Raw genomic sequence first — 137824 nt, forward strand, 5'->3', positions numbered from 1 at the left:
CAAAGAAATGTATCCTAAGGCACAAAGAAATGTATACCAAGGCACAAAGAAATGTATCCTAAGGCACAAAGAAATGTATCCTAAGGCACAAAGAAATGTATCCTAAGGCACAAAGAAATGTATACTAAGGCACAAAGAAATGTATCCTAAGGCACAAAGAAATGTATCCTAAGGCACAAAGAAATGTATCCTAAGGCACAAAGAAATGTATCCTAAGGCACAAAGAAATGTATCCTAAGGCACAAAGAAATGTATCCTAAGGCACTGGACTGCAGTGGAGATTCCTACTAGGAATGAGTTGCTGAATAATATCAAACAGCTGTTGTATAGTGAAGAATTGGAAGCTGAAAGATAAAAGCAAAGGAGCAGTTCTTCAATAAGCGGAGGAGATTTATTGTAGGAAGTGCTCCCAAGATGAGAGAAGACAATGATGATAAGATCGTGGCTCCGTTCTTCCATGCGGATTGGTATTTGATGAATGACCTTCTGAGGACTTTGGGGAAATTAAACATTTAAACCTCTTGAATTCTGCAATCTCATGTAGGTAAAGGTGGTCTATTCAGTTTAGGGACAAGGTAAAGAGTAGGGTGGGGTTTGTGGGATGTTCTCAGAGTTGCTCATTTGTATGGGAATGGGAATGTGTGGATTTTTGTAACTGCTGTGATTTATGAAAATAAATAAAAAGGATTTGTTAAATATATATATTTATAATTATTATAGAAAAGCTTGATTAACATCATATTCTGATGAAATGCATTTTAGTGGTTACAGCTGCCCGATGCTGACAATGGCCCGATGCTGACAATGGCCCGATGCTGACAATGGCCTGATGCTGACAATGGCCCGATGCTGACAATGGCCCGATGCTGACAATGGCCCGGCGCAGACAATGGCCCGATGCGGACAATGGCCCGATGCTGACAATGGCCCGATGCTGACAATGGCCCGATGCTGACAATGGCCCGATGCTGACAATGGCCCGATGCTGACAATGGCCCGGCGCAGACAATGGCCCGATGCTGACAATGGCCCGGCGCAGACAATGGCCCGATGCTGACAATGGCCCGATGCTGACAATGGCCCGATGCTGACAATGGCCCGGCACAGACAATGGCCCGATGCTGACAATGGCCCGGCGCAGACAATGGCCCGATGCTGACAATGGCCCGGCGCAGACAATGGCCCGATGCTGACAATGGCCCGGCACAGACAATGGCCCGGCGCAGACAATGGCCCGGCGCAGACAATGGCCCGATGCTGACAATGGCCCGGCGCAGACAATGGCCCGATGCTGACAATGGCCCGATGCTGACAATGGCCCGATGCTGACAATGGCCCGATGCTGACAATGGCCCGATGCTGACAATGGCCCGATGCCGACAATGGCCCGATGCTGACAATGGTCCGATGCTGACAATGGCCCGGCACAGACAATGGCCCGGCGCAGACAATGGCCCGATGCCGACAATGGCCCGATGCTGACAATGGCCCGATGCTGACAATGGCCCGATGCTGACAATGGCCCGATGCTGACAATGGCCCGGCTCACAGGAACATTCACGAATGCTGCAGAGGACAGTAACCATAGTTCACACATGGCTCTAATATGGGAATCACAAGAAGGACTGGAATCCGATGCAACATGAAGCCGAGCTGAGACCCCATCACAGAGCGGGAGGACGGCGTCACTTCTCCTTACCTGGTGATGTTACACGCCGGAGCCCCTCCATCACGTTCTGGTACTGACCCCGGTGTCCTTCTACATAATCCCACTCCTCCAAGGAGAAATAGAGAGCGACGTCCTGACACCGGAGAGGAACCTGACAACAAACGAGACCGACATCACCCAGAATCCTCCAGTGTACACTGTATAATCTCCCAGCAGTCTCCTCTCCTATCATCACCCAGAATCCTCCAGTGTATCCTGTATAATCTCCCAGCAGTCTCCTCTCATCACCCAGAATCCTCCAGTGTATACTGTATAATCTCCCAGCAGTCTCCTCTCATCTCCCAGGATCCTCCAGTGTATGATCTCCCAGCAGTCTCCTCTCATCACCCAGAATCCTCCAGTGTATCCTGTATAATCTCCCAGCAGTCTCCTCTCATCACCCAGAATCCTCCAGTGTATACTGTATAATCTCCCAGCAGTCTCCTCTCATCTCCCAGGATCCTCCAGTGTATGATCTCCCAGCAGTCTCCTCTCATCACCCAGAATCCTCCAGTGTATACTGTATAATCTCCCAGCAGTCTCCTCTCATCACCCAGAATCCTCCAGTGTACACTGTATAATCTCCCAACCGTCTCCTCTCATCACCCAGAATCCTCCAGTGTATAATGTATAATCTCCCAGCAGTCTCCTCTCATCACCCAGAATCCTCCAGTGTACACTGTATAATCTCCCAGCAGTCTCCTCTCATCACCCAGAATCCTCCAGTGTATACTGTATAATCTCCCAGCAGTCTCCTCTCATCACCCAGAATCCTCCAGTGTACATTGTATAATCTCCCAGCAGTCTCCTCTCATCACCCAGAATCCTCCAGTGTACACTGTATAATCTCCCAGCAGTCTCCTCTCATCTCCCAGGATCCTCCAGTGTATCCTGTATAATCTCCCAGCAGTCTCCTCTCCTTACCCAGAATCCTCCAGTGTACACTGTATAATCTCCCAGCAGTCACCTCTCATCACCCAGAATCCTCCAGTGTATAATGTATAATCTCCCAGCAGTCTCCTCTCATCACCCAGAATCCTCCAGTGTATAATGTATAATCTCCCAGCAGTCTCCTCTCATCACCCAGAATCCTCCAGTGTATACTGTATAATCTCCCAGCAGTCTCCTCTCATCTCCCAGGATCCTCCAGTGTATGATCTCCCAGCAGTCTCCTCTCATCACCCAGAATCCTCCAGTGTATACTGTATAATCTCCCAGCAGTCTCCTCTCATCACCCAGAATCCTCCAGTGTACAATGTATAATCTCCCAGCAGTCTCCTCTCATCACCCAGAATCCTCCAGTGTATGATCTCCCAGCAGTCTCCTCTCCTTACCCAGAATCCTCCAGTGTACACTGTATAATCTCCCAGCAGTCACCTCTCATCACCCAGAATCCTCCAGTGTATAATGTATAATCTCCCAGCAGTCTCCTCTCATCACCCAGAATCCTCCAGTGTATACTGTATAATCTCCCAGCAGTCTCCTCTCATCACCCAGAATCCTCCAGTGTATCCTGTATAATCTCCCAGCAGTCTCCTCTCCTTACCCAGAATCCTCCAGTGTACACTGTATAATCTCCCAGCAGTCACCTCTCATCACCCAGAATCCTCCAGTGTATACTGTGTAATCTCCCAGCAGTCTCCTCTCATCTCCCAGAATCCTCCAGTGTACACTGTGTAATCTCCCCGCAGTCTCCTCCCATCACCCAGAATCCTCCAGTGTACACTGTATAATCTCCCAGCAGTCACCTCTCATCACCCAGAATCCTCCAGTGTATACTGTATAATCTCCCAGCAGTCTCCTCTCATCACCCAGAATCCTCCAGTGTACACTGTATAATCTCCCAGCAGTCACCTCATCACCCAGAATCCTCCAGTGTATACTGTATAATCTCCCAGCAGTCTCCTCTCATCTCCCAGAATCCTCCAGTGTACACTGTGTAATCTCCCAGCAGTCTCCTCTCATCACCCAGAATGCTCCAGTGTATCCTGTATAATCTCCCAGCAGTCTCCTCTCCTTACCCAGAATCCTCCAGTGTACACTGTATAATCTCCCAGCAGTCTCCTCTCATCACCCAGAATCCTCCAGTGTACACTGTATAATCTCCCAGCAGTCTCCTCTCATCTCCCAGGATCCTCCAGTGTACACTGTATAATCTCCCAGCAGTCTCCTCTCATCTCCCAGGATCCTCCAGTGTACACTGTATAATCTCCCAGCAGTCTCCTCTCATCACCCAGAATCCTCCAGTGTATAATGTATAATCTCCCAGCAGTCTCCTCTCATCACCCAGAATCCTCCAGTGTATACTGTATAATCTCCCAGCAGTCTCCTCTCATCTCCCAGGATCCTCCAGTGTATGATCTCCCAGCAGTCTCCTCTCATCACCCAGAATCCTCCAGTGTACACTGTATAATCTCCCAGCAGTCTCCTCTCATCTCCCAGGATCCTCCAGTGTATACTATATAATCTCCCAGCAGTCTCCTCTCATCACCCAGAATCCTCCAGTGTATGATCTCCCAGCAGTCTCCTCTCCTTACCCAGAATCCTCCAGTGTACACTGTATAATCTCCCAGCAGTCACCTCTCATCACCCAGAATCCTCCAGTGTATAATGTATAATCTCCCAGCAGTCTCCTCTCATCACCCAGAATCCTCCAGTGTATCCTGTATAATCTCCCAGCAGTCTCCTCTCCTTACCCAGAATCCTCCAGTGTATACTGTATAATCTCCCAGCAGTCTCCTCATCACCCAGAATCCTCCAGTGTATACTGTATAATCTCCCAGCAGTCTCCTCTCATCACCCAGAATCCTCCAGTGTACACTGTATAATCTCCCAGCAGTCACCTCTCATCACCCAGAATCCTCCAGTGTATACTGTATAATCTCCCAGCAGTCTCCTCTCATCTCCCAGAATCCTCCAGTGTACACTGTGTAATCTCCCCGCAGTCTCCTCCCATCACCCAGAATCCTCCAGTGTACACTGTATAATCTCCCAGCAGTCACCTCTCATCACCCAGAATCCTCCAGTGTATACTGTATAATCTCCCAGCAGTCTCCTCTCATCACCCAGAATCCTCCAGTGTACACTGTATAATCTCCCAGCAGTCTCCTCTCATCACCCAGAATCCTCCAGTGTACACTGTATAATCTCCCAGCAGTCTCCTCTCATCACCCAGAATCCTCCAGTGTACACTGTATAATCTCCCCGCAGTCTCCTCCCATCTCCCAGAATCCTCCAGTGTACACTGTGTAATCTCCCCGCAGTCTCCTCCCATCACCCAGAATCCTCCAGTGTACACTGTATAATCTCCCAGCAGTCACCTCATCACCCAGAATCCTCCAGTGTATACTGTATAATCTCCCAGCAGTCTCCTCTCATCTCCCAGAATCCTCCAGTGTACACTGTGTAATCTCCCAGCAGTCTCCTCTCATCACCCAGAATGCTCCAGTGTATCCTGTATAATCTCCCAGCAGTCTCCTCTCCTTACCCAGAATCCTCCAGTGTACACTGTATAATCTCCCAGCAGTCTCCTCTCATCTCCCAGGATCCTCCAGTGTACACTGTATAATCTCCCAGCAGTCTCCTCTCATCACCCAGAATCCTCCAGTGTACACTGTATAATCTCCCAGCAGTCTCCTCTCCTTACCCAGAATCCTCCAGTGTATACTGTATAATCTCCCAGCAGTCTCCTCTCATCACCCAGAATCCTCCAGTGTATACTGTATAATCTCCCAGCAGTCTCCTCTCATCACCCAGAATCCTCCAGTGTATACTGTACAATCTCCCAGCAGTCTCCTCTCATCACCCAGAATCCTCCAGTGTATACTGTACAATCTCCCAGCAGTCTCCTCTCATCACCCAGAATCCTCCAGTGTATACTGTATAATCTCCCAGCAGTCTCCTCTCATCTCCCAGGATCCTCCAGTGTACACTGTATAATCTCCCAGCAGTCTCCTCTCATCACCCAGAATCCTCCAGTGTACACTGTATAATCTCCCAGCAGTCTCCTCTCATCACCCAGAATCCTCCAGTGTACACTGTATAATCTCCCAGCAGTCTCCTCTCATCACCCAGAATCCTCCAGTGTACACTGTATAATCTCCCAGCAGTCTCCTCTCATCACCCAGAATCCTCCAGTGTATACTGTATAATCTCCCAGCAGTCTCCTCTCATCACCCAGAATCCTCCAGTGTATACTGTATAATCTCCCAGCAGTCTCCTCTCATCACCCAGAATCCTCCAGTGTATACTGTATAATCTCCCAGCAGTCTCCTCTCATCACCCAGAATCCTCCAGTGTATACTGTATAATCTCCCAGCAGTCTCCTCTCATCACCCAGAATCCTCCAGTGTATACTGTATAATCTCCCAGCAGTCTCCTCCCATCACCCAGAATCCTCCAGTGTATACTGTAGAATCTCCCAGCAGTCACCTCTCATCACCCAGAATCCTCCAGTGTATACTGTATAATCTCCCAGCAGTCTCCTCTCATCTCCCAGGATCCTCCAGTGTATACTGTATAATCTCCCAGCAGTCACCTCTCATCACCCAGAATCCTCCAGTGTATACTGTATAATCTCCCAGCAGTCTCCTCTCATCACCCAGAATCCTCCAGTGTATACTATATAATCTCCCAGCAGTCTCCTCTCATCACCCAGAATCCTCCAGTGTATACTGTATAATCTCCCAGCAGTCTCCTCATCACCCAGAATCCTCCAGTGTATACTGTATAATCTCCCAGCAGTCTCCTCTCCTCTCATCACCCAGAATCCTCCAGTGTGTACTGTATAATCTCCCAGCAGTCTCCTCTCATCTCCCAGGATCCTCCAGTGTATGATCTCCCAGCAGTCTCCTCATCACCCAGAATCCTCCAGTGTACACTGTATAATCTCCCAGCAGTCTCCTCTCATCACCCAAAATCCTCCAGTGTATACTGTATAATCTCCCAGCAGTCTCCTCTCATCACCCAGAATCCTCCAGTGTACACTGTATAATCTCCCAGCAGTCTCCTCTCATCACCCAGAATCCTCCAGTGTACACTGTATAATCTCCCAGCAGTCTCCTCTCATCACCCAGAATCCTCCAGTGTACACTGTATAATCTCCCAGCAGTCTCCTCTCATCACCCAGAATCCTCCAGTGTACACTGTATAATCTCCCAGCAGTCTCCTCTCATCACCCAGAATCCTCCAGTGTATACTGTATAATCTCCCAGCAGTCTCCTCTCATCACCCAGAATCCTCCAGTGTATACTGTATAATCTCCCAGCAGTCTCCTCTCATCACCCAGAATCCTCCAGTGTATACTGTATAATCTCCCAGCAGTCTCCTCTCATCACCCAGAATCCTCCAGTGTATACTGTATAATCTCCCAGCAGTCTCCTCTCATCACCCAGAATCCTCCAGTGTATACTGTATAATCTCCCAGCAGTCTCCTCTCATCACCCAGAATCCTCCAGTGTATACTGTATAATCTCCCAGCAGTCTCCTCTCATCACCCAGAATCCTCCACTGTATACTGTATAATCTCCCAGCAGTCTCCTCTCATCACCCAGAATCCTCCAGTGTATACTGTATAATCTCCCAGCAGTCTCCTCTCATCACCCAGAATCCTCCAGTGTATACTGTATAATCTCCCAGCAGTCTCCTCTCATCACCCAGAATCCTCCAGTGTATACTGTATAATCTCCCAGCAGTCTCCTCTCATCACCCAGAATCCTCCAGTGTATACTGTATAATCTCCCAGCAGTCTCTCCTCATCACCCAGAATCCTCCAGTGTATACTGTATAATCTCCCAGCAGTCTCCTCTCATCACCCAGAATCCTCCAGTGTATACTGTATAATCTCCCAGCAGTCTCCTCTCATCACCCAGAATCCTCCAGTGTATACTGTATTATCTCCCAGGATCCTCCAGTGTATGATCTCCCAGCAGTCTCCTCTCATCACCCAGAATCCTCCAGTGTATACTGTATAATCTCCCAGCAGTCTCCTCTCCTATCATCACCCAGAATCCTCCAGTGTATACTGTATTATCTCCCAGGATCCTCCAGTGTATGATCTCCCAGCAGTCACCTCTCCAGTCAGCAGCTCAGTGATCGTGTTGGTGATTTCCAGGATTTCTTGGGGTCGGTTTCTCGTTTGCAGCAGTGAATGTAGAGCTGTAGTTATTGGACCTTGGTGCCTGTCGAGTTCGTCCGCCTCGTTCCCGATCTTCCTCACCACCATGTAATCCTGTGTATGGAGACATTGGCGGCACTATAACTGCCTGTCTGGGCTCTATTCACACACAGCAGACAATATCGGTGGCCTCACCTCTCCGGTCAGTAGGGAGATTATCTGTAGGGTCAGGCTCAAGATTCTCTCCGCCATCTGACCGCTGTCCATTCTGAGTGAGGAACATGTGAGCGGACTAAAGGAGGAAGGAAGAATGCGACATAAGATGGGAGGTTTTCTGTCAGTAATCTTACAAACCACAGACATCGTTAGTATAACACACACACGTGCAGTTCTAAGGCAGTGAGTATTTTAGCCAGATCATAATTTTATGCAGAATGTCCAACTCCAAACTGTACGGAATGATGCAGATCAGGTGAGGAATCTGTGTAATGAGGTGAGGGTCTACAGATATAACAGAAAATAGTCCAGCTCACCGTAGTAGACACCTTAGGTGTTCGAAGCAGGGAAAACCCTGCGTCAAAGAATGGAGCAATCAAAACACAAGAAATCCAGCTCAACGATCTTGTGAACAAATCTCTTTATTCACCATAAAGTGCCCAGCAGAGGATAAAACCTCAGCGTTGACCGTTACATGATGCGACATGGACCGGTTTCAGGTGGCTACGCGACTTAATCATGATGGCCGACATTTTGGTGAGTAACTCTTTATGCTAGGTTCCGGTGAAGACACTGGATTGTTAATTAATTAGCATAGTTACTGACGAGAAACAAAGTGTAAACATGTGAGATACATACAAATTAAAAACATGGGCTTTGGCTAAGTAAAAACACATTAGAATGAAGGTAACAATCAGTCATTGATTTTTAGAAACAAAGAAGAACTCTAAAATATTATACCTCTCAAAAGATATCCCAAACAATTCTAACACGGCTGTCTTTTTGACCATCTGGGAAATATTTATATATTAATTACTTTTTCACAGATTAATTATTTTACTGTGATATACTGTTATTCAATGAGGTCAATATCCCTGAGATGGTCGTATATGTCAAAATATATTATTGGTATTATACCCAAGAAGAAAGCAGCTAAACTTATTTTTGCATCCGTGTTGTATTATATATTTCTTTATATGATTTCAACACTACAATTAATTAATACGAATGATAGAGATATTGATTGGTTTTGTTATATAATATACAGTATATATGTATTTTCAATGGAGTCCACAGAAAGCTAATTGAAAACTTGTCCAGCCACATGTTAATTGTCCAGATAGTCAGTACCTACTAATTTACATTTAGTGTACACTTTACATTTATCTTCAAAGAGGAGAACCAAGGGAATGTCATGTAAATGCTAATTAGACAGATACTTGTTAAGCCCCCAGGGATGTCAGGTGATGTTCTTATCTATTTGGCCTGAAGGCTTCAGTACACATACCGATACCATGATTTAGAACAAAGCCTCAGATAAGATTAAATGGACAGTGTTTTAACATATAAATGGGAGGTATGCCCAGGACACAGAGGGAAGAGAGAAGACACTGACAAAGAACAGGCTGATTTGACTCCTACCATTTCCAATGTAATGTATGACATGACTTTATTGATTATTTGCTATTTTGAGTGACTGATTATATTTATTATCTTTTATTAAGTAAATTCATTTTAGTTTATTCAAGGCCAGGGAAATTACAGATGTAATCCATCTCGCGATGGTGGTTTTAGAGGTTTTCTTATCTCTATTCTTCCCCCTAAATAAAACTAGTAAGTTATGGTCCTGCCTCCAGTTACTAGTAGCTTCAATATAATTAATGACAAACTGTCTAACATCTAAAAACATAAGGATGAATGACCTCAGGGAGATCAAAACATCCAACACCGCCGAGACACCATCACGTATTTCTCAACGCGGTGATTCAGAACACTGCTCCCATCCCTTATGGGAAATATGCAAATGCATGTAGAAAAGCCGCGGAGCCACCATCACGTGTTTCTCAACGCAAGCAATAAATAGCCAGGTCTTTCACCGGGAAGGAACAACCACGGGAAGGGCAGCATCCAAAAAGGAAAACCACCTATGCCAAAACATGGTATCCATCCACAGACAGCTGTTTCGGGGTATTTGCCCCTAATCAGTGTGGAGTAGGAAACTGGCTATTAGGAGCAGTGCCTAGTAAAAGGACTATAAACGTAAGGATGAATGACCTCGGGGAGATCAAAACATCAACACCGCGGATGTCTAACATCTAAAGCATGAAGGGACCGCTCTTTCTCGTTTTCAAGGGGTTTTCACAGAATGAGGGCAAAACAATTTCCTGGTTTAAATTTTGACAGGAGGCCACTTTTGGAACGAATGCGGGATCTAATTTCAGGATTATCCAGTCATCGCAAACACGAAGATAAGGATCCCTAAGGCCTGGATTTCGCCAATACGTTTCATCGTGGTAATGGCTATTAAGAATGCAGTCTTCATGGTTTGGAGAGAGATGGACATGTTTTCGCTCGTGATGAAGGGGTCAGAGCATAGGGACCTAACTTGATCCTTAAGGTCCCAGGGGGGAACTAACCGTCTGATTGTGGGGCGCAGATGCTGTATTGCCCTGACAAATCTTATTATCCAAGGGTGAGAGGCTAAGGAGTAGTCAAGAAAGGTGCTTAATATTTAGACGTTTAGGGTACTGGGCCTATGACCCTTATTAAAGCCCGCTTGAAGAAAGTCTAAGACACTTGGGATATCTGGTTTCCCTGCCCTCAAGTCGGACCTGCCACCCTCCAGACAGAACCTCTTCCAGATCTTGTAATATATAGCAGAAGTAACAGGCTTCCTGCTGGCCTAGATTGTGGTTATGACCTAGTCAGACAGCCCCCGAGCCCTCAAGATGTCCAGTTCAGGATCCAAGCCGAAAGCTGGAGTCTTCCTGGATCCTGATGGAAAAAAATCGGGACCCTGGTGGATGAGATCCCTTCTTTGAGGCAGCCGTACTGGATCTTCTACCGCCATCCTCCCCAAATGCAGAAACCAGCTCCTTTTCGGCCAATATGGGACAATCAGGAGTACTCTCGCTTGATCTTCCTGTATTTTTCTGAGGACAGTTGGAATGAGTGCTAAAGGGGGAAAAGCATAGGAAAGAGAATGTCCCCATCTCTGACTTAGCTCATCCACGCCCACTGGGTTGCCTGATGGGTTGAGCGAGTAGAACCTGTCAGTCTTCGCGTTCTTCCTGGTCGCAAACAGATTTATCCGAGGCCTGCCCCAGCATTGGCACAGAAGCTGGAATACCTCGTCATTTAGTTACCAATCTGTTGAATAGATCCTCTGTCAGCTCAAGTAGTCTATGACATTCCAGAACCCCTCGAGATGTACCACCGTTATTTATAGGATTGTTCTCTCTGCCCATGAAAATATCACTTCTGCCAGGTCCTGAAGCATTCAAGGTCTCGGTCCTCCCTGGTGGTGCAGGAAACTGTTGTCATGTTGTCTGACAGAATTTTCACGTGCCGACCTTCCACACTACAGGACGCAGGAGCGCCGCTCATTCATCCCTCAAGGTTTCCATACCTATATATTCACTAGCAAGATGCTTATGTGCCGCTGAAACTACAGGCTACTTATTAAGGTTTCCACTCTGAGACGGATCATCTATTAGGCCTTACATTTAAAGACCTGTATCTGCCCCTGGATATTACAGGGTCAACATCCTCCAAACTATAAGAGTTACTCACAGTACCTGGACTAAGCGCGACCTTAGACTAAGACCCCGGAGGGTCAAAACGTCACCATTCTGTGTTGCATGTATGTTTTGTCTAAACTGCCTTATGTTTGTATGATTGACTATCTGTATTTAAATAAATTAGCATTTCAAAAATCTACATTTCTGCATAAGATATTCCACTTAGGGAGTGCGGTGGATCTGGTATACTATTGCTATTAGACCTCACGGTCTGTCGCACCAGCACCCCGACTTATCAGAGTGTACAGGCCAATATATTTGTATTTACAAAAGAGGGACCAGTCAGGGCCATGAATAGCAGGAAGAATGAGCACAGCACACTTACCCCTTCCAGCTCAGCTTTGCCCGAATCCTCAATTACCCTCTGTATTTTGCAGCCTGCGAGATCCAGAGAAGCCACCGCCGCCTGTCTCGCTGTTCTTTGCGTTCCACGCTGGAACGCACGCTGGCCTCTTACCTCTGTCACATTCTGACATTGCCGGCAGTGCGTCGGCTTCTTCCCTGAGCGACTTCCGGATGGCTCTCACATGTCGGCCGGTGTCGGAGCCGAGAGCCTCCACTTGCGGGAGGAAGAGGCTCTACCCAGGAGCACTGTCCGCTCACTGGTCTCTGTGGCTGAGGAACCCTCGCGCAGGAGGGTGTCGGCCCCGGGCTTCTTGACGGGGAGGTTTGGACCAGCCGCCCAATCCACCCGGCACTAGACGGTAAGCAGCGCTTCCTCTTGGGCGTTCCTCCTTGCTGGGACAGGAAAAACACTGAGGGAATTGGGGTGGGGAGGGGCCTTTTAACCTCTTGTGTTTCCTATCCCTGTAAGGAGGAGGACGTCCTCCATGGTGCTGTCAGGAGGGACGTCCTGGAAAATAACCACGTATTTGCAGCACTTTATTTTCCGCAGCATGTCAATTCTTTTTGCGGATCTTCAGTGTTTCTGCACCCATTGACTACCACCAAGTCAGGCAAACCCACAGCAAAACCACAGGTTTAAAAAGATGTGTGGTTTTGCTGTGGAGTTGCGTGCGAGAAACGCTGCAAATAGGGAGAAGGAAGAGTGTGTGTGTGTGTGTGTGTGTGTGTGTGTGTGTGTATGTATATATATATATGTGTGTGTGTGTGTGTGTGTGTGTGTGTGTGTGTGTGTGTGTGTGTGTGTGTATCATCCAATGAGATACTAGTCCCATCAGGCTATACCTGCTACAGTGACAGCTAGCCAATGGTGGGACAGTAGTAGTTCCATCGTCCGGCTACTGTGTTCAAGTGTAAAAAAAAATAAAAAAATTATGATGTCATTTCCTTGTCCAACCTCTTCTTTTACATACTCCATTGAATAAATAGAGTATGTAAAAGAAAAGGTTGGACAAGGAAATGACATCACAATTTATTTTTTGTTAAATAATCTTTATTTAGCCTACAAAAACACATACAAATCCGCATCAAAAGGGATTCAAGCTTGGAGGATAATTTGCATATTCCAGGTGCCTTCTGGGAAAAGCGAAGAGTCTCCCTAAGCAAGAAGATCGTTGGGTACAGCCGGGACCAGCTGCTTGGAAAGCATCACCAAACCAGGGATTCAAGCTTGAGGAGAATAATTTGCATATTCCAGGTGCCTTCTGGGAAAAGCGAAGAGTCTCCCTAAGCAAGAAGATCGTTGGGTACAGCCGGGACCAGCTGCTTGGAAAGCATCACCAAACCAGGGATTCAAGCTTGAGGAGGATAATTTGCATATTCCAGGTGCCTTCTGGGAAAAGCGAAGAGACTCCCTAAGCAAGAAGATCGTTGGGAACAGCCGGGACCAGCTGCTTGGAAAGCATCACCAAACCAGGGATTCAAGCTTGAGGAGGATAATTTGCATATTCCAGGTGCCTTCTGGGAAAAGCGAAGAGTCTCCCTAAGCAAGAAGATCGTTGGGTACAGCCGGGACCAGCTGCTTGGAAAGCATCACCAAACCGCGCGCCGTAAGGCCTGTAGGACATTATTGCAAGAAAGCTTGGCTGAGTAGATTACACAAGAAGGAAAACACACAGCAAGTCAGCAGGATCTACGAGCAACATGGCAGATGTGACAACCTACATGGTGAGCTGCAGCATGTGCTACATGTTCACAGATCGACCAGAAGAAGAATCCAATTTCACCTGTCAGAAGTGTAGACTAGTGGCTCTTTTAGAAGAAAAGGTGCGGGGTCTGGAAGAAAGAATAGCAACTTTGAAACTCATCAAAGAGAATGAAGAATTCCTAGACAGAACAGAAGCATCTCTACTGGTCACAGAAGGTGAAAAAAGTGTCAGAGAACCTCCAAAAGCAGATGAGTGGAAGCATGTAACCAAAAGAAGCAAGAAGACCATGGAGAAATCACCAACCACACAACTGAAGAACCGATATCAAATCTTAGTAGAGGATGAAGATGGCACACCTAAGGATGAAGCAATACCAGCAAGCAAAAAAGAAAAGGGCACACAGCAACAAGTGACAGCAAAAAGTACAGCCAAGAAGCAACGAAGAGTGGTGGTGGTGGGAGACTCACTACTGAGAGGCACAGAAGCAGCCATCTGCAGACCGGACATAACTGCAAGAGAAGTATGCTGCCTTCCAGGTGCGATGATCAAGGATGTGACCGATAGGACACCAAAGCTCTTCAGCTTCAAGGACGTCCACCCATTTCTTCTGATACATGTTGGCACCAATGACACGGCAAGGAAGGACCTACCGACAATCTGCAAAGACTTTGAAGAGTTGGGGAAGAAAGTAAAGGAACTGGATGCACAGGTAGATTTTTCTTCTATCCTTCCAGTAGACGGGCATGGCACCAGGAGATGGAACAGGATCCTTGATGCGAACAACTGGCTAAGACGATGGTGCAGACAACAAGGATTCGGATTCCTGGACCACGGTGTGAATTACTTGTACGATGGACTCCTCGCCAGAGACGGACTACACCTCAACAAACCTGGGAAACACACATTCGCCAGAAGACTCGCTACACTCATCAGGAGGGCGTTAAACTAGAAGAAGAGGGGACGGGAAGGAAAACATTAGACTTGAACAAAGAAGACCCAGGAAAACATACTCAGAAGGGAGGTAAGAACATTTCTAAAACAATCCACAGCGAGGAGATTGGAACAAAACAAAATCCTCTAAACTGCATGCTCGCAAACGCCAGATGCCTGACAAACAAGATGGAAGAACTAGAAGCAGAAATATCTACAGGTAACTTTGACATAGTGGGAATAACCGAGACATGGTTAGATGAAAGCTATGACTGGGCAGTTAACTTACAGGGTTACAGTCTGTTTAGAAAGGATCGTAAAAATCGGAGAGGAGGAGGGGTTTGTCTCTATGTAAAGTCTTGTCTAAAGTCCACTTTAAGGGAGGATATTAGCGAAGGGAATGAGGATGTCGAGTCCATATGGGTCGAAATTCATGGAGGGAAAAATGGTAACAAAATTCTCATTGGGGTCTGCTACAAACCCCCAAATATAACAGAAACCATGGAAAGTCTACTTCTAAAGCAGATAGATGAAGCTGCAACCCATAATGAGGTCCTGGTTATGGGGGACTTTAACTACCCGGATATTAACTGGGAAACAGAAACCTGTGAAACCCATAAAGGCAACAGGTTTCTGCTAATAACCAAGAAAAATTATCTTTCACAATTGGTGCAGAATCCAACCAGAGGAGCAGCACTTTTAGACCTAATACTATCTAATAGACCTGACAGAACAACAAATCTGCAGGTGGTCGGGCATCTAGGAAATAGCGACCACAATATTGTACAGTTTCACCTGTCTTTCACTAGGGGGACTTGTCAGGGAGTCACAAAAACACTGAACTTTAGGAAGGCAAAGTTTGACCAGCTTAGAGATGCCCTTAATCTGGTAGACTGGGACAATATCTTCAGAAATAAGAATACAGATAATAAATGGGAAATGTTTAACAACATCCTAAATAGGCAGTGTAAGCGGTTTATACCTTGTGGGAATAAAAGGACTAGAAATAGGAAAAACCCAATGTGGCTAAACAAAGAAGTAAGACAGGCAATTAACAGTAAAAAGAAAGCATTTGCACTACTAAAGCAGGATGGCACCATTGAAGCTCTAAAAAACTATAGGGAGAAAAATACTTTATCTAAAAAACTAATTAAATTTGCCAAAAAGGAAACAGAGAAGCACATTGCTAAGGAGAGTAAAACTAATCCCAAACTGTTCTTCAACTATATCAATAGTAAAAGAATAAAAACTGAAAATGTAGGCCCCTTAAAAAATAGTGAGGAAAGAATGGTTGTAGATGACGAGGAAAAAGCTAACATATTAAACACCTTCTTCTCCACGGTATTCACGGTGGAAAATGAAATGCTAGGTGAAATCCCAAGAAACAATGAAAACCCTATATTAAGGGTCACCAATCTAACCCAAGAAGAGGTGCGAAACCGGCTAAATAAGATTAAAATAGATAAATCTCCGGGTCCGGATGGCATACACCCACGAGTACTAAGAGAACTAAGTAATGTAATAGATAAACCATTATTTCTTATTTTTAGGGACTCTATAGCGACAGGGTCTGTTCCGCAGGACTGGCGCATAGCAAATGTGGTGCCAATATTCAAAAAGGGCTCTAAAAGTGAACCTGGAAATTATAGGCCAGTAAGTCTAACCTCTATTGTTGGTAAAATATTTGAAGGGTTTCTGAGGGATGTTATTCTGGATTATCTCAATGAGAATAACTGTTTAACTCCATATCAGCATGGGTTTATGAGAAATCGCTCCTGTCAAACCAATCTAATCAGTTTTTATGAAGAGGTAAGCTATAGGCTGGACCACGGTGAGTCATTGGACGTGGTATATCTCGATTTTTCCAAAGCGTTTGATACCGTGCCGCACAAGAGGTTGGTACACAAAATGAGAATGCTTGGTCTGGGGGAAATTGTGTGTAAATGGGTTAGTAACTGGCTACGTGATAGAAAGCAGAGGGTGGTTATAAATGGTATAGTCTCTAACTGGGTCGCTGTGACCAGTGGGGACCGCAGGGGTCGGTACTGGGACCTGTTCTCTTCAACATATTCATTAATGATCTGGTAGAAGGTTTACACAGTAAAATATCGATATTTGCAGATGATACAAAACTATGTAAAGCAGTTAATACAAGAGAAGATAGTATTCTGCTACAGATGGATCTGGATAAGTTGGAAACTTGGGCTGAAAGGTGGCAGATGAGGTTTAACAATGATAAATGTAAGGTTATACACATGGGAAGAAGGAATCAATGTCACCATTACACACTGAATGGGAAACCACTGGGTAAATCTGACAGGGAGAAGGACTTGGGGATCCTAGTTAATGATAAACTTACCTGGAGCAGCCAGTGCCAGGCAGCAGCTGCCAAGGCAAACAGGATCATGGGGTGCATTAAAAGAGGTCTGGATACACATGATGAGAGCATTATACTGCCTCTGTACAAATCCCTAGTTAGACCGCACATGGAGTACTGTGTCCAGTTTTGAGCACCGGTGCTCAGGAAGGATATAATGGAACTAGAGAGAGTACAAAGGAGGGCAACAAAATTAATAAAGGGGATGGGAGAACTACAATACCCAGATAGATTAGCGAAATTAGGATTATTTAGTCTAGAAAAAAGACGACTGAGGGGCGATCTAATAACCATGTATAAGTATATAAGGGGACAATACAAATATCTCGCTGAGGATCTGTTTATACCAAGGAAGGTGACGGGCACAAGGGGGCATTCTTTGCGTCTGGAGGAGACAAGGTTTTTCCACCAACATAGAAGAGGATTCTTTACTGTTAGGGCAGTGAGAATCTGGAATTGCTTGCCTGAGGAGGTGGTGATGGCGAACTCAGTCGAGGGGTTCAAGAGAGGCCTGGATGTCTTCCTGGAGCAGAACAATATTGTATCATACAATTATTAGGTTCTGTAGAAGGACGTAGATCTGGGGATTTATTATGATGGAATATAGGCTGAACTGGATGGACAAATGTCTTTTTTCGGCCTTACTAACTATGTTACTATGTAGAGTGATACACTCTGGGCATAACCTTTTTGCGTAAGAATCCGGAAGAGGTTGTGTACATAGGGTGCCTTCTTTATGCTTGGACTTGTGTGTCCGTTTCTTAGTCTAAAAGGAGAGGGACACAGGAGGAACATATATCAGCATATAGGAAGAGGATCTTTTAAAACTCACCCAGTGAAGCTGAAAGGTAGCGGTTCTGGAGGCGGAGCTTTAGGTAAATGGTCTTTGACATTCTGTCTGGCGGTGGATCGGTTCTCTGGAGGGCGACCACCACTCTTAGTGCTTAGTTGCTCTGTTACAGGTAGGTGCGCATCGTTGGTCGGTGAAGCCATACTCACACACACACAAGTCCGATGGCGGCGCCGCTTTTTAAATTTGGCGCCGAATCTCCAGCCTCCCCGGACCAACCCGGAAGTGCTCCGGCTACTTCCGGGTTAGACACGCCACTCTCCTTACCATGTGGCAGCCGGAGGATTGAAAGCCGGCTGCTGCAGCGCGTGCGCCCTCATGGAGCCGGGCGGACCACCCCTGGATCCGGACTATGGATCGCCGACCAGACGAGGGGGGAGGCTGCAAGCTGTTCCCCCAGAACTACACAGGCGGATGCATGGCCCAGGAATCCTATTCATCTGTAGGTAAGCTCGGATTCCTATAGGAACAGGAAACCTAGACTGAGGAGGAGAGGGGACCACCTCCTTTTATTCTGTAGGTTTCCTCATGTGGGGTGCTGTCTTGGCAAAGAGTAAAAAAAAGAAAATGCTATAACATCTGTCACGATTCCCCCTGACCGCTGTCACCAATGGGTCAGGATTCACACCGTGACCGTCACCCCTACGTCACGGATTGAGGTGACTTTAGGCCAACAGACGGCTATCACATGTGCAGGGGGCTTATCTTAGTTATCCCTCCACTCCACGATGTGATGAAAAAAACCACACACAAGGCTATTGACCTCTTAGTTTACAGCAGGGGCTTATTCTAGGTATCCCACTGCTTTTCTATATACCACGAACTGCAGGGATTTATGTATATCCCGCTTACAGTTCCACTTAACACTTGCAGCTCTCTGGCGCCCCCTTACTCTCAGGTCAGATTAGGTACTGCACCGTGGGTAATTAGTCACCAGAAAGGCTGCCTGCTATGTACTGGCTATTGGGCACGTTGCAGCGACGCGATAACTACTCCCACTCAGGCAGGAACAATAATTAACGTCGCAGCCGCTACAACATAACCCAAAAGTCTGCACACTATCGGTATCACTACCACCAGCTTCGATTAAACGGGTCCGAAGCTAACCCAACACAACAGTATCAGTAGCGTATTTCACTTCAGAAGACAGGGTAAGTTTAGAGCATGGATGAACGAACTAATATATAATAGTATATTCCATTGAAATTAATTAGGCAGTGCTTTATGAAAAATATTTTATAAAGAAGTTACAAAGGAGACAATTGCCAATATGTACAAGGGTAATTATAACATAAAGGGAATAAATGAGAAAAAGCAACACTTACATGTTCAAAGCATGACAGGCAACCAGGCTAGGGCAGTTTCCATATATCCCAGTCCATGGGATGCTGCTGGCTTCAGGAGAGGACAAGAAGTCAGGAAGAAATCTAGCAGAGACACAGCTGGGGATGTGTGCAGCCAGTTATACTTTCAAGGCTGTGACCTCACAGAAAGGCTGGCTTATCCAGACCCTCCTCTCTCTACATTCTGCCTAAACTTTAAACTATTCTCTCTGATTTCTATAACTTCACTACAAAACATGTCAGCGTCCTAAAAAACCCATCAATCATCTCGGATTAACGTGAGCATTCTAATGAGATCAAATATGTCCTAACTGGGTTACATATTTACAGAGAAATCCCTACTTCTTTACCAGATGGAGTTAGAAGCCCGAGCGTCATGAGATGTGTAGCTACACCAAGTGAAACTACAAATATATATTTTCATATTTCTAGCTTAAATCGTTTGCCTAATATCTAACAAAAACTAAACAAAGAATCTTTCATGAATTTTTGGAGCCACTTTTCCTTATAGCTGAACAAGAGCTTACACAGGAAATGCTAGTCGTAAATTCTGTTCGGCAATAAAACCTCTCTTCCCCCATACTCTCTGAGAAGGACAGCCAGGAATTTGCAGCTACAAACTGTTACTCCAAGAAGGGGGGGCTTAGCCCACTCAGGCTAGCAAGAGAACTACTTATGATATTTCATACCATATCGTGACACCTCCCCCTTTTGGTGTGCGCTAGGGAGGCAGTACCCCACGGTATGCCTCCATGGGCACCTCAGTAGGTTCACCCTGGCGGGAGAGTCCATCTGCATTCCCATGCTCTTTGCCCGTTTTATGTTCAATGGTGAAGTCAAACTGCTGAAGGGCAAGGCTCCAGCGTAGCAACCTGCCGTTGGTTCCACACATGGCGTTTAGCCAGCGAAGAGGGTTGTGGTCGGTCACCACAGTGAAATTGTGACCATACAAGTAGGGCTTCAAGCGCTGCAGGGCCCAGACTATGGCCAGGCACTCCTTCTCAATTGTGGAGTAGGCCACTTCCCTCGGCAAAAGTTTCCAGCTCAGGTATAACACGGGGTGCTCTTGGTCCTCCGAGTCAACCTGGCTGAGCACAGCACCAAGGCCAAACTCGCTGGCGTCGGTCTGCACCAAGAACGGTCGACTGCTGTCGACTGCTTTCAACACAGGGGCGTTGCACAGTGCGGTTTTCAACGCATGGAAGGCCCCCTCACGGCCATCTGTCCAGTTGACAATGTGAGGTAGCTTCTTCCTGGTGAGGTCCGTCAAAGGTTTTGCCAGGCTACTATAGTGCTTTACGAAGCGCCTATAGTACCCTGCAGTGCCCAAGAAGGACATCACCTGTTTCTTGGTCACGGGAGTGGGCCAGTTCACGATCACTCCCACTTTGTCAGGCTCTGGCTTCAGGGTGTTCCCGCCTACCCGGTGCCCCAGGTAGTGAACCTCCCTCATGCCCATCTGACACTTTCCCGGCTTGATAGTCAGTCCTGCTTGGTGAATTCGCCTGAGCACCTCCTCGAGATGCTGCAGGTGTTCCTTCCAGGAGGGACTGAAGATGGCAATGTCATCCAAGTACGCCACGGCGTACGTCTCCAGTCCCTGAAGCAGGAGGTTGACCATCCGCTGGAAAGTGGCAGGGGCATTCTTCATGCCGAAGGGCATGACCGTGGACTCGTACAGTCCAAAGGGTGTGATAAAGGCGGACTTTTCCTGCGCCTCGGGGCTCAGGGGAATCTGCCAGTATCCTCGACTCAGATCCATTATTGTTAGGTAATCTGCGCCAGCTAACTTCTCAAGCAGCTCCTCCATGCGCGGCATTGGGTGCGCATCCGAGGCTGTGATGGCGTTGAGCCCCCTGTAGTCCACGCAGAACCGGGTGGTCCGGTCCTTCTTTGGCACGAGAACTACAGGTGATGTCCACGCGCTCTTTGACCGCCGAATCACCCCCAGCTGTAACATCTCATCGATCTCTTGGCGCATAGTCTGCTGCACCTGGTCAGAGATTCGATAGGGTGTTCGCCGTAGTGGGGCGTGATTCCCGGTGTCCACCTCGTGGACTGCTAACTCAGTCCTCCCAGGTCGGTTGGAGAACACGACCCGGAAAGGTTCCAGGGTGGTTTGCAACTGCACCCGCTGGGGTTCAGTTAACGAGGCGCTTACCTCCACATCCTCGATGGACCCATTGGCCTTGGCTTGGGCCAGCAAGTCCAGGAGGGTGTCTTCCTCACCGTCTTCGGGCAAGCTGCAGACCGGTAGGACGAAAGGTTCACGTTCGTGATGAGCCTTCATCATGTTGACGTGAAAGGCCTTTCGCCTACCCCGAGCGTGGTCAAGCGTGACCACGTACGTGACCGGGTTGAGCTGTTGGTGGACGACGTACGGGCCCTCCCAGGCTGCCTGAAGCTTATCCGTTGGTACGGGGACCAGCACCCACACCTTTTGACCCACGTGGTAGGTCCGCTCCCGGGCGTTCTGGTCGTACCAGTGCTTCTGATCAGCCTGAGCCTGCGTCATGTTGTCATGCACCAACTGCGTCAAGGTCTGCATCTTGTCACGGAAGCGCATGACATACTCCACTATGGACACTTCAGAAGGGTTCGGCTCCTCTTCCCAGGATTCTCTTACCAACCCAAGGGGTCCCCGGACTCGCCTGCCGTACAGGAGCTCGAAGGGGGAGAACCCCGTCGAGGCCTGCGGAACCTCTCGGTAAGCGAACAGCAGGTGTGGGAGGTACCGCTCCCAGTCGCGCCCTTGAGTCTCAACCAGCATGCGTAGCATCTGTTTGAGGGTACCATTGAAGCGTTCACACAAGCCATTGGTCTGTGGGTGATACGCACTCGATACCAGGTGCTTCACCTGCATTCTCTTACAGAGAGCCTCCATTAGGCGAGACATAAATTGGGTCCCTTGATCAGTAAGCATTTCCCTGGGAAATCCTACACGTGAAAAGATGGCCAACAGGGCATCCGCCACCTTATCTGCCCTAGTTGACGACAGAGCTACTGCCTCTGGGTACCGGGTAGCGTAGTCTACCACAGTAAGGATGTATTGCTTTCCAGAGCTGCTGGGGACGGCCAGCGGGCCCACAATGTCCACCGCGATCCTCTGGAAAGGCTCCTCTATCACTGGCAAAGGGATCAGGGGAGCCTTAATAGCAGGCCCCGCTTTCCCCACCCTTTGACAGGTGACACAGGAGCGGCAGTAGTTTGACACATCTGTCCCCATCTTAGGCCAATAGAAGTGTTGAGACAGCCGGGCCTTAGTTTTGCTGATCCCCAAGTGTCCAGCTAGCGGGATCTCATGGGCAATCCGCAACAACTCACCCCGGAATTGCTGTGGGACGACCAGCTGTCTTTCCCTCAACCACTCCTTTTGTGATTCTCCGGGTACTGTCTCCCGGTACAACCTTCCTTGTTCCCAGAACACCTTCTCCTTATCAGTCTCGGAGAAGGGCATCCCGGCAAGTTGTCTCAAACTCTCTAGGCTCGCATCTGTGTGCAGAGCGGCCTGAAACTCCTGGCTAGGGGAAGCCAGAAGCGACGTCAGGGTCCCTTCCCCACGGGAACCCTCTTGGACCTGCTCTGGGTCCACCTCTGGTTCAGTCACCGTGATGACTGAGGAGGGTCCGGAAGGCTGAGTTATCTGCGTTCCGGGCACTCTGACTGCGGGTGACAGCAGCTACGTAGGCTGTCTCCCCGGGGGTTTCTACAGGCCCATCAGCCGGCGCTGCTATGGGCTCTACCTCCCCATCCACCCCCAACACTTCAGGGGCAGTGCTACTTATGGGCCAGTTACCTTCCTCGGTGGCACTGGTCACTTTCATGGCATCACCTTCCTCACGGTTCCCATGCATCTCCCCATTTCCTGTAGCACCGACACTTGCCCCTGTTAGGGGTTCCTCAGCCGTCTCACTCCGCAGAGCGACGTGGCTGGGCACGCCTGTACCTATGGACACATTAACCTTCACAGAAAAATCATTATCAGGTTCCGCTGGCACAGGTACAACATTTTCACCATCAATCCTAGGGAAAAAATGGTTATTAGATGCATCATTACAAGATAAAGCATGGTCAGGTAACACATGCGATTTCCCATCATCATCATCATCATCAGGGTTAACGTTACCCTTATTAGTAGATTGGGGAGGGGGGGAGGGGTGTCAGGGACGTAGTATGCAAACATCCTCCCCAAATCAGTTCCCAACAAAACATCAGTGGGCAAATTATCCGACAGCCCCACTTCCTTCACCCCGCTCCCAGCACCCCAATCAATAAAAACCCGGGCCATCGGTAAGGGACAGCTGATGCCCCCAATCCCAGTGACAGTTAGGGTTTTCCCCGGAATGATTTCTTCAGGGGCCGCCAGTTCGGGTCGGATGAGGGTTCGTTCAGCCCCGGTGTCCTTGAGGCCTGTAGCAACATGGCCCCCCACAGTGACGGGCTGTACGTTGTCACACACCCTCCCAACCACACCACCCACCAAAAGAACTGCTGCATTAGGCCCTGGGGCCTTGGCTGGGGGGTTCTTCGGCCTGTCTGGACAGAAGGTACTGATATGCCCAGTCCGCTTGCAGGTGTAACACGCGCGAGGTTCGGTGGTAGGTCTGGTGCTGTTGGCCACAGGGCCAGGACCTCGGGTGTGTTGGCTGGCAGGGGTACTGGCGTTGGTTGCAGGCTTACCCCCTCTCCAGCTGGTGGTGACTGGCTTCCGCACTTCCGATCTACGGTTGGCCTCATAGGCATCGGCAATCTGCGCTGCTTTCGTCACGTCTTTGGGTTCTCTGTCCATCACGAACTGTCGCACCTCAGCTGGGCAAAGATGAAAGAACTGGTCTTTGATCATCAGGTCTCGCAGCTGCGCAAAGGTGGTCACTGACAGTCCTTGGGTCCACTGGTCAAAGTGGGTCCCCAGTCCATGCACCACATCACTGTAACTGTCGTGTGGGCCACGTTGGAGGGTCCGGAACTTTCTACGGTACACCTCGGGTGTAAGCTGGTACTTGGCTATCAGAGCCTTTTTGATGGCCTCATAGTCACCATCTTGTTCTTGAGGGAGGGCAGCAAACGCCTCCAGAGCTTTACCTCTCAGCCCTGGTGTCAGGTATCGGGCCCATTCATCTGTAGGCAGCCGGTACTGTCTGCAGGCTTTCTCAAAGGCCCGCAGAAAAGTGTCCAAGTCTCCGTCCTTCTCCATAACAGGGAAGTGATCGGGCCGGGGTTTAGGCATCTGAGCGCTGCTGGGCTCACGGCTGGACTGGGACGACCCCTGCATTTGCAGTCGGGCCATCTGCAGCTGGTACTCCCGCTCCGCTTGCTGGGCCTGGGCCTCTCGCTCAGCTCGGGCCTCTCGCTCAGCTCGGGCCTCTTGCCGGTATTGCTGAATCAGCTGCCGACGTCCCTCATGGTCGTCAGTGGGGAATTCTTTCAAGGCCGCCTGCAGGTGGGGGTCCAATTCGCCCGGATTGCTAACAGGGCCAGCATTCAGTGGGTGGACCTCTGCTGCAGCACCATGTTCGCTGGTGCTGGCTTCTGCGGCCTCTGAGCTCTGAGATTGGTCTCGAGCGGCTTCCCATTGCACCAGATCTGCGACCAGTTGGGCTTTGTTTTTGCTTGCAAAGTCAATGTGCTGTGACTTGCATAAGGCGACAAGGGTGTCTCTGGTCTGCTGCTCATAGAAGGTTTCTCCCAGCACAACCATGGTTGCCAAATAAAAGATAGGATAGAAAAACGAAGAGAAAGGGAGGGGATAATTACCAGTACGCAATTGTCTCACAACTAAAAAGCACTGAGTTCGTTCTCCAAACTTATTTGCGCAGAGTCCTCGCAAGAACTTTCTGCAAGTTTTTAGTGAGAGGAATGATTACTCAAACCAAATCACTAATGCTCTAAGATATCCCACCGCCTTGCCACCAATTGTCACGATTCCCCCTGACCGCTGTCACCAATGGGTCAGGATTCACACCGTGACCGTCACCCCTACGTCACGGATTGAGGTGACTTTAGGCCACCAGACGGCTATCACATGTGCAGGGGGCTTATCTTAGTTATCCCTCCACTCCACGATGTGATGAAAAAAACCACACACAGGGCTATTGACCTCTTAGTTTACAGCAGGGGCTTATTCTAGGTATCCCACTGCTTTTCTATATACCACGAACTGCAGGGATTTATGTATATCCCGCTTACAGTTCCACTTAACACTTGCAGCTCTCTGGCGCCCCCCTTACTCTCAGGTCAGATTAGGTACTCCACCCTGGGTAATTAGTCGCCAGAAAGGCTGCCTGCTATGTACTGGCTATTGGGCACGCTGCAGCGACGCGATAACTACTCCCACTCAGGCAGGAACAATAATTATTAACGTCGCAGCCGCTACAACATAACCCAAAAGTCTGCACACTATCGGTATCACTGCCACCAGCTTCGATTAAACGGGTCCGAAGCTAACCCAACACAACAGTATCAGTAGCGTATTTCACTTCAGAAGACAGGGTAAGTTTAGAGCATGGATGAACGAACTAATATATAATAGTATATTCCATTGAAATTAATTAGGCAGTGCTTTATGAAAAATATTTTATAAAGAAGTTACAAAGGAGACAATTGCCAATATGTACAAGGGTAATTATAACATAAAGGGAATAAATGAGAAAAAGCAACACTTACATGTTCAAAGCATGACAGGCAACCAGGCTAGGGCAGTGTTGTGAATTCTGTGGCTGAATTCACTTCTGTGGTCACAAGTGGTATTGCAGTCTCTGGGCTTCCTCCCTCAGGTGTTTTGGTGAGCTCGTTGGCTGCCTTGCTATTTAGCTCCACCTGAGTCTGTCTTCCTTGCTCCTTGTCAATGTTCCAGTGTTGGATCTGAGCTACTGCATCTTTCCTTGGGCCTGCTGCTCTGCTAGATAAGTGCTTCTAGTTTGTTTTCTGTTTTTTCTGTCCAGCTTGCTATTTACTTTTGCTGGAAGCTCTGAGAAGCAAAGGGGTGCACCGCCGTGCTGTTAGTTCGGCACGGTGGGTCTTTTTGCCCCTTTGCGTGGTTTTCGTTTTAGGGTTTTTTGTAGACTGCATAGTTCTCTTTGCTATCCTCGCTCTGTCTAGTATATCGGGCCTCACTTTGCTGAATCTATTTCATTCCTACGTTTGTCTTTTCATCTTGCTAACAGTCATTATATGTGGGGGGCTGCCTATTCCTTTGGGGTATTTCTCTGAGGTAAGTCAGGCTTGTATTTCTATCTTCAGGCTAGTCAGCTCCTCAGGCAGTGCCGAGTTGCATAGGTAGTGATAGGCGCAATCCACTGCTGCTTATAGTTGTGTGAGGATAGATCAGGTACTGCAGTCTACAGAGATTCCACGTCTCAGAGCTCGTCCTATTGTTTTTGGTTATTGCCAGATCTCTGTATGTGCGCTGATTACTGCACGCTGTGTTGCCTGATTGCCAGCCATAACAGTACAAGGAGCCACACCAATGATTCCCAATAGAGGGAAAAAAGAAATCCTGACATCATTTTTTTTTCTTAGCTCTGTCTTCAGTCTTTTTTTCCCCTAGACATTAGAGTGCTTCAGGACACAGCTGTGGACATGGATATTCAGGCTCTGTGCTCCTCAATGGATAATCTCGTTGTAAATGTACAAAAGATTCAAGATACTATTGATCAGAAATCGATGCTAGAACCAAGAATTCCGATTCCTGATTTGTTTTTTGGTGACAGAACTAAATTCCTGAGCTTCAGAAATAATTGTAAGCTATTTTTGGCCTTGAAACCTCATTCTTCTGGTAATCCTATTCAACAGGTTTTGATTATTATTTCTTTTTTGCGCGGCGACCCACAGGACTGGGCGTTTTCTCTTGCACCAGGAGATTCTGCATTGAGTAATGTTGATGCATTTTTCCAGGCGCTGGGATTGCTTTACGATGAGCCTAATTCAGTGGATCAGGCTGAGAAAAATCTGCTGGCTTTATGCCAGGGTCAGGATGATGTAGAAGTATATTGTCAGAAATTTAGGAAGTGGTCAGTACTCACTCTGTGGAATGAATCTGCACTAGCGGCTTTGTTCAGAAAGGGTCTCTCTGAAGCTCTTAAGGATGTAATGGTGGGATTTCCTATACCTGCTGGTTTGAATGAGTCTATGTCCTTGGCCATTCAGATCGGTCGTCGCTTGCGCGAGCGTAAATCTGTGCACCATCTGGCGGTATTGTCTGAGAGTAAACCTGAGCCTATGCAGTGCGACAGGACTATGACTAAAGTAGAACGGCAAGAACACAGACGTCTGAACAGACTGTGTTTCTATTGTGGTGATTCTACTCATGCTATTTCTAATTGTCCTAAACGCACTAGGCGGTTCGATAGCTCTGCCGTTATTGGTACTGTACAGTCCAAATTCCTTTTGTCCATTACCTTAATGTGCTCTTTGTCATCGTATTCTGTCATGGCGTTTGTGGATTCAGGCGCTGCCCTGAATCTGATGGATTTGGATTATGCTAAACGTTGTGGATTTTTCTTGGAGCCTTTGCGGTGTCCTATTCCGTTGAGAGGAATTGATGCTACACCTTTGGCCAAGAATAAGCCTCAGTACTGGGCCCAGCTGACCATGTGCATTGCTCCTGCACATCAGGAAGTTATTCGCTTTCTGGTACTGCATAATTTGCATGATGTGGTCGTGTTGGGGTTGCCATGGCTACAAACCCATAATCCAGTATTGGATTGGAACTCTATGTCGGTAACCAGCTGGGGTTGTCAGGGAGTACATGGTGATGTTCCATTTTTGTCTATTTCGTCATCCATTCCTTCTAACATCCCAGAGTTCTTGTCGGACTTTCAGGATGTATTTGAAGAGTCCAAGTCTGATGCCCTACCTCCGCATAGGAATTGTGATTGTGCTATCGATTTGATTCCTGGTAGTAAATTCCCTAAGGGTCGTTTATTTAATTTGTCCGTACCTGAACACACCGCTATGCGCAGTTATGTGAAGGAGTCCCTGGAGAAGGGACATATTCGCCCATCGTCGTCACCATTGGGAGCAGGGTTCTTTTTTGTAGCCAAGAAGGATGGTTCGCTAAGACCGTGTATTGATTACCGCCTTCTTAATAAGATCACTGTTAAGTTTCAGTATCCCTTGCCATTGATTTCTGACTTGTTTGCTCGGATTAAGGGGGCTAGTTGGTTTACTAAGATTGATCTTCGTGGTGCGTATAATCTGGTGAGAATCAGGCAGGGAGATGAATGGAAAACGGCATTTAATACGCCCGAGGGTCATTTTGAGTATCTGGTGATGCCGTTCGGACTTGCCAATGCTCCATCTGTTTTTCAGTCTTTTATGCATGACATTTTCCGTGAGTATCTGGATAAATTCTTGATTGTTTACTTGGATGACATTTTGATCTTCTCAGATGATTGGGAGTCTCATGTGAAGCAAGTCAGAATGGTTTTCCAGGTACTGCGTGCTAATTCCTTGTTCGTGAAGGGATCAAAGTGTCTCTTCGGTGTGCAGAAAGTTTCATTTTTGGGGTTCATCTTTTCCCCTTCTACTATCGAGATGGATCCGGTTAAGGTTCAGGCCATCCAGGATTGGACTCAGCCGACATCTCTAAAAAGTCTGCAGAAATTCCTGGGCTTTGCTAATTTTTATCGTCGCTTCATCTGTAATTTTTCTAGCATTGCCAGACCATTGACCGATTTGACCAAGAAGGGTGCTGATTTGGTTAATTGGTCTTCTGCTGCCGTGGAAGCTTTTCAGGAGTTGAAGCGTCGTTTTTGCTGTGCCCCTGTGTTGTGTCAACCTGATGTTTCTCTTCCGTTCCAGGTCGAGGTTGATGCTTCTGAGATTGGTGCAGGGGCGGTTTTGTCACAGAGAGGTTCTGGTTCCTCAGTGTTCAAACCATGTGCTTTCTTTTCCAGGAAATTTTCTGCTGCTGAGCGTAATTATGATGTGGGCAACCGAGAGTTGCTGGCCATGAAGTGGGCATTCGAGGAGTGGCGTCATTGGCTTGAGGGTGCTAAGCATCGCGTGGTGGTTTTGACTGATCATAAGAACCTTACTTATCTTGAGTCTGCCAAGCGCTTGAATCCTAGACAGGCCCGTTGGTCGTTATTTTTTGCTCGTTTTGATTTTGTGATTTCATACCTTCCGGGCTCTAAAAATGTGAAGGCGGATGCTCTGTCTAGGAGTATTGTGCCCGACTCTCCGGGGTTATCTGAGCCGGCGAGTATCCTCAAGGAAGGAGTCATTGTGTCTGCCATCTCCCCTGATTTGCGGAGAGTGTTGCAGAAATTTCAGGCTAATAAACCTGATCGTTGTCCGGCCGAGAAACTGTTCGTCCCTGATAGGTGGACTAGTAAAGTTATCTCTGAACTTCATTGTTCGGTGCTGGCCGGTCATCCAGGAATCTTTGGTACCAGGGAGTTGGTTGCTAGATCCTTCTGGTGGCCATCTCTGTCGCGGGATGTGCGTGCTTTTGTGCAGTCCTGTGGAATTTGTGCTAGGGCTAAGCCCTGCTGTTCACGTGCCAGTGGGTTGCTTTTGCCCTTGCCGGTCCCGAAGAGGCCTTGGACACATATTTCGATGGATTTCATTTCTGACCTTCCCGTTTCTCAAAAAATGTCGGTCATTTGGGTGGTCTGTCATCGCTTTTCTAAAATGGTCCATCTGGTGCCTTTGGTTAAATTGCCTTCCTCCTCTGATTTGGTGCCTTTGTTCTTCCAGCATGTGGTTCGTTTACATGGCATTCCTGAGAATATTGTTTCTGACAGAGGTTCCCAGTTTGTCTCGAGGTTCTGGCGAGCCTTTTGTGGTAGGATGGGCATTGACCTATCTTTCTCCTCGGCCTTCCATCCTCAGACTAATGGCCAGACCGAACGAACCAATCAGACCTTGGAAACATATCTGAGATGTTTTGTTTCCGCTGACCAGGATGATTGGGTGTCATTTTTGCCGTTGGCTGAGTTCGCCCTTAATAATCGGGCCAGCTCGGCTACCTTGGTCTCTCCATTTTTCTGCAATTCTGGGTTCCATCCTCGTTTCTCTTCAGGACAGGTTGAGTCTTCGGACTGTCCTGGTGTGGATTCTGTGGTGGACAGGTTGCAGCAGATCTGGACTCAGGTAGTGGACAATTTGACCTTGTCCCAGGAGAAGGCTCAGCTTTTCGCTAATCGCAGACGCCGTGTGGGACCCCGACTTCGTGTTGGGGATCTGGTTTGGTTATCTTCTCGTCATATTCCTATGAAGGTTTCCTCTCCTAAATTTAAACCTCGTTTTATTGGTCCGTATAGGATTTTTGAGATTCTCAATCCGGTGTCTTTTCGTCTGATCCTCCCAGACTCCTTTTCTATACATAATGTATTCCATAGGTCGTTGTTGAGGAGATACGTGGCACCTATGGTTCCATCTGTGGAGCCTCCTGCCCCTGTTTTGGTGGAGGGGGAATTGGAGTATATTGTGGAGAAGATTTTGGATTCTCGTGTCTCTAGACGGAAACTCCAGTATCTGGTCAAATGGAAGGGTTATGCTCAGGAAGATAATTCCTGGGTTTTTGCCTCTGATGTCCATGCCCCAGATCTTGTTCGTGCCTTTCATGTGGCTCATCCTGGTCGGCCTGGGGGTTCTGGTGAGGGTTCGGTGACCCCTCCTCAAGGGGGGGGTACTGTTGTGAATTCTGTGGCTGAATTCACTTCTGTGGTCACAAGTGGTATTGCAGTCTCTGGGCTTCCTCCCTCAGGTGTTTTGGTGAGCTCGTTGGCTGCCTTGCTATTTAGCTCCACCTGAGTCTGTCTTCCTTGCTCCTTGTCAATGTTCCAGTGTTGGATCTGAGCTACTGCATCTTTCCTTGGGCCTGCTGCTCTGCTAGATAAGTGCTTCTAGTTTGTTTTCTGTTTTTTCTGTCCAGCTTGCTATTTACTTTTGCTGGAAGCTCTGAGAAGCAAAGGGGTGCACCGCCGTGCTGTTAGTTCGGCACGGTGGGTCTTTTTGCCCCTTTGCGTGGTTTTCGTTTTAGGGTTTTTTGTAGACTGCATAGTTCTCTTTGCTATCCTCGCTCTGTCTAGTATATCGGGCCTCACTTTGCTGAATCTATTTCATTCCTACGTTTGTCTTTTCATCTTGCTAACAGTCATTATATGTGGGGGGCTGCCTATTCCTTTGGGGTATTTCTCTGAGGTAAGTCAGGCTTGTATTTCTATCTTCAGGCTAGTCAGCTCCTCAGGCAGTGCCGAGTTGCATAGGTAGTGATAGGCGCAATCCACTGCTGCTTATAGTTGTGTGAGGATAGATCAGGTACTGCAGTCTACAGAGATTCCACGTCTCAGAGCTCGTCCTATTGTTTTTGGTTATTGCCAGATCTCTGTATGTGCGCTGATTACTGCACGCTGTGTTGCCTGATTGCCAGCCATAACAGGGCAGTTTCCATATATCCCAGTCCATGGGATGCTGCTGGCTTCAGGAGAGGACAAGAAGTCAGGAAGAAATCTAGCAGAGACACAGCTGGGGATGTGTGCAGCCAGTTATACTTTCAAGGCTGTGACATCACAGAAAGGCTGGCTTATCCAGACCCTCCTCTCTCTACATTCTGCCTAAACTTTAAACTATTCTCTCTGATTTCTATAACTTCACTACAAAACATGTCAGCGTCCTAAAAAACCCATCAATCATCTCGGATTAACGTGAGCATTCTAATGAGATCAAATATGTCCTAACTGGGATACATATTTACAGAGAAATCCCTACTTCTTTACCAGATGGAGTTAGAAGCCCGAGCGTCATGAGATGTGTAGCTACACCAAGTGAGACTACAAATATATATTTTCGTATTTCTAGCTTAAATCGTTTGCCTAATATCTAACAAAAACTAAACAAAGAATCTTTCATGAATTTTTGGAGCCACTTTTCCTTATAGCTGAACAAGAGCTTACACAGGAAATGCTAGTCGTAAATTCCATTCGGCAATAAAACCTCTCTTCCCCCATACTCTCAGAGAAGGACAGCCAGGAATTTGCAGCTACAAACTGTTACTCCAAGAAGGGGGGGCTTAGCCCACTCAGGCTAGCAAGAGAACTACTTATGATATTTCATACCATATCGTGACAACATCTTTGAGGGAGAGGCTCCCTGCAGTGCGCAGGTGATTAAAGCAGGATGTCCATTGTGAGAAACTGCCACCTAGACGGGATCGGTAGATTCAAAGAGGAACGGAAGAGAAATTCTTACACCTCCAGAGGCAACTCTTCCCTACATAAAAAGATACTCATGAAAGGGGGTCCAGGCCTGGTGTCTCCATTATCCAGACATGAATGTTGGGGCTTTGTACCAGAGGCAGGTGTATGGGTGTAACTGGAGCTATAAAAAAAAAGCCAATGCCAATTTTAACCCTTTTTCAAGGCCAGGAAGATACATTGCTGTGTAGGTTTGACCCACGTCTTCACCAGACATTTTCTCAATTACGGTAAATTGCTTCCTTTTGCTAAACTTTGAGACACTTTTCTGACCACAGTTTAGTAAGTTGCATTTGTTATTGCTTTTTATTTTGTGTAAATTGTATATCTCGTTTTGTTTCTATTTGGTATCATCTTTTATACTTTATAGACACTATCTTCCTGGATTAAACATAAAATTGAATAGCTGTTACTTTTTCTCTGTAAACCGCACCCCGAAGCCATACGCTACCGGTAATGAACTGTATAAATGACTGGTGGTGGCAGCGAATAGTTTCTTTTGTTATTGCGGAGCTGGAAGTGACGGACTTGGAGGAGTTTATACACGATACGCCAACTTGGATTTCTCCAGTAACTGGCCTAAGGCGATGTGCACACGTAGGAAATGTGGTGCAGAATTTTCTGCACTAAATCTGCATCTCCTGGCAGAATCCACAGGTGCAGATTTTCTGCAGTTTTTCTGCAGTTTTTGTTGCGGATTTTGTGCAGATTTTACCACTGCAGATTTTTATCATGGAGGGGTGCAAAAACGCTGCAGAACTGCACAAAAGAAGTGACATGCACATCTTTGAAATCTGCAGCGCTTCGGAGTGGATTTTTCTGCACCATGTGCACAGCTTTTTTTTTTTTATTTCACATTGTACTGTAAATCACAGATCTGCAGCGTTTCTGCGCAGAAAAAAACACTGCAGATCTGCAGTAAATCTGCATCGTGTGCACACAGCCTTATAGTGGAAGCAGACGCATTCTCGTCCATCACTTGTGTCACGATTCCCCCCCGACCGCTGTCACCAACGGGTCAGGAGTCACACCGTGACCGTCACCCCTACGTCACGGATTGAGGTGACTTTAGGCCAACAGACGGCTATCACATGTGCAGGGGGGCTTATCTTAGTTATCCCTCCAGTCCACGATGTGATGAAAAACCACACACCAGGCTATTGACCTCTTAGTTTACAGCAGGGGCTTATTCTAGGTATCCCACTGCTTTTCTATATACCACGAACTGCAGGGATTTATGTATATCCCGCTTACAGTTCCACTTAACACTTGCAGCTCTCTGGCGCCCCCTTAGTCTCAGGTCAGATTAGGTACTGCACCCTGGGTAATTAGTCGCCAGAAAGGCTGCCTGCTATGTACTGGCTATTGGGCACGCTGCAGCGACGCGATAACTACTCCCACTCAGGCAGGAACAATAATTATTAAAGCCGCAGCCGCTACCACATAACCCAAACGTCTGCACACTATCGGTATCACTGCCACCAGCTTCGATTAAACGGGTCCGAAGCTAACCCAACACAACAGTAACAGTAGCGTATTTCCCTTCAGAGACTTAGGGTACGGTTTAGAACAGGAGAACGAACTAATATATAATAGTATATCCCATTAAAAATAATTAGGCAATGCTTTATCAAAAATAGTTTATAAAGAGGTTATAAATGAGACAATTGCAAATATGTACATGGGTAATTATAACATAAAGGGAATAAATGAGAAAAGCAACACTTACATGTTTAAAGCATGACAAGCAACCAGGCTAGTGGAGTTTTTCCATACGTCCCAGCTCATTGGGACGTGAGCAGGGCTCTTCCAGGACAGGACAAGAAATCCAGCAGCAAGTGACTCCTCAGAGCCTGCCAGACACTTAAAACATTAAGGCTGTGACATCACAGAAAGGCTGGCTTATCCAGACCCTCCTCTCTCTACATTCTGCCTAAACTTTAAACTATTCTCTCTGATTTCTATAACTTCACTACAAAACATGTCAGCGTCCTAAAAAGCTCATCATTCATCTCAGATTAACGTGAGCATTCTAATGAGATCAAATATGTCCTATCTGGGATACATATTTACAGAGAAAACCCTACTTCTTTACCAGATGGAGTTAGAAACCCGAGTGTCATGAGATGTGTAGCTACACCGAGTGAGACTACGAATATATATTTTCGTATTTCTAGCTTAAATCGTTTGCCTAATATCTAACAAAAACTAAACAAAGAATCTTTCATGAATTTTTGGAGCCATTTTTCCTGTTCTAGCTGGACAAGAGCTTACACAGGAAATGCTAGTCGTAAATTCCATTCGGCAATAAAACCTCTCTTCCCCCCATACTCTCAGAGAAGGAAAGCCAGGAATTTGCAGCTACAAACTGTTCTCCAAGAAGGGGGCTTAGCCCACTCAGGCTAGCAAGAGACCTACTTATGATATTTCATACCATATCGTGACAACTTGACAGCCATTTGCTTAATTGCAATGATTGGAGGCAGCAGAGTTGCGCTCCCCTGACAAAAAGGTTAGGCTGCCGTCACACGCTCAGTATTTGGTCAGTATTTTACATCAGTATTTGTAGCCAGGAGTGGGTGATAAATGCAGAAGTGGTGCAGGTGTTTCTATTGTACTTTTCCTCTATTTGTTCCACTCCTGGTTTTGGCTACAAATACTGATGTCAAATACTGATCACATACTGATCGTGTCACGGCAGCCTGACAGTGGGTTGATCTGCGTGATTGCCCCGTCAGTTCTCATTTGGGAACAATGCGGAAATTGCCCAGTGATGCAAGTCAATGTGGCATGGTAGTCACAATGCTGGAAATATATCGGACATTCAGTGGGTACAGAAAGTATGCAGACCCCTTTACATTTTTCACTTTGTTTCATTGCAGCCATTTGGTACATTTTTTTCTCATTAACCCCTTTCTGCCATTGGACGTACTATTCCGTCCATGTGGGGTGGGCCTTAATTCCCAAGGACGGAATAGTACGTCCAGAGCGATCGGCCGCGCTCACGGGGGGAGTGCGGCCGAGTGTCAGCTGCCTATCGCAGCTGACATCCGGCACTATTTGCCAGGAGCGGTCACGGACCGCCCCCGGCACATTAACCCCCGGCACACCGCGATCAAACATGATCGCGATGTGCCGGCGGTGCAGGGAAGCATCACGCAGGGAGGGGGCTCCCTGCGGGCTTCCCTGAGACCCCCGCAGCAACGCGATGTGATCGCGTTGCTCCAGGGGTCTCCTACCTTCCTCCCTGCAGCAGGCCCAGATCCAAGATGGCCGCGGATCCGGGTCCTGCAGGGAGGGAGATGGCTTCACAGAGCCTGCTCAGAGCAGGCACTGTGAAGCCTGCAGCGCTGCTAGTCAGATCAGTGATCTGTCAGAGTGCTGTGCAAACTGGCAGATCACCGATCTGTATTGTCCCCCCCTGGGACAAAGTAAAAAAGTTTTAAAAAAAAATTTCCAAATGTGTAAAAAAAAAAAAAAAAAAAAAAAATAATGAAAAAAAAAAAATTATTATTCCCATAAATACATTTCTTTATCTAAATAAAAAAACAAACAATAAAAGTACACATATTTAGTATCGCCGCGTCCGTAACGACCCGACCTATAAAACTGTCCCACTAGTTAACCCCTTCAGTGAACACCGTAAGAAAAAAAAAAAAAAAAACAACGAGGCAAAAAACAACGCTTTATTATCATACCGCCGAACAAAAAGTGGAATAACACGCGATCAAAAAGACAGATATAAATAACCGTGATACCGTTGAAAACGTCATCTTGTCCCGCAAAAAGAGAGCCGACATACAGCAACATCAGGAAAAAAATAAAAAAAGTTATAGTCCTCAGAATAAAGCGATGCAAAAATAATTATTTTTTCTATAAAATAGTTTTTATTGTATAAAAGCGCCAAAAGATAAAAAAAATAATATAAATGAGGCATCGCTGTAATCGTACTGACCCGAAGAATAAAACGGCTTTATCCATTTTACCAAACGCCTCCCCCAAAAGAAATTCATGAATAGCTGGTTTTTGGTCATTCTGCCTCACAAAAATCGGAATAAAAAGCGATCAAAAAAGGTCACGTGCCCGAAAATGTTACCAATAAAAACGTCAAACTCGTCCCGCAAAAAACAAGACCTCACATGACTCTGTGGACCAAAATATGGAAAAATTATAGCTCTCAAAATGTGGTAACACAAAAAATATTTTTTGCAATAAAAAGCGTCTTTCAGTGTGTGACGGCTGCCAATCATAAAAATCCGCTAAAAAACCCGCTATAAAAGTAAATCAAACCCCCCCTTCATCACCCCCTTAGTTAGGGAAAAATTAAAAAAAGGTATTTATTTCCATTTTCCCATTAGGGCTAGGGTTAGGGCTAGGGCTAGGTTTAGGGCTAGGGTTAGGGTTAGGGCTAGGGTTAGGGCTAGGGTTATGGCTAGGGTTAGGGTTAGGGCTAAAGTTAGGGTTAGGGTTTGGATTACATTTGCGGTTGGGAATAGGGTTGGGATTAGGGTTAGGGGTGTGTCTGGGTTAGAGGTGTGGTTAGGGTTACCGTTGGAATTAGGGTTAGGGGTGTGTTTGGATTAGGGTTTCAGTTATAATTGGGGGGTTTCCACTGTTTCGGCACATCAGGGGCTCTCCAAACGCGACATGGCGTCCGATCTCAATTCCAGCCAATTCTGCGTTGAAAAAGTAAAACAGTGCTCCTTCCCTTCCGAGCTCTCCCGTGTGCCCAAAAAGGAGTTTACCCCAACATATGGGGTATCAGCGTACTCAGGACAAATTGGACAACAACTTTTGGGGTCCAATTTCTCCTGTTACCCTTGGGAAAATACAAAACTGGGGGTTAAAAGATAATTTTTGTGGGAAAAAAAAAAGATTTTTTATTTTCACGGCTCTGCGTTATAAACTGTAGTGAAACACTTGGGGGCTCAAAGTTCTCACAACACATCTAGATAAGTTCGTGGGGGGGTCTAGTTTCCAATATGGGGTCACTTGTGGTGGTTTCTACTGTTTAGGTACATTAGGGGCTCTGCAAACGCAATGTGACGCCTGCAGACCATTCCATCTAAGTCTGCATTCCAAATGGCGCTCCTTCCCTTCCGAGCTCTCCCATGCGCCCAAACAGTGGTTCCCCCCCACATATGCGGTATCAGCGTACTCAGGACAAATTGTACAACAACTTTTGGGGTCCAATTTCTCCTGTTACCCTCAGGAAAATACAAAACTGCGGGCTAAAAAATAATTTTTGTGGGAAAAAATGTTTGTTTTATTTTTACGGCTCTGCATTATAAACTTCTGTGAAGCACTTGGTGGGTCAAAGTGCTCACCACACCTCTAGATAAGTTCCTTAGGGGGTCTACTTTTCAAAATGGTGTCACTTGTGGGGGGTTTCAATGTTTAGGCACAGCAGTGGCTCTCCAAACGCAACATGGCGTCCCATCTCAATTCCTGTAAATTTTGCATTGAAAAGTCAAACGGCGCTCCTTCCCTTCCGAGCTCTCCCATGCGCCCAAACAGTGGTTTACCCCCATATATAGGGTATCGGCGTACTCAGGACAAATTGTACAACAACGTTTGGGGTCCATTTTCTCCTGTAACCCTTGGTAAAATAAAACAAATTGGAGCTGAAGTAATTTTTTTGTGAAAAAAAGTTAAATGTTCATTTTTATTTAAACATTCCAAAAATTCCTGTAAAGCACCTGAAGGGTTAATAAACTTCTTGAATGTGGTTTTGAGAACCTTGAGGGGTGCAGTTTTTAGAATGGTGTCACACTTGGGTATTTTCTATCATATAGACCCCTCAAAATGACTTCAAATGTGGTCCCTAAAAAAAAATGCTGTTGTAAAAATGAGAAATCGCTGGTCAACTTTTAACCCTTATAACTCCCTAACAAAAAAAAAATATTGGTTCCAAAATTGTGCTGATGTAAAGGAGACATGTGGGAAATGTTACTTATTAAGTATTTTGTGTGACATATCTCTGTGATTTAATTGCATAAAAATTCAAAGTTGGAAAATTGCGAAATTTTCAAAATTTTCGACAAATTTCCGTTTTTTTCACAAATAAACGCAGGTAATATCAAAGAAATGTTACCAATATCATGAAGTACAATATGTCACGAGAAAACAATGTCAGAATCACCGGGATCCGTTGAAGCGTTCCAGAGTTATAACCTCATAAAGGGACAGTGGTCAGAATTGTAAAAATTGGCCCGGTCATTAACGTGCAAACCACCCTTGGGGGTAAAGGGGTTAATGTGCACTCTACACCTCACCTTGACTGAAAAAACAGAAATGTAGAATTTTTTCCAAATTTAATAAACAAGAAAAAACGGAAATATCACACGGTCATAAGTCTTCAGACCCTTTGCTCAGACACTACTTGGAGAGGCGGACACTTAGGGTCTGTTTCCACGTTCAGGAAACGCAGCGTCCAGATGTTCCAGCATTTCATGAAATCCCGTCTCCACTATGCATTAAAAGACGCATGCGGCGGACCTGTGGAAACGCACAAGCGGCGCGTCTTTTAAGAACACAGCATGTCCTTACATTGCTGAAACAACGCAAGGACAGCGCAGGAGGTGACCTGCCAGTGACCTCAGCTGCAGATCTGGTCAGGATTTTACCTGCATAAAATCCTGACCAAATCCTGATGCCATCATGGACGTGGACACATACCCTCAATGTATATATTACTTCTTCATCTCGTACATACCGTAATTTTATGGTGCACACTGAATATATATTGGGGGCATATGCATATATGTTATATCACTCACACTTGGGTGTTCTTTTCTTTTTTGACTATATTGTCATCATATTTGGATCCAGTTATCACTTTTTATATTATATATATATATTTTTAATGTACATGGAGTTGTTCCCTTTTAGCATATATGGAGTCATTCTTTGCACACGCATACATGTATATTTTAACATATATTCTCGGATAGATTATCATGCACACCATAATTCAATTTTTTGTATGTTACAGACTATTTTATTTTCCCCCACCCTTTTTTTGTTCGTCCCATTATTGCTATATATACTGTTATTTTCTCATTGTACAATAATAATATGTATTTTTAAATTATTGTATTTGCTCTCCGAGTACAGGCACGCTATATTAGTGCCATCCTCTGCCAAATAACATATAATAAAGGCAACTCTTTATTGTACTATCCCAGGATGTTTCGGCTCTTTGTTCTACATTCTTACTATTTTTAAGTATATTTCTTTGGCTGCTTCTGTTACTCATATGTAAGTCCCATGCTGTCCCATTTCCTTGTGATCCTCCCTGAGATGGTTCTCCTCCTGCATTGGAGCCCGGCTGTGTGTAATTACACTGATAGGACGTGATTTGGAGCGGCGCACACCTGTCTATATAAGGCCGGCGTCACACTAGCGAGTTTTACGGACGTAAGAGCACAGAAACTACGTCCGTAAAACTCGCAAAACATACGTCCCAATTATTCTCTATGCCCCTGCTCCTATCTGCCGTATTAAACTGATCAGTATTATACGGCTTTCTACGGCCGTACAAAATCGAAGCATGCTGCGTTTGTCACCGTATTGCGCAAATAAAACGTCAATGAAAGTCTATGGAAGCCCCAAAAATACGGATTACACACGGACCAACAGTGTGACTTGTGAGAAATACGCAGCGGTGTTAGAGAGAAAAGCCGGAAATTCAGTGCGGTGTACAGTAAAATCACACTGACAGCTTACAGTAGAATAGGTAGAATAAATGTCTACACATAGAATAGGTATACACATATATATATATATACACAGTTAGGGCCAGAAATATTTGGACAGTGACACAATTTTTGCGAGTTGGGCTCTGCATGCCACCACATTGGATTTGAAATGAAACCTCTACAACAGAATTCAAGTGCAGATTGTAACGTTTAATTTGAAGGGTTGAACAAAAATATCTGATAGAAAATGTAGGAATTGTACACATTTTTTTACAAACACTCCACATTTTAGGAGGTCAAAAGTAATTGGACAAATAAACATAACCCAAACAAAATCTTTTTATTTTCAATATTTTGTTGCAAATCCTTTGGAGGCAATCACTGCCTTAAGTCTGGAACCCATGGACATCACCAAACGCTGGGTTTCCTCCTTCTTAATGCTTTGCCAGGCCTTTACAGCCGCAGCCTTCAGGTCTTGCTTGTTTGTGGGTCTTTCCGTCTTAAGTCTGGATTTGAGCAAGTGAAATGCATGCTCAATTGGGTTTAGATCTGGAGATTGACTTGGCCATTGCAGAATGTTCCACTTTTTGGCACTCATGAACTCCTGGGTAGCTTTGGCTGTATGCTTGGGGTCATTGTCCATCTGTACTAAGAAGCGCCGTCCAATCAACTTTGCAGCATTTGGCTGAATCTGGGCTGAAAGTATATCCCGGTACACTTCAGAATTCATCCGGCTACTCTTGTCTGCTCTTATGTCATCAATAAACACAAGTGACCCAGTGCCATTGAAAGCCATGCATGCCCATGCCATCACGTTGCCTCCACCATGTTTTACAGAGGATGTGGTGTGCCTTGGATCATGTGCCGTTCCCTTTCTTCTCCCCATCATTCTGGTCCAGGTTGATCTTTGTCTCATCTGTCCATAGAATACTTTTCCAGAACTGAGCTGGCTTCTTGAGGTGTTTTTCTGTCTATTTTTGGTATTGATGAATGGTTTGCATCTAGATGTGAACCCTTTGTATTTACTGTCATGGAGTCTTCTCTTTACTGTTGACTTAGAGACAGATACACCTACTTCACTGAGAGTGTTCTGGACTTCAGTTGATGTTGTGAACGGGTTCTTCTTCACCAAATTAAGTATGCGGCGATCATCCACCACTGTTGTCATCCGTGGACGCCCAGGCCTTTTTGAGTTCCCAAGCTCACCAGTCAATTCCTTTTTTCTCAGAATGTACCCAACTGTTGATTTTGCTACTCCAAGCATGTCTGCTATCTCTCTGATGGATTTTTTCTTTTTTTTCAGCCTCAGGATGTTCTGCTTCACCTCAATTGAGAGTTCCTTTGACCGCATGTTGTCTGCTCACAGCAACAGCTTCCAAATGCAAAACCACACACCTGGAATCCACCCCTGACCTTTTAACTACTTCATTGATTACAGGTTAACGAGGGAGACGCCTTCAGAGTTAATTGCAGCCCTTAGAGTCCATTGTCCAATTACTTTTGGTCCCTTGAAAAAGAGGACGCTATGCATTACAGAGCTATGATTCCTAAACCCTTTCTCCGATTTGGATGTGGAAACTATCATATTGCAGCTGGGAGTGTGCACTTTCAGCCCATATTATATATATAATTGTATTTCTGAACATGTTTTTGTAAACAGCTAAAATAACAAAACTTGTGTCACTGTCCAAATATTTCTGGCCCTAACTGTATATACACACACACACTGTACACTCTCCCCACACTGTATATACACACACACACACACACTGTACACTCTCCCCACACTGTATATACACACACACTGTACACTCTCCCCACACTGTATATACACACACTGTACACTCTCCCCACACTGTATATACACACACTGTACTCTCCCCACACTGTATATACACACACACTGTACTCTCCCCACACTGTATATACACACACACTGTACTCTCCCCACACTGTATATACACACACACACTGTACACTCTCCCCACACTGTATATACACACACTGTACACTCTCCCCACACTGTATATACACACACTGTACTCTCCCCACACTGTATATACACACACACTGTACTCTCCCCACACTGTATATACACACACACACTGTACACTCTCCCCACACTGTATATACACACACACACTGTACACTCTCCCCACACTGTATATACACACACACACTGTACTCTCCCCACACTGTATATACACACGCACTGTACACTCTCCCCACACTGTATATACACACACACACTGTACTCTCCCCACACTGTATATACACACACACACTGTACTCTCCCCACACTGTATATACACACACACACACACTGTACACTCTCCCCACACTGTATATACACACACACACTGTACTCTCCCCACACTGTATATACACACACACTGTACTCTCCCCACACTGTATATACACACACACACACTGTACACTCTCCCCACACTGTATATACACACGCACTGTACTCTCCCCACACTGTATATACACACACACACTGTACACTCTCCCCACACTGTATATACACACACACACTGTACACTCTCCCCACACTGTATATACACACAGTACACTCACCCCACACTGTACACTCACCCCACACTGTACACTCACCCCACACTGTACACTCACCCCACACTGTATATACACACGCACTGTACACTCTCCCCACACTGTATATACACACACGCACTGTACACTCTCCCCACACTGTATATACACACACACTGTACACTCTCCCCACACTGTATATACACACACTGTACACTCTCCCCACACTGTATATACACACACTGTACACTCTCCCCACACTGTACATACACACTGTACACTCTCCCCACACTGTATATACACACACACACTGTACACTCTCCCCACACTGTATATACACACACTGTACTCTCCCCACACTGTATATACACACACACACTGTACACTCTCCCCACACTGTATATACACACACTGTACTCTCCCCACACTGTATATACACACGCACTGTACACTCTCCCCACACTGTATATACACACACACACTGTACACTCTCCCCACACTGTATATACACACACACACTGTACTCTCCCCACACTGTATATACACACACACACACTGTACACTCTCCCCACACTGTATATACACACACGCACTGTACTCTCCCCACACTGTATATACACACACACACTGTACACTCTCCCCACACTGTATATACACACACACACTGTACACTCTCCCCACACTGTATATACACACAGTACACTCACCCCACACTGTACACTCACCCCACACTGTACACTCACCCCACACTGTACACTCACCCCACACTGTACACTCACCCCACACTGTACACTCACCCCACACTGTATATACACACACGCACTGTACACTCTCCCCACACTGTATATACACACACGCACTGTACACTCTCCCCACACTGTATATACACACACTGTACACTCTCCCCACACTGTATATACACACACTGTACACTCTCCCCACACTGTACATACACACTGTACACTCTCCCCACACTGTACATACACACTGTACACTCTCCCCACTGTACATACACACACTGTACACTCTCCCCACACTGTACATACACACTGTACACTCTCCCCACACTGTATATACACACACACTGTACACTCCACACACTGTACACTCTCCCCACACTGTATATACACACACACTGTACACTCCCCACACTGTATATACACACACACACTGTACACTCCCCACACTGTATACACACACACTGTACTCACCCCACACTGTATATACACACACTGTACTCACCCCACACTGTATACACACACACTGTACTCACCCCACACTGTATATACACACACACTGTACTCACCCCACACTGTATATACACACAGTACACTCACCCCACACTGTACACTCTCCCCACACTGTATACACACACACTGTACACTCTCCCCACACTGTATATACACACACACACACACACACACACACTGTACACTCTCCCCACACTGTATATACACACTGTACACTCTCCCCACACTGTATATACACACACACACACTGTACATTCACCCCACACTGTATATACACACACTGTGCACTCTCCCCACACTGTATATATACACACACACACTGTACTCTCTCCCCACACTGTATATACACACACACTGTACACGCACCCCACACTGTATATACACTGTCACGATATGGTATGAAATATTATAAGTAGTTCTCTTGCTAGCCTGCGTGGGCTAAGCCCCCCTTCTTGGAGTGATGCTGCAACAGTTTGTAGCTTCAAATTCCTGACTTTCAACTCCCAAATCCCCCATCACCCCTCGCCATAGGTATTTACGACCAGCATTTCCTGCCATGCAAGCTCTTGTCCAGCTATAAGTGAACTAGAAACTTCTAGGATCCATGAAAGATTCTTTGTTTGGTTTTTGTACGATATTATGCACAATGTTTACGCTAAGAACACGAAAATATATATTCGTATTCTCACTCGGTGTATCTACCCATCCCGCGAAACACGGGCTTCTAACTCCATCTGGTAAAGAAGTAGGGATTTCTCTGTAAATATATATCCCAGATAGGACATATTTGATCTCATTAGAATGCCCACGTTAATCCGAGATGAATGATGGGTTGTTATGACTGACATGTTTTGTAGCGAAGTTATAGAAATTAGAGAAAATAGTTTAAAGTTTACTCAGAATGTAGAGAGAGGAGGATCTGGATAAACCAGCCTTTCTGTGATGTCACAGCCTTAAGGTTTTAAGTGTCTGGCAGGCTCTGAGGAGTCACTTCTTCTTGACTTCTTGTCTTCTCCTGAAGCCAGTAGCACGTCCAATGAGCTGGGACGTATGGTTGCCTGCCATGCTTTGAACATGTGAGTGATACTTTTTTCTCATTTAATCCCTGTTTATTTCATAATTACCCTTGTACATATTTGCAATTGTCTCATTTGTAACATCTTTATAAAATATTTTTGATAAAGCACTGCCTAATTTTTTATGGGATATAATATTATATGTTAGTTCATTCTCCATGCTCTAAAAACCGTACCCTAAGTCTTCTGAAGGGAAATACGCTACTGTTGTGTTGGGTTAGCTTCAGACCCGTTTAATCGAAGCTGGTGGCAGCGATAGTGTGCAGACTTTTGGGTTATGCTGAAGCGACTGCGGCGTTGCTAATTATTGTTCCTGCCTGAGTAGGAGTAGTTTATCGCGTCGCTGCAGTGTGCCCAATAGCCAGTACATAGCAGGCAGCCTGTCGGGCGACCAATTACCCAGGGTGCAGTACCTAATCTGACCTGAGAGTAAGGGGGGCGCCAAAGAGCTGCAAGTGTTAAGTGGAACTGTAAGCGGGATATACATAAATCCCTGCAGTTCGTGGTATATAGAAAAGCAGTGGGATACCTAGAATAAGCCCCTGCTGTAAGCTAAGAGGTCAATAGCCTTGTGTGTGGTTTTTTCATCATATCGTGGAGTGGAGGGATAACTAAGATAAGCCCCCCTGCACATGTGATAGCCGTCTGTTGGCCTAAAGTCACCCCGACCCGTGACATAGGGGTGACGGTCACGGTGTGAATCGTGACAAATTGGTGGCAGCGGTCAGGGGATTCCTGACACACACACACACACTGTACACTCACTCCACACTGTATATACACACAGTACACTCACCCCACACTGTATATACACACTGTACACTCTCCACACTGTATATACACACACTGCACACTCCCCACACTGTATATACACACTATACACTCACCCCAACTGTATAGAAACTGTACACTCACCACAATGTATATACACTGTACACTCACCCCAGACTCCTTATACTCCACTCACACTGTATATATACTATACACTCACCTCACACCCCGAATACCCTGCTCACACTATATACACTGTACACTCACCCCACACCCTACGCTCACACTGTATATACACACTGTACACTCTTCCCACACTGTATACACACTGTACACTCTCACCACGCCGTATATACACACACTGTGCACTCTCCCGACGCCGTATGTACACACACTGTACACTCTCCCCACGCTGTATACACACACTGTACACTCTCCCCACGCTGTATACACACACACACTGTACACTCTCCCCACACTGTATACACACGCACTGTACACTCTCCCCACGCTGTATACACACACACACTCCAGATGCTGTATATACACACACTGTACACTCAACCCACACTGTATACACACACTGTACACTTACCCCACACTGTAAATACACACTGTATACTCACCCCACACTGTGTATACACTGTACACTCACCCCACACCCATATACTCCGCTCACACTGTATATATGCTGTACACTCACCCCACACCCTCCGCTCACATTGTATATACACTGTACACTCACCCCACACCCCTTATACTCCACTCAAACTGTATATAAAATGTACACTCACCCTAACACCGCTCACACTGTATACTCACCCACACCCCATATACTTCGCTCACACTGTATATATACTGTTCACTCATCCCACACCCTGTATACTCAGCTCACACTGTATATACAATGTATACTCACCCCACATATACACTGCTTACATAGTACACTCACCCCACACCCCGTATACTCTGCTCACACTGTATATAAACGGTGTACTCCGCTACATCCTCCACTCACAATGTACACTCACGCCACACCCCGTATATTCCGCTCACTGTGTATACACTCTTTACTCCAGCACACCCCATATACTCCACTCACACTGTACTCACCCCACACCCCGTATACTCTGCTCACACTGTATATAAACTGTGTACTCCGCTACATCCTCCACTCACAATGTACACTCACGCCACACCCCGTATATTCCGCTCACTGTGTATACACTCTTTACTCCAGCACACCCCATATACTCCACTCACACTGTACTCACCCCACACCCCGTATACTCCACTCACACTGTACTCACCCCACACCCCGTATACTCCACTCACACTGTACTCACCCCACACCCCGTATACTCCACTCACACTGTATATACACTGTGTACTCCCCCCATATACTCCACTCACACTGTACTCACCCCACACCCCGTATACTCCACTCACACTGTATATACACTGTGTACTCCCCCCATATACTCCACTCACACTGTACTCACCCCACACCCCGTATACTCCACTCACACTGTACTCACCCCACACCCCGTATACTCCACTCACACTGTACTCACCCCACACCCCGTATACTCCACTCACACTGTACTCACCCCACACCCCGTATACTCCACTCACACTGTATATACACTGTGTACTCCCCCCATATACTCCACTCACACTGTACTCACCCCACACCCCGTATACTCCACTCACACTGTATATACACTGTGTACTCCCCCCATATACTCCACTCACACTGTACTCACCCCACACCCCGTATACTCCACTCACACTGTACTCACCCCACACCCCGTATACTCCACTCACACTGTATATACACTGTGTACTCCCCCCATATACTCCACTCACACTGTACTCACCCCACACCCCAAATACTCCATTCACATTGTACACTCACCCCACACCCCAAATACTCCATTCACATTGTACACTCACCCCACACCCCATATACTCCACTCACACTGTATATAAAATGTACACTCACCCCACACCCTTGAAAACATGTGTTCTGGTTTCACATAATTGTTTTCTTGTGTCCACAAGACTGGGGAGGCCTCCACCCCTCTTTTTTTGAGCTGTGCGCACAGAAGCCGTTCTGTCCAGCTTGTCCACATGGACATTCCTTTTCTGAACCCTGTTCACACAGGTAATATACAGATGATCAGGTTTTAAAATACATCAGATAGGGATTACATACATTAGTTAAGGTACCTTCACACTGAACGATATCGCTAGCGATCCGTGACGTTGCAGCGTCCTCGCTAGCGATATCGTCCAGTGTGACAGGCAGCAGCGATCAGGATCCTGCTGTGATGTCGTTGGTCGGGGAAGAAAGTCCAGAACTTTATTTCGTCGCTGGATCTCCCGCTGACATCGCTGAATCGGCGTGTGTGACGCCGATTCAGCGATGTCTTCACTGGTAACCAGGGTAAACATCGGGTTACTAAGTGCAGGGCCGCGCTTAGTAACCCGATGTTTACCCTGGATACCAGGGATTCAAACCAGGGATTCAAGCTTCAGGAGGCTAATTTGCATATTCCAGGTGCCTTCTGGGAGAAGCGAAGTCTCCCTAAGCTAGAAGATCGTTGGGTACAGCCAGGACCAGCTGCTTCGAAAGCATCACCAAACCAGGGATTCAAGCTTCAGGAGGCTAATTTGCATATTCCAGGTGCCTTCTGGGAGAAGCGAAGTCTCCCTAAGCTAGAAGATCGTTGGGTACAGCCGGGACCAGCTGCTTCGAAAGCATCACCAAACCAGGGATTCAAGCTTCAGGAGGCTAATTTGCATATTCCAGGTGCCTTCTGGGAGAAGCGAAGTCTCCCTAAGCTAGAAGATCGTTGGGTACAGCCGGGACCAGCTGCTTCGAAAGCATCACCAAACCAGGGATTCAAGCTTCAGGAGGCTAATTTGCATATTCCAGGTGCCTTCTGGGAGAAGCGAAGTCTCCCTAAGCTAGAAGATCGTTGGGTACAGCCGGGACCAGCTGCTTCGAAAGCATCACCAAACCAGGGATTCAAGCTTCAGGAGGCTAATTTGCATATTCCAGGTGCCTTCTGGGAGAAGCGAAGTCTCCCTAAGCTAGAAGATCGTTGGGTACAGCCGGGACCAGCTGCTTCGAAAGCATCACCAAACCAGGGATTCAAGCTTCAGGAGGCTAATTTGCATATTCCAGGTGCCTTCTGGGAGAAGCGAAGTCTCCCTAAGCTAGAAGATCGTTGGGTACAGCCGGGACCAGCTGCTTCGAAAGCATCACCAAACCAGGGATTCAAGCTTCAGGAGGCTAATTTGCATATTCCAGGTGCCTTCTGGGAGAAGCGAAGTCTCCCTAAGCTAGAAGATCGTTGGGTACAGCCGGGACCAGCTGCTTCGAAAGCATCACCAAACCAGGGATTCAAGCTTCAGGAGGCTAATTTGCATATTCCAGGTGCCTTCTGGGAAAAGCGAAGAGTCTCCCTAAGCAAGAAGATCGTTGGGTACAGCCGGGACCAGCTGCTTGGAAAGCATCACCAAACCGCGCGCCGTAAGGCCTGTAGGACATTATTGCAAGAAAGCTTGGCTGAGTAGATTACACAAGAAGGAAAACACACAGCAAGTCAGCAGGATCTAGGAGCAACATGGCAGATGTGACAACCTACATGGTGAGCTGCAGCATGTGCTACATGTTCACAGATCGACCAGAAGAAGAATCCAATTTCACCTGTCAGAAGTGTAGACTAGTGGCCCTTTTAGAAGAAAAGGTGCGGGGTCTGGAAGAAAGAATAGCAACTTTGAAACTCATCAAAGAGAATGAAGACTTTCTAGACAGAACAGAAGCATCTCTACTGGTCACAGAAGGTGCAAAAAGTGTCAGAGAACCTCCAAAAGCAGATGAGTGGAAGCATGTGACCAAAAGAAGCAAGAAGACCATGGAGAAATCACCAACCACACAACTGAAGAACCGATATCAAATCTTTGTAGAGGATGAAGATGGCACACCTAAGAATGAAGCAATACCAGCAAGCAAAAAAGAAAAGGGCACACAGCAACAAGTGACAGCAAAAAGTACAGCCAAGAAGCAACGAAGAGTGGTGGTGGTGGGAGACTCACTACTGAGAGGCACCGAAGCAGCCATCTGCAGACCGGACATAACTGCAAGAGAAGTATGCTGCCTTCCAGGTGCGATGATCAAGGATGTGACCGATAGGATACCAAAGCTCTTCAGCTCCAAGGACGTCCACCCATTTCTTCTGATACATGTTGGCACCAATGACACGGCAAGGAAGGACCTACCGACAATCTGCAAGGACTTTGAAGAGTTGGGGAAGAAAGTAAAGGAACTGGATGCACAGGTAGTTTTTTCTTCTATCCTTCCAGTAGACGGGCATGGCACCAGGAGATGGAACAGGATCCTTGATGCAAACAACTGGCTAAGACGATGGTGCAGACAACAAGGATTTGGATTCCTGGACCACGGTGTGAATTACTGGTATGATGGACTCCTCGCCAGAGACGGACTACACCTCAACAAACCTGGGAAACACACATTCGCCAGAAGACTCGCTACACTCATCAGGAGGGCGTTAAACTAGAAGAAGAGGGGACGGGAAGAAAAACATTAGACTCGAACAAAGACGACCCAGGAAAACATACTCAGAAGGGAGGTAAGAACATTTCTAAAACAATTCACAGTGAGGAGATTGGAACAAAACAAAATCCTCTAAACTGCATGCTCACAAACGCCAGAAGCCTGACAAACAAGATGGAAGAACTAGAAGCAGAAATATCTACAGGTAACTTTGACATAGTGGGAATAACCGAGACATGGTTAGATGAAAGCTATGACTGGGCAGTTAACTTACAGGGTTACAGTCTGTTTAGAAAGGATCGTAAAAATCGGAGAGGAGGAGGGGTTTGTCTCTATGTAAAGTCTTGTCTAAAGTCCACTTTAAGGGAGGATATTAGCGAAGGGAATGAGGATGTCGAGTCCATATGGGTTGAAATTCATGGAGGGAAAAATGGTAACAAAATTCTCATTGGGGTCTGTTACAAACCCCCAAATATAACAGAAAGCATGGAAAGTCTACTTCTAAAGCAGATAGATGAAGCTGCAACCCATAATGAGGTCCTGGTTATGGGGGACTTTAACTACCCGGATATTAACTGGGAAACAGAAACCTGTGAAACCCATAAAGACAACAGGTTTCTGCTAATAACCAAGAAAAATTATCTTTCACAATTGGTGCAGAATCCAACCAGAGGAGCAGCACTTTTAGACCTAATACTATCTAATAGACCTGACAGAATAACAAATCTGCAGGTGGTCGGGCATTTAGGAAATAGCGACCACAATATTGTGCAGTTTCACCTGTCTTTCACTAGGGGGACTTGTCAGGGAGTCACAAAAACATTGAACTTTAGGAAGGCAAAGTTTGAACAGCTTAGAGATGCCCTTAATCTGGTAGACTGGGACAATATCCTCAGAAATGAGAATACAGATAATAAATGGGAAATGTTTAAGAACATCCTAAATAGGCAGTGTAAGCAGTTTATACCTTGTGGGAATAAAAGGACTAGAAATAGGAAAAACCCAATGTGGCTAAACAAAGAAGTAAGACAGGCAATTAACAGTAAAAAGAAAGCATTTGCACTATTAAAGCAGGATGGCACCATTGAAGCTCTAAAAAACTATAGGGAGAAAAATACTTTATCTAAAAAACTAATTAAAGCTGCCAAAAAGGAAACAGAGAAGCACATTGCTAAGGAGAGTAAAACTAATCCCAAACTGTTCTTCAACTATATCAATAGTAAAAGAATAAAAACTGAAAATGTAGGCCCCTTAAAAAATAGTGAGGAAAGAATGGTTGTAGATGACGAGGAAAAAGCTAACATATTAAACACCTTCTTCTCCACGGTATTCACGGTGGAAAATGAAATGCTAGGTGAAATCCCAAGAAACAATGAAAACCCTATATTAAGGGTCACCAATCTAACCCAAGAAGAGGTGCGAAACCGGCTAAATAAGATTAAAATAGATAAATCTCCAGGTCCGGATGGCATACACCCACGAGTACTAAGAGAACTAAGTAATGTAATAGATAAACCATTATTTCTTATTTTTAGTGACTCTATAGCGACAGGGTCTGTTCCGCAGGACTGGCGCATAGCAAATGTGGTGCCAATATTCAAAAAGGGCTCTAAAAGTGAACCTGGAAATTATAGGCCAGTAAGTCTAACCTCTATTGTTGGTAAAATATTTGAAGGGTTTCTGAGGGATGTTATTCTGGATTATCTCAATGAGAATAACTGTGTAACTCCATATCAGCATTGGTTTATGAGAAATCGCTCCCGTCAAACCAATCTAATCAGTTTTTATGAAGAGGTAAGCTATAGACTGGACCACGGTGAGTCATTGGACGTGGTATATCTCGATTTTTCCAAAGCGTTTGATACCGTGCCGCACAAGAGGTTGGTACACAAAATGAGAATGCTTGGTCTGGGGGAAAATGTGTGTAAATGGGTTAGTAACTGGCTTAGTGATAGAAAGCAGAGGGTGGTTATAAATGGTATAGTCTCTAACTGGGTCGCTGTGACCAGTGGGGTACCGCAGGGGTCAGTATTGGGACCTGTTCTCTTCAACATATTCATTAATGATCTGGTAGAAGGTTTACACAGTAAAATATCGATATTTGCAGATGATACAAAACTATGTAAAGCAGTTAATACAAGAGAAGATAGTATTCTGCTACAGATGGATCTGGATAAGTTGGAAACTTGGGCTGAAAGGTGGCAGATGAGGTTTAACAATGATAAATGTAAGGTTATACACATGGGAAGAGGGAATCAATATCACCATTACACACTGAACGGGAAACCACTGGGTAAATCTGACAGGGAGAAGGACTTGGGGATCCTAGTTAATGATAAACTTACCTGGAGCAGCCAGTGCCAGGCAGCAGCTGCCAAGGCAAACAGGATCATGGGGTGCATTAAAAGAGGTCTGGATACACATGATGAGAGCATTATACTGCCTCTGTACAAATCCCTAGTTAGACCGCACATGGAGTACTGTGTCCAGTTTTGGGCACCGGTGTTCAGGAAGGATATAATGGAACTAGAGAGAGTACAAAGGAGGGCAACAAAATTAATAAAGGGGATGGGAGAACTACAATACCCAGATAGATTAGCGAAATTAGGATTATTTAGTCTAGAAAAAAGACGACTGAGGGGCGATCTAATAACCATGTATAAGTATATAAGGGGACAATACAAATATCTCGCTGAGGATCTGTTTATACCAAGGAAGGTGACGGGCACAAGGGGGCATTCTTTGCGTCTGGAGGAGAGAAGGTTTTTCCACCAACATAGAAGAGGATTCTTTACTGTTAGGGCAGTGAGAATCTGGAATTGCTTGCCTGAGGAGGTGGTGATGGCGAACTCAGTCGAGGGGTTCAAGAGAGGCCTGGATGTCTTCCTGGAGCAGAACAATATTGTATCATACAATTATTAGGTTCTGTAGAAGGACGTAGATCTGGGTATTTATTATGATGGAATATAGGCTGAACTGGATGGACAAATGTCTTTTTTCGGCCTTACTAACTATGTTACTATGTTACCATGTTACTATGATACCATCCTAAAAGTAAAAAAAACAAACACTACATACTTACCTTCCGCTGTCTGTCCCCGGCGCTGTGCTTCTCTGCACTCACTGTGAGCGCCGGGCAGCCGGAAAGCAGAGCGGTGACGTCACTGTGCTCACAGTCAGTACAGAGAAGCACAGCGCCGAGGACAGACGGCTGTAGGTAAGTATGTAGTGTTTGTTTTTTTTACTTTTACGCTGGTAACCAGGGTAAACATCGCGTTACTAAGCGCAGCCCTGCGCTTAGTAACCCGATGTTTACCCTGGTTACCGGCATCGTTGGTTGCTGGAGAGCGGTCTGTGTGACAGCTCTCCAGCGACCACACAGCGACACTGCAGTGATCCGGATCGTTGTCGGTATCGCTGCAGCGTCGCTTAATCTGAAGGGGCCTTTAGGACTGCTCTGATAAGGGTATACCTTGACGTTTGGTAGAGCGGCTTAATATACATTTTTTGCAAAAAACTTATCAACCAAATACCCTGTTTTTTTCCATCTTTTTACTAGCACTTGCTGTCCACTGTGATTTTTTTGCAACAGTGTGTTTTTGGTTTTACTGTGCTCTTTTGTGTTTTCAAGTCTCTTGGTGGTGTGAACATGTCTCTACGGGCTTGTTCACTGTGCGCGCAGCTCATGTGTTCTGGTTTCACCCCACACCCTGTATACTGCGTTCACACTGTATATACACTGTACACTCACCCCATATATTCCGCACACACTGTATATACACTGCACACTCACCCCATATATTCTGCTCACACTGTATATACACTGTACACTTACCCCATATATTCCGCACACACTGTATATACACTGCACACTCACCCCATATATTCTGCTCACACTGTATATACACTGTACACTTACCCCATATATTCCGCACACACTGTATATACACTGTACACTCACCCCATATATTCCGCACACACTGTATATACACTGTACACTCACCCCATATATTCCGCACACACTGTATATACACTGTACACTCACCCCATATATTCCGCACACACTGTATATACACTGTACACTCACCCCATATATTCCGCACACACTGTATATACACTGTACACTCACCCCATATATTCCGCACACACTGTATATACACTGTACACTCACCCCATATATTCCGCACACACTGTATATACACTGTACACTCACCCCATATATTCCGCACACACTGTATATACACTGTACACTCACCCCATATATTCCGCACACACTGTATATACACTGCACACTCACCCCATATATTCTGCTCACACTGTATATACACTGCACACTCACCCCATATATTCCGCACACACTGTATATACACTGTACACTCACCCCATATATTCCGCACACACTGTATATACACTGCACACTCACCCCATATATTCCGCTCACACTGTATATACACTGTACACTTACCCCATATATTCCGCACACACTGTATATACACTGCACACTCACCCCATATATTCCGCTCACACTGTATATACACTGCACACTCACCCCATATATTCTGCTCACACTGTATATACACTGTACACTTACCCCATATATTCCGCACACACTGTATATACGCTGCACACTCACCCCATATATTCTGCTTACACTGTATATACGCTGCACACTTACCCCATATATTCCGCACACTGTATATACGCTGCACACTCACCCCTGTTGTGAATTCTGTGGCCGAGTTCACTTCTGTGGTCACAAGTGGTATTGCAGTCTCTGGGCTTCCTCCCTCAGGTGTTTTGGTGAGCTCGTTGGCTGCCTTGCTATTTAGCTCCACCTGAGTCTGTCTTCCTTGATCCTTGTCAATGTTCCAGTGTTGGATCTGAGCTACTGCATCTTTCCTTGGGCCTGCTGCTCTGCTAGATAAGTGCTTCTAGTTTGTTTTCTGTTTTTTCTGTCCAGCTTGCTATTAACTTTTGCTGGAAGCTCTGAGAAGCAGAGGGGTGCACCGCCGTGCTGTTAGTTCGGCACGGTGGGTCTTTTTGCCCCTTTGCGTGGTTTTCGTTTTAGGGTTTTTTGTAGACTGCATAGTTCTCTTTGCTATCCTCGCTCTGTCTAGAATATCGGGCCTCACTTTGCTGAATCTATTTCATTCCTACGTTTGTCTTTTCATCTTGCTAACAGTCATTATATGTGGGGGCTGCCTATTCCTTTGGGGTATTTCTCTGAGGTAAGTCAGGCTTGTATTTCTATCTTCAGGCTAGTCAGCTCCTCAGGCAGTGCCGAGTTGCATAGGTAGTGTTAGGCGCAATCCACTGCTGCTTATAGTTGTGTGAGGATAGATCAGGTACTGCAGTCTACAGAGATTCCACATCTCAGAGCTCGTCCTATTGTTTTTGGTTATTGCCAGATCTCTGTATGTGCGCTGATTACTGCACGCTGTGTTGCCTGATTGCCAGCCATAACAGTACAAGGAGCCACACCAATGATTCCCAATAGAGGGAAAAAAGAAATCCTGACATCATTTTTTTTTCTTAGCTCTGTCTTCAGTCTTTTTTTTTCCCCTAGACATTAGAGTGCTTCAGGACACAGCTGTGGACATGGATATTCAGGCTCTGTGCTCCTCAATGGATAATCTCGTTGTAAATGTACAAAAGATTCAAGATACTATTGATCAGAAATCGATGCTAGAACCAAGAATTCCGATTCCTGATTTGTTTTTTGGTGACAGAACTAAGTTCTTGAGCTTCAGAAATAATTGTAAGCTATTTTTGGCCTTGAAACCTCATTCTTCTGGTAATCCTATTCAACAGGTTTTGATTATTATTTCTTTTTTGCGCGGCGACCCACAGGACTGGGCGTTTTCTCTTGCACCAGGAGATTCTGCATTGAGTAATGTTGATGCATTTTTCCAGGCGCTGGGATTGCTTTACGATGAGCCTAATTCAGTGGATCAAGCTGAGAAAAATCTGCTGGCTTTATGCCAGGGTCAGGATGATGTAGAAGTATATTGTCAGAAATTTAGGAAATGGTCAGTACTCACTCTGTGGAATGAATCTGCACTAGCGGCTTTGTTCAGAAAGGGTCTCTCTGAAGCTCTTAAGGATGTAATGGTGGGATTTCCTATGCCTGCTGGTTTGAATGAGTCTATGTCCTTGGCCATTCAGATCGGTCGTCGCTTGCGCGAGCGTAAATCTGTGCACCATCTGGCGGTATTGTCTGAGAGTAAGCCTGAGCCTATGCAGTGCGACAGGACTATGACTAAAGTAGAACGGCACGAACACAGACGTCTGAACAGACTGTGTTTCTATTGTGGTGATTCTACTCATGCTATTTCTAATTGTCCTAAACGCACTAGGCGGTTCGATAGCTCTGCCGTTATTGGTACTGTACAGTCCAAATTCCTTTTGTCCATTACCTTAATGTGCTCTTTGTCATCATATTCTGTCATGGCGTTTGTGGATTCAGGCGCTGCCCTGAATCTGATGGATTTGGATTATGCTAAACGTTGTGGATTTTTCTTGGAGCCTTTGCGGTGTCCTATTCCGTTGAGAGGAATTGATGCTACACCTTTGGCCAAGAATAAGCCTCAGTACTGGGCCCAGCTGACCATGTGCATGGCTCCTGCACATCAGGAAGTTATTCGCTTTTTGGTACTGCATAATTTGCATGATGTGGTCGTGTTGGGGTTGCCATGGCTACAAACCCATAATCCAGTATTGGATTGGAACTCTATGTCGGTAACCAGCTGGGGTTGTCAGGGAGTACATGGTGATGTTCCATTTTTGTCTATTTCGTCATCCATTCCTTCTGACATCCCAGAGTTCTTGTCGGACTTTCAGGATGTATTTGAAGAGTCCAAGTCTGATGCCCTACCTCCGCATAGGAATTGTGATTGTGCTATCGATTTGATTCCTGGTAGTAAATTCCCTAAGGGTCGTTTATTTAATTTGTCCGTACCTGAACACACCGCTATGCGCAGTTATGTGAAGGAGTCCCTGGAGAAGGGACATATTCGCCCATCGTCGTCACCATTGGGAGCAGGGTTCTTTTTTGTAGCCAAGAAGGATGGTTCGCTAAGACCGTGTATTGATTACCGCCTTCTTAATAAGATCACTGTTAAGTTTCAGTATCCCTTGCCATTGATTTCTGACTTGTTTGCTCGGATTAAGGGGGCTAGTTGGTTTACTAAGATTGATCTTCGTGGTGCGTATAATCTGGTGAGAATCAGGCAGGGAGATGAATGGAAAACGGCATTTAATACGCCCGAGGGTCATTTTGAGTATCTGGTGATGCCGTTCGGACTTGCCAATGCTCCATCTGTTTTTCAGTCTTTTATGCATGACATTTTCCGTGAGTATCTGGATAAATTCTTGATTGTTTACTTGGATGACATTTTGATCTTCTCAGATGATTGGGAGTCTCATGTGAAGCAGGTCAGAATGGTTTTTCAGGTCCTGCGTGCTAATTCCTTGTTCGTGAAGGGATCAAAGTGTCTCTTCGGTGTGCAGAAAGTTTCATTTTTGGGGTTCATCTTTTCCCCTTCTACTATCGAGATGGATCCGGTTAAGGTTCAGGCCATCCAGGATTGGACTCAGCCGACATCTCTAAAAAGTCTGCAGAAATTCCTGGGCTTTGCTAATTTTTATCGTCGCTTCATCTGTAATTTTTCTAGCATTGCCAGACCATTGACCGATTTGACCAAGAAGGGTGCTGATTTGGTTAATTGGTCTTCTGCTGCCGTGGAAGCTTTTCAGGAGTTGAAGCGTCGTTTTTGCTGTGCCCCTGTGTTGTGTCAACCTGATGTTTCTCTTCCGTTCCAGGTCGAGGTTGATGCTTCTGAGATTGGTGCAGGGGCGGTTTTGTCACAGAGAGGTTCTGGTTGCTCAGTGTTCAAACCATGTGCTTTCTTTTCCAGGAAATTTTCTGCTGCTGAGCGTAATTATGATGTGGGCAACCGAGAGTTGCTGGCCATGAAGTGGGCATTCGAGGAGTGGCGTCATTGGCTTGAGGGTGCTAAGCATCGCGTGGTGGTTTTGACTGATCATAAGAACCTTACTTATCTTGAGTCTGCCAAGCGCTTGAATCCTAGACAGGCCCGTTGGTCGTTATTTTTTGCTCGTTTTGATTTTGTGATTTCATACCTTCCGGGCTCTAAAAATGTGAAGGCGGATGCTCTGTCTAGGAGTTTTGTGCCCGACTCTCCGGGGTTATCTGAGCCGGCGAGTATCCTCAAGGAAGGAGTCATTGTGTCTGCCATCTCCCCTGATTTGCGGAGAGTGTTGCAGAAATTTCAGGCTAATAAACCTGATCGTTGTCCGGCCAAGAAACTGTTCGTCCCTGATAGGTGGACTAGTAAAGTTATCTCTGAACTTCATTGTTCGGTGCTGGCCGGTCATCCAGGAATCTTTGGTACCAGGGAGTTGGTTGCTAGATCCTTCTGGTGGCCATCTCTGTCACGGGATGTGCGTGCTTTTGTGCAGTCCTGTGGAATTTGTGCTAGGGCTAAGCCCTGCTGTTCACGTGCCAGTGGGTTGCTTTTGCCCTTGCCGGTCCCGAAGAGGCCTTGGACACATATTTCGATGGATTTCATTTCTGACCTTCCCGTTTCTCAAAAAATGTCGGTCATTTGGGTGGTCTGTGATCGCTTTTCTAAAATGGTCCATCTGGTGCCCTTGGTTAAATTGCCTTCCTCCTCTGATTTGGTGCCTTTGTTCTTCCAGCATGTGGTTCGTTTACATGGCATTCCTGAGAATATTGTTTCTGACAGAGGTTCCCAGTTTGTCTCGAGGTTCTGGCGAGCCTTTTGTGGTAGGATGGGCATTGACCTATCTTTTTCCTCGGCCTTCCATCCTCAGACTAATGGCCAGACCGAACGAACCAATCAGACCTTGGAAACATATCTGAGATGTTTTGTTTCCGCTGACCAGGATGATTGGGTGTCATTTTTGCCGTTGGCTGAGTTCGCCCTTAATAATCGGGCCAGCTCGGCTACCTTGGTCTCTCCATTTTTCTGCAATTCTGCGTTCCATCCTCGTTTCTCTTCAGGACAGGTTGAGTCTTCGGACTGTCCTGGTGTGGATTATGTGGTGGACAGGTTGCAGCAGATCTGGACTCAGGTAGTGGACAATTTGACCTTGTCCCAGGAGAAGGCTCAGCTTTTCGCTAATCGCAGACGCCGTGTGGGACCCCGACTTCGTGTTGGGGATCTGGTTTGGTTATCTTCTCGTCATATTCCTATGAAGGTTTCCTCTCCTAAATTTAAACCTCGTTTTATTGGTCCGTATAGGATTTCTGAGATTCTCAATCCGGTGTCTTTTCGTCTGACCCTCCCAGACTCCTTTTCCATACATAATGTATTCCATAGGTCGTTGTTGAGGAGATACGTGGCACCTATGGTTCCATCTGTGGAGCCTCCTGCCCCTGTTTTGGTGGAGGGGGAATTGGAGTATATTGTGGAGAAGATTTTGGATTCTCGTGTCTCTAGACGGAAACTCCAGTATCTGGTCAAATGGAAGGGTTATGCTCAGGAAGATAATTCCTGGGTTTTTGCCTCTGATGTCCATGCCCCAGATCTTGTTCGTGCCTTTCATGTGGCTCATCCTGGTCGGCCTGGGGGTTCTGGTGAGGGTTCGGTGACCCCTCCTCAAGGGGGGGGTACTGTTGTGAATTCTGTGGCCGAGTTCACTTCTGTGGTCACAAGTGGTATTGCAGTCTCTGGGCTTCCTCCCTCAGGTGTTTTGGTGAGCTCGTTGGCTGCCTTGCTATTTAGCTCCACCTGAGTCTGTCTTCCTTGCTCCTTGTCAATGTTCCAGTGTTGGATCTGAGCTACTGCATCTTTCCTTGGGCCTGCTGCTCTGCTAGATAAGTGCTTCTAGTTTGTTTTCTGTTTTTTCTGTCCAGCTTGCTATTAACTTTTGCTGGAAGCTCTGAGAAGCAAAGGGGTGCACCGCCGTGCTGTTAGTTCGGCACGGTGGGTCTTTTTGCCCCTTTGCGTGGTTTTCGTTTTAGGGTTTTTTGTAGACTGCATAGTTCTCTTTGCTATCCTCGCTCTGTCTAGAATATCGGGCCTCACTTTGCTGAATCTATTTCATTCCTACGTTTGTCTTTTCATCTTGCTAACAGTCATTATATGTGGGGGGCTGCCTATTCCTTTGGGGTATTTCTCTGAGGTAAGTCAGGCTTGTATTTCTATCTTCAGGCTAGTCAGCTCCTCAGGCAGTGCCGAGTTGCATAGGTAGTTGATAGGCGCAATCCACTGCTGCTTATAGTTGTGTGAGGATAGATCAGGTACTGCAGTCTACAGAGATTCCACGTCTCAGAGCTCGTCCTATTGTTTTTGGTTATTGCCAGATCTCTGTATGTGCGCTGATTACTGCACGCTGTGTTGCCTGATTGCCAGCCATAACACACCCCATATATTCCGCACACTGTATATACGCTGCACACTCACCCCATATATTCCGCACACACTGTACATACGCTGCACACTCACCCCATATGTCACGATATGGTATGAAATATCATAGTTAGTTTTTTTTTTTCTAGCCTGCGTGGGCTAAGCCCCCTTCTTGGAGTAACAGTTTGTAGCTGCAAATTCCTGGCTTTCCTTCTCAGAGAGTGTGGGGGTTAGAAGTTTTATGGCCGAACGGAATTTACGACCGGCATTTCCTGTGTAAGCTCTTGTCCAGCTAGAACAGGAAAAATGGCTCCAAAAATTCATGAAAGATTCTTTGTTTAGTTTTTGTTAGATATTAGGCAAACGATTTAAGCTAGAAATACGAAAATATATATTCGTAGTCTCACTCGGTGTATTTACACATCCCATGAATCTCAGGATTCTAACTCCATCTGGTAAAGAAGTAGGGTTTTCTCTGTAAATATGTATCCCAGATAGGACATATTTGATCTCATTAGAATGCTCACGTTAATCTGAGATGAATGATGAGCTTTTTAGGACTCTGACATGTTTTGTAGTGAAGTTATCGAAATCAGAGAAAATAGTTTAAAGTTTAGGCAGAATGTAGAGAGAGGAGGGTCTGGATAAGCCAGCCTTTCTGTGATGTCACAGCCTTAATGTTTTAAGTGTCTGGCAGGCTCTGAGGAGTCACTTTCTGCTGATTTCTCGTTCTGGACTGTTTGTCTTCTGAAGCCAGCAGCACGTCCAAATGAGCTGGGACATATGGAAAAACTCCACTAGCCTGGTTGCCTGCAATGCTTTGAACATGTGAGTGATACTTTTTTCTCATTTAATCCCTGTTTATTTCATAATTACCCTTGTACATATTTGCAATTGTCTCATTTGTAACTTCTTTATAAACTATTTTTGATAAAGCACTGCCTAATAATTTTTTAATGGGATATACTATTATATATTAGTCCGTTCTCCTGTTCTAAACCGTACCCTAAGTCTCTGAAGGGAAATACGCTACTGTTACTGTTGTGTTGGGTTAGCTTCGGACCCGTTTAATCGAAGCTGGTGGCAGCGAAAGTGTGCAGACTGTTGAGCGACGCTGAAGTGACTGCGGGGTTGATAATTATTGTTCCTGCCTGAGTGGGAGTAGTTATCGCGTCGCTGCAGCGTGCCCAATAGCCAGTACATAGCAGGCAGCCTTTCTGGCGACTAATTACCCAGGGTGCAGTACCTAGTCTGACCTGAGAGTAAGGGGGCGCCAGAGAGCTGCAAGTGTTAAGTGGAACTGTAAGCAGGATATACATAAATCCCTGCAGTTTGTGATATATTGAAAGCAGTGGGATACCTAGAATAAGCCCCTGCTGTAAACTAAGAGGTCTATAGCCCTGTGTGTGTTGTTTCATCACATTGTAGCAGTGGAGGGATAACTAAGATAAGCCCCCCTGCACATGTGACAGCCGTCTGTTGGTCTAAAGTCACCTCAATCCGTGACGTAGGGGTGACGGTCACGGTGTGAATCCTGACCAATTGGTGACAGTGGTCAGGGGAATCGTGACACCATATATTCCGCACACACTGTATATACGCTGCACACTCACCCCACATACTCCACTCACACTGTACACTCACCCCACACCACGTATACTCTGCTCACTGTATACACACTGTGTACACCCCCCACATACTCCACTCACACTTACATTCACCCCACATACTTCGCTCACACTGTGTATATATACTGTACACTCACCTCACACCCCGTGTATTCCGCTCACACTGTATATACACTGCACACTAACCCTACATCCCATATACTCCACTCACACTGTACACTCACCCCACACCCCGTATACTCTGCTCACTGTACACTCACCCCACACCCCGTATACTTCGTTCACACTGTATATACGCTGTACATTGACCCCACTCCCCGTAGACTCCGCTCACACTGTACACTCACCCCACACCCCGTATATTCCGCTCACAATGTACACTGATCCCACACCCCGTATACTCCGCTCACACTGTATACACACTGTGTACTCCCCCCCACATCCCATATACTCCGCTCACACTGTACACTCACCCGACACCCCGTATATTCCGCTCACACTGAACAATCACCCCACACCCTGTATATACACTGTACACTCACCCCACACCCTGTATATTCCGCTCACACTGTATACACACTGTGTACTCCCCCCACATCCCATATACTCCGCTCACACTGTAAACTCACGCCATACACCCCGTATACTGCACTCACACTGTATATACACTGTATACTCACCCCACACCCCATATATTCCGCACATAGTGTATATACACGGTACACTCACCGCACACCCCGTATATTCCGCTCACACTGTATATACACTGTACACTGACCCCACACCCTGTATACTCCGCTCACACTGTATATACACTGTACATTCACCCCACACCCCGTATATTCCGCTCACACTGTATATACACTGTACACTCACAGCACATCCCGTATATTCCGCTCACACTGTATATACACTGTACTCTGACCCCACACCCTGTATACTCAGCTCACGCTGTATACATACTGTGTACTCCCCCCACATCCCATAAAGTCCGCTCACACTGTACACTGACCCCACGCCCCGTATAGTCCTCTCAAACTGTAAATACTGTACAATCACCCCACACCCGGTATATTCCGCTAACACTGTATATACACTGTACACTGACCCCACTGTACACTCACCCCACACCCTGTATATTCCGCTCACACTGTATACACTGTGTACTCCCCCCCACATCCCATATACTCCGCTCACATTGTATACACACTGTGTACTCCCCCCCACATCCCATATACTCCGCTCACACTGTACACTCACCCGACACCTCGTATATTCCGCTCACACTGAACAATCACCCCACACCCTGTATATACACTGTACACTCACCCCACACCCTGTATATTCCGCTCACACTGTATACACACTGTGTACTCCCCCCACATCCCATATACTCCACTCACACTGTAAACTCACCCCATACACCCCGTATACTGCACTCACACTGTATATACACTGTATACTCACCCCGTATATTCCGCTCACACTGTACACTCACCCCACACCCCATATATTCCGCTCATAGTGTATATACACTGTACACTCACCGCACACCCCGTATACTCCGCTCACACTGTATATACACTGTACACTCACCCCACACCCTGTATACTCCGCTCACACTGTATATACACCGTACACTCACCCCACACCCTGTATACTCCGCTCACACTGTACACTCACTCCATACACCCCGTATACTCCGCTCACACTATATATATACACCGTACACTCACCGCACACCCCGTATATTCCGCTCACACTGTATATACACTGTACACTGACCCCACACCCTGTATACTCCGCTCACACTGTATATACACTGTACATTCACCCCACACCCCGTATATTCAGCTCACACTGTATATACACTGTACACTCACCCCACACCCCGTATACGCCGCTCACACTGTATACACACTGTACACTCACCCCACACCCCGTATATTCCGCTCACACTGTACACTCACCCCACACCCCATATATTCCGCTCATAGTGTATATACACTGTACACTCACCGCACACCCCGTATACTCCGCTCACACTGTATATACACTGTACACTCACCCCACACCCTGTATACTCCGCTCACACTGTACATACACCGTACACTCACCCCACACCCTGTATACTCCGCTCACACTGTACACTCACTCCATACACCCCGTATACTCCGCTCACACTATATATATACACCGTACACTCACCGCACACCCCGTATATTCCGCTCACACTGTATATACACTGTACACTGACCCCACACCCTGTATACTCCGCTCACACTGTATATACACTGTACATTCACCCCAGAGAGAGTACAAAGGAGGGCAACAAAATTAATAAAGGGGATGGGAGAACTACAATACCCAGATAGATTAGCGAAATTAGGATTATTTAGTCTAGAAAAAAGACGACTGAGGGGCGATCTAATAACCATGTATAAGTATATAAGGGGACAATACAAATATCTCGCTGAGGATCTGTTTATACCAAGGAAGGTGATGGGCACAAGGGGGCATTCTTTGCGTCTGGAGGAGAAAAGGTTTTTCCACCAACATAGAAGAGGATTCTTTACTGTTAGGGCAGTGAGAATCTGGAATTGCTTGCCTGAGGAGGTGGTGATGGCGAACTCAGTCGAGGGGTTCAAGAGAGGCCTGGATGTCTTCCTGGAGCAGAACAATATTGTATCATACAATTATTAGGTTCTGTAGAAGGACGTAGATCTGGGGATTTATTATGATGGAATATAGGCTGAACTGGATGGACAAATGTCTTTTTTCGGCCTTACTAACTATGTTACTATGTTACTATGTTACACCCCGTATATTCAGCTCACACTGTATATACACTGTACACTCACCCCACACCCCGTATACGCCGCTCACACTGTATACACACTGTACACTCACCCCACACCCCGTATACGCCGCTCACACTGTATACACACTGTACACTCACCCCACACCCCGTATACACACTGTACACTCACCCCACACCCCGTATACTCCGCTCACACTGTATATACACTGTACACTCACCTCACACCCCGTATACTCCGCTCACACTGTATATACACCGTACACTCACCCCACACCCTGTATACTCCGCTCACACTGTACACTCACCCCACACCCCGTATACTCCGCTCACACTATATATACACCGTACACTCACCCCACACCCCGTATACTCCGCTCATACTGTACACTCACCCCACACCCTGTATACTCCGCTCACACTGTACACTCACCCCATACACCCCGTATACTCCGCTCACACTGTATAAACACTGTACACTCACCCCACACCCCGTATACTCCGCTCACACTGTATATACACCGTACACTCACCCCACACCCCGTATACTCCACTCACACTGTACACTCACCCCATACACCCCCTATACTCTGCTCACACTGTATATATACTGTACACTGACCCCACACCCCGTATACTCCGCTCACACTGTATAAACTGTGTACTCCCCCCCACACACCCCATATATTCCGCTCACACTGTATATATACTGTACACTGAACCCACACCCCGTATACTCCGCTCACACTGTATATAGTCTGTGTACTCCCCCCACACCCCGTATACTCCGCTCACCCCGTATACTCCGCTCACACTGTACACTCACCCCATACACCCCGTATATTCCGCTCACACTGTATATACACTGTACACTCACCCCATACACCCCGTATATTCCGCTCACACTGTATATACACTGTACACTGACCCCACACCCCGTATACTCTGCTCACACTGTACACTCACCCCACACCCCGTATATACACTGTACACTCACCCCGTATACTCCGCTCACACTGTATATACACTGTGCAGTGACCCCATACACCCTGTATACTCCGCTCACCCCGTATATACACTGTACACTCACCCCATACACCCCGTATACTCCGCTCACACTGTATATACACCGTACTCACCCCACACCCCGTATACTCCGCTCACACTGTACACTTACCCCATACACCCCGTATACTCCGCGCACACTGTATATACACCGTACACTCACCCCACACCCTGTATACTCCGCTCACACTGTACACTCACCCCACACCCCGTATACTCTGCTCACACTGTATATACACCGTATACTCACCCCACACCCCGTATACTCCGCTCACACTGTATATACACTGTACACTCACCCCACACCCCGTATACTCCGCTCACACTGTATATACACCGTACACTCACCCCACACCCTGTATATTCTGCTCACACTGTATATATACTGTACACTGACCCCACACCCCGTATACTCCGCTCACACTGTATATAGTCTGTGTACTCCCCCCACACCCCGTATACTCCGCTCACCCCGTATACTCCGCTCACACTGTACACTCACCCCATACACCCCGTATATTCCGCTCACACTGTATATACACTGTACACTCACCCCATACACCCCGTATATTCCGCTCACACTGTATATACACTGTACACTGACCCCACACCCCGTATACTCTGCTCACACTGTACACTCACCCCACACCCCGTATATACACTGTACACTCACCCCGTATACTCCGCTCACACTGTATATACACTGTGCACTGACCCCATACACCCCGTATACTCCGCTCACCCCGTATATACACTGTACACTCACCCCATACACCCCGTATACTCCGCTCACACTGTATATACACCGTACTCACCCCACACCCCGTATACTCCGCTCACACTGTACACTTACCCCATACACCCCGTATACTCCGCTCACACTGTATATACACCGTACACTCACCCCACACCCTGTATACTCCGCTCACACTGTACACTCACCCCACACCCCGTATACTCTGCTCACACTGTATATACACCGTATACTCACCCCACACCCCGTATACTCCGCTCACACTGTATATACACTGTACACTCACCCCACACCCCGTATACTCCGCTCACACTGTATATACACCGTACACTCACCCCACACCCTGTATACTCCGCTCACACTGTACACTCACCCCATACACCCCGTATACTCCGCTCACACTATATATACACCATACACTCACCCCACACCCTGTATACTCCGCTCACACTGTACACTCACCCCATACACCCCGTATACTCCGCTCACACTGTATATACACTGTACACTCACCCCACACCCTGTATATTCTGCTCACACTGTATATATACTGTACACTGACCCCACACCCCGTATACTCCGCTCACACTGTATATACTGTGTACTCCCCCCCACACACACCCCATATATTCCGCTCACACTGTATATATACTGTACACTGAACCCACACCCCGTATACTCCGCTCACACTGTACTCACCCCATACACCCCGTATACTCCGCTCACACTGTACACTCACCCCATACACCCCGTATATTCCGCTCACACTGTACACTCACCCCACACCCTGTATATTCCGCTCACACTGTATATACACTGTACACTCACCCCACACCCTGTATACTCTGCTCACACTGTATATACACTGTACACTCACCCCACACCCCGTATACTCTGCTCACACTGTATATATACTGTACACTGACCCCACACCCCGTATACTCCGCTCACACTGTATATACTGTGTACTCCCCCCCCCACACACCCCATATATTCCGCTCACACTGTATATATACTGTACACTGAACCCACACCCCGTATACTCCGCTCACACTGTACACTCACCCCACACCCTGTATATTCCGCTCACACTGTACACTCACCCCATAAACCCCGTATACTCCGCTCACACTGTACACTCACCCCATACACCCCGTATATTCCGCTCACACTGTATATACACTGTACACTGACCCCACACCCCGTATACTCTGCTCACACTGTATATACACTGTACACTCACCCCACACCCCGTATATAAACTGTACACTCACCCCACACCCTGTATATTCTGCTCACACTGTATATACACTGTACAGTGACCCCACACCCTTTATACTCCGCTCACACTGTATATACTGTGTACTCCCCCCCCCACACAACCCATATATTCCGCTCACACTGTATATACACTGTACTCTGACCCCACACCCCGTATACTCCGCTCACACTGTATATAGTCTGTGTACTCCCCCCCACACCCCATATACTCCGCTCACCCCGTATACTCTGCTCACACTGTATATAGTCTGTGTACTCCCCCCACACCCCATATACTCCGCTCACCCCGTATACTCTGCTCACACTGTATATACACTGTGTACTCCCCCCACACCCCGTATTCTCCGCTCACCCCGTATATACACTGTGTACTCCCCCCACACCCCGTATACTCCGCTCACCCCGTATATACACTGTGTACTCCCCCAACACCCCGTATACTCCGCTCACCCCGTATATACACTGTGTACTCTCCCCACACCCCGTATACTCCGCTCACCCCGTATATACACTGTGTACTCCCCCCACACCCCGTATACTCCGCTCACCCCGTATATACACTGTGTACTCTCCGCTCACCCCGTATACTCCGCTCACCCCGTATATACACTGTGTACTCCCCCCACACCCCGTATACTCCGCTCACCCCGTATATACACTGTGTACTCCCCCACACCCCGTATACTCCGCTCACCCCGCATATACACTGCGTACTCTCATCCACAAAGCCCTCCATGGCTCAGCACCACCCTACATCTCCTCCCTGGTCTCAGTCTACCACCCTACCCGTGCCCTCCGCTCCGCTAATGACCTCAGGTTAGCATCCTCAATAATCAGAACCTCCCACTCCCGTCTCCAAGACTTTACACGTGCTGCGCCGATTCTTTGGAATGCACTACCTAGGTTAATACGATTAATCCCCAATCCCCACAGTTTTAAGCGTGCCCTAAAAACTCATTTGTTCAGACTGGCCTACCGCCTCAATGCATTAACCTAACGATCCCTGTGTGGCCTATTTATAATAATAATAAAAAAAAAAAAAAAAAAAGGTTCCTCGCATCATGTTCTCATTCACTTTATGCAGTTAATAGCCCTCTGTGTCTGTACTGCTACATACTTAGGCTGATAACTGGTTCATGCAGCTTTACATGAACACCTGAGCCTTACACTATAGCCGGTCCGAATAACTAAAGCAATTGTTACCATCCACCTCTCGTGTCTCCCCTTTTCCTCATAGTTTGTAGCTTGCGAGCAGCAGGGCCCTCACTCCTCTTGGTATCTGTTGTGAACTGTGATTTCTGTTATGCTGTAATGTCTATTGTCTGTACAAGTCCCCTCTATAATTTGTAAAGCGCTGCGGAATATGTTGGCGCTATATAAATAAAAATTATTATTATTATATTATTATTATTACTCCCCCCACACCCCGTATACTCCGCTCACCCCGTATACTCCGCTCACCCCGTATACTCCGCTCACCCCGTATATACACTGTGTACTCCCCCCACACCCCGTATACTCCGCTCACCCCGCATATACACTGTGTACCCCCCCACACCCCGTATACTCCGCTCACCCCGCATATACACTGTGTACTCCCCCACACCCCGTACACTCCGCTCACCCCGTATATACACTGTGTACCCCCCCCACACCCCGTATACTCCGCTCACCCCGTATATACACTGTGTACTCCCCCCACACCCCGTATACTCCGCTCACCCCGTATATACACTGTGTACCCCCCCACACCCTGTATACTCCGCTCACCCCGTATATACACTGTGTACCCCCCCACACCCCGTATACTCCGCTCACCCCGTATATACACTGTGTACCCCCCCACACCCCGTATACTCCGCTCACCCCGTATATACACTGTGTACTCCCCCCACACCCCGTATACTCCGCTCACCCCGCATATACACTGTGTACTCCCCCACACCCCGTATACTCCGCTCACCCCGTATATACACTGTGTACCCCCCCACACCCCGTATACTCCGCTCACCCCGCATATACACTGTGTACTCCCCCACACCCCGTATACTCCGCTCACCCCGTATATACACTGTGTACCCCCCCACACCCCGTATACTCCGCTCACCCCGCATATACACTGTGTACTCCCCCACACCCCGTATACTCCGCTCACCCCGTATATACACTGTGTACCCCCCCCCACACCCCGTATACTCCGCTCACCCCGTATATACACTGTGTACTCCCCCCACACCCCGTATACTCCGCTCACCCCGTATATACACTGTGTACCCCCCCCACACCCCGTATACTCCGCTCACCCCGCATATACACTGTGTACTCCCCCCACACCCCGTGTACTCCGCTCACCCCGTATATACACTGTGTACCCCCCCCACACCCCGTACACTCCGCTCACCCCGTATATACACTGTGTACCCCCCCCCACACCCCGTACACTCCGCTCACCCCGCATATACACTGTGTACTCCCCCACACCCCGTATACTCCGCTCACCCCGTATACTCCGCTCACCCCGTATATACACTGTGTACCCCCCCCCACACCCCGTATACTCCGCTCACCCCGCATATACACTGTGTACTCCCCCCACACCCCGTATACTCCGCTCACCCCGTATATACACTGTGTACCCCCCCCACACCCCGTATACTCCGCTCACCCCGCATATACACTGTGTACTCCCCCACACCCCGTATACTCCGCTCACCCCGTATATACACTGTGTACCCCCCCCACACCCCGTATACTCCGCTCACCCCGCATATACACTGTGTACTCCCCCACACCCCGTATACTCCGCTCACCCCGTATATACACTGTGTACCCCCCCCACACCCCGTATACTCCGCTCACCCCGTATATACACTGTGTACCCCCCCCCACACCCCGTATACTCCGCTCACCCCGCATATACACTGTGTACTCCCCCACACCCCGTATACTCCGCTCACCCCGTATACTCCGCTCACCCCGTATATACACTGTGTACCCCCCCCCACACCCCGTATACTCCGCTCACCCCGCATATACACTGTGTACTCCCCCCACACCCTGTATACTCCGCTCACCCCGCATATACACTGTGTACTCCCCCCACACCCTGTATACTCCGCTCACCCCGTATATACACTGTGTACTCCCCCACACCCCGTATACTCCGCTCACCCCGTATACTCCGCTCACCCCGTATATACACTGTGTACCCCCCCCACACCCCGTACACTCTGCTCACCCCGTATATACACTGTGTACCCCCCCCACACCCCGTACACTCCGCTCACCCCGTATATACACTGTGTACCCCCCCACACCCCGTACACTCCGCTCACCCCGTATATACACTGTGTACCCCCCCCACACCCAGTACACTCTGCTCACCCCGTATATACACTGTGTACCCCCCCACACCCCGTACACTCCGCTCACCCCGTATATACACTGTGTACCCCCCCCACACCCCGTACACTCCGCTCACCCCGTATACACACTGTGTACTCCCCCCACACCCCGTACACTCCGCTCACCCCGTATATACACTGTGTACCCCCCCCACACCCCGTACACTCCGCTCACCCCGTATATACACTGTGTACCCCCCCCACACCCCGTATACTCCGCTCACCCCGCATATACACTGTGTACTCCCCCCACACCCCGTATACTCCGCTCACCCCGTATATACACTGTGTACCCCCCCCACACCCCGTATACTCCGCTCACCCCGCATATACACTGTGTACTCCCCCACACCCCGTATACTCCGCTTACCCCGTATATACACTGTGTACCCCCCCCACACCCCGTATACTCCGCTCACCCCGCATATACACTGTGTACTCCCCCCACACCCCGTATACTCCGCTCACCCCGTATATACACTGTGTACCCCCCCCACACCCCGTATACTCCGCTCACCCCGTATACACACTGTGTACTCCCCCACACCCCGTATACTCCGCTCACCCCGTATATACACTGTGTACTCCCCCACACCCCGTTCACCCCGTATATACACTGTGTACTCTCCGCTCACCCCGTATACACACTGTGTACTCCCCCCACACCCCGTACACCCCGTATAAACACTGTGTACCCTCCCCCCACACCCCGTACACTCCGCTCACCCCGTATATACACTGTGTACTCCCCCCACACCCCGTATACTCCGCTCACCCCGTATACACACTGTGTACTCCCCCCACACCCCGTATACTCCGCTCACCCCGTATGTACACTGTGTACTCCCCCCACACCCCGTACACTCCGCTCACCCCGTATATACACTGAGTACCCCCCCCACACCCCGTACACTCCGCTCACCCCGTATATACACTGTGTACCCCCCCCACACCCCGTACACCCCGCTCACCCCGTATATACACTGTGTACCCCCCCCACACCCCGTACACTCCGCTCACCCCGTATATACACTGTGTACCCCCCCACACCCCGTATACTCCGCTCACCCCGTATATACACTGAGTACCCCCCCCACACCCCGTACACTCCGCTCACCCCGTATATACACTGTGTATCCCCCCCACACCCCGTACACTCCGCTCACCCCGTATATACACTGTGTACTCCCCCCACACCCCGTACACTCCGCTCACCCCGTATACACACTGTGTACTCCCCCCACACCCCATACACTCCGCTCACCCCGTATACACACTGTGTACCCCCCCCACACCCCGTACACTCCGCTCACCCCGTATATACACTGTGTACCCCCCCACACCCCGTACACTCCGCTCACCCCGTATATACACTGTGTACCCCCCCCACACCCCGTACACTCCGCTCACCCCGTATATACACTGTGTACTCCCCCCACACGCCGTACACTCCGCTCACCCCGTATATACACTGTGTACCCCCCCCACACCCCGTATACTCCGCTCACCCCGTATATACACTGTGTACTCCCCCCACACCCCGTACACTCCGCTCACCCCGTATATACACTGTGTACCCCCCCCACACCCCGTATACTCCGCTCACCCCGTATATACACTGTGTACTCCCCCCACACCCCGTATACTCCGCTCACCCCGTATATACACTGTGTACCCCCCCCACACCCCGTACACTCCGCTCACCCCGTATACACACTGTGTACTCCCCCCACACCCCGTATACTCCCCCCACACCCCGTATACACACTGTGTACTCCCCCCACACCCCGTACACTCCGCTCACCCCGTATATACACTGTGTACCCCCCCACACCCCGTACACTCCGCTCACCCCGTATATACACTGTGTACCCCCCCCCACACCCCGTACACTCCGCTCACCCCGTACACTCCGCTCACCCCGTATATACACTGTGTACCCCCCCCACACCCCGTATACTCCGCTCACCCCGTATACACACTGTGTACCCCCCCACACCCCGTACACTCCGCTCACCCCGTATATACACTGTGTACTCCCCCCACACCCTGTATACTCCGCTCACCCCGTATATACACTGTGTACCCCCCCACACCCCGTATACTCCGCTCACCCCGTATATACACTGTGTACCCCCCCCACACCCCGTACACTCCGCTCACCCCGTATATACACTGTGTACCCCCCCCACACCCCGTACACTCCGCTCACCCCGTCTACTCCGCTCACCCCGTATATACACTGTGTACTCCCCACACACCCCGTATACACACTGTGTACCCCCCCCACACCCCGTACACTCCGCTCACCCCGTCTACTCCGCTCACCCCGTATATACACTGTGTACCCCCCCCCACACCCCGTATACTCCGCTCACCCCGTATACACACTGTGTACCCCCCCACACACCCCGTACACTCCGCTCACCCCGTATATACACTGTGTACTCTCCCCACACCCCGTACACTCTGCTCACCCCGTATATACACTGTGTACCCCCCCCACACCCCGTACACTCCGCTCACCCCGTATACACACTGTGTACCCCCCCCACACCCCGTACACTCCGCTCACCCCGTATATACACTGTGTACCCCCCCCACACCCCGTACACTCCGCTCACCCCGTATATACACTGTGTACCCCCCCACACCCCGTATACTCCGCTCACCCCGTATATACACTGTGTACTCTCCGCTCACCCCGTATATACACTGTGTACTCCCCCCACACCCCGTATACTCCGCTCACCCCGTATATACACTGTGTACCCCCCCACACCCCGTATACTCCGCTCACCCCGTATATACACTGTGTACCCCCCCAACACCCCGTATACTCCGCTCACCCCGTATATACACTGTGTACCCCCCCACACCCCGTATACTCCGCTCACCCCGTATATACACTGTGTACCCCCCCACACCCCGTACACTCCGCTCACCCCGTATATACACTGTGTACCCGCCCCCCCACACACCCCGTACACTCCGCTCACCCCGTATATACACTGTGTACTCCCCCCACACCCCGTACACTCCGCTCACCCCGCATATACACTGTGTACTCCCCCCACACCCCGTACACTCCGCTCACCCCGTATATACACTGTGTACCCCCCCACACCCCGTATACTCCGCTCACCCCGTATACACACTGTGTACTCCCCCCACACCCTGTATACTCCGCTCACCCCGCATATACACTGTGCACCCCCCCCCACACCCCGTACACTCCGCTCACCCCGTATATACACTGTGTACCCCCCCACACCCCGTATACACACTGTGTACTCCCCCCACACCCTGTATACTCCGCTCACCCCGCATATACACTGTGTACCCCCCCCCCACACCCCGTACACTCCGCTCACCCCGTATATACACTGTGTACCCCCCCCACACCCCGTATACTCCGCTCACCCCGTATATACACTGTGTACCCCCCCACACCCCGTATACTCCGCTCACCCCGTATACACACTGTGTACTCCCCCCACACCCTGTATACTCCGCTCACCCCGCATATACACTGTGTACCCCCCCCACACCCCGTACACTCCGCTCACCCCGTATATACACTGTGTACCCCCCCCACACCCCGTATACTCCGCTCACCCCGTATATACACTGTGTACTCCCCCCACACCCCGTATACTCCGCTCACCCCGCATATACACTGTGTACCCCCCCCACACCCCGTACACTCCGCTCACCCCGTATATACACTGTGTACCCCCCCACACCCCGTATACTCCGCTCACCCCGTATATACACTGTGTACCCCCCCCACACCCCGTACACTCCGCTCACCCCGTATATACACTGTGTACCCCCCCACACACCCCGTATACTCCGCTCATCCCGTATATACACTGTGTACCCCCCCACACCCCGTATACTCCGCTCACCCCGTATACACACTGTGTACTCCCCCCACACCCTGTATACTCCGCTCACCCCGCATATACACTGTGTACCCCCCCCCCACACCCCGTACACTCCGCTCACCCCGTATATACACTGTGTACCCCCCCACACCCCGTATACTCCGCTCACCCCGTATACACACTGTGTACTCCCCCCCCACACCCCGTATACTCCGCTCACCCCGCATATACACTGTGTACCCCCCCCACACCCCGTACACTCCGCTCACCCCGTATATACACTGTGTACCCCCCCCACACCCCGTATACTCCGCTCACCCCGTATATACACTGTGTACCCCCCCACACCCCGTATACTCCGCTCACCCCGTATACACACTGTGTACTCCCCCCACACCCTGTATACTCCGCTCACCCCGCATATACACTGTGTACCCCCCCCACACCCCGTACACTCCGCTCACCCCGTATATACACTGTGTACCCCCCCCCCACACCCCGTATACTCCGCTCACCTCGTATATACACTGTGTACTCCCCCCACACCCTGTATACTCCGCTCACCCCGCATATACACTGTGTACCCCCCCCACACCCCGTACACTCCGCTCACCCCGTATATACACTGTGTACCCCCCCACACCCCGTATACTCCGCTCACCCCGTATATACACTGTGTACCCCCCCCACACCCCGTACACTCCGCTCACCCCGTATATACACTGTGTACCCCCCCCACACCCCGTATACTCCGCTCACCCCGTATATACACTGTGTACCCCCCCCCACACCCCGTATACTCCGCTCACCCCGTATATACACTGTGTACCCCCCCACACCCCGTATACTCCGCTCACCCCGTATACACACTGTGTACTCCCCCCACACCCCGTACACTCCGCTCACCCCGTATACACACTGTGTACTCCCCCCACACCCCGTATACTCCGCTCACCCCGTATATACACTGTGTACCCCCCCACACCCCGTATACTCCGCTCACCCCGTATACACACTGTGTACTCCCCCCACACCCCGTATACTCCGCTCACCCCGCATATACACTGTGTACCCCCCCACACCCCGTACACTCCGCTCACCCCGTATATACACTGTGTACCCCCCCCACACCCCGTATACTCCGCTCACCCCGTATATACACTGTGTACTCCCCCCACACCCCGTATACTCCGCTCACCCCGTATATACACTGTGTACTCCCCCCACACCCCGTATACTCCGCTCACACTGTATATACACTGTGTACTCCCCCCACACCCCGTATACTCCGCTCACCCCGTATATACACTGTGTACTCCCCCCACACCCCGTATACTCCGCTCACACTGTATATACACTGTGTACTCCCCCCACACCCCGTATACTCCGCTCACCCCGTATATACACTGTGTACCCCCCCACACCCCGTATACTCCGCTCACACTGTATATACACTGTGTACTCCCCTCACACCCCGTATACTCCGCTCACACTGTATATACACTGTGTACTCCCCCCACACCCCGTATACTCCCCCCACACCCCGTATATACACTGTGTACTCCCCCCACACCCCGTATACTCCGCTCACTCCGTATATACACTGTGTACCCCCCCCCACACCCTGTATACTCCGCTCACCCCGTACACTCCGCTCACCCCGTATATACACTGTGTACTCCCCCCACACCCCGTATACTCCGCTCACCCCGTATACACACTGTGTACCCCCCCCCCACACCCTGTATACTCCGCTCACCCCGTACACTCCGCTCACCCCGTATATACACTGTGTACTCCCCCCACACCCCGTACACTCCGCTCACCCCGTATACACACTGTGTACTCCCCCCACACCCCGTATACTCCGCTCACCCCGTATATACACTGTGTACCCCCCCACACCCCGTATACTCCGCTCACCCCGTATACACACTGTGTACTCCCCCCACACCCCGTATACTCCGCTCACCCCGCATATACACTGTGTACCCCCCCACACCCCGTACACTCCGCTCACCCCGTATATACACTGTGTACCCCCCCCACACCCCGTATACTCCGCTCACCCCGTATATACACTGTGTACTCCCCCCACACCCCGTATACTCCGCTCACCCCGTATATACACTGTGTACTCCCCCCACACCCCGTATACTCCGCTCACACTGTATATACACTGTGTACTCCCCCCACACCCCGTATACTCCGCTCACCCCGTATATACACTGTGTACTCCCCCCACACCCCGTATACTCCGCTCACACTGTATATACACTGTGTACTCCCCCCACACCCCGTATACTCCGCTCACCCCGCATATACACTGTGTACTCCCCCCACACCCCGTATACTCCGCTCACCCCGTATACACACTGTGTACTCCCCCCACACCCTGTATACTCCGCTCACCCCGCATATACACTGTGTACCCCCCCCACACCCCGTACACTCCGCTCACCCCGTATATACACTGTGTACCCCCCCCACACCCCGTATACTCCGCTCACCCCGTATATACACTGTGTACTCCCCCCACACCCTGTATACTCCGCTCACCCCGCATATACACTGTGTACCCCCCCCACACCCCGTACACTCCGCTCACCCCGTATATACACTGTGTACCCCCCCACACCCCGTATACTCCGCTCACCCCGTATATACACTGTGTACCCCCCCCACACCCCGTACACTCCGCTCACCCCGTATATACACTGTGTACCCCCCCCACACCCCGTATACTCAGCTCACCCCGTATATACACTGTGTACCCCCCCCCCACACCCCGTATACTCCGCTCACCCCGTATACACACTGTGTACTCCCCCCACACCCTGTATACTCCGCTCACCCCGCATATACACTGTGTACCCCCCCCACACCCCGTACACTCCGCTCACCCCGTATATACACTGTGTACCCCCCCCACACCCCGTATACTCCGCTCACCCCGTATATACACTGTGTACCCCCCCACACCCCGTATACTCCGCTCACCCCGTATACACACTGTGTACCCCCCCCACACCCCGTACACTCCGCTCACCCCGTATATACACTGTGTACCCCCCCCACACCCCGTATACTCCGCTCACCCCGTATATACACTGTGTACCCCCCCACACCCCGTATACTCCGCTCACCCCGTATACACACTGTGTACTCCCCCCACACCCCGTACACTCCGCTCACCCCGTATACACACTGTGTACTCCCCCCACACCCCGTATACTCCGCTCACCCCGTATATACACTGTGTACCCCCCCACACCCCGTATACTCCGCTCACCCCGTATACACACTGTGTACTCCCCCCACACCCCGTATACTCCGCTCACCCCGCATATACACTGTGTACCCCCCCACACCCCGTACACTCCGCTCACCCCGTATATACACTGTGTACCCCCCCCACACCCCGTATACTCCGCTCACCCCGTATATACACTGTGTACTCCCCCCACACCCCGTATACTCCGCTCACCCCGTATATACACTGTGTACTCCCCCCACACCCCGTATACTCCGCTCACACTGTATATACACTGTGTACTCCCCCCACACCCCGTATACTCCGCTCACCCCGTATATACACTGTGTACTCCCCCCACACCCCGTATACTCCGCTCACACTGTATATACACTGTGTACTCCCCCCACACCCCGTATACTCCGCTCACCCCGTATATACACTGTGTACCCCCCCACACCCCGTATACTCCGCTCACACTGTATATACACTGTGTACTCCCCCCACACCCCGTATACTCCGCTCACACTGTATATACACTGTGTACTCCCCCCACACCCCGTATACTCCCCCCACACCCCGTATATACACTGTGTACTCCCCCCACACCCCGTATACTCCGCTCACTCCGTATATACACTGTGTACCCCCCCCACACCCTGTATACTCCGCTCACCCCGTACACTCCGCTCACCCCGTATATACACTGTGTACTCCCCCCACACCCCGTACACTCCGCTCACCCCGTATACACACTGTGTACTCCCCCCACACCCCGTATACTCCGCTCACCCCGTATATACACTGTGTACCCCCCCACACCCCGTATACTCCGCTCACCCCGTATACACACTGTGTACTCCCCCCACACCCCGTATACTCCGCATATACACTGTGTACCCCCCCACACCCCGTACACTCCGCTCACCCCGTATATACACTGTGTACCCCCCCACACCCCGTATACTCCGCTCACCCCGTATATACACTGTGTACTCCCCCCACACCCCGTATACTCCGCTCACCCCGTATATACACTGTGTACTCCCCCCACACCCCGTATACTCCGCTCACCCCGTATACACACTGTGTACTCCCCCCACACCCCGTATACTCCGCATATACACTGTGTACCCCCCCACACCCCGTACACTCCGCTCACCCCGTATATACACTGTGTACCCCCCCCACACCCCGTATACTCCGCTCACCCCGTATACACACTGTGTACTCCCCCCACACCCCGTATACTCCGCATATACACTGTGTACCCCCCCACACCCCGTACACTCCGCTCACCCCGTATATACACTGTGTACCCCCCCCACACCCCGTATACTCCGCTCACCCCGTATATACACTGTGTACTCCCCCCACACCCCGTATACTCCGCTCACCCCGTATATACACTGTGTACTCCCCCCACACCCCGTATACTCCGCTCACACTGTATATACACTGTGTACTCCCCCCACACCCCGTATACTCCGCTCACCCCGTATATACACTGTGTACTCCCCCCACACCCCGTATACTCCGCTCACACTGTATATACACTGTGTACTCCCCCCACACCCCGTATACTCCGCTCACCCCGCATATACACTGTGTACTCCCCCCACACCCCGTATACTCCGCTCACCCCGTATATACACTGTGTACTCCCCCCACACCCCGTATAGTCCGCTCACACTGTATATACACTGTGTACTCCCCCCACACCCCGTATACTCCGCTCAACCCGCATATACACTGTGTACTCCCCCCACACCCCGTATACTCCGCTCACCCCGTATATACACTGTGTACTCCCCCCACACCCCGTATACTCCGCTCACCCCGTATATACACTGTGTACTCCCCCCACACCCCGTATACTCCGCTCACCCCGTATATACACTGTGTACTCCCCCCACACCCCGTATACTCCGCTCACCCCGTATATACACTGTGTACTCCCCCCACACCCCGTATACTCCGCTCACCCCGTATATACACTGTGTACTCCCCCCACACCCCGTATACTCCGCTCACCCCGTATATACACTGTGTACTCCCCCCACACCCCGTATACTCCGCTCACCCCGTATATACACTGTGTACTCCCCCCACACCCCGTATACTCCGCTCACCCCGTATATACACTGTGTACTCCCCCCACACCCCGTATACTCCGCTCACCCCGTATATACACTGTGTACTCCCCCCACACCCCGTATACTCCGCTCACCCCGTATATACACTGTGTACTCCCCCCACACCCCGTATACTCCGCTCACCCCGTATATACACTGTGTACTCCCCCCACACCCCGTATACTCCGCTCACCCCGTATATACACTGTGTACTCCCCCCACACCCCGTATACTCCGCTCACCCCGTATATACACTGTGTACTCCCCCCACACCCCGTATACTCCGCTCACCCCGTATATACACTGTGTACTCCCCCCACACCCCGCTCACCCCGTATATACACTGTGTACTCCCCCCACACCCCGTATACTCTGCTCACACTGTATATACACTGTGTACTCCCCCCACACCCCGTATATACACTGTGTACTCCCCCCACACCCCGTATACTCCGCTCACCCCGTACACTCCGCTCACCCCGTATATACACTGTGTACCCCCCCACACCCTGTACACTCCGCTCACCCCGTATACACACTGTGTACCCCCCCCCACACCCCGTACACTCCGCTCACCCCGTATATACACTGTGTACCCCCCCACACCCTGTACACTCCCCCCACACCCCGTATATACACTGTACACTCCCCCCACACCCCGTATATACACTGTGTACCCCCCCCACACCCTGTACACTCCCCCCACACCCCGTATATACACTGTGTACTCCCCCCACACCCTGTATACTCCGCTCACCCCGTATATACACTGTGTACTCCCCCCACACCCTGTACACTCCGCTCACCCCGTATATACACTGTGTACTCCCCCTACACCCCGTATACTCCCCCCACACCCCGTATATACAGTGTGTACTCCCCCCCCACACCCCGTACACTCCGCTCACCCCGTACACTCCGCTCACCCCGTATATACACTGTGTACCCCCCCCACACCCTGTACACTCCCCCCACACCCCGTATATACACTGTGTACTCCCCCCACACCCTGTACACTCCGCTCACCCCGTATATACACTGTGTACTCCCCCTACACCCCGTATACTCCCCCCACACCCCGTATATACAGTGTGTACTCCCCCCCCACACCCCGTACACTCCGCTCACCCCGTACACTCCGCTCACCCCGTATATACACTGTGTACCCCCCCCCACACCCTGTACACTCCCCCCACACCCCGTATATACACTGTGTACCCCCCCCACACCCTGTACACTCCCCCCACACCCCGTATATACACTGTGTACTCCCCCCACACCCTGTATACTCCGCTCACCCCGTATATACACTGTGTACTCCCCCTACACCCCGTATACTCCCCCCACACCCCGTATATACAGTGTGTACTCCCCCCCCACACCCCGTACACTCCGCTCACCCCGTACACTCCGCTCACCCCGTATATACACTGTGTACCCCCCCCACACCCTGTACACTCCCCCCACACCCCGTATATACACTGTGTACTCCCCCCACACCCTGTACACTCCGCTCACCCCGTATATACACTGTGTACCCCCCCCACACCCTGTACACTCCCCCCACACCCCGTATATACACTGTGTACTCCCCCCACACCCCGTACACTCCGCTCACCCCGTATATACACTGTGTACTCCCCCCACACCCCGTATATACACTGTGTACTCCCCCCACACCCCGTATACTCCCCCCACACCCCGTATATACACTGTGTACTCCCCCCCCACACCCTGTACACTCCCCCCACACCCCGTATATACACTGTGTACTCCCCCCACACCCCGTACACTCCGCTCACCCCGTATATACACTGTGTACTCCCCCTACACCCCGTATACTCCCCCCACACCCCGTATATACACTGTGTACTCCCCCTACACCCCGTATACTCCCCCCACACCCCGTATATACACTGTGTACTCCCCCCCCCACACCCCGTATACTCCGCTCACCCCGTATATACACTGTGTACTCCCCCCCCACACCCTGTACACTCCGCTCACCCCGTATATACACTGTGTACCCCCCCCACACCCTGTACACTCCCCCCACACCCCGTATATACACTGTGTACCCCCCCCACACCCCGTACACTCCGCTCACCCCGTATATACACTGTGTACCCCCCCCCCACACCCTGTACACTCCCCCCACACCCCGTATATACACTGTGTACCCCCCCCACACCCCGTACACTCCGCTCACCCCGTATATACACTGTGTACCCCCCTCCCCACACCCCGTATACTCCGCTCACCCCGTATATACACTGTGTACCCCCCCCACACCTCGTATACTCCGCTCACCCCGTATATACACTGTGTACCCCCCCCACACCCCGTACACTCCGCTCACCCCGTATATACACTGTGTACCCCCCCCACACCTCGTATACTCCGCTCACCCCGTATATACACTGTGTACTCCCCCCACACCCCGTATACTCCGCTCACCCCGTATATACACTGTGTACCCCCCCCACACCCCGCTCACCCCGTATATACACTGTGTACCCCCCCCACACCCCGTACACTCCGCTCACCCCGTATATACACTGTGTACCCCCCCACACCCCGTATACTCCGCTCACCCCGTATATACACACTGTGTACTCCCCCCACACCCCGTACACTCCGCTCACCCCGTATATACACTGTGTACCCCCCCCACACCCCGTATATACACTGTGTACCCCCCCACACCCCGTATACTCCGCTCACCCCGTATATACACACTGTGTACTCCCCCCACACCCCGTACACTCCGCTCACCCCGTATATACACTGTGTACCCCCCCCCACACCCCGTATATACACTGTGTACTCCCCCCACACCCCGTATATACACTGTGTACCCCCCCCCACACCCCGTATATACACTGTGTACTCCCCCCACACCCCGTATATACACTGTGTACCCCCCCCACACCCCGTATACTCCCCCCACACCCCGTATATACGCTGTGTACCCCCCCCACACCCCGTACACTCCGCTCACCCCGTCTACTCCGCTCCTGCTCGGTCACTTCTTCTCCGCAGATCTCCACTTCATGTGGACAAGGACCTGTGTGACGTCATCGTCATGTGACCGGGCCATGACAGGTTGGACGGTCATGTGACTTTCTGTGCTCGGACGCGACCACAGAGAAGCCTGGTAGGGGGAGAGGTAATTAGAGGGCGGACTGTGGTAACTCGTCGGGCGGTTTTCCTGCTGGCCGCTGCTGTGTGAACAAGTCTCCTAGGCTGCATTTCTTGGCGGACTCACCCTTAGTAGCAGCCCGGTTCCCCCGCATTTCCATGGTAACCGTGTGATGCCGTCCTGTCCCACAGAGCCGGAGCCGTGCGCACATGGTCGCGTTACTTTCACATTTGGGGTTGGATCCGCAGCGAATCTACCGCAACCTGTAACGCACGATTACCGCATGCAAACGCCGCGGTTACCCATGCGGTAAAAACCCCGCAGCGTTTGCATGCCTGTTCATGCGTTTTCTGTGCGCATGGTGCAAAATTTTACAGGACAAAACACTAGATAAGCAGACAGCGCTAATGTGACGACAGACGGCGTGTGTTATGGGATTTCTACAGGACAGAGCAAAAGTTTGGACACACCTTCTCATTAGAAGATTTTTCTGTATTTTCATGACTGAAAATTGTAAATTCTCACTGAAGGCATCAAAACTATGAATTATCACATGTGGAATTATAGACTTAACAAAAAAGTGTGAAACATCTGAAATTATGTCTTATATTCTAGGTTCTTCACAGTAGCCACCTTTTGCTTTGATGACTGCTTTGCACACTCTTGGCATTCTCTTGATGAGCTCCAAGAGGTAGTCACCGGGAATGGTCTTCCAACAATCTTGAAGGAGTTCCCAGAGATGCTTAGCACTTGTTGGTCCTTTTGCCTTCACTCTGCGTCCAGCTCACCCCAAACCATCTCGATTGGGTTCAGGTCTGGTGACTGTGGAGGCCAGGTCATCTGGTGTAGCCCCCCAGCACTCTCCTTCTTGGTCAAATAGCCCTTACACAGCCTGGAGGTGTTTGGGGTCATTGTCCTGTTGAAAAATAAATGATGGTCCAAGTAAATGCAAACCGGATGGAATAGCATGCCGCTGCAAGATGCTGTGGTAGCCATGCTGGTTCAGTATGCTTTCAATTTTGAATAAATCCCCAACAGTGTCACCAGCAAAGCCCCCCCCACACCATCACACCATCTCCTCCATGCTTCACGATGGGAACTGTCATGATCCCAATGGCAGGGGATCACAAAAGGACAAGCACAAAAAACAAAACAAGCTGTAGGGTGATGGAAACTGAGCTGACCGCGATCCTGAACCTAAACACACAACTAGCTGTAGCCGGGGAACGTGCCTACGATGATTCCTAGACGTCTCGCGCCAGCCGAAGGACTAACTTCCCCTATTAGAAGAAACACAGACCTCTCTTGCCTCCAGAGAAACACCCCACAGAAATAGCAGCCCCCCACATGTAATGACGGTGAAATGAGAGGAAAGCACATACGTAGTTATGAAAACAGATTCAGCAAAATGAGGCCCGCTAAAGCTAGATAGCAGAGGATACAAAAGTGAAAAAACCCTACAAAAAAACCATCCTGAAATTACTTGAACTCATGTGCCAACTCATGGAACATGAGGAGTAATATCAGCCCACTAGAGCAACCAGCAGCAAGGAATCACATATCTGCAAGCTGGACTAAGACAAAAATTAAGCAAAACGTGGAACAGGAAAATCAAAAACTTAGCTTGTCCTGAAGATTACAGAAGCGGGAAGCAGAGGTAACAAGACACACTGATTACATTGATAGCCGGCGAGGAAATGACAAGAAAGCCAGGTTAAATAGGAAACTCCCATATCCTGATAGAACAGGTGGACACCAGAGACCGCAGAAAACACAAGTCACCCAGTACCATCAGTAACCACCAGAGGGAGCCCAAAACCAGAATCCACAACAGGGAACCAGGCATGTAGAGTCCATCCGTTCACCACAAAGACACGGTGGTTGGAACCAAAGATCTCAAATTTGGACCCATCAGACCAAAGCACAGATTTCCACTGGTCTAATGTCCATTCCTTGTGTTCTTTAGCCCAAACAAGTCTCTTCTGCTTGTTGCCTGTCTTTAGCAGTGGTTTCCTAGCAGCTATTTTACCATGAAGGCCTGCTGCACAAAGTCTCCTCTTAACAGTTGTTGTAGAGATGTGTCTGCTGCTAGAACTCTGTGTGGCATTGACCTGGTCTCTAATCTGAGCTGCTGTTAACCTGCGATTTCTGAGGCTGGTGACTCGGATAAACTTATCCTCAGAAGCAGAGGTGACTCTTGGTCTTCCTTTCCTGGGGCGGTCCTCGTGAGCCAGTTTCTTTGTAGCGCTTGATGCTTTTTGCCACTGCACTTGGGGACACTTTCAAAGTTTTCCCACTTTTTTGGACTGACTGACCTTCATTTCTTAAAGTAATGATGGCCACTCGTTTTTCTTTACTTAGCTGCTTTTTTCTTGCCATAATACAAATTCTAACAGTCTATTCAGTAGGACTATCAGCTGTGTATCCACCAGACTTCTGCTCAACACAACTGATGGTCCCAACACCATTTATAAGGCAAGAAATCCCACTTATTAAACCTGACAGGGCACACCTGTGAAGTGAAAACCATTCCCAGTGACTACTTCTTGAAGCTCATCAAGAGAATGCCAAGAGTGTGCAAAGCAGTCATCAAAGCACAAGGTGGCTACTTTGAAGAACCTAGAATATAAGACATAATTTATTATTATTATTATTATTATTATACATTTTTATAGCGCCATTTATTCCATGGCGCTTTACATGTGAATACGGGGCAAATATAGACAAATACATTAAACATGAGCAGATAACAAGGCACACGAGTACATAAGGAGGGAGGACCCTGCCCGCGAGGGCTCACAGTCTGCAGGGGGTGGGTGAGGATACACTAGGAGAGGGTAGGGCAGGTTGCGCGGCTGTTCAGTAGGTTGAGGATCACTGCAGGCTGTAGGCTTGTCGGAAGAGGTGGGTCTTCAGGTTCTTTTTGAAGGTTTCTATGTTAGGCGAGAGTCTGATGTGTTGGGGTAGAGAGTTCCAGAGTATGGGGGAAGCACGGGAGAAGTCTTGGATGCGGTTATGGGAAGAAGAGATGAGAGGGGAGTAGAGAAGAAGGTCTTGGGAGGATCGGAGGTCGCGTGTAGGTAGGTACCGGGAGACCATGTCACAGATGTATGGAGGAGACAGGTTGTGGATGGCTTTGTATGTCAGTGTGAGGGTTTTGAACTGGAGTCTCTGGGCGATAGGAAGCCAGTGAAGGGCTTGACACAGGGGAGAGGCTGGGGAATAGCGGGGGGACAGGTGGATTAGTCGGGCAGCAGAGTGTAGGATGGATTGGAGTGGTGCCAGAGTGCTAGAGGGGAGTCCAGAGAGTAGGAGGTTGCAGTAGTCGAGGCGGGAGATGATAAGGGCATGCACTAGCGTTTTCAGTTGTTTCACACTTTTTTGTTAAGTATATAATTCCACATGTGTTAATTCATAGTTTTGATGCCTTCAGTGTGAATGTACAATTTTCATAGTCATGAAAATACAGAAAAATCTTTAAATGAGAAGCTTTTGGTCTGTACTGTATATATAGACCCTAGGACAGCTGAATTCTTCAGATTTTGCTCCTGTATCCTGCGTCACGATGGATCTTTGCATGGAGAGCTTTTATTTCAACCTGGATTTAAGCATCAAGCTGTTTCTTGCCTGTGCGTTTGCTTGTGAGAAAGACAGAAATAGAGAACGACAGAAGAACTCGGCGTTTTTGGTGACACCCCATTATCGAAGTTCGGGAGAGCCGTGGAGCCTATCACACCCTTTACAGTGAGCTCAATGCCAACCCGGAGAAATTCCCGGAATATACCGGGATGTCTCAAGAGACCTTTCCAGGAATTGCTTGATCGTGTCCAAGGAGCCATCCGGAGACAGGACACCCAGCTCCGTAGAGCGATTCCTGCAGAGGAACATCTGCTGGTTACATTAAGGTACATAACAATTCTAAACAAATGCCAGTCGTAATTATTATTGGTCTGCCATGTATTATTTGTATTTTCCTCTATGTGTTTTTTTTTGTAATTTATTTATTTCTTTTTTCTCAGATTCCTGGCTACCGGAGAGAGCTTATCATTGCTCCATTTTCAGTACCGGCTTGGAATTTCCACCCTGTCCGGAATAGTTGCGGACAACTGTCGGGCTTTGTGGAACATTCTCCAGGATGAATTTATCCCCCTACCCACCGCGGAAATGTGGCTGGAAATTACCGCTGTCATTTCCCCAACTGTGGATGGAGCAGTGGATGGAAAGCACATACAGATTACCGATCTGGCTCGGAGTACTTTAACTCTGTAGTGCTGATGGCAATAGCAGATGCAGACCGTCGCTTCATCGCCGTGGACATTGGAGCTTGTGGCTGTGGCAATGACTCCCAGACTTTCAAGAACTCGGATATGGGCCGATGTTTGGATGGCAAACATTTTAACACCTTCCCAGAGCCTTAACTTTTTATTTTTCCGTCAATTTGGCCATGTGAGGGCTTCTTTTTTTTGCGGGAAAAGTTGCAATTTTGAACGACATTATTGGTTTTAGCATGTTGTGTACTAGAAACCGGGAAAAAAATTCCAAATGCGATGAAATTGCAAAAAAAGTGCAGTCCCACACTTGTTTTTATGTTTGGCTTTTTTGCTAGGTTCACTAAATGCTAAAACTGAGCTGCCATTTTGATTCTCCAGGTCATTATGACTTCATAGACACCAAACATGTCTAGGTTATGTTTTATGTAAGTAGTGAAAAAAAAAATTCAAATTTTGCTAAAAAAAAATAAAAAAATTGTGCCATATTCTGATACCCGTAGCGTCTCCATTTTTTGTGACCTGAGGTTGGGTGAGGGCTTATTTTTTGCGTGCCGAGCTGACGTTTTTAATGATACCATTTTAGTGCAGATACGTTCTTTTTATCTTACGTTATTACATTTTAATAATATGTCATGGTGACCAAAAACATAATTCTTGCGTTTCAAATTTTTTTCTTGCTACGCCGTTTAGCGATCAGGTTAATCCTTTTTTTTTATTGATCGATCAGGCGATTCTGAACGCGGCGATACCAAATATGTGTAGGTTTGGTTGTTTTTTTTTTATTGTTTTGAATGGGGCGAAAGGGGGGTGATTTAAACGTTTATATTTTTTTTTTTCATATTTTTTAAAACATTTTTTTTTTTACTTTTGCCATGCTTCAATAGCCTCCATGGGAGGCTGCAAGTTGGCACAACTCGATTGGCTCTACTACATAGGAGCAATAGTCAGATCGCCCCTATGTAGTAGATTTACTGCATTGCTATGAGCGCCGAACATAGGGTGGCACATCGATAACCATAGAAGTCTCAAGGAGACCTCAGGTTGTCATGCCGACGCATCGCTGACCCCCATCATGTGACGGGGGTCGGCGATGCGCTCATTTCCGTCCCGATGGCCGGAAGCGGTAGTTAAATGCCTCTGTCAGCATTTGACAGCGGCAGTTAACTAGTTAATAGCAGCGGGTGAATCGCGATTTCACCCGCCGCCATTGCGGGTACATGTCAGCTGTTCAAAACAGCTGACATGTCCCAGCTTTACATAGTAACATAGTAACATAGTTAGTAAGGCTGAAAAAAGACATTTGTCCATCCAGTTCAGCCTATATTCCATCATAATAAATCCCCAGATCTACGTCCTTCTACAGAACCTAATAATTGTATGATACAATATTGTTCTGCTCCAGGAAGACATCCAGGCCTCTCTTGAACCCCTCGACTGAGTTCGCCATCACCACCTCCTCAGGCAAGCAATTCCAGATTCTCACTGCCCTAACAGTAAAGAATCCTCTTCTATGTTGGTGGAAAAACCTTCTCTCCTCCAGACGCAAAGAATGCCCCCTTGTGCCCGTCACCTTCCTTGGTATAAACAGATCCTCAGCGAGATATTTGTATTGTCCCCTTATATACTTATACATGGTTATTAGATCGCCCCTCAGTCGTCTTTTTTCTAGACTAAATAATCCTAATTTCGCTAATCTATCTGGGTATTGTAGTTCTCCCATCCCCTTTATTAATTTTGTTGCCCTCCTTTGTACTCTCTCTAGTTCCATTATATCCTTCCTGAGCACCGGTGCCCAAAACTGGACACAGTACTCCATGTGCGGTCTAACTAGGGATTTGTACAGAGGCAGTATAATGCTCTCATCATGTGTATCCAGACCTCTTTTAATGCACCCCATGATCCTGTTTGCCTTGGCAGCTGCTGCCTGGCACTGGCTGCTCCAGGTAAGTTTATCATTAACTAGGATCCCCAAGTCCTTCTCCCTGTCAGATTTACCCAGTGGTTTCCCATTCAGTGTGTAATGGTGATATTGATTCCTTCTTCCCATGTGTATAACCTTACATTTATCATTGTTAAACCTCATCTGCCACCTTTCAGCCCAAGTTTCCAACTTATCCAGATCCATCTGTAGCAGAATACTATCTTCTCTTGTATTAACTGCTTTACATAGTTTTGTATCATCTGCAAATATCGATATTTTACTGTGTAAACCTTCTACCAGATCATTAATGAATATGTTGAAGAGAACAGGTCCCAATACTGACCCCTGCGGTACCCCACTGGTCACAGCGACCCAGTTAGAGACTATACCATTTATAACCACCCTCTGCTTTCTATCACTAAGCCAGTTACTAACCCATTTACACACAATTTCCCCCAGACCAAGCATTCTCATTTTGTGTACCAACCTCTTGTGCGGCACGGTATCAAACGCTTTGGAAAAATCGAGATATACCACGTCCAATGACTCACCGTGGTCCAGCCTATAGCTTACCTCTTCATAAAAACTGATTAGATTGGTTTGACAGGAGCGATTTCTCATAAACCCATGCTGATATGGAGTTAAACAGTTATTCTCATTGAGATAATCCAGAATAACATCCCTCAGAAACCCTTCAAATATTTTACCAACAATAGAGGTTAGACTTACTGGCCTATAATTTCCAGGTTCACTTTTAGAGCCCTTTTTGAATATTGGCACCACATTTGCTATGCGCCAGTCCTGCGGAACAGACCCTGTCGCTATAGAGTCACTAAAAATAAGAAATAATGGTTTATCTATTACATTACTTAGTTCTCTTAGTACTCGTGGGTGTATGCCATCCGGACCCGGAGATTTATCTATTTTAATCTTATTTAGCCGGTTTCGCACCTCTTCTTGGGTTAGATTGGTGACCCTTAATATAGGGTTTTCATTGTTTCTTGGGATTTCACCTAGCATTTCATTTTCCACCGTGAATACCGTGGAGAAGAAGGTGTTTAATATGTTAGCTTTTTCCTCGTCATCTACAACCATTCTTTCCTCACTATTTTTTAAGGGGCCTACATTTTCAGTTTTTATTCTTTTACTATTGATATAGTTGAAGAACAGTTTGGGATTAGTTTTACTCTCCTTAGCAATGTGCTTCTCTGTTTCCTTTTTGGCAGCTTTAATTAGTTTTTTAGATAAAGTATTTTTCTCCCTATAGTTTTTTAGAGCTTCAATGGTGCCATCCTGCTTTAGTAGTGCAAATGCTTTCTTTTTACTGTTAATTGCCTGTCTTACTTCTTTGTTTAGCCACATTGGGTTTTTCCTATTTCTAGTCCTTTTATTCCCACAAGGTATAAACCGCTTACACTGCCTATTTAGGATGTTCTTAAACATTTCCCATTTATTATCTGTATTCTTATTTCTGAGGATATTGTCCCAGTCTACCAGATTAAGGGCATCTCTAAGCTGTTCAAACTTTGCCTTCCTAAAGTTCAATGTTTTTGTGACTCCCTGACAAGTCCCCCTAGTGAAAGACAGGTGAAACTGCACAATATTGTGGTCGCTATTTCCTAAATGCCCAACCACCTGCAGATTTGTTATTCTGTCAGGTCTATTAGATAGTATTAGGTCTAAAAGTGCTGCTCCTCTGGTTGGATTCTGCACCAATTGTGAAAGATAATTTTTCTTGGTTATTAGCAGAAACCTGTTGCCTTTATGGGTTTCACAGATTTCACTTTCCCAGTTAATATCCGGGTAGTTAAAGTCCCCCATAACCAGGACCTCATTATGGGTTGCAGCTTCATCTATCTGTTTTAGAAGTAGACTTTCCATGGTTTCTGTTATATTTGGGGGTTTGTAACAGACCCCAATGAGAATTTTGTTACCATTTTTCCCTCCATGAATTTCGACCCATATGGACTCGACATTCTCATTTCCTTCGCTAATATCCTCCCTTAAAGTGGACTTTAGACAAGACTTTACATAGAGACAAACCCCTCCTCCTCTCCGATTTTTACGATCCTTTCTAAACAGACTGTAACCCTGTAAGTTAACTGCCCAGTCATAGCTTTCATCTAACCATGTCTCGGTTATTCCCACTATGTCAAAGTTACCTGTAGATATTTCTGCTTCTAGTTCTTCCATCTTGTTTGTCAGGCTTCTGGCGTTTGCGAGCATGCAGTTTAGAGGATTTTGTTTTGTTCCAATCTCCTCGCTGTGGATTGCTTTAGAAATGTTCTTACCTCCCATCTGAGTATGTTTTCCTGGGTCTTCTTTGTTCAAGTCTAATGTTTTTCTTCTTTGATGCGGGCTCACCGCTGGAACACACATCAAAGCAGGGGATCCGACCTCTGCTGTAATAGTACGGCGCAGGTCGTGAAGGGGTTAATTTTCCCCTACCACGACCTCTCCCCAACACTCAAGGCCCACCGATGCCATTTGTTATGGTTTGGGATGAGGCCTTTCAGATGTGTGAAAACCTACTGAAGCCATATTCCAGTCGGGACTTGAACCACACTAGAAGGATTTTTAACTACAGACTGACCAGGGCCCGAAGAACTGTTGAGTGTACCTTTGGGATTCTGGTCTTAAAATGGCGCATTCTTGGCACAGCCATTAATCTAAAAATGGAGACAGTCAAAGGTTGTCAAAGCCTGTGCGGTTCTCCACAATTACATAATGGCTAAGGAGCGACCCAACATTGAACTGGATGAACCAGTTGCACACCCATTGCCAGATTACCAGCATAACCCGCTGTGGCCAACTCTCACTGATGGGAGCAGCTGCAGACCGCACCGCTCATCACTGACGGGAGCAGCCGCAGACCGCACCGCTTTACTTTTGAAAAACGCATGCGTTCACAAACGCAAACAAATGCGTGTCCTTGCAAAGGCATGCGTTCTCATAGACTGAAATGCATTTTTTCGACGCATTCCTTCCGCAAACAACTGCATACGTTTCTAGGTGGCAAATTCACGCCTCCAAAATTGCAATATGTTGCGTTTACCGCGCCAAGCCGCAGACAACGAAACGACGCATGCGTCGTCAAATGCGGCAAAAAGCATCCAATCGCATGTACCTGCGCCCCTAATGTTAAAGATATGAAAACACAACACATGCAGAAGTATGCGGCATAAACGCTGCGGACACAACCGCAAATGTGAAACCAGCTTTAGTGAACCTGCTTCTCCAAAGATGAGTGCTGCAGCTCATTTGCACACTGCGCAGAGGAGGGCGGAGCAGCTGATAGGAGCAGCCGCAAACTGCACCGCTCATCGCTGACGGGAGCAGCCAAAGACCGCACCGCTCATCACTGACGGGAGCAGCCGAAGACCGCACCGCTCATCACTGACAGGAGCAGCCGCAGACCGCACCGCTCATCACTGACTGGAACAGCCGCAGACCGCACCTCATCACTGATGGGAGCAGCTGCAGACCGCACCACTCATCACTGACGGGAGCAACTGGAGACCGTGCCGCTCATCACGGACGGGAACAGCCGCAGACCGCACCTCTCATCACTGACGGGAGCAGCTGCAGACCGCGCTGCTCATCACTGACAGGAACAGCCGCATTACCGCACCTCTCATCACTGACGGGGCAGGCGCAGATCGCACTGCTCATCACGGACGGGAGCAGCTGCAGACCGCGCTGCTCATCACTGACGGGAACAGCCGCATTACCGCACCTCTCATCACTGACGGGGAAGGCGCAGATCGCACTGCTCATCACTGACGGAAGTAGCCACAAACCGCACCGCTCATCTCTGACAGGAGCAGCCGCAGACTGCACCTCTCATCACTGACTAGAGCAGTCGCAGACCGCACTGCTCATCACTGACAGGAGCAGCCGCAGACCGCACCGCTCATCACTGACGGGAGCAGCCGCAGACCGCACCGCTCATCACTGACGGGAGCAGCCGCAGACTGCACCTCTCATCACTGACTAGAGCAGTCGCAGAAATGACAGAAAAAAGACTCGCACATCCAAACTAGTGTGAATAGGTGCATACCAGGAGCAGCTACCTCCATACATAAATATACAAAAAAGGTTGCACTCTATCGTGCAAAAGCATGTCTAATATGAAATATATGAAATATGAATAGCAAAATGGCTTTTGAACATTAGGAAAATATTTAAGAGACGCTTTGCACAGAATTTGATATAATCAAATAGTGTGAGCCCATCAACCAATCGTCAAGGTGGTCTCATAAAACTGATGGGTCCCTGATCTCCCTGTCCAAATGTGAACACTTACCGAAGGCCAAATTTGTATATTTATGTATGGAGGTAGCTGCTCCTGGTATGCACCTATTCACACTAGTTTGGATGTGCGAGTCTTTTTTCTGTCATTTCTGTGTTAGCTGACTGACTGCGCACTCCTCCCATCACCATGTGGTTTTTAATTGCATCTCATCACACTTGGTCCCGGTCAACCCATATGTAGGCTTTGCTGAACAGAGGTGTCCACATTCACCCAGGCATACAGACATTGGCCTTCGGTAAGTGTTCACATTTGGACAGGGAGATCAGGGACCCATCAGTTTTATGAGACCACCTTGACGATTGGTTGATGGGCTCACACTATTTGATTATATCAAATTCTGTGCAAAGCGTCTCTTAAATATTTTCCTAATGTTCAAAAGCCATTTTGCTATTCATATTTCATATATTTCATATTAGACATGCTTTTGCACGATAGAGTGCAACCTTTTTTGTATAATTAGAGCAGTCGCAGACCGCACTGCTCATCACTGACAGGAGCAGCCGCAGACCGCACCGCTCATCACTGACAGGAGCAACCGTAGACCGCACCGCTCATCACTGACGGGAGCAACCGTAGACCGCACCGCTCATCACTGATGGGAGCAGCCGCAGACCGCACCGCTCATCACTGACGGAAGCAGCCGCAGACCGCACCGCTCATCACTGACGGGAGCAACCGCAGACCGCACCGCTCATCACTGACGGGAGCAGTCGCAGACCGCATCGCTCATCACTGATGGGAGCAGCCGCAGACCGCACTGCTCATCACTGACAGGAGCAGCCGCAGACCGCACCACTTTACTTTTGAAAAACGCATGCGTTCACAAACGCAAACAAATGCGTGTCCTTGTGAAGGCATGCGTTCTCATAGACTGAAATGCATTTTTTAGACGCATTCCTTCCGCAAACAACTGCATACGTTTCTAGGTGGCAAATTCACGCCTCCAAAATTGCAATATGTTGCATTTACCGCGCCAAGCCGCAGACATCGAAACGACGCATGCGTCGTCAAATGCGGCAAAAAGCATCCAATCGCATGTACCTGCGTCCCTAATGTTAAAGATATGAAAACACAACACATGCAGAAGTATGCGGCATAAACGCTGCGGACACAACCGCAAATGTGAAACCAGCTTTAGTGAACCTGCTTCTCCAAAGATGAGTGCTGCAGCTCATTTGCACACTGCGCAGAGGAGGGCGGAGCAGCTGATAGGAGCAGCCGCAAACTGCACCGCTCATCACTGACGGGAGCAGCCACAGACCGCACCGCTCATCACTGACGGGAGCAGCTGCAGACCGCGCCGCTCATCACTGATGGGAGCAGCTGCAGACCGCACCGTTCATCACTGACGGGAGCAGCTGCAGACCGCGCCGCTCATCACTGACGGGAGCAGCTGCAGACCGCACCACTCATCACTGACGGGAGCAGCTGCAGACCGCGCTGCTCATCACTGACGGGAACAGCCGCATTACCGCACCTCTCATCACTGACGGGGTAGGCGCAGATCGCACTGCTCATCACGGACGGGAACAGCTGCAGACCGCACCGTTCATCACTGATGGGAGCAGCTGCAGACCGCGCCGCTCATCACTGACGGGAACAGCCGCTATGTGATGTTTGTTTGCGATAAGTACGTAGTCCCATAGCTTCCCTGTTGCCATGGAGATGGCTGGGTGTTGCTCTGGGTTCTCACTAGGGTGCGTGATGCGCGGATGTGCTGTGGGCGGTCTGGTGGTGTGGCTGGGCGATAGTTTGCTGTGGCCCCGCCTCGGATTGCAGGCGGGCACCTGTGTTGCCTTGCGCCCTGGTTGGTTGACTCAGGTGATTCGGTCTGTCGGTGTAGGTGGCTTGCGCTTGCGCATTAGGCCACACTCGGTGATGCGATCACGTGATCTGATGTGGCCGCTTGCCGGAGGTGGCTTGTGCGCATGCGCACGCCGGGCAGCCGATGAACACCATGAGTGGCGTATGTACCCAGAGGACTTCGCTGATAGCCTTTTTCATATTCAAGCGCCAATACAATATTGTTATATTATTGGCTGAAGGGGTTGTTGACATGTGGGAATGTGCTGATTGGTGAAGGGTAACCTTGGCAGCTGAATAGCCCGAACACGATTGGGATATATATTTAAGGGGTGTATTTTAAGATAGCGTGTTTAATCTTTGATGGATTAATATTTATCAAATGTGTTTTGTAAAATAATATTGCAGCAATGTGATATGTTTTGCTCATACTGTGATGTTTTCTCATGTTATTTGCATGTATTTAATAAAGGCTGTTCCTTGATGGTGATTGGTGCAGACCTAGCTCCACACTGTTTAAGGTGGCCATTTGTACTTCTCTGTATACATGACAAAGACCAGGTTTTGGTCGAAACGTTGTATTATATTTATAGCAGAATAAAAAACTTTTTTACGTTTTTCACCTGGATTGGATGCTGCTCACCTTTCTTTAGTTGTGAGTATTCGTCCTCATTGGGTCTATGGACTTTGGAGTGTGCATCCCTATCATCTGAAGTGCTGTCAGTTGCTGCTTTTTCAAGTACTCAAAGAACATCTCCATCATGGCCCACACCAACGCCAACAGCTCTAGTTTAAAAGAACTATAATTGTCTGGGTTCCTTTCGGAATCATGTAGAGACCGGCTGGCATAAGCGATCACTCGCTCTTTTCCTTCTGTATCTGGGACAACACTGCTCCGAGTCCGTGTAAAATCCCATTTGGGTACAGAATAAATGGCTGCGTGAAATCGGCATAGGCCAGCACAGGTGCCTCTGTCAGGGCCAGTTTTAGAGCTTGCAATGCTTCCCCCTGTTTTTTACCCCATTGCACGACCCTGCTCTTTGCACTCGCCGTCACTCCCTTTAACAGTTCCAGCAGCGTATTCTCTATGTGGGTGAAATTCTTGACGAAATATCCGGTGAGTCACAGAAAAGCCAGCACGTCCTTCATGGTCTTTGGAGTCGGCCAATCCTACACCGCAGCAATCTTTTCTCGAGATGGCCTCACTCCTTCTGCAGAGACGACATGCCCCAGGTACTCGATTTAAGTGCAGAACAGATGACACTTCTGAGGCTTCTCTTTTAGCCCATGTTGTTGTAGACGGTTCAGCACTTGTTCCAGCCTCTGAAGATGTTCTTCAAACAAGGGAGTAAAAACGATGATGTTGTCCAGATAAATCAGGGTGGCTTTGGAGTTCAGATCCCCTAAGCATCTTTCCATGAGCCGCTGAAACGTGCCTGGAGCGTTAGCTAGACCAAATGGCATCCGGTCAAACTCAAACAATCCCATGGGGAGTATGAATGCTGTCTTAGCTTGGTCTTGTTCAGACATAGGCACTTGCCAATAGCCACTTGCGAGGTCCAAAGTGGAGAAGTATTTAGCGTTCCCCAAAGCGGAAAGGGACTCGTCATTCCTTGGCAGCTGGTACGCGTCTCGCACCGTACAGGCGTTGAGCTTGCGATAGTCTACACAGAAATGTAATGTCCCAACTTTCTTTCATACCAGCACAATGGGGGAAGTCCAGGGGTTCTGGCTTTCTCGGATCACCCCGTTCTGATGCATCTGGGATAGCATTCCGTTGATCTCCTGGTACATTTGAGGAAGAATCTTGCGGTACCGTTCTCTCATGGGTGCAGTGTTTCCAGTGGGTATCTCATGTTTGGTCGCCGTGGTGCAACCAAAATCATCTTCATGTTTTCCAAAAACATCTTGATATTTCCCTAACAGGGCCTCCACCTGCTGTATTTGCTGATGCGCAAGATCAGTCAGTTCGGCTCACATTTGTTCTAAAATCCGGCGACCCTCTTGCAAATGTCGCGGGTCAGGGGATAACTTTGTGTCCACGGTAATCATCCCCTTGTTTGATGGTAAGCTGTATGGCCTGGGGTGATACTAACTCCTCCGGCATGCACATGACTTGAGCCACCTCACTCCTGGGAGGTAAAGTGACATCCTTCTCTCCTAAACTTATGCAGCGCACTAGTCTTTCACTGTAGCCAATGTCCATGCTACAAGGATTCCTGACGGCTGCAGGTCGGGATAGCCCGGCTCGATCTGAACTTCCACTCCTTCCAGAGCAAAACAGGCCCGAACGGGGAGAATAAGCACTGTTTGGCCTGGCGGTAGGACTATATTGAATGTAGTAGGGGTAATTTTTTTCCCAATGCCTTTCCACCGCTGGAAGTCTCCTGAGCTTGGGCCGCTCTAATCAGCTGCTGAAAGATCCTCCTCTGTGGCGTATGGGTACTCCACTGTCTCAGGAATCTTTCTGGGGACTCATCATTAAGAAGGCTTCCAAACTCCTTCAGCACATTCATGCCCAACGTGACGGTATGCTCCTTATGTACTTCTCCAGCTGTCAGCACCACCCCTTTGCGTCCCAAGTCTTTACCACAGACCACAATATTCATCCAGACCACCCCTGCGACCGGAATGGGCAACTGATTGGCCACTGTGAGCTTAATCACTGGTCCCCATTCAGGCCACATGGCCTCAGTAAAGTGGCGGCGAACGTATGCTTCGGGCATCGCATTCACCTTAGAGTCTGCACGGACTAAACAATGTACAGCTCCTCCGTTCATTTCTGCCTATACCTGGGGGCACGCGGACACCAGATTGGTGGGACTTCTAGTACTCCTTTTTGTCAAAACAGTCTCCGGGCGGCGTCCCCTAGACTTGGAGCCACTTAGTTTAACGGCCGGTGTTGCAGAGTTCTTCCCCTTCGCGTTCACCACCAGGACACATGCCCTAATTCTCCACAGTTAAAACACACAGGGGCCCTTCTCTGCGACCCATTCTCATCTCTCGCCTAGGAGCAGGACCTGTTCGGGTTTCAGGCAGACTGACAGCTACGGCCGGGATTTTTTGGTTTCGGCCAGTTCCTCGCATATCTGCTGCATCTCTTTGTGCAAGTCTCCCACCCATTGGGGCACAGCAATTTTGGTACCGGACACCTCTCCACTCCAGACCTTCCTCACCAGAGCTGTCACCTCTGCTCCTGCTCATGCATGCGCGCCTCACTACCCATTTCAGAGAAGGTCATGCTGGATTTGACCCTCAGGCTCTCCCACAGAGCCTGTTTCAGCATAACATCATGCAGACCCATCACAAGCTGGTCCCACAATACTATGTCTACGGAGCGTACACCTACTCCATCCTTGCACGCAATAGCAGTATGGAGCTCCTGCAGTGCATTCATAAATTGGGTCACTGTCTCACCCTCTCTTTGAACCCGGCCAAACAGACGCATGTGCAACTCTCCTACGTCAGTGAGGTCCCCATGTGTCTCATCCAGTATCAGTGTGAATACTTTTCTGCCCAATGATGACAGAAGTATTCTAGGAGTGATACCTTTATTGGCTAACCAGAAAATAATATGTTTGCAAGCTTTCAGAGCACAGAGGCTCCTTCTTCAGGCAGGATTACAAATAGATTGTATCTGAAGAAGGAGCCTCTCTGCTCTGAAAGCTTGCAAACATATTATTTTCTGGTTAGCCAATAAAGGTATCACTCCTAGAATACTTCTGTCATCATTGGGCAGAAAAGTATTCACATCGATTTTTCTGGCTAACACAGTACCACAATACAATTTGTTATTGTACATCCAGTATCAGTAAAACTTTATCTAGGGTTTCTCTCATTTGGGGGGGGTCGGAGCATAACAGAGTCCCTGGCCTCCCCACCTAAAGCCATCATAACCACCTCTGCTTCTAAAGCCGGAGTCATGGGATGCATCCTCATCATTCCCCTCAGTCCATCTCCAGAGCATGGTATTACTCCCAGTGAATTTAGGGAGGTTGTTTAACATGGCCCCCAGAGAAATGCTGGATTTGGGGCCTCCTCCAACTGCTTGATCTTCCTCCTCCGCGCCATTGTGCGACATCCTGCCGACTACGCCAAATGTAGAAATCGCAAGAACACAAGATGCCACCACGAACATGAGGCAGACCAAGAGTTAAGTTTTTTTTATTAAACTATAAATGCACTCCACACAGGGAGTGAGGGATTGCAGAGTGATAGTAGGAATGGTGCAGAACTGTGAAGGAGGAAGGATGGGTAGGGGCGAACGATATATCAATATGAGAGTGGTAGCACTTATCAGACTGATGTCTTCTGGTATGCAGAGTTTCAGGGTTCCAACGATGGCACTGACAACTGCGGCACGTGATGTCTCAGTGTTGCCTGTGGCTGGCGAGGATCCAACGGTGGCACCAACAACAGCGGTACTTGATGTCTCGACGCAGTCTCTGAGAAGCTTGTAGATTTCCTGTACCCAACAGTATCTGGCACGGTACTCGGTCCAACGTGAGGTACCACCGGAAACGAACTCTCGCTCTGTGGCATGTGCAGGTTTTTTGTTCAACAGGTACTGGCCTAGCCAGGAGTCTCACACGGCGCCCTACTAATGGCACGGTCTGTGGTGTCGGCCCTGAGTCACCTCCTGGCGAGGAGGGTGGCAAGAACCTGTCAATTGGTCACCTACCAGTCAAGGACATCTTTGCTGAGGGTCTGTGGGGGCTGCCTGCGTAATTGAGCTGCTCTGACTTCACAGCAGCCACAGCGTCTGTCCTGCCACTCAGCTTTTCCATGCGAGCTCTAAACTTTTCCCGCGCGTCGCGCCAACAGGCCCTGCCTAGCCTAGTCACATGACCTGGTTCGTCCACCCATCTCAATCTTTTCCCCTGCAACATGGGTGACAGGCCCGACAGTTCTGGAACCAGCGTTTAAAAGGTACCCCTGCTCTGGTACTCCTCCTTGCACATACAAGGATGGGGATAAGGAGCCATGCATACAAGGATAGGGATGAGGAGCCATGCAGACAAAGATGGGGATAAGGAGTCATGCATACAAGGATATTGATTTGTAGATTGTAAGCTCTCATGAGCAGGGTCGTCTTATTTTGCTTTAATTATTGTATTGTTAACACTGTTACTTATGACTGTTGTGTTTGAAATTGTTAAACTGTAAAGCGCTGCGGAATATGTTGGCGCTATATAAATAAAGATTATTATTATTATAGGGATGAGGAGCCAGCATTCCAGGATAGGGATGAGGAACCATGCAAACAAGGATGGGGATAAGGAGCCATGTAAACAAGGATGGGGATAAGGAGCTGTCATGGTTCACGGGGAGGATACCTTTATCATGCCCGCCACTCACACCAATTTGTCATGAACCGGGGTTGTTTGGTTGCCCCTGGTTCTTTCTGAAGGGGATTTATCTATATCCCAGTTCCGGTTTGGAACTTCCAGCTCTCTGGCGACCCCCTTACCCTCAGTTCAGTCAGGGAACTGCACCTAGGATAATTAGTCGCCAGAAAGGCTGCCTTACTTTGTACCGGCCAATGGGCACACTGCAGCGAGGGCGATATAACTACTCCCACTCAGGCGGGAACAATAATTATCAATGCCACCAGTCCCTACAAAGCCTCCCAACTGCACAGGACAAATCCGCTGGCACCAGCTCTGATTTCTTACGTAGTAACGGGTCCGGAGCCAGCCCAAATTAGCGTAATTCACTTTAGAGGACGTGACAGTTCGTTATAGAGCAAGGAGAGACAACGTTAATAATTTTATATATTTTACTCCAAAAAAGGTAGGCAGTGTTTACAGAAAGATAAAAAGATATTCTAAAAGTAGACAAGTCGTATGAACAGTACAATTACAAATAAAAAGGGATTAAAGTTGAAAAAACACTTACATTTCTTTCATATAATTTTCAGATCATGGCAACCCATGTGCTGTGGGGAATGGGCGAACATCAGAGTGCATCAGAGCAGCATGCAGAGCTGCTGTTGGCTCTCTTCCTCGCCAAAAGACTGACTCACAACTCAGCAGGGTTAAGATATGCCCTCTGGTCGTGACATCACTGAGTGGGCTGTGTTATGTTATGCACTCCTTTTTTCTCAGAGGGACTCAGACTTATGGAACATTCATATCCACCTTAGCTCCAGGATGCAACCTCGTATAGGGATGATGGAATTATCTTTGATCTTATCTTGTGACTAGCATTCTATTAAGACCACTCATGATCTCTTTAGGCACAGCGAGTAAGCAGTAATTCATTTCTCGGATACCAAGGGTACAGGAAATTGGGTTGTAACGGGCTCTACCAAGCTGGGGTACCTCTTTCAGTACCACCCCATATTTCAGGAGGTCCAGTCTGCTTAGGCTGGAATCTGAATGAAGGACGCTGGCTGGAATTCCTTGGTTACCTGGGAGCATTGTTATGAGCTGGTGATTCAGAAACACAATGGACCTGGTGGTTAAGAGCACACAAAGTGACCTGATAGTTACTAATAACATATGACGAGCTCTGAGACGTGGGAACTCTGCTGACCGCAATCCCTAATCCTATCACACCACACTAGAGGTAGCCGTGGAGCGCTCCTGACCAGACCTAGGCGCCTCGGGCACAGCCTGAGAAACTAGCTAGCCCTGAAGATAGAAAAATAAGCCTACCTTGCCTCAGAGAAATTCCCCAAAGGAAAAGGCAGCCCCCCACATATAATGACTGTGAGTAAAGACGAAAATACAAACACAGGGATGAAATAGGTTTAAGCAAAGTGAGGCCTGACTTACTGAATAGACCGAGGATAGTAAAGATAGCTTTGCGGTCAGCACAAAAACCTACAAACAACCACGCAGAGGGCGCAAAAAGACCCTCCGTACCGACTAATGGCACGGAGGTGCTTCCTCTGCGTCCCAGAGCTTCCAGCAAGCAAGAAAAACCAATATAGCAAGCTGGACAGAAAAAATAGCAAACAAAAGTAACACAAGCAGAACTTAGCTTATGCAGGGCAGACAGCCCACAAGACGATCCAGGAGAGAGCAAGACCAATACTGGAACATTGACTGGAGGCAAGGAACAAAGAACTAGGTGGAGTTAAATAGAGCAGCACCTAACGACTTAACCTCGTCACCTGAGGAAGGAAACTCAGAAGCCGCAGCCCCACTCACATCCACCAGAGGAAGCTCATAGACAGAACCAGCCGAAGTACCACTCATGACCACAGGAGGGAGCCCGACCACAGAATTCACAACAGAGCATATAAAATATCACTGCTTCTCCACGTATTTCCAGTCTGACCACACTTTATTCACCAGACACAGAATATATCACACAGATACAGAGGGCAGGCCAGACATACATTACAATAGCCGCAGGGGGCCGGAGCCTGCCGATATTTACTGTGGGAATTACAAAGGTGGGGGGAGGACAGAAGGGGAATATCTTGTCCCCTCTGCCCAGGGGCACAGCCTGTGGGCTTATGCATCTCACATGGAACCTATTATACATGCATATAACTGCACAACATATTCTGAGTGCTGAGTGGTTCCGTAACACGGCTCCCCTTTTCAGCGACGCAATCGGCATACACAGTCTGATTCTTAATGGATCGGTTTGTGGATGACCAAAGTTTATGGGGTTGGTACAAGTTCCGTTTGTCAACTTAGTCCATCGGCGTTACCGTTTTGTTTGCTGGGTCTGTAGTGGATGGTGAAGTCCAGAGGTTGTAGGGCTAAACTCCACCGCAGTAATCTGGCGTTGTCTCCGGAGACCCGATTAAGCTAGACTAGGGGATTATGGTCCGTTAGGAGAGAAAACTGTCGTCCATACAAATATGGTTGCAACTTTTTGAGTGCCCATACTACCGCCAGGCACTCCTTCTCAATGGCCGCATAGCTTACTTCACGGGGCAGTAGTTTCCGACTCAGGTAAGCTACCGGGTGTTCTTGGCCGTCCGGCCCGACTTGGCTCAGTACTGCCCCCAATCCAAACATAGAAGCATCTGTGTGAACCAGGAAACGTTTAGCTGGATCGGGTGCGGCTAATACAGGGGTATTGGTGAGGGCGTCCTTTAGTTGGCGGAAGGCTTCCTCACACTTTGGGGTCCAGGTTACCTGGCGGGGTTGGTTCTTACAGGTCAGATCAGTGAGGGGCTTGGCTATGCTGCTGTAATTGGGAACAAATTTCCTGTAATACCCCGCTGTCCCTAGAAACGCCATGACCTGGGTTTTAGTGCGTGGGGTGGGCCATTTGGCTATGGCCTCTATCTTGGCTGGTTCTGGTCTCTGTTTCCCACTTCCCACCCAATGCCCTAAATACTGAACCTCTGCTTTGCCCACGTGACACTTGTTTGGGTTCAGGGTGATTCCGGCCTTGTGGATCCTGTCCAATACTGTCTCTAGGTGACTTAGATGCTCTTCCCATGTCGCGCTGTAGATGGCGATGTCGTCCAGGTAGGCACAAGCATAGTCCTGGAGACCATCCAGAAGCCGGTCAGCCAGCCTCTGCAAGGTCCCCGGGCATTCTTCATCCCGAATGGCATATCTCGAAACTGGAATAAGCCAAACGGGGTGACAAATGCTGACTTGGGAATAGCGTCAGGACTAAGGGGAATCTGCCAGTAGCCTTTGCATAGATCGATGGTGGTCAAATAGTTTGCCCCCGCCAGCCGGTCTAACAACTCATCCACACGTGGCATGGGATAAGCATCCGTCTCTGTTTTCTCATTGAGCTTACGATAGTCTACACAAAACCGTGTAGTCCCATCCTTTTTGGGCACTAACACTACGGGGGATGCCCAGGGACTATCTGACTCTTCAATGACCCTTAAACGCAATATCTCTTGTATCTTATGTCGCATTCCTTCTCGTACAGACTCAGGGGCGCTGAAGGGGGGTTGTCGCAGGGGGTCTGATCCTGGGTCTCAACCTTGTGTTGTGCCAGGCGAGTGTACCCTGGTCTCCCCGAAAACATCCTCTGTCGCTGCCTCAACAACTCTTTCGCCTGCTGTCTCTCCCGGGGACCTACGTCTTCACCCAAGCGTACTTGGTCCCATGTTTTAGACTGAGGCCTTTCCCCTAAAACATCAGGCAAGGAAAGTCCGGCTAAATCCTCTGCTTCAGGTGCACAGATGGCCACTACCTCTTCAGGGCGCTCCCGGTAGGACTTCTGCATATTCACGTGGAACATGTGGATAACCCTGGGGTCGTCACAATCGGTGACATTATAGGTTGTGTCGGCTATTTTCCCCACTACCTGGTAGGGCCCCTGCCATGCAGCTTGGAACTTGTTCCAGGACCTTCTGTCCTATTTGCAAGGTGTGCTCTCTGGCCCTCCGATCGTACCATATGCGCTGGCGCCGCTGGGCCACCTGCATGTTCCCACGTACAGCCTGGGTCAGCTCCTGTAGGCGGTCCCGGAATTCCAGCACATAGGGTAGAATAGGTACCCCTTCTATGATGCTCTCCCCTTCCCAGTGTTCTAGCACTAAGTCTAGTGGATTCTTGGGGAACCTCCCGATAGGCAACAGGAGGTGAGGCAAGAATTTCTCCCAGTCCCTGTAGGTCCTGGTAAAAGTCCAAATGAGTTGTTTTAACGTCCCGTAAAAGCGTTCACACAACCCATTGGTTTGCGGGTGGTACGGGGCGCTTCTAATGGACTTTACGCTGCACAGCTTCCACAGTTGCTTGGTCACCTCTGCTGTAAACTGGGTACTCTGGTCCGAGATAATCTCCCGGGGAAATTCAACCCGTGAGAAAACCTGGATCAAGGCAGCCGCCACCGTCTCTGCCAGTATGTTAGGTAACGCAACCGCCTCTGGATACCGTGTGGCATAATCTACCACTGTCAATATATACCTTTTCCCTGACGGACTGGGTTTTGCTAATGGCCCTATCAGATCGACTGCTACTCGGCTAAATGGTTCCTCCACAATTGGGAGGGGGCGTAATTTGGCCTTGCATCAATCTCCCCTCTTGCCAATGCGCTGGCAACTGTCACAGGTCTGGCAGTACTGACGAACATCATAGGTTACCCCCGGCCAAAAGAAGTTTTGTGTCAGACGATGCCTGGTGCGACTGACGCCGAAGTACCCGGCCCAGGGTATGTCATGAGAGATTCGCAGTAACTCCTGCCTGTACTTCTTGGGAACTACCAGCTGTCGTTTTAGAGTGGGGCTCGTCCCTGTGTGGTGCTGCTCTGTGATCCGGTAGAGGAGTCCCTGCTTCCATATAAACTGTTCCCCTTCCAGTACCCCTCTCCCCTCTTGTGCCTTCCCACGATATCCCTCCAATGAAGGATTCTCAAGTAACTCCCTCTTAAATTCATCTGGGGTGGCCCAAGAAATGTGCCTGGCTATGGGAATACATGTAGGGCTGGGATGTCTTACCTGGGCCTCCTCCTCCTCTGAGTTCGATTCCGCCTCCGCAGCTCGAGCTTGTCTCCGGGTGGTCACAGGATATGTCTCAGCCATAGGGGCAACCGAGAAGGCAGACAACATGGGCCCCAAGTCATTTCCCAGCAAGATGTCTGTGGGCAAATCCTCCATCAAGCCGACCTCAACAAGGCCATCCCCGACTCCACAGGTCAGGTGAATCCTGGCAGTGGGCAGTCGATGTATGGCTCCCCCGGCTACACGGACTGTCATGATTCCAATGGCAGGGAATCACAAAAGGACAAGCACCAACGAGCTCTAGGGTGATGGAACCTGAGCTGACCGCGACCCTAAACCTGAACACACAAATAACAATAGCCGGGGAACGTGCCTACGTTGATCCTAGACGTCTCGCACCAGCCGAAGATCTAACTTCCCCTATTAGAAGAAACACAGACTTCTCTTGCCTCCAGAGAAATACCCCACAGAAATAGCAGCCCCCCACATATAATGACGGTGAAATGAGAGGAAAGCACATACACAGTATGAAAACAGATTCAGCAAAATGAGGCCCGCTAAAACTAGATAGCAGAGGATACAAAAGTAAACTGCGTGGTCAGCAAAAAACCCTTCAAAAAACCATCCTGTAATTACTTGAACTCATGTTCCAACTCATGGAACATGAGGAGCAATTACAGCCCACTAGAGCAACCAGCAGCAAAGAAACAATTATATGCAAGCTGGACAAGACAAAAATAAAGCAAAACGTGGAACAAGAAAATCAAAAACTTAGCTTGTCCTGAAGATTACTGAAGCCAGAAGCTGAGGTAACAAAACACTCTGATAACCTTGATAGCCGGCGGGGAAATGACAAGAAAGCCCGGTTAAATAGGAAACTCCCAAATCCTAATAGAACAGGTGGACACCAGAGACAGCAGAACACAAATCACCCAGTACCATCAGTAACCACCAGAGGGAGCCCAAAAACAGAACTCACAACAGTACCCCCCCCCTTGAGGAGGGGTCACCGAACCCTCACGAGAACCACCAGGGCGACCAGGATGAGCCCTATGAAAGCGCGGACCAAATCAGCAGCATGAACATCAGAGGCAACCACCCAAGAATTATCCTTTTGACCATAACCCTTCCACTTGACCAAATATTGGAGTTTCCGTCTGGAAACACGAGAATCCAAGATCTTCTCTACAACATACTCCAATTCTCCCTCCACCAGCACCGGAGCAGGAGGCTCAAGCGAAGGAACAACAGGTACCTCATACCTCCGCAACAACGACCGATGGAACACATTATGAATAGCAAACGATGCCGGGAGATCCAAACGAAACGACACAGGGTTAAGAATTTCCAAGATCCTATAAGGACCGATGAACCGAGGCTTGAACTTAGGAGAAGAGACCTTCATGGAACAAAACGAGAAGACAACCACACCAAGTCCCCAACACGAAGTCGAGGACCCACGCGGCGACGGCGATTAGCAAACTGCTGAGCCTTCTCCTGGGACAACTTCAAATTGTCCACCACATGACTCCAAATCTGATGCAACCTATCCGCCACCATGTCCACTCCAGGACAATCAGAAGGCTCCACCTGACCAGAGGAAAAACGAGGATGAAACCCCGAATTACAAAAGAAAGGAGAAACCAAGGTAGCAGAACTAGCCCGATTATTAAGGGCAAACTCGGCCAGCGGCAAAAAGGTAACCCAGTCATCCTGATCAGCAGAAACAAAACACCTCAAATAAGTTTCCAAGGTCTGATTAGTTCGCTCCGTCTGGCCATTCGTCTGAGGGTGGAATGCAGATGAAAAGGACAAATCAATGCCCATCTTAGCACAGAACGTCCGCCAAAATCTAGACACAAACTGGGATCCCCTGTCAGAAACGATGTTCTCCGGAATCCCATGCAAACGAACCACGTTCTGGAAAAACAGAGGGACCAACTCAGAGGAGGAAGGTAACTTAGGCAAGGGTACAAGATGAACCATTTTAGAAAAGCGGTCACACACAACCCAGATGACGGACATTTTTTGAGAGACAGGGAGATCCGAAATAAAGTCCATGGAAATGTGCGTCCAAGGCCTCTTCGGGATAGGCAAAGGTGACAACAATCCACTGGCTCGAGAACAGCAAGGCTTAGCCCGAGCACAAACCTCACAAGACTGCACAAAAGAACGCACATCCCTCGACAAGGAAGGCCACCAAAAAGACCTGGCCACCAAGTCTCTAGTACCAAATATTCCAGGATGACCTGCCAACGCAGAAGAATGGACCTCGGAGATGACTCTACTGGCCCAACTATCCGGAACAAACAGTCTCTCAGGCGGACAACGATCAGGTTTACCCACCTGAAACTCCTGCAAAGCACGTCGCAAGTCTGGGAAGACGGCCGACAAAATCACCCCATCCCTAAGGATACCAGTGGGCTCAGAATTTCCAGGGGAGTCAGGCACAAAACTCCTAGAAAGAGCATCCGCCTTCACATTCTTTGAACCTGGCAGGTATGAAACCACAAAATTGAAACGAGAGAAAAACAGTGACCAACGAGCCTGTCTAGGATTCAGACGCCTGGCAGACTCAAGGTAAATCAGATTTTTGTGATCAGTCAAGACCACCACACGATGTCTAACACCCTCCAGCCAATGACGCCACTCCTCAAATGCCCACTTCATGGCCAAAAGTTCCCGATTATCCACATCATAATTCCGCTCAGCGGGCAAAAATTTTCTAGAAAAGAACGCACATGGCTTCATCACCGAGCAATCGGAGCTTCTCTGTGACAAAACCGCCCCCGCTCCAATCTCGGAAGCATCAACCTCAACTTGGAAAGGAAGCGAAACATCAGGCTGACGCAACACAGGAGCAGAAGAAAACCGGCGTTTAAGTTCCTGAAAGGCCTCCACAGCCGCAGGAGACCAATCAGCAACATCAGCACCCTTCTTAGTCAAATCCGTCAAAGGCTTAACAACACTAGAAAAATTAGTTATAAAACGACGATAGAAATTAGCAAAGCCCAAGAACTTCTGCAAACTCTTAAGAGATGCAGGCTGCGTCCAGTCACAAATAGCCCGAACCTTGACGGGATCCATCTCAATAGTAGAAGGGGAAAAAATATACCCCAAGAAAGAAATCTTCTGGACTCCAAAGAGACACTTTGAGCCCTTTACAAACAAGGAATTAGCCCGCAGGACCTGAAACACCTTCCTGACCTGCTGAACATGAGACTCCCAGTCATCAGAAAAAACCAAAATATCATCCAAATACACAATCATAAATTTATCCAGATATTCACGGAAAATATCGTGCATAAAGGACTGGAAGACTGAAGGAGCATTAGAAAGTCCGAAAGGCATTACCAAATACTCAAAATGGCCCTCAGGCGTATTAAATGCGGTTTTCCACTCATCACCTTGCTTTATTCGTATAAGATTATACGCACCCCGGAGATCAATCTTAGTGAACCATTTAGCCCCCTTAATGCGAGCAAACAAATCAGTCAACAAAGGCAAAGGATACTGATATTTTACGGTAATCTTATTCAAAAGACGATAATCTATACAAGGCCTCAAGGACCCGTCTTTCTTGGCCACGAAAAAAAAACCTGCTCCCAAAGGGGACGAAGATGGACGGATATGTCCCTTTTCCAAGGACTCCTTAACATAATCCCGCATAGCAGTATGCTCTGGCACTGACAGATTGAACAAACGACCTTTAGGAAATTTACTACCAGGAATTAAATCTATAGCACAATCGCAATCCCTGTGAGGGGGAAGCGAACTGAGCTTAGGCTCCTCAAAAACATCCCGATAATCCGACAAAAATACAGGAACCTCAGAAGGAGTAGATGAAGCGATAGAAATCGGAGGTGCATCATCATGAACCCCCTGACATCCCCAGCTTAACACAGACATTGTTTTCCAGTCAAGGACTGGATTATGAGTTTGTAACCATGGCAGACGAAGTACTAGAACATCATGTAAATTATACAATACCAGGAAGCGAATCACCTCCTGATGAACGGGAGTCATACGCATGGTCACTCGTGTCCAGTACTGAGGTTTGTTCATAGCTAAAGGTGTAGAGTCAATTCCCTTCAAAGGAATAGGGACTTCCAGAGGCTCAAGACTAAACCCACATCGCTTGGCAAATGACCAATCCATAAGACTCAGGGCAGCGCCTGAATCTACATAGGCATCGACGGAAATGGATGATAATGAGCAAATCAGAGTCACAGACAGAATGAACTTAGACTGTAACGTACTAATGGCAACAGACTTATCAACCTTTTTTGTGCGTTTAGAGCATGCTGATATAACATGAGCTGAATCACCACAATAAAAGCACAACCCATTTTTCCGCCTATAGTTTTGCCATTCACTTCTAGACAGAACTCTATCACATTGCATTGTCTCAAGTGCCTGTTCAGAAGACACCGCCAAATGGTGCACAGGTTTGCGCTCCCGTAAACGCCGATCAATCTGAATAGCCATAGTCATAGACTCATTCAGACCCGTAGGCGCAGGGAACCCCACCATAACATCTTTAATGGCCTCAGAAAGGCCATCTCTGAACTTTGCAGCCAGGGCGCACTCACTCCACTGAGTAAGCACTGACCATTTCCGAAATTTTTGACAATATATTTCTGCTTCATCTTGCCCCTGAGAGAGAGCTAATAAAGCTTTTTCAGCCTGAATCTCTTGGTTAGGTTCCTCATAGAGCAAACCCAATGCCAGAAAAAACGCATCCACATTAAGCAACGCAGGATCCCCTGGTGCCAATGCAAATGCCCAATTTTGAGGGTCACCCCGCAGGAAAGATATAATAATCTTAACCTGCTGAGCAGGGTCTCCAGAAGAGCGAAATTTCAAAGAAAGGAACAGCTTGCAATTGTTCCTAAAATTCAGAAAACTAGATCTATCTCCAGCAAAGAACTCTGGAATAGGAATTCTAGGTTCAGACATAGGAGCATGTACAACAAAATCTTGTATATTTTGAACCTTAGCAGCAAGATTATTCAAGCTGGAAGCTAAACTCTGGACGTCCATGATAAACAGCTAAGGTCAGAGCCATTCAAGGATTAAGAGGAGGAAAAAAAAAAAATATCAGCCAGGCTGCAATTAGGGCTAGGCAGCAACCTCAGAGGAGAAAAAAAAAAAACAAACAAAAAAAAACACTTCCTCAGACTACTTTTCCTCCTACTTCAGCCCAAACATTTTTGGCCGGCTATACTGTCATGATTCCAATGGCAGGGAATCACAAAAGGACAAGCACCAACGAGCTCTAGGGTGATGGAACCTGAGCTGACCGCGACCCTAAACCTGAACACACAAATAACAATAGCTGGGGAACGTGCCTACGTTGATCCTAGACGTCTCGCACCAGCCGAAGATCTAACTTCCCCTATTAGAAGAAACACAGACCTCTCTTGCCTCCAGAGAAATACCCCACAGAAATAGCAGCCCCCCACATATAATGACGGTGAAATGAGAGGAAAGCACATACACAGTATGAAAACAGATTCAGCAAAATGAGGCCCGCTAAAACTAGATAGCAGAGGATACAAAAGTAAACTGCGCGGTCAGCAAAAAACCCTTCAAAAAACCATCCTGTAATTACTTGAACTCATGTTCCAACTCATGGAACATGAGGAGCAATTACAGCCCACTAGAGCAACCAGCAGCAAAGAAACAATTATATGCAAGCTGGACAAGACAAAAATAAAGCAAAACGTGGAACAAGAAAATCAAAAACTTAGCTTGTCCTGAAGATTACTGAAGCCAGAAGCTGAGGTAACAAAACACTCTGATAACCTTGATAGCCGGCGGGGAAATGACAAGAAAGCCCGGTTAAATAGGAAACTCCCAAATCCTAATAGAACAGGTGGACACCAGAGACAGCAGAACACAAATCACCCAGTACCATCAGTAACCACCAGAGGGAGCCCAAAAACAGAACTCACAACAACGGACTGCCACTGTCCGGTCCGTCTTCTCTTGGTCCCGGACGAGATGAGGCTTCACAAGGGTCAAAGTTGCCCCTGAATCTCTTAGTCCCTGCATACGTTTTCCATTAACCCACACGACCTGTCGATGCTGTTGTCAATTATGTGCCCAGGCTGCCTGCAAGGGGTCCACTTCATGCAGCACTTCCTCCATCTCTTCCACCCCTTGGTTAGTTGTAGCGCCCAATGTCGGGTCAGCTTCACCTTGGTAGCAGTGTACAGCGGCCCGGCTGAAGGCAGCTGTTCCCGCCTTTGGCCACTGGGCATGCTAAGTCCGGTTGGGAAATTGTCTTTGCAGGTGGCCCAGCTGACGGCAGGTGTGGCATCGCGCCCCAGGGGGACTGTGGTAGGCCGGGTTTCTAGCTGGTCCCCCTACAATCTTCGGTGGTTTGGGGCCCTCCAGGTCCATGGGCGGACCCCTAGTGACCATCTTTGATCCGGACAACTGAGGCCTCCTGGCATCATGATGCTCATCGGCCAAACGAGCGGCTTCCTCATGAGTCATTGGCCGCCTGTCCCGAAGCCATTCCTGTGTCTCGGGGGTTAGTCCATTAAAGAATCGTTCTAACAAGAAGAGCTGGAGGACGTCCTCCTTAGTGGTTGCTTGGCTCCCTTGTACCCACTGTAGCAGTGACCGCCATAATTTACAGGCCCATTCAGCATGAGTATCAATTGCTCGTTTTATAAGTCTGCAGAACTTTTGGCGGTATGCCTCTGGTGTCAGCGCATACCGGGCCAAGGTCACTTCTTTGATCCGCTCATAATCCATACAGTTCTCATCAGGTACCGTGCGATAGACGTCCGCTGCCCGGGCCTGTCAGCTTGCTGGCCAGAATCTGAACCCGTTCCTCCGGCTTCACTTGATGAAGGGCACACTGCCGCTCAAAGTCCTGCAGAAAGCCATCAATGTCTTCCTCTGCCTCCCCCAACTGTCGGAAGGTATTATACTGGATCTTTTTGTGGCTTACTGTTGAAGGTACCTGGTCGGAGGCCAGAGCTCCCCCTGCTCACTGACTCTCCTCTCTCCGCTCTGCCATCTCCATCTTGGCCAGCTCCACTTTGGTCCGCTCTGCCATCTCCATCTTGGCTAGCTCTATCCTCGTCCGCTCGGCCATCATTTCCTTCAGATCAGTTCGCACATCAGCCATCACCTCTCGTATGATCTCTACTGCAGGGTTTGGGCCATAGAACGCCAGTCTGTTCTTTACCTCCCTCTGGAATTCAGTCTCCTCCACGTTCACATTGGGGGCGCTGCACTGTCGTGTTCCATGATGGCTGCTATCAAATCCGGTTTTGTTTTGTTGCTGGTGATCAACCCTCGGGCTTCCACCAGATCTTTTAATGTAGTCCTCTTTAACTTCTGGTAGTTGTTTTCCATTCATTCCTTTCCTCTTGTAGAAGGGGTATCATATCCCGCTTTCTGCCACCAGTGTAACGGGGTCTACCAAGCTGGGGTACCTCTTTCAGTACCACCCCGTGTTTCAGGAGGTCCACTCTGCTTTGGCTGGAGTCTGAATGAAGGACACTGGCTGGAATTCCTTGGTTACCTGGGACCATATAAAATATCACTGCTTCTTCACGTATTTCCAGTCTGACAACACTTTATTCACCGGACACAGAATATATCACACAGATACAGAGGGCAGGCCAGACATACATTACAATAGCCGCAGGGGGCTGGAGCCTGCCGATATTTACTGTGGGAATTACAAAGGTGGGGGGAGGACAGAAGGGGGATATCTTGTCCCCTCTGCCCAGGGGCGCAGCCTGTGGGCTTATGCATCTCAAATGGAACCTATTATACATGCATATAACTGCACAACATATTCTGAGTGCTGAGTGGTTACGTAACATGGGTGATGGTCCGGCCGATGCACATACCAAATATATAACTTCCATATGTCTGTCACTAATTGGGGTCAAGTTATGCCTTACTATTAAGGTTGTACATGAGCACGAGAGCACATGGTTTTCAGACAAAGGATTTCTACATACTCCTGCATTCGAGAGGGAGGGAAACAGAGTCCCACACAGGAGTTTCAAGTTACAGCTGTATTCAGGGGGGAGGGAGTTGCCTGCAGGCCAAGACATAGGAGAACTTTTTAGGCAGAGGGAAGAGGGGGGGTCAAAAAAGCCCACAGGGTGTGTCCGAAAGCCATGGACCCTCCAGGCACACACCCAAAACATGGCATATTCATACTATCGTTACATGAGCCATGCAGACAAGGGTGGGGGTTGAGGAACCATACATACCAGAATAGGGATTAGGGGACAATGCATACCTGGCTTATACTCAAGTCAATAAGTTTTCCCAGTTTTTTGTGTCAAAATTAGGTGCCTCGCCTTATAGTCCGGTCGACTTATATACGAGTATATACGTTTTTTTTGTTTTTTTTATGTGAAGCCATTATACTGTATGGAGCATCACCTGGAACCATTATACAATACGGAGAGCTATTTGAAGTCATTATTGTTAGAATCTATGTCGTTTTGACCATCCGCCATCTTGTTGTGGTTTTCAGGTTGCTGGTCTTTTTCCCCTGGTGCTGGGTTTGTCCTAGGTCAGGTGATTGTATCACCCTTTATTACCCAGCACCTGCCTCCCAGTCCTTGCTGGACAACAGTGTTAATCCGCTAATGTTCTGGCTTGGTGCCTTGTTAGTTTTCTGTGTATTGTATTGTATTGTGCAGTTCTGAGATCTCTAGTTCTGCCAGTTTAGTTTTTGGGTTTCCTTTCATTTCGCAGCTTCCTCTATTTTCCTACTATGAAGTTACCTGTTTTTGTTCCCAGTCCCTAGATCGTTCAGGGATACCCTTCCCCCCTACCTGTAGGTCTTCGTTTGAGTTTAGCCTAGGAAACGTCGGTGAGTCTATTCACAAGGATGTAAAAAAAGCAATAATCAATAAATCCACTTGGATATATCCAACAAGATCCTACCAATATACTCGGAACACAGCTCTAGTAGGAATTAAAACTTAACCTTTATTCTATACCAGGTAAAATACTAATATGACAATAACAAGAACATATAATACAACCCCCCAAAAAACCATAATGGTATTAGGTGATGTAACCTATGGGGTAAAACATCACTGTGGGTGATACCAAAAATAGAAAACAAGTGAGAACAGTGGTAGTAAATACAAAATATACTGTCCCACATATACAAGATACCTCTGGTTAGTAACACAAGCACATGAGTGCACAAAATGCCAAATCAGGTAATCCTGTGTGTATAGGTATTAGCAGGTATCAGAAAAAATAATAAACAGGCAGGAGGGGGATAAAGCAAATAAGGTGAGAATCATGTATAACATACATATAAAAAACAAGAACGATCTCACCAAATGCCGTGGCTCACGTAGGTGTAGCCCATGATTTCAGACTGGAGAAATCCATAAACCAGCGCTGTAGGGAGACAATACCCTGTCAGACCCTAAAAAAGGCTAACTGTGACCTACGTTCCCGAGCTCCCGCCCTTACAAGGGCAGTCCACAACTACCCCTCAGCAATATCATGCCCTGCACTCTCCCTACTGTCCCGACGCGTTTCTTCGCAGGCGGAATCATCAGGGGACCAGCCTGCCTGGGAGCTAAAGTGCATAGATGCTATAACAAAGGACAAAGAGACCTGCCACCCTCCATGTTAAACTGAGGAGAGGTGGGGGGAGTTCTACATCCACTTAAGTAATTTTGTGAGAGGCATGATTGACCAATCACATGCTGGACACAAAGCATGTGATGTAAATAAGATTGAGCAAATACTTAATACAGCGATATGTGCCAAGCCAGTAATTAAACAAGAGAGACCCAACGGTAATAAGAGCCGCAAAGTGCTGTATTCAATAATACCTGTAAAGTATTGATCAGGTATGTGTGTGCCATAATCCGATGAGAAAGCACGAGAAAAAAAAAACAAAAAAAAAAACCTTCCGGTCAAAGCGGGAGTTGCAGTTGCCTGGATACAAAGGCGCTAACAAGCGCTAGGACGCGCCGGAACCCAGAAGCTTACCGATGAACCGGAAGTAATGGTTGCTGGGTTACCAGGACGCTGCCCCGCGCAGAGACGCGCTAAGGACAAACCAAGGATGATTTTAATCAAAACACCACAAAACTGCCGGCACTCTCTTATTATACACGATCAACAAATCATAATAGGTATGGGTGGAAACAATTGATTAAATGAGCGCCACCATTCTACCGATTTTATCGGGGCACCCCCATACTGCAGGGAACCTCTTAGTAACATAGTAACATAACATAGTTAGTAAGGCCGAAAAAAGACATTTGTCCATCCAGTTCAGCCTATATTCCATCATAATAAATCCCCAGATCTACGTCCTTCTACAGAACCTAATTGTATGATACAATATTGTTCTGCTCCAGGAAGACATCCAGGCCTCTCTTGAACCCCTCGACTGAGTTCGCCATCACCACCTCCTCAGGCAAGCAATTCCAGATTCTCACTGCCCTAACAGTAAAGAATCCTCTTCTATGTTGGTGGAAAAACCTTCTCTCCTCCAGACGCAAAGAATGCCCCCTTGTGCCCGTCACCTTCCTTGGTATAAACAGATCCTCAGCGAGATATTTGTATTGTCCCCTTATATACTTATACATGGTTATTAGATCGCCCCTCAGTCGTCTTTTTTCTAGACTAAATAATCCTAATTTCGCTAATCTATCTGGGTATTGTAGTTCTCCCATCCCCTTTATTAATTTTGTTGCCCTCCTTTGTACTCTTTCTAGTTCCATTATATCCTTCCTGAGCACCGGTGCCCAAAACTGGACACAGTACTCCATGTGCGGTCTAACTAGGGATTTGTACAGAGGCAGTATAATGCTCTCATCGTGTGTATCCAGACCTTTTAATGCACCCCATGATCCTGTTTGCCTTGGCAGCTGCTGCCTGGCACTGGCTGCTCCAGGTAAGTTTATCATTAACTAGGATCCCCAAGTCCTTCTCCCTGTCAGATTTACCCAGTGGTTTCCCATTCAGTGTGTAATGGTGATATTGATTCCTTCTTCCCATGTGTATAACCTTACATTTATCATTGTTAAACCTCATCTGCCACCTTTCAGCCCAAGTTTCCAACTTATCCAGATCCATCTGTAGCAGAATACTATCTTCTCTTGTATTAACTGCTTTACATAGTTTTGTATCATCTGCAAATATCGATATTTTACTGTGTAAACCTTCTACCAGATCATTAATGAATATGTTGAAGAGAACAGGTCCCAATACTGACCCCTGCGGTACCCCACTGGTCACAGCGACCCAGTTAGAGACTATACCATTTATAACCACCCTCTGCTTTCTATCACTAAGCCAGTTACTAACCCATTTACACACATTTTCCCCCAGACCAAGCATTCTCATTTTGTGTACCAACCTCTTGTGTGGCACGGTATCAAACGCTTTGGAAAAATCGAGATATACCACGTCCAATGACTCACCGTGGTCCAGTCTATAGCTTACCTCTTCATAAAAACTGATTAGATTGGTTTGACAGGAGCGATTTCTCATAAACCCATGCTGATATGGAGTTAAACAGTTATTCTCATTGAGATAACTCTTGCTTGACACAAACGCCAAAAAATAGATAAGGGTGGAAAAAATTAGTAATTAAAGCACCACCATTACTACAATATGTACCTGTCATAAAGAAAAATGGAAATTATAATTTCCGGGGTACACTGACCAGCGCTAAGGCAACCAAAGTTTCCCGATAGAACGGAAGCAAAGGTTGCTAAATTATCAAGACACTGCCCTGCGCTATGGCGCGCACAGACAGAAAATTATTTTAATCAAAAAACGCCGCAGCGTTACCGAAGCTCTTATTTTACACAGTCGCCGAACAGGCATAGAAGATATGGGTCGAAATAATTAATTCATTAAGCACCACCACTCCATCAGTATATACCTATCATGGGGATACCTCAACGTCACTGATATGCACTAATCGAGTGCCCTGACGTAATTAACCGAAACCCAAAAAGGTACAAACATAGCTACTCTACGATAAAAACGCATGAGTGCAACAACTGATTGAACTATACCAGGTTAGCAATGTGTGCTTAAATGTGTAAAATAGAACGAATTAGACAGAGAAACATACCCCAACTACAGACTTGCTCACAAAAATAACCCCACAAAAGAAACAAAGCAAGGGGTATAAATAATGATAACGAGCAATACTTATACAAATAAATGAAGGGGGACGAAAAAAGAAAGGATTTTGGAAGGGCACAAAAAACATGTACGCTGACACCTAGATTAACAACAAGAGGAAACACTAAAACAAACACTAAACACTAAAACAAAAAAAGTCTTCACAGAAAACAACCATAATTAATTTGGTCATAAAGGCCATAAGGTGAAACGGTATTTAGGTAAAAAATCCACTTCGCCTCCTTCTGGAGAAGCAACTGATCCCAGTTGCCTCCTCTAACAGGCTTAGTAACCTTTTCAATTGCCATAAAACGTAAATTCCTGATTTCTCCATTATGCAGCTGGCTTATGTGTCGGGACACAGATGTGTCTCTGTTATGAGACACATCACCCACGTGTTCTCCAATACGCTTCTTGAACTCTCTGAATGTTTTGCCTATATATTCCATCCCACAAGTACAAGAGGCCCTGTAAATAACCCCTTTGGTGCTACAATTAATGAACTGTTTAATGGAATACTCCTTGCCAGTTACATTACTGACAAAGGATTTGGTGTTATCAACATACTGGCATGCCGTACAGTGCCCACACTTATAGCACCCCACAACATTACTCTTAAGCCACATATCACTAGAGGGATTAGTAAAGTGGCTATGAACAATTCTGTCTTGTAGCGATCTAGATTTTTTGTAAGTAATTGTGGGAACATCCCCCAGATGATCAGAGATATCTGGGTCCATCTGAAGGATAGACCAATGTCTACTAAGGATATCCCTTACTCGACTAGCCCCATTATCATAAGTGGTGATAAAACGGACCGAGGTATCATCATGTTTTTTGGGGGCAGGATTCAACAATTCAACACGGTCCCTCCTCTTTGCTTCATGGTATGCCTTACTCAGGACACCCTGAGGATAGCCTCTAGCCAAAAAACGCTCTCTCAATTCCTGGGATTGTGTCTCAAAGACACGATTATCGGAGCAATTTCTCCGAACCCGGAGATATTGCCATTTTGGGATCCCCCTTTTTAGATGCACCGGGTGGTGACTATCCCAGTGTAGGAGCGAATTAGTGGCTGTAGGCTTTCTGAATGTGGAGGTCAATAGTTCTCCACCCCTACCCTTTGTGATCAGGATGTCCAAAAACGGCAAGGAGCAGGCATCAAAGACCGATGTAAAAGAGAGGCCAATGTCATTGTGGTTTAATGAATCTACAAACATAGTAAATTCCTCCTCCGTGCCCCGCCAGACAATCAGAATGTCGTCAATGTATCGTGTCCATAATTCGGATACACGATACAAAGACGAATCACTTTCCTCAAGGTCCTCACCCAAGACCAGTGTCTCCTCCCACCAGCCGAGGAAGAGGTTGGCGTAGGCCGGGGCACAGGGGCTCTCCATAGCCGTCCCCGTCAGCTGGTGGTAGGTACGCCCATCAAAGACAAAATAATTATGTGTCAGACAGAACTGGAGGAGCTTAAGCACAAAACAATTATGTTGGTGATGTTGTTGACCCCTGGTGTTGAGGAAGTACTGTACTGCCTCCAGGCCTCTGTCGTGGGGAATAGAAGAATAAAGAGCCTCCACATCGATGCTGGCAAGAGATGATTCTAAGCCAATAGTGAGGCCGTCCAAACGCCGCAACAAGTCTGGGGTGTCTTTAACAAAAGACTGCAGAGCCAAGACAAAGGGAGACAGAATGCGATCAAGGTAAATACCTGCATTTTGACACAAACTGCCTACCCCCGATACAATGGGCCTACCCCTGAGAGGGTGTAGGCCCTTATGTACCTTGGGCAGGCCGTAAAATGTGGCAGTGACCGGATTTTTAGGAAGGATGTAATCAAATTCTGTCTTGTTGATGATCCCATCATTTAGACCTTCCTGTAAGATTGTTATTAGTTCAGCACGATATTCATTTGTGGGATTGTGCGGGAGAATTTCATATGTTGTTCTATCTGTCAAAATAGACTGACACATCTCTTGATACTCCCTGGTTCCAAGTATGACAACATTGCCCCCCTTGTCGGAGGGCTTAATCACTATGTTGGTATTTTGTTCCAACCTTTTTATGGCTTCCATTTCCTGTCTCGAACAATTGTAGTTACTTTGTATGTGACTTAAAGAAAGTTCCCTCAGCTCTGTAGTTACAAGATTCGAAAATATATCAATTGCTGACAGGTCACCCGTGTTAGGTGGCATTTTGGTACTTTTTTCTTTAAGCTGTGTAAAGGGTCCCAGGCCCTGAGCATTAGGTTCAGTGTCACCGATACTATTCAAAAGTCTGACATCGGATAACATGTCTATCGGAATGCCCAGGTCAGAACATAAGCGGGAATCTTGTTTATGAAAAAATTTTTGCCATCTCAGTTTCCGCAGAAACAAATTAAGATCTTTTACCGCCCTAAATAAATCAAAATCGGTACTAGGAACAAAAGAGAGCCCCTTACGTAAGACCGCCATTTCCCAGTCATCAATAAGTTGGTCAGACAAGTTGATGACTTGTATATCAGAGCCAGACTGAATAGAGGGAGAGACACTAGGCGAGGCACAGTCAGAGGGAGACATATTTATTGTTTCCGCCCCTGAGCTTGTCGATTTCGTAGGGGGTAAGCCTGATCTAAAAAACCACCACTTTGTGTATTGTCTCCTCTGTCAGTGGCCACTCGGGCACCACGGCCTCTGCCCCTCCCCCGATTTTTACCCTTATAAGGTCTAGATCTATTATCGGATTCAGAAAAATCTGTATCAGTAGATGATAATTCTGTCTCTCTATCAGGTGGAGTGACTCTCGGAGTCAAGACTAGATATGCCTTGTTGTCTTTAAAATCCTGAATGTCTCTCAAGTACTGGCGATGCTTCCTCTCCTTAAGATGGTATTGGAAGCGCTCAATATGTGTCTGGAGTTTATTTTCTTTAATGGCAAAGTCCGTTTCCTTACTAAAGCTTTTTGTAATATCTATGTGCTCTTTAAGTTTGTCACTAAGAGTGGCTAATGTGACCTTCTCCTCTTCTAGTAATAGTTGCATAAAACGTAAGGAGCTCTCCGTTGCCTCTCTCTCCCACTTATGAATAAATGCAGGGTTTTTATGTCTACTGCCAGCCGACAAATTGATCCTGAGACCCCTTGGAACAATTTTGGCCTTCAGATAGCTCTCCAAGCTCTGTACCTCCCACCAGGAGGTGATCTGGTCTCTATATACTTGTTGGAGCTCTCTAAAGGCTGTGTTGAAGGAGGGAAGATATTTTTTCTGTGTGAAGGTTTGCTCTGAAAAGACTTCTTTCACCTCTGATAACCAGGTGTCAGTATTTAGCCCAACAGATAGAAAACCTGCCATATCCTTAAATAGTAGAATGTAAAAAAAGCAATAATCAATAAATCCACTTGGATATATCCAACAAGATCCTACCAATATACTCGGAACACAGCTCTAGTAGGAATTAAAACTTAACCTTTATTCTATACCAGGTAAAATACTAATATGACAATAACAAGAACATATAATACAACCCCCCAAAAAAACTATAATGGTATTAGGTGATGTAACCTATGGGGTAAAACATCACTGTGGGTGATACCAAAAATAGAAAACAAGTGAGAACAGTGGTAGTAAATACAAAATATACTGTCCCACATATACAAGATACCTCTGGTTAGTAACACAAGCACATGAGTGCACAAAATGCCAAATCAGGTAATCCTGTGTGTATAGGTACAGGTCCTTCTCAAAAAATTAGCATATAGTGTTAAATTTCATTATTTACCATAATGTAATGATTACAATTAAACTTTCATATATTATAGATTCATTATCCACCAACTGAAATTTGTCAGGTCTTTTATTGTTTTAATACTGATGATTTTGGCATACAACTCCTGATAACCCAAAAAACCTGTCTCAATAAATTAGCATATCAAGAAAAGGTTCTCTAAACGACCTATTACCCTAATCTTCTGAATCAACTAATTAACTCTAAACACATGCAAAAGATACCTGAGGCTTTTATAAACTCCCTGCCTGGTTCATTACTCAAAACCCCCATCATGGGTAAGACTAGCGACCTGACAGATGTCAAGAAGGCCATCATTGACACCCTCAAGCAAGAGGGTAAGACCCAGAAAGAAATTTCTCAACAAATAGGCTGTTCCCAGAGTGCTGTATCAAGGCACCTCAATGGTAAGTCTGTTGGAAGGAAACAATGTGGCAGAAAACGCTGTACAACGAGAAGAGGAGACCGGACCCTGAGGAAGATTGTGGAGAAGGACCGATTCCAGACCTTGGGGAACCTGAGGAAGCAGTGGACTGAGTCTGGTGTGGAAACATCCAGAGCCACCGTGCACAGGCGTGTGCAGGAAATGGGCTACAGGTGCCGCATTCCCCAGGTAAAGCCACTTTTGAACCATAAACAGCGGCAGAGGCGCCTGACCTGGGCTACAGAGAAGCAGCACTGGACTGTTGCTAAGTGGTCCCAAGTACTTTTTTCTGATGAAAGCAAATTTTGCATGTCATTCGGAAATCAAGGTGCCAGAGTCTGGAGGAAGACTGGGGAGAAGGAAATGCCAAAATGCCTGAAGTCCAGTGTCAAGTACCCACAGTCAGTGATGGTGTGGGGTGCCATGTCAGCTGCTGGTGTTGGTCCACTGTGTTTCATCAAGGGCAGGGTCAATGCAGCTAGCTATCAGGAGATTTTGGAGCACTTCATGCTTCCATCGGCTGAAATGCTTTATGGAGATGAAGATTTCATTTTTCAGCACGACCTGGCACCTGCTCACAGGGCCAAAACCACTGGTAAATGGTTTACTGACCATGGTATTACTGTGCTCAATTGGCCTGCCAACTCTCCTGACCTGAACCCCATAGAGAATCTGTGGGACATTGTGAAGAGAAAGTTGAGAGACGCAAGACCCAACACTCTGGATGAGCTTAAGGCCGCTATTGAAGCATCCTGGGCCTCCATAACATCTCAGCAGTGTCACAGGCTGATTGCCTCCATGCCACGCCGCATTGAAGCAGTCATTTCTCCCAAAGGATTCCCCACCAAGTATTGAGTGCATAACTGAACATTATTATTTGTTGTTTTTTTTGTTTGTTATTAAAAAACACTTTTATTTGATTGGATGGGTGAAATATGCTAATTTATTGAGACAGGTTTTTTGGGTTATCAGGAGTTGTATGCCAAAATCATCAGTATTAAAACAATAAAAGACCTGACAAATTTCAGTTGGTGGATAATGAATCTATAATATGAAAGTTTAATTGTAATCATTACATTATGGTAAATAATGAAATTTAACACTATATGCTAATTTTTTGAGAAGGACCTGTATTAGCAGGTATCAGAAAAAATAATAAACAGGCAGGAGGGGGATAAAGCAAATAAGGTGAGAATCATGTATTTTGTATTTACTACCACTGTTCTCACTTGTTTTCTATTTTTGGTATCACCCACAGTGATGTTTTACCCCATAGGTTACATCACCTAATACCATTATAGTTTTTTGGGGGGTTGTATTATATGTTCTTATTATTGTCATATTAGTATTTTACCTGGTATAGAATAAAGGTTAAGTTTTAATTCCTACTAGAGCTGTGTTCACAAGGAATAAGTCGCCCACTCCACCGTAGGGTTTCAGCCTAGTTTCATTGCAGCCACTTGGAAAATTCAAAAAAGTTCATTTTTTTTTCTCATTAATCCCTTTACCCCCAAGGGTGGTTTGCATGTTTGGACAATTTTTACAATTCTGACCACTGTCCCTTTATTAGGTTATAACTCTGGAACAAGCTTGGGAAGCTTGATTCAAGCTTGAGGAGGCTAATTTGCATATTCCAGGTGCCTTCTGGGATAGGCGAAGAGTCTCCCTAAGCTAGAAGATCGTTGGGTACAGCCGGGACCAGCTGATTGGAAGGCATCACCAAACCAGGGATTCAAGCTTGAGGAGGCTAATTTGCATGTTCCAGGTGCCTTCTGGGATAGGCGAAGAGTCTCCCTAAGCTAGAAGATCGTTGGGTACAGCCGGGACCAGCTGATTGGAAGGCATCACCAAACCAGGGATTCAAGCTTGAGGAGGCTAATTTGCATGTTCCAGGTGCCTTCTGGGATAGGCGAAGAGTCTCCCTAAGCTAGAAGATCGTTGGGTACAGCCGGGACCAGCTGATTGGAAGGCATCACCAAACCAGGGATTCAAGCTTGAGGAGGCTAATTTGCATGTTCCAGGTGCCTTCTGGGATAGGCGAAGAGTCTCCCTAAGCTAGAAGATCGTTGGGTACAGCCGGGACCAGCTGATTGGAAGGCATCACCAAACCAGGGATTCAAGCTTGAGGAGGCTAATTTGCATGTTCCAGGTGCCTTCTGGGATAGGCGAAGAGTCTCCCTAAGCTAGAAGATCGTTGGGTACAGCCGGGACCAGCTGATTGGAAGGCATCACCAAACCAGGGATTCAAGCTTGAGGAGGCTAATTTGCATGTTCCAGGTGCCTTCTGGGATAGGCGAAGAGTCTCCCTAAGCTAGAAGATCGTTGGGTACAGCCGGGACCAGCTGATTGGAAGGCATCACCAAACCAGGGATTCAAGCTTGAGGAGGCTAATTTGCATGTTCCAGGTGCCTTCTGGGATAGGCGAAGAGTCTCCCTAAGCTAGAAGATCGTTGGGTACAGCCGGGACCAGCTGATTGGAAGGCATCACCAAACCAGGGATTCAAGCTTGAGGAGGCTAATTTGCATGTTCCAGGTGCCTTCTGGGATAGGCGAAGAGTCTCCCTAAGCTAGAAGATCGTTGGGTACAGCCGGGACCAGCTGATTGGAAGGCATCACCAAACCAGGGATTCAAGCTTGAGGAGGCTAATTTGCATGTTCCAGGTGCCTTCTGGGATAGGCGAAGAGTCTCCCTAAGCTAGAAGATCGTTGGGTACAGCCGGGACCAGCTGATTGGAAAGCATCACCAAACCAGGGATTCAAGCTTGAGGAGGCTAATTTGCATGTTCCAGGTGCCTTCTGGGATAGGCGAAGAGTCTCCCTAAGCTAGAAGATCGTTGGGTACAGCCGGGACCAGCTGATTGGAAAGCATCACCAAACCAGGGATTCACGCTTGAGGAGGCTAATTTGCATGTTCCAGGTGCCTTCTGGGATAGGCGAAGAGTCTCCCTAAGCTAGAAGATCGTTGGGTACAGCCGGGACCAGCTGATTGGAAAGCATCACCAAACCAGGGATTCACGCTTGAGGAGGCTAATTTGCATGTTCCAGGTGCCTTCTGGGATAGGCGAAGAGTCTCCCTAAGCTAGAAGATCGTTGGGTACAGCCGGGACCAGCTGATTGGAAAGCATCACCAAACCAGGGATTCACGCTTGAGGAGGCTAATTTGCATGTTCCAGGTGCCTTCTGGGATAGGCGAAGAGTCTCCCTAAGCTAGAAGATCGTTGGGTACAGCCGGGACCAGCTGATTGGAAAGCATCACCAAACCAGGGATTCACGCTTGAGGAGGCTAATTTGCATGTTCCAGGTGCCTTCTGGGATAGGCGAAGAGTCTCCCTAAGCTAGAAGATCGTTGGGTACAGCCGGGACCAGCTGATTGGAAAGCATCACCAAACCAGGGATTCACGCTTGAGGAGGCTAATTTGCATGTTCCAGGTGCCTTCTGGGATAGGCGAAGAGTCTCCCTAAGCTAGAAGATCGTTGGGTACAGCCGGGACCAGCTGATTGGAAAGCATCACCAAACCAGGGATTCACGCTTGAGGAGGCTAATTTGCATGTTCCAGGTGCCTTCTGGGATAGGCGAAGAGTCTCCCTAAGCTAGAAGATCGTTGGGTACAGCCGGGACCAGCTGATTGGAAAGCATCACCAAACCAGGGATTCACGCTTGAGGAGGCTAATTTGCATGTTCCAGGTGCCTTCTGGGATAGGCGAAGAGTCTCCCTAAGCTAGAAGATCGTTGGGTACAGCCGGGACCAGCTGATTGGAAAGCATCACCAAACCAGGGATTCACGCTTGAGGAGGCTAATTTGCATGTTCCAGGTGCCTTCTGGGATAGGCGAAGAGTCTCCCTAAGCTAGAAGATCGTTGGGTACAGCCGGGACCAGCTGATTGGAAAGCATCACCAAACCAGGGATTCACGCTTGAGGAGGCTAATTTGCATGTTCCAGGTGCCTTCTGGGATAGGCGAAGAGTCTCCCTAAGCTAGAAGATCGTTGGGTACAGCCGGGACCAGCTGATTGGAAAGCATCACCAAACCAGGGATTCACGCTTGAGGAGGCTAATTTGCATGTTCCAGGTGCCTTCTGGGATAGGCGAAGAGTCTCCCTAAGCTAGAAGATCGTTGGGTACAGCCGGGACCAGCTGATTGGAAAGCATCACCAAACCAGGGATTCACGCTTGAGGAGGCTAATTTGCATGTTCCAGGTGCCTTCTGGGATAGGCGAAGAGTCTCCCTAAGCTAGAAGATCGTTGGGTACAGCCGGGACCAGCTGATTGGAAAGCATCACCAAACCAGGGATTCACGCTTGAGGAGGCTAATTTGCATGTTCCAGGTGCCTTCTGGGATAGGCGAAGAGTCTCCCTAAGCTAGAAGATCGTTGGGTACAGCCGGGACCAGCTGATTGGAAAGCATCACCAAACCAGGGATTCACGCTTGAGGAGGCTAATTTGCATGTTCCAGGTGCCTTCTGGGATAGGCGAAGAGTCTCCCTAAGCTAGAAGATCGTTGGGTACAGCCGGGACCAGCTGATTGGAAAGCATCACCAAACCAGGGATTCACGCTTGAGGAGGCTAATTTGCATGTTCCAGGTGCCTTCTGGGATAGGCGAAGAGTCTCCCTAAGCTAGAAGATCGTTGGGTACAGCCGGGACCAGCTGATTGGAAAGCATCACCAAACCAGGGATTCACGCTTGAGGAGGCTAATTTGCATGTTCCAGGTGCCTTCTGGGATAGGCGAAGAGTCTCCCTAAGCTAGAAGATCGTTGGGTACAGCCGGGACCAGCTGATTGGAAAGCATCACCAAACCAGGGATTCACGCTTGAGGAGGCTAATTTGCATGTTCCAGGTGCCTTCTGGGATAGGCGAAGAGTCTCCCTAAGCTAGAAGATCGTTGGGTACAGCCGGGACCAGCTGATTGGAAAGCATCACCAAACCAGGGATTCACGCTTGAGGAGGCTAATTTGCATGTTCCAGGTGCCTTCTGGGATAGGCGAAGAGTCTCCCTAAGCTAGAAGATCGTTGGGTACAGCCGGGACCAGCTGATTGGAAAGCATCACCAAACCAGGGATTCACGCTTGAGGAGGCTAATTTGCATGTTCCAGGTGCCTTCTGGGATAGGCGAAGAGTCTCCCTAAGCTAGAAGATCGTTGGGTACAGCCGGGACCAGCTGATTGGAAAGCATCACCAAACCAGGGATTCACGCTTGAGGAGGCTAATTTGCATGTTCCAGGTGCCTTCTGGGATAGGCGAAGAGTCTCCCTAAGCTAGAAGATCGTTGGGTACAGCCGGGACCAGCTGATTGGAAAGCATCACCAAACCAGGGATTCACGCTTGAGGAGGCTAATTTGCATGTTCCAGGTGCCTTCTGGGATAGGCGAAGAGTCTCCCTAAGCTAGAAGATCGTTGGGTACAGCCGGGACCAGCTGATTGGAAAGCATCACCAAACCAGGGATTCACGCTTGAGGAGGCTAATTTGCATGTTCCAGGTGCCTTCTGGGATAGGCGAAGAGTCTCCCTAAGCTAGAAGATCGTTGGGTACAGCCGGGACCAGCTGATTGGAAAGCATCACCAAACCAGGGATTCACGCTTGAGGAGGCTAATTTGCATGTTCCAGGTGCCTTCTGGGATAGGCGAAGAGTCTCCCTAAGCTAGAAGATCGTTGGGTACAGCCGGGACCAGCTGATTGGAAAGCATCACCAAACCAGGGATTCACGCTTGAGGAGGCTAATTTGCATGTTCCAGGTGCCTTCTGGGATAGGCGAAGAGTCTCCCTAAGCTAGAAGATCGTTGGGTACAGCCGGGACCAGCTGATTGGAAAGCATCACCAAACCAGGGATTCACGCTTGAGGAGGCTAATTTGCATGTTCCAGGTGCCTTCTGGGATAGGCGAAGAGTCTCCCTAAGCTAGAAGATCGTTGGGTACAGCCGGGACCAGCTGATTGGAAAGCATCACCAAACCAGGGATTCACGCTTGAGGAGGCTAATTTGCATGTTCCAGGTGCCTTCTGGGATAGGCGAAGAGTCTCCCTAAGCTAGAAGATCGTTGGGTACAGCCGGGACCAGCTGATTGGAAAGCATCACCAAACCAGGGATTCACGCTTGAGGAGGCTAATTTGCATGTTCCAGGTGCCTTCTGGGATAGGCGAAGAGTCTCCCTAAGCTAGAAGATCGTTGGGTACAGCCGGGACCAGCTGATTGGAAAGCATCACCAAACCAGGGATTCACGCTTGAGGAGGCTAATTTGCATGTTCCAGGTGCCTTCTGGGATAGGCGAAGAGTCTCCCTAAGCTAGAAGATCGTTGGGTACAGCCGGGACCAGCTGATTGGAAAGCATCACCAAACCAGGGATTCACGCTTGAGGAGGCTAATTTGCATGTTCCAGGTGCCTTCTGGGATAGGCGAAGAGTCTCCCTAAGCTAGAAGATCGTTGGGTACAGCCGGGACCAGCTGATTGGAAAGCATCACCAAACCAGGGATTCACGCTTGAGGAGGCTAATTTGCATGTTCCAGGTGCCTTCTGGGATAGGCGAAGAGTCTCCCTAAGCTAGAAGATCGTTGGGTACAGCCGGGACCAGCTGATTGGAAAGCATCACCAAACCAGGGATTCACGCTTGAGGAGGCTAATTTGCATGTTCCAGGTGCCTTCTGGGATAGGCGAAGAGTCTCCCTAAGCTAGAAGATCGTTGGGTACAGCCGGGACCAGCTGATTGGAAAGCATCACCAAACCAGGGATTCACGCTTGAGGAGGCTAATTTGCATGTTCCAGGTGCCTTCTGGGATAGGCGAAGAGTCTCCCTAAGCTAGAAGATCGTTGGGTACAGCCGGGACCAGCTGATTGGAAAGCATCACCAAACCAGGGATTCACGCTTGAGGAGGCTAATTTGCATGTTCCAGGTGCCTTCTGGGATAGGCGAAGAGTCTCCCTAAGCTAGAAGATCGTTGGGTACAGCCGGGACCAGCTGATTGGAAAGCATCACCAAACCAGGGATTCACGCTTGAGGAGGCTAATTTGCATGTTCCAGGTGCCTTCTGGGATAGGCGAAGAGTCTCCCTAAGCTAGAAGATCGTTGGGTACAGCCGGGACCAGCTGATTGGAAAGCATCACCAAACCAGGGATTCACGCTTGAGGAGGCTAATTTGCATGTTCCAGGTGCCTTCTGGGATAGGCGAAGAGTCTCCCTAAGCTAGAAGATCGTTGGGTACAGCCGGGACCAGCTGATTGGAAAGCATCACCAAACCAGGGATTCACGCTTGAGGAGGCTAATTTGCATGTTCCAGGTGCCTTCTGGGATAGGCGAAGAGTCTCCCTAAGCTAGAAGATCGTTGGGTACAGCCGGGACCAGCTGATTGGAAAGCATCACCAAACCAGGGATTCACGCTTGAGGAGGCTAATTTGCATGTTCCAGGTGCCTTCTGGGATAGGCGAAGAGTCTCCCTAAGCTAGAAGATCGTTGGGTACAGCCGGGACCAGCTGATTGGAAAGCATCACCAAACCAGGGATTCACGCTTGAGGAGGCTAATTTGCATGTTCCAGGTGCCTTCTGGGATAGGCGAAGAGTCTCCCTAAGCTAGAAGATCGTTGGGTACAGCCGGGACCAGCTGATTGGAAAGCATCACCAAACCAGGGATTCACGCTTGAGGAGGCTAATTTGCATGTTCCAGGTGCCTTCTGGGATAGGCGAAGAGTCTCCCTAAGCTAGAAGATCGTTGGGTACAGCCGGGACCAGCTGATTGGAAAGCATCACCAAACCAGGGATTCACGCTTGAGGAGGCTAATTTGCATGTTCCAGGTGCCTTCTGGGATAGGCGAAGAGTCTCCCTAAGCTAGAAGATCGTTGGGTACAGCCGGGACCAGCTGATTGGAAAGCATCACCAAACCAGGGATTCACGCTTGAGGAGGCTAATTTGCATGTTCCAGGTGCCTTCTGGGATAGGCGAAGAGTCTCCCTAAGCTAGAAGATCGTTGGGTACAGCCGGGACCAGCTGATTGGAAAGCATCACCAAACCAGGGATTCACGCTTGAGGAGGCTAATTTGCATGTTCCAGGTGCCTTCTGGGATAGGCGAAGAGTCTCCCTAAGCTAGAAGATCGTTGGGTACAGCCGGGACCAGCTGATTGGAAAGCATCACCAAACCAGGGATTCACGCTTGAGGAGGCTAATTTGCATGTTCCAGGTGCCTTCTGGGATAGGCGAAGAGTCTCCCTAAGCTAGAAGATCGTTGGGTACAGCCGGGACCAGCTGATTGGAAAGCATCACCAAACCAGGGATTCACGCTTGAGGAGGCTAATTTGCATGTTCCAGGTGCCTTCTGGGATAGGCGAAGAGTCTCCCTAAGCTAGAAGATCGTTGGGTACAGCCGGGACCAGCTGATTGGAAAGCATCACCAAACCAGGGATTCACGCTTGAGGAGGCTAATTTGCATGTTCCAGGTGCCTTCTGGGATAGGCGAAGAGTCTCCCTAAGCTAGAAGATCGTTGGGTACAGCCGGGACCAGCTGATTGGAAAGCATCACCAAACCAGGGATTCACGCTTGAGGAGGCTAATTTGCATGTTCCAGGTGCCTTCTGGGATAGGCGAAGAGTCTCCCTAAGCTAGAAGATCGTTGGGTACAGCCGGGACCAGCTGATTGGAAAGCATCACCAAACCAGGGATTCACGCTTGAGGAGGCTAATTTGCATGTTCCAGGTGCCTTCTGGGATAGGCGAAGAGTCTCCCTAAGCTAGAAGATCGTTGGGTACAGCCGGGACCAGCTGATTGGAAAGCATCACCAAACCAGGGATTCACGCTTGAGGAGGCTAATTTGCATGTTCCAGGTGCCTTCTGGGATAGGCGAAGAGTCTCCCTAAGCTAGACGATCGTTGGGTACAGCCGGGACCAGCTGATTGGAAAGCATCACCAAACCAGGGATTCACGCTTGAGGAGGCTAATTTGCATGTTCCAGGTGCCTTCTGGGATAGGCGAAGAGTCTCCCTAAGCTAGACGATCGTTGGGTACAGCCGGGACCAGCTGATTGGAAAGCATCACCAAACCAGGGATTCACGCTTGAGGAGGCTAATTTGCATGTTCCAGGTGCCTTCTGGGATAGGCGAAGAGTCTCCCTAAGCTAGACGATCGTTGGGTACAGCCGGGACCAGCTGATTGGAAAGCATCACCAAACCAGGGATTCACGCTTGAGGAGGCTAATTTGCATGTTCCAGGTGCCTTCTGGGATAGGCGAAGAGTCTCCCTAAGCTAGACGATCGTTGGGTACAGCCGGGACCAGCTGATTGGAAAGCATCACCAAACCAGGGATTCACGCTTGAGGAGGCTAATTTGCATGTTCCAGGTGCCTTCTGGGATAGGCGAAGAGTCTCCCTAAGCTAGACGATCGTTGGGTACAGCCGGGACCAGCTGATTGGAAAGCATCACCAAACCAGGGATTCACGCTTGAGGAGGCTAATTTGCATGTTCCAGGTGCCTTCTGGGATAGGCGAAGAGTCTCCCTAAGCTAGACGATCGTTGGGTACAGCCGGGACCAGCTGATTGGAAAGCATCACCAAACCAGGGATTCACGCTTGAGGAGGCTAATTTGCATGTTCCAGGTGCCTTCTGGGATAGGCGAAGAGTCTCCCTAAGCTAGACGATCGTTGGGTACAGCCGGGACCAGCTGATTGGAAAGCATCACCAAACCAGGGATTCACGCTTGAGGAGGCTAATTTGCATGTTCCAGGTGCCTTCTGGGATAGGCGAAGAGTCTCCCTAAGCTAGACGATCGTTGGGTACAGCCGGGACCAGCTGATTGGAAAGCATCACCAAACCAGGGATTCACGCTTGAGGAGGCTAATTTGCATGTTCCAGGTGCCTTCTGGGATAGGCGAAGAGTCTCCCTAAGCTAGACGATCGTTGGGTACAGCCGGGACCAGCTGATTGGAAAGCATCACCAAACCAGGGATTCACGCTTGAGGAGGCTAATTTGCATGTTCCAGGTGCCTTCTGGGATAGGCGAAGAGTCTCCCTAAGCTAGACGATCGTTGGGTACAGCCGGGACCAGCTGATTGGAAAGCATCACCAAACCAGGGATTCACGCTTGAGGAGGCTAATTTGCATGTTCCAGGTGCCTTCTGGGATAGGCGAAGAGTCTCCCTAAGCTAGACGATCGTTGGGTACAGCCGGGACCAGCTGATTGGAAAGCATCACCAAACCAGGGATTCACGCTTGAGGAGGCTAATTTGCATGTTCCAGGTGCCTTCTGGGATAGGCGAAGAGTCTCCCTAAGCTAGACGATCGTTGGGTACAGCCGGGACCAGCTGATTGGAAAGCATCACCAAACCAGGGATTCACGCTTGAGGAGGCTAATTTGCATGTTCCAGGTGCCTTCTGGGATAGGCGAAGAGTCTCCCTAAGCTAGACGATCGTTGGGTACAGCCGGGACCAGCTGATTGGAAAGCATCACCAAACCAGGGATTCACGCTTGAGGAGGCTAATTTGCATGTTCCAGGTGCCTTCTGGGATAGGCGAAGAGTCTCCCTAAGCTAGACGATCGTTGGGTACAGCCGGGACCAGCTGATTGGAAAGCATCACCAAACCAGGGATTCACGCTTGAGGAGGCTAATTTGCATGTTCCAGGTGCCTTCTGGGATAGGCGAAGAGTCTCCCTAAGCTAGACGATCGTTGGGTACAGCCGGGACCAGCTGATTGGAAAGCATCACCAAACCAGGGATTCACGCTTGAGGAGGCTAATTTGCATGTTCCAGGTGCCTTCTGGGATAGGCGAAGAGTCTCCCTAAGCTAGACGATCGTTGGGTACAGCCGGGACCAGCTGATTGGAAAGCATCACCAAACCAGGGATTCACGCTTGAGGAGGCTAATTTGCATGTTCCAGGTGCCTTCTGGGATAGGCGAAGAGTCTCCCTAAGCTAGACGATCGTTGGGTACAGCCGGGACCAGCTGATTGGAAAGCATCACCAAACCAGGGATTCACGCTTGAGGAGGCTAATTTGCATGTTCCAGGTGCCTTCTGGGATAGGCGAAGAGTCTCCCTAAGCTAGACGATCGTTGGGTACAGCCGGGACCAGCTGATTGGAAAGCATCACCAAACCAGGGATTCACGCTTGAGGAGGCTAATTTGCATGTTCCAGGTGCCTTCTGGGATAGGCGAAGAGTCTCCCTAAGCTAGACGATCGTTGGGTACAGCCGGGACCAGCTGATTGGAAAGCATCACCAAACCAGGGATTCACGCTTGAGGAGGCTAATTTGCATGTTCCAGGTGCCTTCTGGGATAGGCGAAGAGTCTCCCTAAGCTAGACGATCGTTGGGTACAGCCGGGACCAGCTGATTGGAAAGCATCACCAAACCAGGGATTCACGCTTGAGGAGGCTAATTTGCATGTTCCAGGTGCCTTCTGGGATAGGCGAAGAGTCTCCCTAAGCTAGACGATCGTTGGGTACAGCCGGGACCAGCTGATTGGAAAGCATCACCAAACCAGGGATTCACGCTTGAGGAGGCTAATTTGCATGTTCCAGGTGCCTTCTGGGATAGGCGAAGAGTCTCCCTAAGCTAGACGATCGTTGGGTACAGCCGGGACCAGCTGATTGGAAAGCATCACCAAACCAGGGATTCACGCTTGAGGAGGCTAATTTGCATGTTCCAGGTGCCTTCTGGGATAGGCGAAGAGTCTCCCTAAGCTAGACGATCGTTGGGTACAGCCGGGACCAGCTGATTGGAAAGCATCACCAAACCAGGGATTCACGCTTGAGGAGGCTAATTTGCATGTTCCAGGTGCCTTCTGGGATAGGCGAAGAGTCTCCCTAAGCTAGACGATCGTTGGGTACAGCCGGGACCAGCTGATTGGAAAGCATCACCAAACCAGGGATTCACGCTTGAGGAGGCTAATTTGCATGTTCCAGGTGCCTTCTGGGATAGGCGAAGAGTCTCCCTAAGCTAGACGATCGTTGGGTACAGCCGGGACCAGCTGATTGGAAAGCATCACCAAACCAGGGATTCACGCTTGAGGAGGCTAATTTGCATGTTCCAGGTGCCTTCTGGGATAGGCGAAGAGTCTCCCTAAGCTAGACGATCGTTGGGTACAGCCGGGACCAGCTGATTGGAAAGCATCACCAAACCAGGGATTCACGCTTGAGGAGGCTAATTTGCATGTTCCAGGTGCCTTCTGGGATAGGCGAAGAGTCTCCCTAAGCTAGACGATCGTTGGGTACAGCCGGGACCAGCTGATTGGAAAGCATCACCAAACCAGGGATTCACGCTTGAGGAGGCTAATTTGCATGTTCCAGGTGCCTTCTGGGATAGGCGAAGAGTCTCCCTAAGCTAGACGATCGTTGGGTACAGCGGGACCAGCTGATTGGAAAGCATCACCAAACCAGGGATTCACGCTTGAGGAGGCTAATTTGCATGTTCCAGGTGCCTTCTGGGATAGGCGAAGAGTCTCCCTAAGCTAGACGATCGTTGGGTACAGCCGGGACCAGCTGATTGGAAAGCATCACCAAACCAGGGATTCACGCTTGAGGAGGCTAATTTGCATGTTCCAGGTGCCTTCTGGGATAGGCGAAGAGTCTCCCTAAGCTAGACGATCGTTGGGTACAGCCGGGACCAGCTGATTGGAAAGCATCACCAAACCAGGGATTCACGCTTGAGGAGGCTAATTTGCATGTTCCAGGTGCCTTCTGGGATAGGCGAAGAGTCTCCCTAAGCTAGACGATCGTTGGGTACAGCCGGGACCAGCTGATTGGAAAGCATCACCAAACCAGGGATTCACGCTTGAGGAGGCTAATTTGCATGTTCCAGGTGCCTTCTGGGATAGGCGAAGAGTCTCCCTAAGCTAGACGATCGTTGGGTACAGCCGGGACCAGCTGATTGGAAAGCATCACCAAACCAGGGATTCACGCTTGAGGAGGCTAATTTGCATGTTCCAGGTGCCTTCTGGGATAGGCGAAGAGTCTCCCTAAGCTAGACGATCGTTGGGTACAGCCGGGACCAGCTGATTGGAAAGCATCACCAAACCAGGGATTCACGCTTGAGGAGGCTAATTTGCATGTTCCAGGTGCCTTCTGGGATAGGCGAAGAGTCTCCCTAAGCTAGACGATCGTTGGGTACAGCCGGGACCAGCTGATTGGAAAGCATCACCAAACCAGGGATTCACGCTTGAGGAGGCTAATTTGCATGTTCCAGGTGCCTTCTGGGATAGGCGAAGAGTCTCCCTAAGCTAGACGATCGTTGGGTACAGCCGGGACCAGCTGATTGGAAAGCATCACCAAACCAGGGATTCACGCTTGAGGAGGCTAATTTGCATGTTCCAGGTGCCTTCTGGGATAGGCGAAGAGTCTCCCTAAGCTAGACGATCGTTGGGTACAGCCGGGACCAGCTGATTGGAAAGCATCACCAAACCAGGGATTCACGCTTGAGGAGGCTAATTTGCATGTTCCAGGTGCCTTCTGGGATAGGCGAAGAGTCTCCCTAAGCTAGACGATCGTTGGGTACAGCCGGGACCAGCTGATTGGAAAGCATCACCAAACCAGGGATTCACGCTTGAGGAGGCTAATTTGCATGTTCCAGGTGCCTTCTGGGATAGGCGAAGAGTCTCCCTAAGCTAGGACGATCGTTGGGTACAGCCGGGACCAGCTGATTGGAAAGCATCACCAAACCAGGGATTCACGCTTGAGGAGGCTAATTTGCATGTTCCAGGTGCCTTCTGGGATAGGCGAAGAGTCTCCCTAAGCTAGACGATCGTTGGGTACAGCCGGGACCAGCTGATTGGAAAGCATCACCAAACCAGGGATTCACGCTTGAGGAGGCTAATTTGCATGTTCCAGGTGCCTTCTGGGATAGGCGAAGAGTCTCCCTAAGCTAGAAGATCGTTGGGTACAGCCGGGACCAGCTGATTGGAAAGCATCACCAAACCAGGGATTCACGCTTGAGGAGGCTAATTTGCATGTTCCAGGTGCCTTCTGGGATAGGCGAAGAGTCTCCCTAAGCTAGAAGATCGTTGGGTACAGCCGGGACCAGCTGATTGGAAAGCATCACCAAACCAGGGATTCACGCTTGAGGAGGCTAATTTGCATGTTCCAGGTGCCTTCTGGGATAGGCGAAGAGTCTCCCTAAGCTAGAAGATCGTTGGGTACAGCCGGGACCAGCTGATTGGAAAGCATCACCAAACCAGGGATTCACGCTTGAGGAGGCTAATTTGCATGTTCCAGGTGCCTTCTGGGATAGGCGAAGAGTCTCCCTAAGCTAGAAGATCGTTGGGTACAGCCGGGACCAGCTGATTGGAAAGCATCACCAAACCAGGGATTCACGCTTGAGGAGGCTAATTTGCATGTTCCAGGTGCCTTCTGGGATAGGCGAAGAGTCTCCCTAAGCTAGAAGATCGTTGGGTACAGCCGGGACCAGCTGATTGGAAAGCATCACCAAACCAGGGATTCACGCTTGAGGAGGCTAATTTGCATGTTCCAGGTGCCTTCTGGGATAGGCGAAGAGTCTCCCTAAGCTAGAAGATCGTTGGGTACAGCCGGGACCAGCTGATTGGAAAGCATCACCAAACCAGGGATTCACGCTTGAGGAGGCTAATTTGCATGTTCCAGGTGCCTTCTGGGATAGGCGAAGAGTCTCCCTAAGCTAGAAGATCGTTGGGTACAGCCGGGACCAGCTGATTGGAAAGCATCACCAAACCAGGGATTCACGCTTGAGGAGGGCTAATTTGCATGTTCCAGGTGCC

The 137824-nt window shown here is 48.3% G+C and overlaps 1 protein-coding gene across 1 annotated transcript; it reads right to left on the reverse strand.

Moving 5' to 3' along the window:
• Positions 1-256: 256 nt before the first annotated feature.
• On the reverse strand, positions 257-84022 carry LOC138671879 (gastrula zinc finger protein XlCGF66.1-like). Its single transcript, XM_069760009.1, has 6 exons — positions 83935-84022; positions 8019-8115; positions 7779-7937; positions 1700-1820; positions 1467-1566; positions 257-344 (listed from the first exon to the last, which is right to left on the reverse strand). The coding sequence occupies exons 2-6, from the start codon at positions 8088-8090 to the stop codon at positions 257-259; spliced, it is 540 nt and encodes a 179-aa protein (XP_069616110.1). The 5' UTR covers positions 8091-8115; positions 83935-84022.
• Positions 84023-137824: the final 53802 nt, after the last annotated feature.

The sequence above is a fragment of the Ranitomeya imitator genome, chromosome 3, assembly GCF_032444005.1.
Source record: "Ranitomeya imitator isolate aRanImi1 chromosome 3, aRanImi1.pri, whole genome shotgun sequence".
Taxonomy (NCBI): domain Eukaryota; kingdom Metazoa; phylum Chordata; class Amphibia; order Anura; family Dendrobatidae; genus Ranitomeya; species Ranitomeya imitator.

Excerpts from the sequence above, each read along its gene's own strand:
- LOC138671879 (XM_069760009.1), bottom strand. The coding sequence starts at position 8,090 with ATGGACAGCGGTCAGATGGCGGAGAGAATCTTGAGCCTGACCCTACAG. Across the intron at positions 1,821-7,778 it reads CTGAGCTGCTGACTGGAGAG|GTTCCTCTCCGGTGTCAGGA; the intron begins GTGACTGCTGGG and ends GTTTGTTGTCAG. Across the intron at positions 345-1,466 it reads ATTGTCAGCATCGGGCCATT|CTTCCAATTCTTCACTATAC; the intron begins GTCGGCATCGGG and ends TTTATCTTTCAG.